General features: G+C 42.0%; 4 protein-coding genes across 5 annotated transcripts; 2 read left to right on the forward strand and 2 right to left on the reverse strand.

Annotated features, from left to right (window-relative positions):
- Positions 1-2976: 2976 nt before the first annotated feature.
- On the forward strand, positions 2977-61409 carry dok6 (docking protein 6). The gene is made up of 8 exons (XM_069667658.1): positions 2977-3146; positions 34476-34583; positions 40135-40249; positions 47919-48038; positions 50375-50564; positions 50947-51109; positions 52086-52176; positions 61206-61409. The coding sequence occupies exons 1-8, from the start codon at positions 3081-3083 to the stop codon at positions 61358-61360; spliced, it is 1008 nt and encodes a 335-aa protein (XP_069523759.1). The 5' UTR covers positions 2977-3080; the 3' UTR covers positions 61361-61409.
- Positions 61410-65577: 4168 nt separating this feature from the next.
- Positions 65578-70426, reverse strand: cd226 (CD226 molecule). 2 transcript variants are annotated; one of them, XM_069667389.1, is made up of 6 exons: positions 70272-70426; positions 69270-69593; positions 68716-69093; positions 68266-68368; positions 67008-67062; positions 65578-66790 (listed from the first exon to the last, which is right to left on the reverse strand). In XM_069667389.1, the coding sequence occupies exons 1-6, from the start codon at positions 70333-70335 to the stop codon at positions 66659-66661; spliced, it is 1056 nt and encodes a 351-aa protein (XP_069523490.1). In that variant the 5' UTR covers positions 70336-70426; the 3' UTR covers positions 65578-66658. The 2 variants fall into 2 exon arrangements, with proteins under 2 accessions (XP_069523490.1, XP_069523491.1); XM_069667390.1 differs by having other exon boundaries at positions 65578-65853; positions 70272-70423.
- Positions 70427-71716: 1290 nt separating this feature from the next.
- rttn (rotatin) lies at positions 71717-110916 on the reverse strand. The gene is made up of 49 exons (XM_069667206.1): positions 110851-110916; positions 110333-110520; positions 109571-109760; positions 109286-109384; positions 109111-109201; positions 108750-108864; positions 105936-106086; positions 104971-105136; positions 104174-104364; positions 103930-104045; positions 102899-103066; positions 102588-102800; positions 102335-102447; positions 102127-102253; positions 101711-101836; positions 100481-100597; positions 99797-99936; positions 99017-99188; positions 98836-98935; positions 97314-97399; positions 96589-96706; positions 94939-95035; positions 94774-94839; positions 94493-94684; positions 93100-93342; positions 91075-91231; positions 88763-88929; positions 87920-88139; positions 86960-87088; positions 86296-86406; positions 85693-85851; positions 85166-85243; positions 84616-84814; positions 84436-84533; positions 84238-84325; positions 83803-84004; positions 82145-82235; positions 81640-81790; positions 81295-81432; positions 79799-79995; positions 79525-79630; positions 77784-77881; positions 77496-77573; positions 76942-77068; positions 74805-74998; positions 74180-74453; positions 72157-72260; positions 71942-72011; positions 71717-71819 (listed from the first exon to the last, which is right to left on the reverse strand). The coding sequence occupies exons 1-49, from the start codon at positions 110879-110881 to the stop codon at positions 71737-71739; spliced, it is 6735 nt and encodes a 2244-aa protein (XP_069523307.1). The 5' UTR covers positions 110882-110916; the 3' UTR covers positions 71717-71736.
- A 6460-nt stretch (positions 110917-117376) lies between these two features.
- LOC138596141 (suppressor of cytokine signaling 6) lies at positions 117377-123871 on the forward strand. The gene is made up of 3 exons (XM_069667757.1): positions 117377-117700; positions 118161-118230; positions 119231-123871. Exon 3 carries the CDS (start codon positions 119357-119359, stop codon positions 120965-120967), a length of 1611 nt encoding a protein of 536 aa, XP_069523858.1. The 5' UTR covers positions 117377-117700; positions 118161-118230; positions 119231-119356; the 3' UTR covers positions 120968-123871.
- Positions 123872-144179: the final 20308 nt, after the last annotated feature.

Raw genomic sequence — 144179 nt, forward strand, 5'->3', positions numbered from 1 at the left:
TCCGACCTGGTTGTTGTCTTGTATCACAGAAGATTATTACTTCCCCAAAACTAGGACAGCTCTCGGTAATACCAGAGCACAATGTTGAGCTCAGTGAAAAGACATTGTTGCTGTCAGCATTGTTTTCTAGGAGAGAGGATGACGAGGCTGTGGGAATGGAGCGGCGCCATGTTGTACAAAGAGGATTATAAAGACAAAACAACTTTGACAAGTCTGAAATTTGAGGACACTTCCAGGGAGACATGAAGAATATCAAAGTCAAGCTGTTCGTTGGAAGGGTGGCAGCTTGATGTTTTGTGCACCCTCGTGGATGTGATGAACAGGACGGAAAATACAGACATTGAGTTTTACCTCTGGACTCAAAAGCTGACACTTGACAGAAAAGCACTTCTCAAAGTGGCAGCAATCTATTCCCGCTGAACAAAGCCCCCCCCTCCCGTGTCAGCAGAGGACATTTTATTTCAGTGCAATACAAGAAATAAATAAATTAGAATGAGCAATAGGATAATTGTGCAGAGCCAGAAAAGACTGGTGGAATATTTGTTTCCTCGTTTATAAAAGGAAATCTGTTTTGTGATTCAGCCACATTAATCTATGGCGCCTTCCTGTTTAATTGAAGACTGTAAAACAAAGAAATCTTTGATCTTCACTTAATCATATAGTTCTTTATGTAACTCTCTTATATAAGTGATTTCTCCTCTCTGGATTTTAATCAATGTAAGTAATGGCAGCCCCCTCATATCAATACACCTGAGCCATCTGTTACCTAATACCGAGGATTTCACTCTCTGCGAATTACACAACCCGAGCTACGCCTCTCACTACATCCCGATCAGGATTATAGCTTTGGCAGGGATCAAATTTTGTTTCTGTGCTTTTATTTTCAGAGCTTTTTGATTGCCAATCTGCAGCGCCGCCCCTACAATGTACAAGCTGCAGGCGGGGGTTGTATGCTCTGCTTTGTTGTATACAATTTATTTGATCCTTTAACAGCGAACCGGACTATCTGGTTTTATTATTCATCAAATCAAACGACATCAATTCAAGGCCGGATAATAATGACACAACACGGCGCTCACACGCTGGCGATTGTATTTTCTTATTAGTGGGCTGTGTGGTGAAAAATATGGAAATGATATTCATACTCAGACAGGTAATAACCAAAAGGCAAGGTACAAAGTGAGTTGCAAATTAGTCTGAACACTAAGCTCTGTTGTACATTTGCATATTTTCTTTGAACATATTGTTGGGGGAACAAGGGGAGGCCAGAATTTGAATGGCTGCTCTAGATTTCAAAAGTTACATCAAAATTCCTGAAACAAGTACTCTTATTTGAAGTGTTGTTGAGGGGATAACCTTGATCTCGACCTTGAGCTCTTGCATATGCATGATTTTAGTGATCAAAAAGAAGAATGACCACAAGTACCTAAATGATTTGTCACTGGTTAAATCTACCGATGCATCAGCTGAAAATATGAACATATGAAATTGTACAATTACATTGTCACTTTAACAGCATGTGAGCTGAGAAAACATTTGACCAAATCAATATTTTTTGTATTTAGATGTAATTTGGTGGTCAGATTAATGAGCTGTCTTGGGCAAGAGGCGGGGTACACTCTGTACTGATCGGCAGTCAATCACAGGGCTGACACATAGAGACAAGACAACCTGTCACACTCAGTTTCACACCTATGGTCAATTTTAGAGTCACCAATTAACCTAATTAAACTGTTATGACTGTGGGAGGAAGCTGGGCCCCTTATGTCCGAACCAGGAATCTTCCAGCTATGAGGCAACAACGCGAGCCACTGCACCACCGTGCAGCCCCCGAATATCCTTTAATGAAATAAGATGACTGTTGACGGAATAACTCAAAACTAAAAGAAAGGTCAGTAATGATTCTTTTATAATGTGTTTTTGATCAACTAAGGGTCCATATGCAAACAAAACTCTTCTTGAGCCAACAACAGAGCTTAAAAAATCTCTTACGTCATCACAATGTAAAGTATATGTGTTGAGTTGGAAACACTACTGTTCAAATCAATAGGCCCCTTGGCCTGGAAGTAAACCTGTAAGATAGAAATATTATATAATATTATAATATATACACTGGACTAAATGGGTCCAGTTTCTAGGTCTTAATGATAAGTCCATGGCTTTGATGTTGCCATTAGTTAATTTGGCATCAGTGTTGCCATTGCCTCGCATAGTTGTCGTCGAGACTAAACATCTGTAATGCCAAGCATATCGTGTGTACATGACTTCCCTTGTTATAACACCAAGCTATATGTAAGGCTATGAGTGACAATAACTGGTTAATGCGAAAACATGTCGCAGGTAAAGAGGAGTCAAAAGATAAAGCCATATAGCCAGCTAGCTCTATTAATGTTGCCAGAATTAGCTAACAATAGCCTATTTTAGCAACCAGGCACACCTGACCAAGTATAAGGCAAAAAATAAAAGAAATATGAGGTTAGCAAATAATGCAAGGACATGTGTTTGCTTATGAGCTTTTCATTACCAGGAGTAAAATGTTATTTCTTCGCTGAAAGGTTACATGGGCTGCTTTAAAGATAAACATGTTTTCAACACCTGTTAGTTCCTTCCAGAGATGTGAACATGATCTTATGACTGAGCTCATTGTTCATAAAAAAAATTAAAAATGGCGGAAAAAACTCTCCACGTGAGAGTATATTTTTGTTAATTGGTGATACTGAACTTAGCTACCCCCCTTAATTTCAAGATACCAGCCTCCCACCCTCCGCAGCAGTTACTCCCCCACCCCCCTCACTGTTTCGGGGATGGTGTGGTCCAGGAAGCGCGCCTCTCCTCTGCGCTCTCCTCTCGTGCTCAATGAATCAGCTGACGAATGGTATCTCCCTCCTCTCCCGGATGGATCGCGCCGCTGAAGCCGGGCAGCCTGAGCGCTGACACAGGAGCAGGTTGCCCACGGCTCGCTCTCCTGCTGCTGGATGTCACACCGACCGACAGACGAGTCAAATATTTCCCTACGAAAAAAGAAGAGGTTACTTTGATATTTTTCACCTCGAGCTGGGAGCTATTCGCCTCCCGTCAGCATGGCTTCCAACTTCAACGACATAGTCAAACAGGGATACGTGAGGATACGGAGTAAGAAACTGGGGGTGAGTAGTGTTGCACTTGCTGTCTGACGCTTAGGAGGAGGGAAAGGAGGAGGAGGAGGGGGAGGAAGAGGAGTTCCAGTTGTTTCGGGGGCGTCTGGATTAAGAAAGAGGCTTTAATTGCTCCATAGGCAGCCGTCCTGCTGTGAGCTCTTCAAGAGGAAAAACAGATTAGAGCAGCACGAACAGCGGCCAAGTTTCCCCTCAGTGCATTGTGCAAAAGATGTTGGCAAAGTGTGGGATGATTGACAGCTGGTGTCATGTTTTATGTAGTTGTAAATCACATTCCCCTCCTTTGTTGTCACTAACTAGGCTGCAACTTTATTTTCATTGAGAAAGTTGGGCTGTAAATCTAGTTTGTGTGACACACTTTTTTAAAACCAGAAGGGTCGTTACATAGGAGAAAAGGGGGAAACTAACAATACCTTGGACACTGTATATTATTACAGGTACTGAAATAAGTCTCTTTATTATAGTTCATGGTACAAATTGACACCACGTATTGTGGATTAAAGAATGGAAAACATAATAGGAATACTGGGAATGCCATTTATCTATATACAAGGGTCGCAACTAACAATTTTTATCATCAGTTAATCAGCAGGTTATTTTTCATGATTAATCGATAAATCTTTAGTCTATAAAATGTCCAAAAAATTGTGAAAAAAGCTTATCACAGTGCTTCTTTTGTACAAAACCCAAAGACTTATTTACTGTCAAGAATGTCAAATAAAAGCAGCAAATTTTAACTTTTTAGAAGCTGATCGAATGTTTGATATATTAGCTTGAAAATTGATTAATCGATCATAAAAATAGTTGCCGATTCATTTTCTTTAAATCTAGCAACCGAATAATTGATTAATCGAACTGCAATCGATTAATCATTGAGGCTGTCCTCTATACAAGTTGTCGTCTGCCTGTTATCAGTACTGTACTTTAACTTGTTTGACATCGCATTTCCATTGATATACAGTGACAAAAAAAATTATTAACCAATCATCAAAATAGTCTGCGATTAATTTTCTTTAAATCCAGCAATCGATTAACCGATTAATCGAACTGCAATCAATTAATCGTTGTGGCCCTTCTCTGTACAAGTAGTCCTCTGCCTGTTTTCAGTACTGTACTTTAACTCTCTTTCAGTCGTGATGGATTATTCCCAGCCCTGAAAAGTCTCATAGAAATCCAGCTGATTGGCTGTGATGGCAGCTCTTCAATGCCTTTGATAATGGATTTCCATTGAGATACAGTGACAAGAAAAATGGCTCGACTGCTTAAATAGAAACGCATGATATATATTCAATTATGAGCGCCTTATTGTCTGACTCATAAAGCCATCTGCTTTTGTTCATACTTCCAGCTCATTAGCGGGCACACTCCCTCTCCTTTGATGAAGTGTGATGATGGGGGCTAATGATGTCTGCCTCCTCACATCATCACCTGGCTTCATCAACACTCTTCTTCTGTTGTTTGCTGCTATTGTGGCCATCTTTGATTACACTTTGAGGGTAATTGTTGTTGAGTATAAGAGAAGCCTTCATGCCCCTTGTAGAGATGCACAACACCAGCCGGATATAAGAATACAAAAGTGCGAGACATTTGTTGTTGTAAAAATGCAAATTAGCTCGCTCACATGCAGTTGGCTCAGTTTATTTACTTCTTGCATTTGCAATTAGCTAGACGCATTCAGAAAAAGTGTGTGTGTGTGTGTGTGCAGTGAGGACGCACGCTGTGTTGGCCGTGCTGCAGGTATGGATGCCACGTCTCCGCCGGCTCCACATCTCATCCTGCTGCTTGTTTGAGGGAAACAGTTTGTGTCCTGATCGCCCACTCCTTCCTCCCTCAGCCCTCCGCTGCTCGCTGCTGTTTCATCATAGGAACGCCACGCTGGGATGGCCTCACAGGACCCCGCTGTGGGTAGATAGAAAGATACATCTGTCCACGCTAGGGTTAGTTAATACAGGGCTATTATCATTCTGAATCAGTGAGAGAATAACAACAGCTTAATGGAGCAGGAACAGGTTTAGTTATGCCTGAATCAACAGGCACTGATATAAAACATTCTGCTGTTTTTTATATGGGAAAAGAACAACTAATCAGAGCTAAATGGCCAAATTTAAGGGTTTTGTGTTGTGTTTTTTTAGAGAGATTAAAATCCAAACATGTGCCAGTTGTACACGTGTGAGCAGACTGGAGAGACACATCTGTGGAGGGGAATGATATTTAGAGTTGGCTAAAACCCAAAAAGTGTTATTTTGCAGCGTGATCTTAATTTTGATACAGTTGTCTATGACTCAACAGCTCAATCATATTTATGGCTGTGAAAAGAGACTTGAGGCATCATTATCCTGATATTATTGGACGCTTACAGACCTAGAGTAAGATTTAGTCCCAAGAACAGGGGGAAGCACTGGCCTGCAGAGATGTGGACTCGAGTCATGGTGACTTGGACTCACTGTTTTGATTACTTGCGACTTGACTTGACAAAAAATAAATGACTTGAGACTTGCAAGTTATTGACTTGAGGCATGATGACTCGGATGACTTGCACGTGTTCAAGTTTGAATGTTAGCTGTTCAATATAAAATGATAAAATTCAATGTTCTGGTATGTCTGCAGCGCAAACTGGGAATCATGATTGGACGACTCAAAAAGCTCCCCGATATGTGATTGTTATGATTGGATGACAAGCTGTCAGTCAAACTCCTCGCTATGGCAACACGCAACATCAAAGATGTTTTGTGTTTGTGTTTTCTGTTTTTTCCCCAAAGAGAAGCCTCATCAGTCGTACTCGTTGGTACTGAATACAGTCTCAGACCAGACCATCATCATGGCTGCATCTGTGCCAAGAGTCATCACTTTTGGATTCAAAAATTTCACATGTGAAGGAAAACAAAAAATGTGATGTTAGCTAACATTAGCCAGATACAATCTGTTCACTAACATTAGTCAGCGATAATTTGTCGGCAGAGCCAGTAACGTAGCATCATCGGATTGAATTTCATTTTCGATAGCATTGATAACAGGTTATATAAATAATAATATCATTATAAGACGGGCTACTAATACCTTGTCTTTTCTTTTTATAAAGACCGGATACTACAGGTAAGAGTGCTGGATCTTGGGTGGGGAAAAAGTGACTTGACTCGGGACTTGACTTGCCTTACCCTCCTGAGACCCTGCATCCTCATACAGGGACATTACATTTTGGCTTCACAGCACCACAATATTTGATTCTGTGAAACTTAGACCCATTGGTCTCATTCATGGACACTTTGTCCACCAACCTGTGGTCACAAAAGCAAATTACACTGATTGGTGTACATTCAAGATGGCCGAGATCCCGACCAAAATGTGTTACAGTCGGCCTCTACAGAAAACTCAACCAGGTCGAAAACCTCTTCAGATTTTATGATTGAAACTTGTTCATTTAATGCGTATTAACAGTTGTAGCTTGATATGGCAGACAAATTTGACTAATTTTATCAATAGCAACAAGCTACAACACCGTTACGACAAGGTACTCACATGAGGACAGTGGGACTTTTTCAATGTAACACAAAGACAATTCTAAGGTTTTCTACTTATTAGGTCCTATTAATCCCCAAAATGTAGGAGAAATTAAAAATGCATAAAAAACAAAAGCTCGGGTCTCAGGAGGCTATCTAAGGACTTGACTTGACTTGCCCAAGAAAAAAAGAGTCAAGACTTGCTTGAGACTCGAACAAAGAGGACTTGGTAACAACACTGCTGGCCTGTTTAAAATGTAGTCGAACGTGCAACGTGGTTTATACCTCCATCTGGACATTGATTCTGTCCCCTCAGGCTGGGTAATGTTTCAGTCATTTCCAGTCTCTCTAATATAATACTGGAATTTCATTATGTAGACCAAAACAATACACCTTACCCTGAGAAAGTTTTATTTCTACCACCTTCTGTTTTTCATCCAATTGAGGCACAAGCAAAGATTATTTTCTTGGGCTGCCCACTAAGAGTCGAAGATTCTAATTAACAGTCGAGAAGACTCCAAGTGAGTTGAAGATCTGCACTATTTGTAAAAGCTGTGTCATTGTACACAGAGCAATGCAGGCGCAACTGAATTACAGGCTGTCAATGCACTGATAAATATGCGTCTTACAGATAAAACTTGAGTGTCATGTAGGCAATTGCGGGGTTGGTGTGTCACAGAAGAAAAAGACAAAAATGCTTTGGATTAAACAGCAAAATATGACGCGACTCACTTCAGCCCTTTTATTTTCATCATTTATGAAGCAACTGATGGATTTTTTTAATTCAAAGATAATATGTTTTGTCTAAAAGTGTCAGAAAAGAGACAAAAATATGCTTCACAAGTTCCCAAAGCGCAGGGCGACACATTCAAATAATTGTGGGGCGCTGATTTCGCTCAGTTGGTCGAGCAGGCACAGAGGCAAAGTCCTTGACGCAACGGCCTTGGGTCCGACCCTGACCCGCTGCCCTTTGGTGCATGTCATCCCCACTCTCTCTTCCCCATATTTCCTGTCACTCTTCACTGTCTTATCAATAAAGTTCGAATGATCTTAAAAAAAAAAAGTTGCCCACATTAAAAAAGTCTGAAACAGGCAAACTTATCATCAACTCCTCAAGTGATGAGACATGATCACAAACAATTGATGCAAGTGCAACTGCAGCTAACAATGATCATAATTGCAGATAAATTTACCCATTATTTTCATGAATCATTCATGGTTTACTTTGTAAAATTTAAAAAGATGAGGAAAAGTTGGTGGAACCAGACAAAGGTCTGCTTTTTTCTGGGACAGAAACTTAAAGTTATAATCTGGAAGATTTTCATTTAAATTAATGTCTGTTAAGTCACTATCAATCGCTGACTGAGGTAACCCACTGATGATTGAGTCTATGGCCCACTGATGAAAGCCTTTTCATTTGCAGTATATGATATTATTATGGACTGGAAAAAATCACATGCGGCGCCCAGTTAGTGACACATTTTCCATCACCTAGCAGTGGTTGGTCTGCCAGAGAGGGTAGGCGGAGCTAAGCGGCAGCACTTCCGGTTTCTGTAAGCATTATGAGGAAACGGTAATCTAGTATGGCTGAACAAACAAAGAAAAGATCGATGACTACAGATACAACTTCAAAAATAAGTAAAAATCCAAAGAAAAAGAAACAAATTTGACGCTCAGATGAAGGTCTAAAAAGGAACAGTCTAAAAAGGAAAGCCACCGTCACCTAGGAAAATCAAGAATTACAACCGGGAGCCAACAGTGGACGTCCGATTACACTGGGAAGTGTACTCCCGTAATTACTGTTGATCGCCATTAGGGACGTAACTGAAATCTCCGAGATTGAATCTTTAATTACAGATAATTGCATTTTATTTTTTCGTTAACGGACTAATTGTTGCAGCTTTGGACGCTTAACGCTTTAACTTTTTTTGACAGTTTTTGAGAGTCAGTTCTCCAGATACATTTCCTGGGTACCAAAAAAGTACCAAGGTTTGGCAACTGGACGCCCCGTGCTCCGCTGGAGTTTTAGGCCCGAAAGGTCCAGGGCGTTTTCCTCCTCATACGATTTTTTGACTGTTTCTTTTTTTAGCGCTTTAAAGGTCTCTCAAATATCACATATCAAGACTTTGCATCACAGTTGACCTTCTAATGCTCCCGGCTCGCTCGCTATTGTAATGCTCAGCCTTTTAAAATGTATTATACATTATTTTTCATTAGAAAGCAGTACAGTCCAATGGTTCTCTTTATGCGATATGTAATACAGTGGAAGCAGCAACAGCTTCGCCTGAACTCATCAGCATCCGTCAGCATGATTGGCTCATTTCCAAACCTCGTCATGTGTGAAGGTTGAGGCCATGAGGTCACTTCTGGGTTCTGCCGAGTGATCAAAATCACCAAGCGAGGCACTTTCCCTTTTTTTCCCCTCTTTATCCCGGGACATTTGTTTTCTGTTTCCACTGACATGAATGGCAACGACTTCCAACATTAGCCGGCTTCTTTGTCTCTTTGTTGGCGGGAGAGACAACGGTGCAATGTTCTTGAATGCACAAGTAGCGTCTCACATTCCCCTCCTCTTCCTCACCTCTCCACCCATTCTCTCACCTCCATTCCCCCCGCTTCTCACCTGTACTCCCCACTCTTCACAGCGTCTATCTCTCATCTCCTCTCCCTCTATTTTATCTCTCTCCCTCCTTTCTTCCACCCTTTATCTGGCTTTATCTCCCTCACCTCCTGCCCCTTTCTCTCTCACCTTTCTCTCCTTCACCGGTTTGCAGACAGCTGAGAGACTGAGCACAAAAGCATCCTATTCATCACCCCACACTGCACCCTCCATAACCCCAACAGGCTATTCCCCCTGATACACTGCAAAAACACACACACACACACACACACATTCACACAAATTTGCTTGGTTCAACGTTGAAGGATTGGCACACACATGCGCCTGACAAACAAGTAAACAATCTGCTGCCAGAGAACAGTGTGTGGATTCTCAATTAATTTTAATCCCGTGGCTTTGTACCATACAGTATTTATTTTTTTTTACAACATGGAGACTAAATGCATACAAGAGCCAAAAATGAGTCCCTGCGCTCAGAAAAGCATCAAAATCTGGCACTATCTAAGAAACACAAGTAGTGATACTGCAATCACCCGTTCTTTCAAACCCTTTCAGAGAAAAATGGCCGATGAATAACGCGACCTTTGAGTAATTTCTGTGTCAGCCTCCTTCCTGTTACATGTTTCCAGGTTAAGGATCGCTGTGTAAAAGTAGAAAAGGTCAGCTGGTAAATATTTTCGCCTTCCTGTCCGTCCAGCTTTTCTTCAAGCTTTCACAAAAAATGCTCAATTTTAGTTTGCTGGAGGTGAGTGTGTCTGCCATTCAGCCGCTCCATTCACAAACATGTTTTGACACTTCAAAGGAGCTGTGGATCAGATGTCGGCTCAGAGGCGGAGATGTAATATTTTAAGAGAACTTTACACAGAGGCTTCACGCTAAGATAAAATGTCATTTTCCAACCACTGGAACAAATACTACCTGCAATTATTTTTACATTAACTTGTTTCACATTAGGGCTACACAATAAATTGCAATTTCATCATCATTGCAATATGAGCATGCAAAATACCCATATTGCAAAAGACTGCATGAATCGCTATGAATAAGATGAATCATTTCATGTCCAAGCGTCATAAATTAACTCAGAATGTTTGATTTCAAGATTTCACTTCTCAGATGCAGCCCTAAATACACGCTCCATGTGAACACACAGTTCAGCCAATCAGATAAAGCCCGTCAGGCACCTACAGACTAAGTGGTGTCAATTTGTTGGTGATTGCGAGATTAGCTAGCTAGCTAGCTAGCACCAACTAAGGAAGGTGAGAAGGGATAGGAAAATGTTGTTAATGAAGACCTTCAAATAACTTCTGCTATTTGGAATTATTTTGGATTTAGGTGAGACGATGTGTTACAAAGACAGTTACTGTGTAAAATAGGCCAAACGACAGAAAAACAGGAAATGCAACGTTTTAGCTAACATGCTCATTTCAGTACTTGTTTATTAATCACACCTCATATTAGAGTTGTTCTGATATCAATACCAGTAGGCTATTGGTGTCACTTGCTGATACAGTCTAAAATGCGGTTGCACTGATCAGATACCATGATGACTGAGCTCAAAAAAATTAACTGGTTTCAGGTAACAGTGTGGTCCTACAAGAGAGTGCAATGCCAGAGCTAGCAAAATGTCAGCAATCAGTGTTTTTTCCCCAAATATGTGTTTACCACACTAGTATCTGAGGGGTAGTTGATATTGTCATAGTTAAGTTAAGTCATAGTGTTGTTTGGTAGATACAGCAGATATCTGTCATTGAAAAATAAATACTCCAAAACCCCACTTTACTACTGCTAAGCATCAAACACCTAACAGGCACACTTAGCATTTAGCTTGCCAGCTTTAGCTTGCTTGCAAAGAGTTGGAAATTTCTCACAGGAGCTGGAGGAGGAAAAAAAAAGAAGTGTATATTGGACATATATCAGGTGCAAAAATAAGTACAAATGAATGCTAGTGTTGATATGGCTAGTTTGTCAGCTTACAGCTTACTTACTTACACACCTAGCAAAATGGCTCAACATTAGATTCTTTTGGAGGGAAATGTATTTGTACCTTAACATACTGCAGCACACATAGGTCAAATATTCACTCTCTTCTTAAACCTGTTTTGGTCTTCAGTAACATATCTGGCTGTTTCGCTGCTAACGGCTGCGCTACATTCACCAGTTAGCAGCCAACTCTGTCAGTCTGCTGTCTGACTTTTTAAAAAAACATTGACAGTGAGCTGGAATTTATGTTTGAGATTCTGAGGTGGTGCTGGGCATCTTAACATGGGAGGACTTTATTGTGCTGGACAGCACCATGGGTGTAACTTTTGCCTGATCTCCTTTAAATTCAAGCCCAAATTAGATGAAAACCAACAAACTAACTATAGAATATTAAAAGTATAAATATAATACATTTAGTCCAATTCACAACAGCAAGAATTAAATTTAAAGCGACAAAGTTTTGCTCTGTTGCAATCCAACAGAGCACTGTGGTCAAACCACAAATGTCAAAGCACAAAAACACATTAAAAATGCATTACATCTGGTCCGGACTGAGGAGGAGTGAAAACACAATCAGCCCAAAGTATGGGTGTAAACAAATAATCAGTAAACCAATAATCGTGTCTGCAGACGGAGAGTTTAAGTAAGACTATTCATCATTCCAACACAAGGATATCATTTGCAAAAAGATGGGCTACTCTTCTCTCATGTTTGCTGAAGTGATTTGAGGTTGTGAAATTACTTTTTTACCAGAGGACTATATCATAATCTCGGTTGTGTTTACAGTTTGTTTGGGGGCAAATAACCCTGTGTCATTTAAGGACTGTAGCTCAGTTCTTACTGGATTCTTTGGTATTTTAGGAGGTTCAGTGTGTTTCATAAGGTTAAATCCACAGCACTGAATACTATGTTACAGCGTCCCATTCCACAACACAGCAGACAATAAGGAAACTGATCATTTTGAACAACTGTTGAACGTCAAATTACATGATGTAATATTCCCACCAGCCATATTGACTCCTGGGTTAGGCACTAATAATGAGTGTTTTCTCATGAGATAAATATGCAATTAATTTATCTTCTCATCCGTGCCACTCCATTAGGAGTTTTTGACGATTATCTCAAAACATTTTGAATATTGAATAAATGTTTAAGCAAACATTCTCTGGTTCCAGCTTCTCAAATGTGAGGATTTCCTGATTTAAATCAGTTAAATATGCTTTTGTTTGACTTTGAGTCTTCGTCATAAGAAACTAGGAATTCAATTTTTGGCTTTTGGAAATTGTTTTAAACCTTTTGTGATTGTGTTTTGAGATTTTTCAAACCAAATCAATGGAGAAAATAATGAACAGAACATTCATGGTTAATGAAAATTCAAGTTATTATACTTATAAGTATGGGTGGAACAAAATAATAAAATAAATGATATGGCATTATATCATTGTTCTGACTTGCAATACAATTATCGATAGGCTGGTGCCAAATATAGATATCTTAATATACAAATATATGGCGCTCTAAAAAAATTTCCCTGCAAGTTTGGCTCACCGCGTCACTACTTTAGGGCTCCTTGGGGCAGTGCTTGTGACATGAATGGTGGTAAAATGAATGGAAATTAACTGGCCGAAGAAGAAGTTGACAGCAGGATAAAAGAAGAAGAAGAAGAAGGCAGCAGGATAATGTCGGACAGCGGTGAAAAAAGTTGCGCCAGCCCCTTTAAAAACCAAAGTCCTAATTTGTTTTTGGTTTAATTGTATTGTATCATTTTGTATTCTTCAGTTAATCAGATCGTAATGTATCTAATTGTCTTGCAATATATCAGTTATCGCAGAACTGCTGGGTTGTGATATTATCGTGTGCCACGTATCGCGTATCGTGAGTTACCCTGCGATTCGCACATCCAATTAAAAACATCATATCAGTTTTAGATTGTTGCTGTTTTCACCAAATATTTCACATACATTTAGTCGTAGCTTTAAGACTCACAATTTGAAGCAACTTTAGATATTTTGTCTAAAAAACTAACAGCAATCCACCTCTGAACAAAAGCCAACATTGTAATGTTTTCATTAAGAATGCCTTGACTTTAATTCAAATTATGCAGAAAACTCTCCATCTTTATAAAGAGATAATAAAACACTTTCACAGCGGAGTCTGATGCTACGCTTGCAGTTTACCACGGACGCCGATAAAGACATTAATTGCGCATATAAAGCCTTTTCTCGCCATTAAAATGAGGAAAATATCAAGAGTTATTACTCTTTAAGTACTTTTCTGGACCCAGTGCTGGTCTCGTCTCTGTCTACAGATAAAACATCTATTAACTGTTTTCCCCTCTTTAGTCTCACTCAGCTGTTTTTGACCCACAAGTGGGTATTTGTGCTCAGTGACCAGTGGCTTTTACAAGGGCGGCGTGTATTGTAATGGTGTGTGGGTATGTCTCACCCCCCCCCCCCCCCCCCCCCTTGTTTGTGCACCAAAGCAGAGGCAAAGAAGCGGAGAACAATGTGTCTATTGTCCAAGATGGCACAGCCGTTTAAGATAGGATCTCACCACTTCCATGCACTCACTATTAACAATGACAGGCCGTCCAGAATGCTGGATGTCAGGAGATTTTTTCACTGCAGGATCTGTGCTTGTCAGTGGAGCGAAAAGACACAGACAGCTCTGTTAGAATAGCAATTGAGACTTCCAGAAAACATGGATAAATATGAATTGAGTTCTGCCAAGAAATCAAATTAGGAAACCATACAATTCTTACATTTAGTGGCTGAAATAAGGCGTGTTTCATACTCTATCATCTTGATCGTCCAAACAAAAACTGTCACAAAACGAGGATTTTAATATGCCTAGTTTTGTGTATGATTTTAGTCGTGCCTCGTGGCTGCATGTAGCCTACTTTCAGCTCTCCTTGTGATAGATGTTCTCGGACTGAGTGCATTAATTCAGGGATATGCAGGGCTATACATTGTGCGGTCATTTCCTTTGGTTTTCATCAGCTTCCTCCATCAGACACGGACCTGAAGACAAATTACCAGCTCTTATTGGCCCTGATGAATTGCATCTGTAGCAGTATATGGGAACAACAACCCAACAGTCGTTCCTCATAGTGAAAAATGTGCTTCTATTATATAGTCGCTTTCATAAATAAATCTCTGCCCAGACCCCACTTGAACATTTCATTGATTCCTGTTGTTCCTAATTACCAAAAAAGCCTTCTATTGTGAACAGGGACAAATGTTGTTATTAGTTAGTAATGTCTAAAATCCAATTGATTAAGTAATGCACCATAATAAGACTAGTGGCTAATAATGCACTGCTGTATTAACACTCCCTTTCACTCAGATGTCAAAATACCAAACAGGACAGTTCCTTTTTTCTCCCTTTGTCTTGCTTCTGTCTGAAATCCGTCCACAAACACATGTTACGCCAAGCCGACACTGTCCATAACAGCTTTGTGTTTGCAGTGTTTTCAGATGAGCTGCTTTGTAAAGTGCAAAGTTCTCTAATCCCATTGGGGGGAGAAGTCACAGCTCAGTAGAAGAGGACTCTCTTCATGGCTGTTTAATCTTTCAAATCCCCACAGACCCTGCACCCTCACAACAGGCGAGACACATGATTTAACACCATAGATTTCAGCAAAAGTACAGAGAACATCAAGATTATCCAACCACGTTTTTTCTGTCTTTCAGTCAGTCTACTTTATATGTCAAGTGTGTGAAACTTAGAACATATTTAAAGCGATCAGCCTTAATATTATGATCACTGAAAGGTGAAGTGGATAACATTGATTATCTCATCATAATGGCCCCTGTCAATGGAAGGGATATGTTGGGCAGCAAGTGAACATTTTGTCCTCGAAGTTGATGTGTTGGAACAGGAAAAATGGGCAAGCGTAAGGAAACGAGCGACTTTGATAAGGGCTAAATTGTGATGGCTGGACGACTGGGACAGAGCATCTCCAAAATGGCAGCTCTTGTGGGGTGTTCCCAGTCTGAAGAGGTCCGGACCTACCAAAAGTGGTCCAAGGAAGGAAAACCAGTGAACCAACGACAGGGGGGCGGCGATGGCTGGCCTGTGTGGCCCAACAGAAGAGTGGTCCAACAGAAGAGCTACTTCTATTGGATGAAAAAATGAATGCTGGTTCTGATAGAAAGGTGTCAGAACACACAGTGCATCACAATTTGTTGCGTATGTGGCCGTGTAGCTGTAGACCGGTCAGGGTGCCCATGCTCCCCCCTGTCCACCGACGAAAGCGCCTACAATGGGCACGTGAGCATCAGAACTGGACTACGGAGCAATAGAAGAAGGCGGCCTGGTCTGATGAGTCATGTTTTCTTTTACATCATGTGGATTATAAAAAATTATTAAAATTAGCAATCCAGCTATTATACAAAGTAAAGCATTTAACAGCTAAAGAGCTGGATGCAGGAGTTAGTGGAGACCAAAAACGAGCTAAAAGGACTTACCTGTATTATATGTAGGACTGTAGTTTGGTGTTAACACACTTAAACTTATGTACCTTTTTACTTTTTTTTTTACAAAATACCTTTTTATGATGGTTTAATCACATTTCTTTGTGCGGGATTTAAAAGTTTAACTAAAATTCAACTTATAAACCTTGTGAAGTGCTATAATAAAAGTGCTTAAGCCGTTAAGTCATTGCTGGTTTATCAGTATGTAAAAGTAACACGTACACATGCCAACACTAGTTATTTTTAGGACTGTACACAGGGAAGCAAATGAAAAGTAAACTTGATCCTGTTATCATGCAGCAGCACGTCCAGGAAATCAACAGGTAGCATTCTGGGAAATATTTTCTGAAATTAATTGGTTTAGTGTTCAGCCTGGCCAACAATTTTTCCCCACTAAAATGTGGTTCTTTTCTTATTTGTGGACTTGAATTGTAAGTTTGAAATACAATTAATGACATCATGTTATGTTATGTTTCTTTACTTGAGCAGAAACAATGAACAAAGAACATTAACCTTATAGAAAACAAGGAAAGATGTATTGCACTGGGTTTTAGCAGATTGCTATTTTCTGCCCGCAGTCCCTGGGCAGGTAAATAAAATAATAAAATAGTAAGAAGATACAGACATTATAAGAAGACGAGACTTTTAAAAAGTACAAAATACATCCCCCACCCTCCAAACACACACAACATTACACACAAAACTAGACATTAAAAGAACACCCTAACCCATACCCACACAGTACTAGACATTAAAAGAGTACAGTCATTTAGCCATTTAGCCATTTAATAATTTCCAATTCCTTTGTTAATTTTGTGGCAACTTCTACGTTTCTTCTGCGTTTTTCCCTTGTGTGAATAGCATGGTATCTCCTGCATACATCATAATTTTAACATCATTACAAACCGATGGGAGATCATTTAGATGTATACTAAAGAACAGTGGTCCTAAAATTGAACCTTGTGGCACTCCCATTGTACAGGTTTTAGGGGTGATAAGTTGCTGTTTATTCGCACACACTTTTGTTGGCCATTAAGGTATGATTTAATCCAGTTTTGTGTAGTTATAGAGAGGTCGATACGTACAACTAAAGATTGATTTGGTGATCCCTTAGCAATCATAATTCCTAACCCACACTAGTACCTCAAAAAAACATCAACAGAGATAAGTATAATTTTAATTATGATAATAATCATAGTACAATTATATATTTTCAGTGATTTGGGCTTCAGTGCTTCTGGTCTTGTATATGTGTGATTGAGGTTGATAAATTCTCTACTTTTAGTAGTGATAAAGCTGCTGTAGCAATTAAAAGTCCACCTTTTCCTTTTACCATGACAGCCTTAAACTGATGGTCAGAAACACGACTGAAAATCGATGCTTATCTTCCTCTGTACCTGCAAAACGTGTAAATAGTCAACTGCATGCTAACACGTTAGGCGCTTTAATTTGAAGAGACGTAGTATGTTTTATTGTTATGTATACAGCTACTTGTGCTGCCTCAGACTCAAACAAGCAAAATATTCCAAAAAGCAAACAAAAAATGAGCCAGATTAATTTTTAAATGAGATTATTTTACCTTTGTGTGACCTCTTCTATCACGTCACTGGGAATGTATGAGGGAATTAAGAGCCCAAGGCTGTTTCTATTTAACTACTTCGAGAGATTTTCCCGCACCTGCCTCCCTGGCGATAAACTTGTGACAGACTGTCAGAATATTTATTCATGGCGTTTAAAATTAGATTTCAGTGATGTGACATTCATGAACAAATTGGATGTTCCATTCACTCGTAACACAAAGTTGATTGGAACAGGATGTTTTTCAGTCGTGTTCTACGAGAGAATTTTACTCTTTGTTTAAAGTTTTGGTCAGGAGTTTTTTAAAATAAAAGTAGTGAAATATAAAAGTTGAGGTCTATCTTCGGCTAAATGATCACCCACCCTTAAATTAACTCCCTAACTAACATTAGCTGTGTGATTTTGAAAGGTGAACGCATTTTGCTCTAATTCAAATCCATCTGATGCCTATATTTCACCTCCCACACAGGGCCCTGAGCTTTACACTCCTCTGTGGTACTGTACTGCTACTTTGTGCAGATCCACTGGAGACTCACCTATAAAACACCAGGCCTAGAGGAATCTATCATAGCTCCATTAACACCTCTGCTTCATCCTCCTCTCCTCGCCTTCCTCCCCTCATTAATCAACAAGACCGGCCCTCGGGGCTCTGCTCTGCAGCTAAGCTCACCCTTGGTTTGTGTGTCCCTGTGTGTGCGTGCGAACTGTACGTCCGGCATTGTGTTTTTGAGTATTTGTATGTGGGCGTTTTCCCAGTGTGTGTGTTTGTATTTATGTGAAAATGTCTGGTTTCAAGAGCGATAAAAGTCCCTTTAAAATTATGAGTCATGATGTCAAATCAGATCTTCTCAGACGAGCTGTCGTACCTGATAATCAGATCTGTAAGTAATGTATCAAAAGCTGACCAGATGAAGTTATTCTTAGCAAAAGAAAAGTCCCACCCTCCTTTTATATTAGAATCACGGTCTATAATGAGTTCTTCCCCTGCTGTTACCTTTCATCAGCCTGCTTGCCAAGCACATTCAGTACAGTGTGTCGCCAAAGATAGCCTCAGCTGTGTGTCTATGTGCGCTAAGGGGGCTTGTCTTTGTCTGTGTTCTTAATTTACTCAGTGCGTCGCGTAGGGTAAACATTATTACGGCCTTATGCTCAAAAATAATCAAATAATACACCTGATCTGCTTTAAATGCAAGCCTTGTTGAGTAATGTAAATTTGCCCGAGCTGTCAGCTAAACAAGGCTGTTCGATGTGGCACTAATTGTTCGCCTCTGTATTGTTAATGTGTTGTAAAAAACACCTTGACCTTGCTTTCTTGTGTAAGCAGGATATACACACAAAAAAGCAGCCAGTTCATGTCAGCGGTCTGCTCTGTTTGTTTCTGTTTGTTCAGAGATGCGTTCACTTCCCTCCCTCCTCTCTCTCAGGGGAGTTCTTTTAATAGTAAGGAGGTGACAGGTTACCTCTCACTGAGTACTGAGGTGACAGTTTGGTACCTGCCCGGCCCGACACGAAACACAACAGCTAAATCGCTCACGTAGCATGCAAAGCTGCCTACTTTCTAAATTCGCACTCCGTTTTAATGAGCCGGAACGACCTCAAGTGCATGCCGAGGCAATCTGATCCCTTTTCTATTAAACAGCTTTTAATATTTCCCTAAGAATAATCGCGCGGGGAATGAATTTTGGATAAGGTCTGCCAAGGGAAATGGAGCACACAATAGTAGCCTTGGCAGTGGCACTTTGAGCGAATCATTTAAAGGTCATAATGGGGGAAATAATGGCCCTTAAGAGTCGTAAAACAATTGAAAACATGCGGTTATTGGACAAAGTTTTGAGTGAAATATGAAACAGAGGAAAGAGGAGTTAATGTGGCAAACTTTTGACCTGCAATAAATCTGTGTAAATATGCCAGTGGATTAGGATTTTTCTTATTTAACAAAGGGAGTTTGTAGTTGAGAGCACACATTAGGGCCAACATTAAATAGTGTTTCCCCACCCCCTCCCTTTCGTTGCCCTCTTATGCTCCCACTTATTCGCTCACAGTGCCGAAAAATGTCCGTCAGGCGAAGTGATAATTGCATTCCTCAATGATTTCATGCTGAGACACACAGTGACACAGAATCACGGCCTACTTATTCCAAGCGAGTGTGTTCTTTGGGAGGAAATGAGACAAAAACAATATGACCAACTCCATCCAACCCTGTTCCTTTGACATAGCTGTGCGCTACATTTCCCACGTGTTTATCCTTCCCCCCCCCCGCGCGCTCCTCTTTGATCCGCGCACAAAATGTGGCTGAGTCGAGTTAGTTCCAGGGCGCACAAATCTCTGCCTTTTCTGGTTGTAAGGGAATAGTTGTTGCAGACACAGAGCCCGCTGCTTTCCCCCAGCTAACCGTATCAGAGAAGCAGGCCGAACATCAGTGAGCAAGTACCTCTTTTAGAATTAATCCGTGGGGTTGGGAGGAGGGGAGGGCGCGGGGGGGGGGGGGGGGGGTGTGTGACTGCAGCAATGCATGAGGATTACTGCTTTTAGGGCTTCTGATGAAATTCAAATAACAAACGCTCGCACAAAGTGTCCTGGAAAACACTCTTTGGTTTCATAATATCCTGCCAAACATGCGAGTATTTGGCGGAACGGCGCACAGTGGGCCTGCGCCTCATTGGATTTCACAGTCTTTATTGATATGATAATCAAGTGGTCAGCTAATGGTAATTAAGCTAGTCAATTGGTGGAGTTGCATCATGGGTGTGTGGGCCAGAGCGCCTTTCATCCTCCTTGCTTTATATTCTCTTCCCACAGAGGCAAGTCGCTTCTGAAGCGCTGGATCTGGTTTCCATGTAACGGCCCCCTCACCTGTTGGCCTAGATGCTAATTTAGCTGGAAGCCGCCAGCGCTAGCAGCAACACACTAAGAGAAGATCGCACTGCAGCTAGTCCTAAAAGGAGTTCTTCGTCGTTTCTGTGTTTAGTTCAGTTTAATTCGGCCCATCTAGAGCATACACAATGTGGACAATTCAGTCCAGTATTAACAAGAACTAACACATGCTCTGTATTGTTGCCTGGTGGTCTCAGTACGTTTGTCTGCAAGGGTATTCTGCCATAGTCAAATCCCTCTTTGTCTGCGTGTTATTGTCTGTGAACGCTTCAGCCTTGTACGTGGATTAAATGGAAATTGCTCTATATGTGTGTGTGTGTGTGTGTGTGTGTGTGTGTGTGTGTGGAGGATTGCTGACTAAAGCTGTAGCACATAAAGAGGTTTGGATGAGGGACGGTTTAAAGAGCAGGCAATTGTCATAATGATGACTTAAAGCAGAATAGCCGCACTGTAAAAATGTTTTACACATACATTCAAGTCTACTGCAGCATTGTAGCCAACAATGGCTGCCAAAGTCAGTGTCACCGGAATCAATAGTGTCTGAAATATACGACGAAATAACTTTGCATTATAAAAGTGTATTGTTGGATTATTGGATTATGAATGCAGTGTAATCCTTTGTCCCCGTCTCTCCTGTAAAACCACAGTGTTTTCTCTCAGTTTGACTCGGCCCGTGCCCCGTATACCCCAGGGTGGAAGCAGTACGTCTAGTAATACATCGCCCTGTTTACACCATAAAAAAAAATCCCCCTTACTCCTCTTCACTCCCTCACACCTGAGAGAGAAACTTCAATATTGACCTACATCTCCTTCAGAATAATTTAGCTGCTATTTTGGTACTATGCTTTAAAAAAAAAAACAAGCTGTGCTACAGTAGCTGTGATGGCTGGATCCAAACTAAGTGTGACATTTTAACGGATGTTTTTCTGCGTACGGCTGCGCTGCCCAGCAGGGATCAAACATCTCCCCTGTCTCCCCTGCAGTAATAAGAAACAGTAGTAATACTCTCCCTGCACTAAACAACTGTTATTTGCATAGGAATTGGAAGCGGGGGTGGCACAAAAAGACTCGACTTGTTTCAGTTTGGGGGTCACCAAAAAGTAGTCATTATCAGTCCCTTACAGGAAGTAATGATGTGGCAACAATTAACCTAAATTCAACCATTCACCCTGCATTCTGCGCGACCTTGAAATGTTGTCATCATCGCCAAGCTCACTTCCTTGTCATCAAAAAGATCCCCCGAGGTTGGCATTGTTGTGATAAACATTGAAAGGTATCTTTTAAGCCGGAGATATTCTTGCTTTTAACGGATGACGGCTGCCCCACACGCCCTGCGTCTGTAGGGGCAACGGGAACAGTAGAGGCAGCAAAGAGGCAAAGAGGTAGTGAAAGGGTCGACACAGCAGCAGGGACAACAATGGCAGAAAGGTCTGTAGACAAGCTGATGGAACAAGTCTGCAAGTATCCACATCTGTACGATGTGTCATTGCCGCTGCCTGTCAGAATAACTGGCGACGGATAAGTGCTGTTTTAGAGGTCGACTGCACGGAGGAAAATGTTGGAGAAACGGATAGGGGACGCTACCCATGGTGTGTTCCGTCATCAGTCGCCTGAACAGGCCAATCAGAATTAACATAACAGTAACCTCTCTTTGGTGTCGCCATGTCTGTTTACATTCCGCACATATGGTAGTTGCATCTGGCCTGAGCTCTCTGGTGTCCTCTCTAGGTATCGCCTAGTAACACATGTAGTGCATAGCCAAGTATGTGAACTTTTATTCATGACGCAGCTGGTTAAAAAGCAAGTATGTCTCCAGCCTTACTGTATCTATAATATCTCTGTGACGGCTGTGGCTCAGTGGTAGAGTCGGTCGTCTTTCAATCAGGAGGTCGGAGGTTCGATCCCCAGCTCCCCCAGGCTACATGTCGAAGTGTCCTTGGGCAAGACACTGAACCCCCAATTGCTATGAATGTGATAACTGGTTGACAGTCAGGCACTTTACGTAGTAGCCTCTGCCATCAGTGTATGAATGTGTGTGTGAATGGGTGAATGTGATATGTAGTGTAAAAGCTTTGGGTGGTAGCAAAGACTAGAAAAGCGCTATATAAGTCTTGAACGCTGCATGCTAGAGACTGTTCCAACAAGGGCTCTGGTGCTATCACTTCTCTTTCGGATGCTTTATAATCCAGCCTTGAACTATAATATTTTTTGCACAGTACATCCAAAATTATAAACCCAATACTCAGTGTCTTTTGGTAAATATTTATTTAACCCCATTCAAAACTGTGCTAAGCCACCCCATGCTGCCTGAGTTGGGTCTGGCGACCTATCAGAGGCTATGATCTCAAATAGTCACTGTAGCATGAGAAAGTAATCCCACGTCCCCATCGTTTTATACAAGCGGAGCAGACAAATTTACAAGCACAACACTGCAAATAACGGGTAGATTATTCTTTGCACATTTAGGAGCCTCAAAAAGTTCTTGGTGCTTCTCAGGAGAACCTCCCAGGTGCACTTCTTTATCTACAAATGACTCATATTCTGACTATACAGTCATATGCTTCAGCAGTTTCATTAAACAAAAACAGGCCTTAAAGTATCCCAACTTATCTGCTTTGAAATCATTTTGTTCGTAGAAATCCCCCCACAAAAAAGCCCACGGAATCCTGAAGGGACTGCATTATGATCTATCCTCAACGCTCTGACCACAAGCCCTATTTAAAAGCATAATTTATCACTAATTCTAATGGCGGCCTGCAGCCAGTTGCCTCGATGGCTCTGGCTTAGTCCGACACTCTACTTTTTCAACAGCTGCTCTCACCACCTCATAATTAGTTTCACTTCTCCAACCAGTCCCTTAAGCAAACGTTCTTTCTTTTGGCCCTCTCTTTTATTCTGCGTCCTTTCTGGCTTTCTCATGATGGCCTTGTTTCATCCCCGTCCCCTTACACGACCGTTTTTAATACCACCTGCCCTCGCAGTCTTTGTCACAGTGGGCATACGGACCCTTCGCTTCTGGGCGAGGAATCAGCTGGAACCTGTTGTCCTTCGTATTTCATGCCACATTGTGACCGGTGGATCCAGTTTTCAGCTATGAATGCTGCCACCCAGTTGCAGCCAAGACCCTTAACAAGTGGGAATAAGGGTTTCTAATGCTGTGATATTACATTTCGGGACCAGTTTGGCTCATGAATGTTTGATGAGAATGTCCAATCATGCATAGACACACGAAAGAGATGAGGAATGGGAGAGGAGAAATTTAGAAGAAGGCACGAGAGAGGGAGGAGGAGAGGCTCGGGGAGAAAGTGAGTAGTGGGAGTGTGTGTGCGTGTGTGTTCGGTAAGGAGTTGGGGGGCAGTGATTACTTGCTGCTGAGGTAGCACTGCATTACACATGAGGATTTGGAATGGCCCAGATAAAGTAATCTATGATTAACTGGGGCGCGGCTGGCTCGCCACCCTGCCAACAGCTGTAGTCAGGGGCGAATTATAAAATTATGGGATGTCCAAACATTTTAAAATGCGGCAGGAAATATATTTTGGTACAAGCAGGGGAGAAGGTTGAGTTATGTGTCGAGTCAAAGGTGACTGCCGGCGGCGAGGAGGAGAGTGACGGAGGAAGCAGTGGTGCAATTAGATAAAACTTTTGTTGTTGTCGCATTTGGTGGATAATTGGTAAAATGTTGGAGTCGTCCTTGGAGGATCGGTGGGGGGGCTGGGGTCGAGTGATCGCCGCAGTGATTGCTGTAACAACTGTCCAACCTGATAACAAATCAAATTAGAAAGATGGACACCGTGGCACAGACCCTGCCGCCGTCTGAAATTGATTGCAAGCACCGTGAGCTGATATTGCCGGGCCCGGTCTGTCATAGTCCATCAGGCGTCATTATCACCGGGGGAACACTAAACCGTATGCAGAGCTGAATGAGGAGGAAGACTATACAGAGCAGTGCGAGGAGTGTGACAGACATACAAACACAGATAGAACCGTGTTGTATTAGATGTAAGGTGTTTTACTGGTTTCTTTAAGATTACAAAGGTAGTGCTTTAGAGCTGCGATGATTAATCCATGGAAAGAAAATTAATTGTCAAGTATTTTTGTAATCGATGAATCGTTTTTCAAGCATTTTTAGGTTCCAGCTTCTTAAATGTTCTTGCTGCTTTTTGTCGTTTTGGAAATTAAACTCTTGGTTTGACAAAGAAGTAATTTCACTTCACTTAACTTCAGGCTCTGGGAAACTGTGATGAGCATTTTAACAACTTTCTGTCTGTAGAATTGCTCATTGTAATAACCATACACAGTAATATTCCAGTACAGTCACACTGGAATATTAGACGCAGTCTATTTTAGGGGGTATCCCAGAGGGGGATAGCTATATATAAAAAAAAATGTGTCTACAGGTTACTTTAACATTATTAAAAATTTTTTGGGGTGGCCGCCGGGGTGAGTGAGTGAGGGACGGTACTTTGAGAGCTGTAGAGAGAGAGTTGCGACATCACAATGGCGGATCATATTGGACCTCCACTGACGCGACACGGCTCTGGATACTTTGTTGGGGGAGTAGGCGGGGTTGCTGCTGCTTTCAAACACGTTGTCATCGGCCTAATAAGGACAGTCCTTGTAACACATTGCCCACAAAAGCGCACATTGACCTGATGCGGTTAGCCACATACTAGGTTCTGACCTAGTTTTGTTTCATTTGAAACACATTCAAATTGCACACAGATTATAGCCAACCATCTGTTTTCACCATGTCAAGTTTGCAATCCTGCTAGCTACCTGTGCGGTAGTTGAGTCACTTTGATTGTTGTGAGGATGGCGGTTGCACTGGCGATCATGACGGCGCATGTCCGTGATGAAGCTTTAGCTAGATTATCGCGCCATCGTCTGGGCACATTATAACACATCCATAACACATTAAAATACCTTTCTCTGCATTTTATACCGGTATATTGGTCGCACCGGTATATAGGACGCCGCCCACTTTTTAGATGAAGAAATATGTATTAAAAGTGCATCTTATGCGCCGAATATTACGATATACTGTACATAAAAAGTATAGTTATTTGGCATTAGTGGTGAGTAAAATGATGGTTGGTTGGATGAATGGGTCATGGCTCAAATTCTGCGCAAAAAAAGTGCTGATGGTATGAACCAAAAATTACAAGAAAGAAGAAACACCCTAGAATTTAACTGGCACAGGCTCATAGCAACTACTACCAACAACAACTCCCCAAGTCAATGTCAGTGAGTGTTCTTTTATACCCCACCAGGACCTGCCCTGACTGGATGAAACCAAATAGAAACCAAAGAGGGGAATCCCCTCTGAAACAAAAGTCAAGCACAAAAATATTAACATTGATTTTGATTAAACAATGAAGAATCTACTATCTGTCTAGGGCCTCCATTCTTTCTAACGTGGGCACAGGTGGGCTGACGAAGCCCTAAGGAAGCTAGGCAGGTGAAAAGGTACTGAGGAAACCTTGTCTTGTTTAGACAAAAAATTGAGTTGATAAATTGTAAAAAATACTTAATATTGAAAATAATCGCTGCACTGTGCTTGCATCTGAGGCAAATATCTCTGAAAACATTAATTAGATGTAACATATTCTCTTCTTCTGCTCTGAATCCTGTTGAAAGTAGCTTGCTCATCTACATGCTAAGTACCAGCTAAATCCGTCCTGTTATCATCATGTCTGAGTGTTGCAGGGCTACCTTGATTGAAGAGCTCTTATGTCTAGTATTGCCAGTAGAGCAGCTTTAATCATCTTTAAATCACAGTTTGTAGGACACATGAATCATCAAGGGTACAAACGCGTCCCACATTTGTCTCTTTTTTTATCAAATATCTGAGGAGTAATAAATGCATCCCCGCCTCTGAGGTATTACAATTGTGTTTCAATATTCACCAGCGCTCCGGAGAATTTAACAGGCGGCTATTTTTATTCTACCGTGTGATTAGTCATTTACCTGAAGCGAGCTGTCATTGGAAATCATTTTCGTGTCTTTGGACACTTTCTCAGTTCATCCAAATGACAAGTGATTTTGCCTGAGGGGGAAAAAGGGCCTGTATTTTATTGAGAGGCGAGACAGTTCTTAAATATGCCAGAAGTTTTAAAACGCTCCCTGAGGTGAATGGACTTTGGTTTGTTTGAGGCCACTTATAGAAAATGACTAAGGCTTCATTACTGAGGACTATGAGGTGTCTGATTTCCTTAACTCCCTGCCAGACTCTGAGTCACAGTTTTACCCACTATTTCGCCTGACAATAACACCTGTTAGGAGCCTGAGTTTAACTGTAAGGCTTTTATTGTTCTGTAAATGTCAGGATGCATAAAGCAAGCCTATTTTATACGTAGACAGATGTGTTCTCAGTTTCCTTTTGAGCCTTTTATAAGAGCCCATCAAACAGTCTGCTTCCATCTGTCTGTCTGGGATTGTACTTTGGCTCTAATCCTCCTTCCGGCCCACTCCAACAACAGTCTCAGTGTGGTTGTCGTAGTAGAGCTGGTGTTGATGAACTAGCCGTACCTTGCCAAGTGCCTCCTGAAGTGTTTTCTGTGCCACAGAAGCCGCTAAAAGTGAACGGATTGCCCTTCAAATGTTCTCTCCAGTGCAATGTTTTTGCCATCGCCTATTTTACCACAATTCCGGGCCGTGTTTGGTGATGTACTCGTTGGTTTCAAGAGTGTAGAATCAGACATAGATGCATATTTTTAGCCTTGCAAACTGAATACAAAACCCATCGCTCAAGGTCAGTCAAACTGAATGACGGCACTCATTAAAGCCAATGTTAGAACAATTGGAATTCAAATTTAGCCGGGCCACTCCACAGCCTTTTCAGTGTTGATTTCACTTGATGCTGGAAGTCGTTGTAATCAAAGATTTTGAGAACTTTGAAGCTTCTAATCAACACTTCCCATACAACTCCATTTATTCTTGCCTGTATCTGTGCAGTCCTCCAGTTTCCTACAACTGATGTCACCACCACTGTTCTTCATGGAAGAGAGCTTACATGGATTATGAGCTTAGCCTTGCTTTTATAGATACAGACTTTTGCATGAAAACGGAAGATTTCGGCCTTTGTTTTATTTGTCCTCAGAATATTTTGCTTTCCGAATCCTTTACTTTCCTTTTTTAAAAACTCCTTTATATTGTGGGCCTTTTTCAAAAGTGGTCTCCTTCTTGCCCCTAATAAAGCCTGGATTTTGCGTAACTGAATGTAGATACAGGATAAAATAGATGAACAAATAAAATGGTTAAGGTCTGGTTGCCTGGTTGCTCACTTTTGGACAGTCGTAAGACTAGACCTTCTGAAGGTGTGCTGAGGTATCTGGCACCAAGACGTTAGCAGAAGATCCTTTAGGTATTGTAAGTTGCGAGGTGGGGCCTCCATGGATCGGACTTGTTTGTCCGGTCACAGATGCTCAATTGGATTGAGATCCGGGGAATTTGGAGGCCATGTCAACACCTTGAACTCGCCTTGTTCCTCAAACCATTCCTGAACCATGTTTGCAGTTTGGCAGGGCGCATTATACTGCTGAAAGAGGCCACTACCATTTGGGAATACTGCTTCCATGAAGGGGTGTACTTGGTCTGCAACAACGTTCAGGTAGGTGGTACGTGTCGAAGTAACATCTACATGAATGGCAGGACCCAAGGTTTCCCAGCAGAACATTGTCTAAAACATCACACTGCCTCCGCCGGCTTGCCTTTTCCCATAGTGCATCCTGGTGCCATACCTTCCCCAGGTAAGCGACGCACACGCACCCGGCCATCCACATGATTCATCAGACCAGGCCACCTTCTTCCATTGTCCGTGGTCCAGTTCTGATGCTCACATGCCCATTGTAGGCGCTATCGGTGGTAGACAGGGGTCAGCATGGGCACACCGACCAGTCTGCAACTACGCAGCCCCATGTGCAACAAACTGTGATGCCCTGTTTGTTCTGACACCTTTCTATCAGACCCAGCATGAACTTTTTCAGCAATTTGAGCTACAGTAGCTCTTCTGTTGGATCAGACCACACACGACATGGGCTCTCCGTCATGCCGCTGCCAACGAATAATAAAAATGGTGATGCAGGGAAACAAGACGGCGGCTCACAGTGTGTCAGTGAAGGAACGTCCGTGGCTGCTCCAGCCTTTTGCCAAATAAAGTCTGCGATAGTTTAATTCCTTTGGAGATGGCTCTTCCCCCCCATTGGACGCACCATCTCCTGTTTTAAAACTATTTTTATCCATTTTTATACTACAGTGGATATTGTAAAACACAGAAACCTACACACACTGTAAATTGTGGAAAAAAACGTAGATCCTCTAATCATACCTGTTCCAAGTCCCAAGTTATACCCAAATCACAGTGGCAGCACAAAGATATTTTATAATTGTGGATATGCCTTGACTTTTTACTGCCAAGAAGGGTCACTGCTAAAGATTTAGACATATCTTGGTTGAATCAAATTCACATACACACAAAGATATTGGCCATTTTAAACCATAGAGAGAAGGCAAAGGATATTTATATGTTTTCTTCACATCATTTTGTTTTTTGGTCTGTTTACTTACTAATAAAGAGGACAGAGATTCACGTGTACACACATACACACAAACCGTGCAAAGTCATGGGCAACTCGTGTTGAAAAAATAATTTTCTTTAATAAATCATTCTAAGATTGTGTTAATGAAGTGTTAAATTTTAATGAACTAATCTCGTTTGGATTCGAGTGGCCCTGTGGGTTCATCCCACCTCCCAGAATTTAAATGAATACACAATAAAAGCCCTTCTTTGAATCTTGATGCAAGGCTTCTCATTTTTTGATCCGCACGACCTGCTGGTACTTTCCTGCACTGAAAGAACCATTTTAAGCAGTGGATCAAATGAATAATTTGGTTTTCAAGAGACTTACATATCGAGGCTATATTTGACCCGTCTTTGTGGAGAAGTGCTGAGATGGTGGTAGCTGAATGTGTGTGTGTTGAATGGGGGATGTATGTGTGCAAATGAGACAGCCCTCTCTGACTAACTTTTGAAGACATGCATTTTACTCATTAGTCAGACTTACCATTCAGGCAGATGGAAAAGAGTTAATTAAGTCCAATATGAAGTGGACCCCTGCTTAGAAGCTGCTTAATTCAGGTAGAAAAGACACATTGAATCAATGTTTAGGTTATTGTAATCTGAATTCAATGGATTTATTCAGAATCAGTCAGGTGTATTCTGAGACTTCTCTAAGCAGCCCAATTTCAGTTGAGTACAGTTCCTCTAACTCCACGCCTCAAGACTTAATTTTAACACTGTGTTATCTGCGTTTATAATCAAATTATTTTGGATTTTGAAGACTCTGCTCTAGTCTGTCTTCAATGAGTCTGTCTGGCAGAGAAGTTATTTTTTTCAATTGATATATTTTCCCGAAAACACCCAAAAATAACATTTGGGATGCCTCAGGGTACTATTTTTGGACCATTACTTTTCAATCTACAGACTGATCTGTTCGCGGAGACATCAGGAGACATGGCATCTCTGTCAATATGCTGATGATCCTCTGCTTTTAAGTGGCTGTTCCTCCAACTTATGCTTTCTTTGGATGTTTTCATAGAACTTTGACAGTCCAACCGGACTTACAGAATGTAACTTAACAGTTGTACAATACAAGATTGAGAGAGAGGAACAGGCCATGAAATGTAATTCTTTCACTTGAGATCAAGTTTCACTCGGAACAAAACCTTGAGACACGTTTTGATTTTCACCAAAAAACAGCCAGTGTTACATTTTCACCCCATGAGTGACACAAAGAGACAAATAATGCCCTTATGTTCTAGCAGACTTGACTATTGTAATGTTTGCCTGTAATTAAAAATAAAGTTATGCGAAGACAATTATAATTCTATTTTAGTCATCATGCTATATCATCATCTTTTATTGGAACCAACCATATCTTTTACCACTGTACCTGTTGTGTTTCCCTGCTGTCATTGCGGTCTTGTGGTTTTGTTGTTTTGTCCTTTTCCTACCCTGCCACCACCACTGTCAATGCCCAGTCTACAATTCCCCAAGGAGCACTCTGATTGGCCACTATTTACAGGGTCTATTACAGGGTTCTAAAAGTCAATGTTATTGATGATCTCTTTATTTATCTGCATTCTCGGTTGCTTCAATCGTGTCTTACCTGATTAAAATAATTGATTTGCTTGATTGTAAGGAATAGTTGTAAGGAATAGAGTAGACTTCTAAAAACAAGTTGTGGATGGACGTAAATCAAACATTCAAGGCTCAAAGGACCGAACATAAAAAAATGCAACCAATCACAAGACATTTTGGGTGATTTGTGGAGGCAAACAGAATTACAGAGGCTGTGGGAACAAGCTCGGCCTGCCAGCCAACCTCTGCACATTGCAACACTCAAAGCCAAAGGCAGCGATGCATTTTGGTCTCAGGCCTACCACTTTGCTGATGTCAGCGAGCCAAATTCATTTTTGTTTGTAGTTTGCTTCATTCATTGGATATTCAACACTGTGTAGAAAAAGCTTTGCTATGCTTACCTTACGTAATTGACCAGAAGTATACCACAGGGTGGGTGGAGGTGGAAGTGCTTTCACACAATATCAGAGGACATCTGAAAAACGAAAACATTGCTTTTGTTATTTCCTGGAACTGGTGACTTGGTTCGCAGTGCCAAAAAACAGTGTTTTCTACTCTGCTCTGGCATTAAATGAGTTGCACCAAACCGGCAGAGACTCTCATTCACGTCTGTGTAATTACAATCAGTGTAAGAGTGTCTCTGAATAAGACCCACCAGCAGCCAGAGAATAGGACCGCCTTGACAAAGCATTGACAACCGTGGAACAGGCAAAATTAAGCCCTCTCCATTCATACCCCCTAGTTCTTATTATGCACAAGCTATCTCATTGAGCTGGCTTTTGTGCTGGTATAATTACTTAATCTGAGCACTCCTAGGCTGAATTACTTTGTGTGCGGCAAGCAGGCAGCGCTGCTTTGACTCAAGCTCCCAAAGTGGAATTGAAGCTAGCTTTCATTTTGGCGTTTAATAGTTGCAAATGTGATAATGGCCATTGTCAAAAGGGATTCACATGGATGCTTGTGTTTCTGTCAAAGCTGCAGTTTTATTTTTGCACTATTATGGAAATAAATTAAAGTATGTTCAATTTTGAGTAAGATTTTATCGCCTGTGTGTTTCCTTGCTTCTTAAACACATTTTATGGACGGGGTAGAGAATGATCCACAGTGCATTAGAGAGTGTGTAGTGGTCTATTTTGTGTTGCTTGCTGTTTATAATGGGCTTGGGCAACACTTAACTAGAATGGAGGCCCATCAAGGCAGACCGATAAGGACCTAGGGATCCACTCTAGTCAATTACTGCAAAGTGCCAAGTTCAACTCAGTGGGCCTTTTATGAAGTAAACCAGATGAGTAAACAAATTAATCGTACATCCATGGTTCCCTAACACAACCATGCGGCCCAGGGCAATCATACATCAGACGGAGTGATAGCGGCTGTCTCCAGCAGGAAATAGAGGGGTCCCACTATTAAAGGCAGGAAGCCACATAGAAATCATAAGCTATTAGCCATCACACTTACTCCTCTCAACTGCACTGTTCTGCCTGTATTGGCTTTTTACACTTTGACACTGCCTTTGTGAGGAGGAAGGTCTGGAAATTCCGATTGTTGTGGAGGAATAACGTAGATCAGATGAATGATGATAACAGCTCTTTTTTTATTGATCCTCAGAGATGTTGCTGCTCAAATAAAGTCGTGTTGCTACAGTCTTTATAAGTAAAGAAAATTCTCCTTCTTCTTCAGCTAAATAAATAGTTGGATTGCGTATTGGGTTAGCTCAAAATGCTATTTTACATGTGAGGTTACAATGGCAACATTTATTTTCAAACACGCATGTGCAGGCATGTTTCTGCCTGCACTCAGTCTGTAAGAAGATCTAATGAATCCTGTATTCTTTAGTGGCTTTGTGTCGTATAAGTATGCCTTCGTGTCTTTGTATGTGTTCCTTAGTATACAGCCCTTTCATATGACCTTGAAATCGTCCGATATACAACACCGTGTATTTGTGTCATCTTTAGCTGCTGGATGGCCCAGGCTGTGGTCCAGTAATCAATACAATGTACAGTAATCTGCAGCACCACAAAGAGAGAGAGAGAGAGAGTTTGTGTGTGTGTGAGAGCGTGTGCTCGCATTGTGTGACTGTAAGGAGAAACTGGTGATGTTCTCTGCAGCCTTTCATAAATGGGAGAACATTACTGCAGGTTGAAACTAAGTTATAAAGTTGTTAAGCTTGTTCAGCAGAGCACAGTTTGCTCAAGTTATTTGCTGAATTTGAAATATTTTGAACACTTGCTCAGAGTTAAATTCTGAAACAATATTTGTAAACGCACTTTTTCCGAATTGCAGTTTAATGTCTGCAGCTGCATCCAGTATCTGTGTCTATCTCGTCAATTCACTGATAAACTGAGAGATAAATGAATGAATGAAGGTTCAGGACGTTGGTTAGGATTCTTCCAACCCTTTTACGGATTTATTTCAGAGCCAATAATACAACACATAATTAAGGGTACATCTTTTCATGTTTGGATGTATGCCATTGCCTTACCTTGTATGTTGGAAAGCCATTTGTCTTTCTGTAAGACATGGCGGCTTGAATATTCCCTAGAAACCCAGTCAACCATCACTCTCACATGGACCATTAAGATTTAACCACTAGTTTAGGCAGTGGGGTGCTATTATGTTTGAATTCAGCACTTTGCTGTACATTTGGTTATCAGTTATGTGTGACAGAATTTTTGTCATTTTGTCTGTGTTAATCCATGATTCACATCAACACAGTTGGATAGTCAGACCTGTCACGTCGCCGGATGATAGTTAAAGTTGAAGCTGGTTCAACGTTTGCCCCAAAAGGCTGAGACATCTCCCAAGTGACTCCCATGGTATCCTACTTGACGTGATTTAAAATATCCTCGACATGTCTTAGAAAACGCCTCCTTTAAAAACACTGAAAATGATATCGCCTCTGGGAACAACTTTTTGAAGCTTCCGGTGTAGCCAGCGGTTAGCGATAAAGGATTTCCAGCCAAGGCTTTCTTTTTCGTGCACTGGATTGTTTACAGTCCAACTTGCAAGTTTAGAAGCCAGAATGGAGTTAATGTATAAGGACTTGTTGTTTATAGAGATGATAAAAGCTCAGTCGTCCTCAGGAGACCACCGATGGTAGTTTGGATGGAATTATGGCAGATTGCGTTCTGCCCCTTTTGCTCTCCACACCAGGGGTGGAACAAAGTATCGATACAACAATACAAAATACAACAATATAATTATCGATGCTGGGGCCAAATATCCATATTTTAATTTACAAATATAAGGCGCTCTAAACAGATTTCCCTGCGATTTTGACTCACCGTGTCATTTCTTCATGGTTCCTCATGGTGGCGCTTATGACATGAATGAGGGTAACGTGAACGGAAATTAATTGGGCGATATTATATTGGGCCCCGTATCGTATCGTCAGTTACCCTGCAATTTTTACTCCTACTCCACACGACTGTTTTTTTCTGAATACAACCAAAGCCTGCTGATACTGGATTTGTCAATACTACTCGGACAATAAATGGACAACAAATGGAAACCAGAACACTTTGGATCATCCTTCATCTCATCAAAGTAATTTATAAAAGAGAAGAACAGTGTCTGAATGGCATCATTACAAACCCCATGAATACAATAGAAGGAAGAGCGACTGGAGTTGTTAAATGAAGCAAATAAAATTGAGTCATTGTGATACAGCACAATCAGCTGTCAAAGACAGACCAGTGTAATATTATAAGATTATAACATTGGAATGAGATAGGTGTTTGATTCACGAGGCATAATGGTTTAATTTCCTTTTCCCGGTATTCTGTTTGGTGCTGTCACTCTCATATTGACATTCCCTAGAACTAGAACTAACTTTGGTGTGTAATCAGGGTTACAGATTTTATGTATGGTATCGGCTTTCAAACGGTCAAACACATGAATGAATCATAAGACAAATCAATATTTGGTCAATGGAAAGTGTTAATAGCTTCCAGTCTTTGGTAAAGCAGGAGTTAATTCCTCTGTCCTGCTTATATGATGTCATTCTGACTCCTCTGTGGTTTCTAGGAATCAACCTCTCCAGACAGTCAGTTTGTGTTTTGCTGTAGTGTGTGTCTCCAGTTACCTTAATGTGTTTCTGTGGTCTGTGAGTTGTGTGTCCGTAACAAGGTTGCCATCCTTCTCTGTTGTCAGATTTTCCGGAGGTGTTGGCTGGTGTTCAAGAAGGCCTCCAGTAAAGGACCCCGACGGTTAGAGAAGTACCCAGACGAGAAGGCGGCGTACTTCAGGAGCTTCCACAAGGTAAACGAGCGCAACTGAAACACAATGCAAGCAACATTTGGATTTTCATTTAATTTGTCTTAATCTAAAATATATAGATAGATACATATAGTCTGGAGATAAATGCATCATCAGCCGTGTTTCACCAAGCAAAGGGTTTAAATGTACATTTTTGTTGCTAGCTGTGGGGCCTTAGGACACTGATGTCACTCTGTTCTTCAGTCGATCATAATAACGCAAGATGAAGTGACCAGATTGCCATGAAATTAACAATCAATACTCATAATCTCTGGAGTTTGATTGCTAATGATTTGGTAACACCCTGACCTTTTTGTCTAACACCACTGTCAGACAACCAGTCGAGTATGACAATACAAAAGTCTGATCATCCAACTTATATAACACCTACAACAAAAATATATATGCAGTACTTTTTGTATGAGATTAATTTACTCTAAGTGGGTGTTTCTTCTGACATTGTATATAAAAAGATAGATTTACCTTATGCAATAAACTTACCATTAAACTGTATTGCACACTTCTTCCATCCTTGTTTCCAGCTTCATATAAAAAGTTCTGTGCATTGGTCACAGATGATGGAGTTAAGGATCCATTAAGACACACTTTGCAACTTCATCCTCTCCTCCGGGGCCTTTCCCTCCCTTTTGAAAGTAATAATCCGGAGTGTTATATATCTCTCCCTGCCTCTTAAGCCATTTGAAATACTCCAATTATGGCTCATTATCATGGTGAGGGGAGATGATTTTAAAGGAGTAGCTGTGTGCGCTGTGTTTTACAGGAATGAGAGGAGATAACAGCAGATGATGGGGGACTTTGACACCAGGTTTCCTATGAGAGCTGATTTAGTAACCATGTAATTATGAATTAGGTTGGGGATTTCTCAGGCATATTTCCAGTTAGCTCAATTTCCCAGATTGCATGCAAGTACAAGCTAGGTAGATGTTTTAATCCACTTTGTAAGCTTCCCTTGCTGCTTCAGTACGAGCCATGTATTGTGAATGAAGCGCCTCTCTGCCTACTGCATCATGCTGTCACACGGGGCGTCCTGTGTGGCTGTAACCCCCCTCCCAGAGGCATCTCATACAACCGGCGCTGGAGTGAGCGATGAGTGCGCACATGCACCAGTGCACCTGGTAATGCATCGCCACAAAGATCAAGAAAGGTCCCGTCTGAGGGCTTCATTCAACGCTGCAGTGCTTTGGGAGGAAATAGGCTGCACTGGTGGCTGATTTACAGAATCAACACAAAGGGGATTGGCTTTCTTTCCTCCTTTTTTTCCGTCTCTCGCCATATCCCCATACTCCCTCCCGCTCTCTCTCTCTCTTTCCCTGTGCCTTTTTCTCAGTCTGAGAAGCACTGGTCCACGCAGTAAAACAATCCCTGAATAATTTTTAGCATTATTTTTAGCCCCGTGAAAAGTTGTTTTTCTGTGTGCTAGATTTCTCAACCTCTCCTGAGCTCCTGACAGAGGCAGATAAAGTGGAAAGACGGAGCGGTATTTAAATGTCAAAATATTACATGTGCATATGGAAGTGGAATAACAAGTGAAGCAGTGAGGTGTAATCAGTTGGCGTGTAACAACACATTGAAATGTATCAATAAATCAATTAAATTAATGTTAGAGATTTCTTGACAGATATATTGGCCAACGAAAAGTAAGATATGTTTCTTATGATTCTTCAAAATTCACAAAAAATTCCTCCGTTAAACTGATTGTATTAAATAGGCTAATAATATAATTTCATATTGATCGCAGGCAACTGCATAGAATCAGATCCAAATCATATCAGGATTTTTGATATAAGCCAGTTTAACTCTCCTAGTAAGTCCTATCACTTTTAGCCACACTAGCACCATTGGTCTGTTGGTACCACTTTGTTAAAGAGGAAAATATCTCAACAACCATTGGAGAGATTTCCACTATACATTTGTATAGACATTTATTGTTCCAACGTCTCCACAACTATTCAGACATTCATGTCACCTTCAACTGGCATCACTCTGAAGAGCACTTTCACCATGCACCATCAACAGGTCAAATTCTATTTGTAGAATTGTGTCCTAATTAGCAAATGTGCAAAATTGCGCTAATTAGCAAATATAACCTGCTAAACTAAGAGAGTGAACATGGTTGAGATTATACCTGCTAAACACCAAGTTATCATTAACACATTAACTATCTGACATTAAGTCAGAGTACAGCCTCACAAAGCAGTTCAATACTTGCTAACTGATGACATTTCCATGAGCCTCTGTTGTGTTTTCTGCTAGTTAGCAAATGGCAGCTAGCTAAACTAAGAGAGTAAACATGGTTATATCTGCGAAACATTGGCATGTTAGCATTGTCATTTTGAGCATTTTAGCAAGCCCTGCCACAGTACAGCCTCACAAAGTTGCTAAATACTTATGACATTTCTATGAGGCTCTGTTGTGTTTTAAATGTTAGCATGCTTAACTAATAGAGTGAACATGCTAAACATTATACAGTATCTACTAAATATCAGCATGTTAGTATTGTCATTTTGAGCATTTCAGCAAACTGACAGGCATATACCTCACACCTGCTAAATATTAGCATGTTAGCTCAATCATTTTAGCAAGCAAAAATTAATACTGTAAGCACTGCTGTGCCCAGGTAAAGCTTCACAGAGCCGTTAGCAAGGCAGTGAACTCTTAGTCTTTTTAATAAAGGATTTAACTCCCAACTTTGAACAAATGAAAAGAAAGAAGAAGAGAGGAAATGAGGAATAGGCCTCATCACAGATGATTCACTGTGCTCGGACTCCTGCGCCTTGGGCTGGGAATGCACCCAAACCCTTTCCCTCAGACACACAACTTCACACACGCAAGTACACACAAAGAGAGACTGAAACATAGACACTAAACACAGAGAGAGAAATAAGAGGCTGGTGGAATTCACAGCTCAGAAATTCCCACTGTTGATGCTATCTTTGTGTCAGTTATATGTATGAATAGCCCGCCTGAGGACAAATACATACTGTCTTCACGGGAGAAAAACATAACCTCATCTCATATGAAATATTTAGATCTTTTAGGGGGATAAAAAAACAACAAATGAAAAATATCTACTATCTTTCAATATCCATAACCTCCCCTCCCTTGTCTCTTTTTTATGTATTTCCTTGCTTTGTTGTCATACACTTTTTAAAATCTAAGCAGGGTCTGCGTATCAGACAATATAAGCGGAATTTATTACATTTGATGTTATCGAACAAAGAAATCTGTAGTCCGCATATGTTGTCTGTGTTATTAGGTCTGCTCTTTTAACCTCATACAGTCCAGCTTTACTATACGGGCAGTGAGCCCAGATAATTCATTCCCAACAGCCTGGCAAAGGGCCCACAGTTAGCACACAATGGACTACAATAATGTAATGGGCCTTATCTCCCAGGCAGAGTGAACACAGGGAAGAAGGTTGAACAAAATGGCCTGTAAATGCGGGTGATATTCAATTAAATGTAATCTTCCCTTTTTTTCATTCACGATCAATCTCCTGGTAAAGTGATTTAGAGGCTTTTGATCTCGCTCCTCCCTATTGACTGAAACAGCAGGTTCAAGGAGAGGCACTTGAGCAGTGGATGCACCGTGTGGAGGCTATAGAATGAGTTAAAAAAGAGCTTTTAGAATAAATAGCAATATATTACATACTACACAGGCTGCAAAGGAGCAGACATTGTGGATGAATTCTTCCTTTTTAAGAAGAGCTTTTTGTTATCAGCGGGAAAACTAGCAAGCTAATATTAGCATAAACCTTTCAGGACAGCTCTGCCAGAGTAAAGCCTTACAGAGCATTAAAATACTTGCTGCTGTTGACATTGCCATTAGCCTCTGTTGTGCTTTATGCTAATTTGTAATTGTTAGCATGCTAAACTAAGAGAAGGAACATGGTTAAACATTCTACCTGCTAAACATCAGTATGTTAGCTTTGTCCTTTTGAGCTTTTTAGCAAGCTAATGTTAGCATAAACCTAAGCAAAGCTCTGCCAGACTACAGCCTCACAAAGCCTCCAAATAATAGCTACGCAAATGACATTTCCATGAGCCTCTGTTGTGTTTTATGCTAGTTAAAAAATGTTAGCATGCTAAACTAAGAGAATGAACGTAGTTAAACATTCTACCTGCTAAATATCAGTATGTTAGCATTGTCCTTTTGAGCTTTTTAGCAAGCTAATGTTAGCATAAACCCAAACACAGCTCTGCCAGAGTACAGCCTCACAAAGCCTCCAAATAATAGCTACACTAATGACATTTCCATGAGCCTCTGTTGTGTTTTATGCTAGTTAAAAAATGTTAGCATGCTAAACTAAGAAACTGAACATGGTAAACATTGTAGGCTACCTGCTAAACATCAGTATGTTAGCATTGTCATTTTGAGCATTAAAGCAAACTGACATTAGCATAAACCTCTAAGCACAGCTCTGCCAGAGTGCTACAGCCACAAAGCCTCCAAATAAAAGCTACACTAATGACTTTTCCATGAGCTTGTTGTGTTTTAACTGTTAGCCTGCTAAACTAACATAGTAAACATTTCACCTGCTAAACATCATAATGTTAACTTAATAATTTGAGCAAGCAAAAGTGAATAATTGCTTCTAAGCACTGCTGTGCTCAGGTACAGCCTCACATAGGCGCTAGCATGGCAACAGACTCAGTCATCTTTAAGGTTTTAACTCACAACTTTGAATAAATGAAAAGAAAGAAGAAGAGAGGAGATGAGGAATAGGCCTCATCATAGATGATTCACTTTGGCCGGACTCCTGCGCTTTGGGCTGGGAATGCACCCAAACGCTAACAGACACAGTGTGTATAAAATGAATATATTACGTGCTTTTAATACATTACATATTACACAGGCTGCAAAGGAGCAGATGATTTCTTCCTTTTTAAAAAGAGCGTTTTCGTAATCAGCAGGGAAACTACTATTAATTATTTATCCCTTAAAGTCGAGCTGAAACGGCATTTCGAGAGTATCTAGCTTCCGTATCGTGACGTATTTCCGAGTGAAACAGGACGTGCAGTCGGGACATATCATTAGAGGGATTTGATTTGATCGTTGAGAAGTGGGCGTAGATAGACGTTCTCCACAGTGCAGTAGCTAGCTGACTGACTGAGCGTTCTTGGTGCTCTGCGGCTAAATGCTGCAGATTGATTGGTTGAAACTGCTTGGTGCTAACTAATGTAAGCACGCGTGAAATTTAGTTTTACCGGAAGAAAAAATGATCAGATTTTGATATAAGAATACGAAGAAATGGATTTTCTGTATTTTTTTTTGGAGTATATTGTCAAATAGATGCACAATATCACCGGGGATGTGATCTAAAATGATTAAAATGACATTTTTCATTTCACCTCGACTTTAAGATCAACCATATTTCTATTTAACTTTCCGTCCTTTATATGCTAAGCCTCGTCTTACTATTGCACTTTCAGCGAAGCAGTGCAAGATGGCACTTAAGCCTTGCTGCTGCTGCTCCTGCTGGCTGTGTTCATTCAAGCTAATGTGCTTCTGTCGCTCTCTCCTTCCTTCCTAGATCACTGAGCTCCATAACATCAAGAACATTACCCGGATGCCACGGGAGACAAAAAAGCACGCTGTGGCCATCATCTTCTGTGACGACACATCCAAGACATTTGCCTGTGAATCAGGTAAAAGCATTTTCCCCACTCAATTCAAAATTCTAATCCGTCTCTCTCAGCTGCGGCAGAACAGGGGAGAGAAAACATTATTTTTAATTTCGTACATGCAAATGAAAAGCGGAGGAGTGGTTTGAGGAAAGTTTGTCAAGAAGTGGAGGAAGAATCAGAAGTGAGAGGCAGAAAGAGAAAGGGAGAGGTGAAAAAGGCAGCAGAGAATTGGAGATGAGCCAAGTGATGCTCATTTGCCGCTATATTAAGAAGTGGGAGGATCTGTTCCGAAATATTGATTTTCATACTGCAGGTATGAAAAATGATATTGGCCATCGTTTGCAGTGTGTTTCAACCCAATTATGGACTGTAACAATAGAGATTGCGTCTAATACGTGGACAGGAAGCCTAAAGAGGCATAAGATCTGGATGTAGAGGAGGCAAGAGGCGAGATCATGCTTTTGCATCCTTAAACAGAAAAGGATGAAGATCTCTGTGTTGTGGATGTGTGCAGACATGTGATCAAATATCCGTTGATGGAGAGCAGCAGGAGACCTCAGGGGAAATATTATTGAACTTAGAGCAGTGAACTCTCTCTCGCCTTTACTCTGTTTCCCATGATCACTCACTCTTTCTTCCTCTCTCTCTCTCTCTTGGCTCATGTCCATCCCCAGAGCCTTCCCCCCTCACACCACCATATGGATGTCTCTATCACTGTGTGTCCACTGACCTCCCATAGTCCTTCACTTCCTGGAACCCCCTTTACATGAGTAGGGTCCAGCTGCAGCCTTGCAGACGGTACACACCACACCCCCTACAAACCATGACCCCTACAAACCACGCCCATTTGTTGGCGGGGAAGGAAGTAAAGCAGCTGCTGGCTACAAACCACGCCTCCTTTTTATAATGGGACAAATTAAATCTCTTAAAAAATTCAACATGTGCATTTACTCATTCACATTTATTATTTTCATGTCAGCTTAGTTCACAGTAGTTACCTAAACAGGCATCTCCATGCACTCTGTGAGTGTTTCTTTACCACTCAGGCCTAATGGCTCCAACTCCAGAACTTGTCTAGGACAGTGGTTCTCAAAGTGGACCCCACTTTGACCCCTGGGGGTCTGCGAACCATAGCCTGGGGGTCCTTGAAATAATGATAATACATTTGTAATAAATTATAAAATTGTGCTGTATCATTAAAAACTGCATGTCTACAGACGAAGACCGTTTAGTACCACAGCATTAATGCTGTCAAGTTGAATCCACAAGAATTTTGAATGAAATGATAGGTAAACATATCGTCAAATGCGACTGACAACTTAGCATGCTAAATATTTCTTTGCAAAAATAACTGATGCGATTAAATGTAACTATAAATCACAGAAAGTAAAATAAGAGGTTGTTTTTTGCAGATTGTTCAATTCCACCAAAGTGAATAAAAATAAGAGTGTCTTATCAGTGAAAATAAATAAAGTTACACTTTCAATGTGTTAAATTAGGAAGGCCTGAATACAAACTCTGATATCTCCTCTGTCCTGAGGAAGCAGCAGGACAGTTATAATATAAATGCTGTCTGCTCTTTGAAACCCACAGGGAGCCAAATTTAGTTCTTGATCATGTTTTGTTATGTTGTCTTGTCATGGGCTTGGTGATGATCAGTTTACAATAGGTTATATTTGTTGCCAGGACTGACAGTTGCACTGAACCACATTTGAAGTAAGTTTTTCATGTATTTATTGTATGTTTTTTTTGACAAAAAGAAATTGATTTATATCAGGCATGAAGTGTTTATAGCCCTTTCAGAAGACCACAAACTGAGCTTGACATTCAGCTGCCAGTTGAGAGAAAACTTTAGACTTTATCAATACATTTAAACAATTTATTTTAACATTAATGCAGATAACAAGACAATGCATAAAATAAAGAATAGACAAATACCCAAAAATGTTTCTGCATCCAACCAAATCAGGTGGTGCTTGAGCTTAATGTCTAATGGTCTGAAGATTTAAATCTTTCGCCCGAACAGTCGACAGAGCCAAAAGGTCACCCTGTTCTTTTCCTTGGTTTCCTCTCTGGCTGCTGCCTGCTGCTCCTGAAGACGCATCTCCAGCTGGGTCAGCACTGGCTCTGGCTCTGGCTCCTCTCTTCTGAGCGGGATGTTTACGGTGTATGGAGTCTCATCTCCAGGCTTGGTGTTGCCTGCAAACCTCACAGTAGGTCTGAGGTGGTTGATGACCTCTGTGGCGATGAGGTTGCAGGCCAACAAGGCGACTTGAGTATCCTTCATCAGGTCCTTTCTGGTCAGGCGGGTCTTCTGCAGAGCCTCGCGCAGCCGGGCTTTGATTGGCTGGCGCAGTTCCCGGCTCAGTTTGGCTTCTTGCTTCGGGTCCTCAAGGCGTTTAAGCTGTTGCAGGAAGACTCGGTTTTTCTGATACTTCGTAGCCTCCTTCTTCAGCAGCATGTGGATGTGCTCCACCATCTCATCATCAAGGTCCTGGCTCCTCTGGCTCTGAGGTGTGCAGAGGTTCTGAGCTTTAAAAAGCTTCACCAGCACTCGTCTGATGGTGGATTCCTGCACCAAAGCCTTGTCTGTTTGCACATTTTGCTCTTCAGTGCGACATTCATCAGCACTGAGCTGGTCAGGACAAAGGACAAAGGTCAGGAATTCAGTGCTGGAGACTTGATCTTGCTCTTCACTCTGACAGATAGGAGATTCCTGGAGCATTAGGTTGTTATCAGCTTCCGGTGTTACCTCCTTGTCAGAGTCAGTCACAAAGTCCTCTTTGTCCACCAAGATAACATCCTGGTCGGACAGAAGAGGCTTGCTGGGATGTTGCTGGCTCTCCAGGATGTCCTTGTCCGATGTCTTCGGGAAAGCCTTCTGGAAGACCTTAGTGCGTCTTGTCCAGGATCCATGCTGCTCAAGCAGCTCCTCCTTGATGTTCTCAGGAAGAAACTGTGAGAACAGCAGGCTTTCCTCGTTACTGTATATTTTGGGTGGAGTCCACACACCTTCGGCTTCATCCTTGTAGGTTTTAAGGATGGCCTCGATGATTTTTTCTGGGATGAAGCTCAGGAGTGCTGGGTCTCTGCTCACCAGCAGCTTCCTCAACTTGTATGATGTCCCAAACTTCTCCATGGCGCTGCACTGGATAAGCACAACAGCTTCCCAGGTATCGCAGGAAGGAGGAGGGAGGCCTTCATCCACAGAGACACCAGGGACTTTGCTCAGGGTCTCTAAAGTTGCCGCACTCATGTGTAGACAGAGTGTCAGCAGTTGTTGCTGGTCCAGGTGAGGTCCAGTGAAGCTCCTCAGCGGGTTCAGCCTCAGCAGAACCTGGACGAGCAGATCCTCAGCCAGCTCACTGCTGACAGTGACAGCAGCAGGGAGAGGAAGGCTTAAAAATGTATCTTCCACAGAGGAAGTGTGCACCTGCGATGTACAGGAATCCATTGTATCGACAGGCTTGTAAGAAGCAACAGTTAAAATACTAACGACAGAACTAAAGATGATCAAGACGTGGCTTGTAGGGAGAGGGTTTGTGTCAAATGTTTTAGCGCCTTCAGTCCTGAAGCTGAAGGTTCTGAATTCTGACTTGAAAGTCACATTCTAAGAATTGAAAGTTACATTCTAATTCTACATCACATTCTGTTCTATCCTGGTCAGGCCCTAGTAACCATAGTTTTTTTTAATTGTAAATAATATGAATGATAATAAGAGAATGGACACTAGGATACTAAGCACAAAATTTGAACTCAACTTTACTGATAAGCACCTTTACATCCCCAAAGTGCTTCAGACAGAAACCGACACAGAATAAAAACACAAATTGACAAAAATATACACAATTTTGACATCAGTAATTGATTTATGTTTTGAAGTAGCCTCGTACCTTCTGTTGTTTAATAAGCTCACCCTGCTCGTATCAAGGAAGTACTTAGATAAAAATACTGATTCTAAAGTTCAGGGAAAGGGATGCTTTGACATACAGTAATAAAATGAATATGTGTCGTAGCAATCGTCCAGTATTTTTTTCTGATCTGACATCTGACAATAATAGCCTTCTATTATTATTACTTTTTTTTGTTTATTATTATACATTTTATCATTATTAATCATCATACAGTGATGTGGAAATTGGAGACAAAAAAAAGGGCAATCTTAAAAAGAAAAATATTTAGAATAATTCATAAATTAGTCTTTAGATTAATCTACTAATCGAACTGATTAAAAAAAATTGCGTTAGGTGCAGCCCTATAATGGTATTAAGCAGATGCTTAATTGGTGTTACAATTATGAGGGGTCCTTGGAAGAAAAATAATTAGATTAAAACATATTTATATGTATATATGTATAAAATTTTACAAAAGAAACAAACTTTACCAACGTGATTCAAAAATACATTAGAATTATATATATATGTATATATATATATATATATATATATATATATATATATGTATATATACATATATACATATATATATATATATATATGTATATGTATATATACATATATGTATATATAAGTCCAGAAGGGAAATAAGGGTTAAATGTATTTTTTCATCTTTAGATGTAGTTATAAAAGAAAAATGTATTCCAGAGCTGAAGTTGCCTGTTACAGCTGAGAGCTAACTTGGCTAATCTGAAAGCTAACAGCCACTCCACTACAGTGCGATGTCAATGAGTGTTTCGATCTGAAAACTGCACGTCAGTTGGAAAGTAACACATTTACGGACAGACATCAAAGCAAGCCAAATATTATTGCAGTGTTAAATTAAAAAAAGGGGAATTAAAGTAAAAAGGCCTCATGATGAATGCGGATATTGTAATTTTAAAAATAATCTTTGATGCCTCCACTCAAGCAGCGCTCTGTTGTTTAGTGTGCTGTCAAAGAAACAAGGCACTGAGCAAAAGAAGGTAACAGATCTTACACGTTTTGACAGTTGTGTGCTTTGAGAGCACCCGTCAAATGTGCAACACAAAAAGATAAAGACAGACTCTGACCTGCAGATGGATATAGCCTGATATTCCTCAGCAGAATCAGGTCCAAAGAAACTCTGCAGACAACATTATTCATTAGATTAGTCTGTATAACTGCAGCCTGCTGCTGTAATCAGGAAAGACAAAGGATCCTGACTTTCTCCTGATTCAATTCTCACATCTTCTCTCCTCTAACCTCATCCTGTTGTTTTCTTGCATCCTCACACACTCCATCCTATCCCACCTCCACCTCCACACACGCAGCACCATATTTCTTCATGCGTGGCACATAGACGAGCGAGGCTGCCTCCGTGCTGATGAAGTGTTTGTTTAGCCGATTTTCCACTCACTGGCCTTAAAATTGTGGGAGTTTAGAGGCACTTAAAGTCCATAGTGACTCTGAATGAGCTGAATCTTGAGAGGTATGAGCAGGGAGCTGTAGTGCAGAGCTGCCTGTGAGTGTGTGCGCGTCTGTATTTCTGCTTTGTGTGAATGAAGCGCTTCAGGCGGCAGCAGACCTTTCCTTCACCCTGCAAACTTGTATATCTGTCCCATTGGACACCAGGGTTGATCAGACAAACAGGCTGTTAGATATTACCCGAGCTAGTTTGAAGTGAATGAAGGGAAATTACCTCAGCACATATTACATAAGCACGCACTGACTTTTGATTAATAGACGGCGAAACATTGTGCAGTTCCTGCTCTTCAACACGTCTGTCGGTGCACATTGCTGGCCTTGGTGAGCCTGGAGTTAAGGAGCTTCAGAAAGATAACCAACTCCGGCATTTGGCTCATTTCATGCTTCAGTAACTCTCCACCAAAAGCTCACAAAGACAATTGAAAATTTCCTGCGCTGTAAATACTATTTTTTCTGACTAAATTGGAAGGGAAACTTGTATTCACAAACAACAAAGTGCCACGCAGGCCCCCATATATGATTCATGAAATCATTTGACTCCATTTAGCCTCCAATGCAAGAATTCAGTCTTAAAATAAACACCCTCCCCCCTTTAAGCTTAGTCCCTAAAACTAGTCCTAGTACTGGTCTTACCATGAACCTTAAAAGGATTAGTCCTACATTGCTTTCTCGCTGAGAGTTTGACGAGAACATTTATACTGTTCTCATGGTATTAGCTGCTGCAGACAGCCGGTTAGCTTAGCTAACACCCCATAAAACCCCAGCATTTTGTGCTTTTTCCTTAAGTACTGATCAATCAAACAGAAAATAACATACATCACTGAGCTGGTTCTGGCCCTGGCTGTATTTAAGATTGATGACGCGTCTCCACCTCCTCTCATGGTACAAGAATGAAGCCAAAATACCCCCTGAAGTGGGTGCTACCATCCTGCCCATTTGGAGCCCGATCCCTCAAGTTGGCACATTCAACATCAGGACAGCTTCTTGTGTTGGTCTGAAGCAGATATTCACAGTTATGGAAAGTTCACTGACTACAGTGTTAGTGTTAGTTATGTTTACTCACGCCGTTCCTCCTCTAATCTGCTGATACGGAACATATTGGCTGCAGGAGCCTGATTTGTCAACAGAGCTGTCAGTCATGGCGTTAGACCCTGTTTATAGCTTCAAATAATTAATTAAAACTAAAAACTAAATTTCTCAGAAAAATTAACACTTGGACATAAATCAGCATTATAAGAACTAACAGAAACCATGTTTAAGAAAAATGTATTTGACGTGTATTTTGTCCAATCAGTTAAAATGGAGGAGGCGGGGTTTATGACCTATACTGCAGCCAGTCAGCAGGGAGCGATAGAGATTTTTTTTGGCTTCTTTTGGGGAGCTGTCATGTCGTCCATCTTTTTATACAGCCTATGGTTCTGGCAGCCAGGTTGTTTTTGTAACCTTGGGGAGAATGCAAGGCCAGCTGTATCCCCCGCTTGCTATTTTTGTGCTGAGCTAAGCTAAGCTAACCTTCTGCAAACAGCCTGTTAGCTAAGCTAACACTTCGCGTTTGGTGCTCTGTCTTAAGTATTGATGAAACAAACAAGAAATAAAATGTTAATGAGTGAGTTGGTGCTGGTAGCTAACCTTCTCCTGGCTGTAGCTTCATATTTTTCAGTCTTGTGTTAAGCTAATCTAAATGGCTGGTGGTGCTAGCTTCATATTAAATGTACTGATATGTAATTGGAATCAATTTTGTTCAGCAAAAAAGTGTGACTTTGCCATCGCAGTCTCCTGAAATATACTTTATTTCCTGAGTACATTTCCCTTCCAATTACCAAGCTGTAGCTAAAGCCTCCTTTTAATTTGGAAAATAGCTTATTGATTGTCTGACTAAATTACCACCAGTTTCAATTCTGACTGTTGCCATATTGTTCTAGCAGAGCTACTTTTATTGTACAGCCTTTGAACTGCGTACTGGCAAAGGAGGGGGGAGAAACCTTGCATTCATCTGTCGTTGGCTTTGGCTAAACCCACCTCCTCTTTTAATCTGCACCTAATCGATGAGATGGATTTTTCTCTCCCCTAGATACTGTTAGCTGCACTCATGTCCTGTATGTGACGCATTTTCGTCTGAAATTCATTGGGTGATTTATGTGCACGTGCATGTGTAAACACAGTACAGGCAGCACAGTTATGGTCGTATAATCTGAACAGTATGTTTTATTAAAGCTGCAGTGTTATGGAGGAGGTGTGTGTGTGTGTTTGATGCTGGACATGCATTAACACTGTGCTGTTCTGTGCAGAGCTGGATGCGGAGGAATGGTGTAAGCTGCTATGCGTGGAGTGCCTCGGCAGCCGTCTCAACGACATCAGCCTGGGAGAACCAGACCTGTTAGCAGCGGGGGTGCAGCGGGAGCAGAACGGTGAGTGCCCAATTAGTCCCTGCTAACACAGACAGCCATTCAGGGTCAATCTCTCTCACTCCGGCCACCAAGCATTTACCAGTTGCAGTCCGAGCCCGTATGTGTTAATGCAACCGAGCCCTCAGAGGTTTAAGGGAGCAGAACAGGCCTGTCCAATTAGGCCTAGTTAATTAGGGCCAGTTTTTGTCAATACCTGATCCGAAAGTCCCCTGTTACCGTCTTTAGTAACATTAGCACATGTTGGTTCAACTTCTGAAGTCCGCTTTGGTGTGTGTGTGTGTGTTGACGGAAACCCGTGTGTGTGTGAGTTAGAGCACAGGTCACAGGCTGTGGTCAGGGCTCTGTTCCAGGCCTAATGAGAAGTGCTGTGCATCACTGGCTTCCCTCATAATGAAGCTTGTCACAGAGATGGATGAGATTATGGCTCCTAAAGCCATGTGAAATAAATGTGCTTCCCCACGTATTCCACTCACAGGAAATAGAAACGGGAAGGAGTGGGGACAACAGGGCGCTGCTATCACAGTGGAGCTCATTCTCTGTGTAATTTGTAAACTCACGGAGGAAATTGAAAAGGCAACAGGCAAAGAAGAGCAGTTTAAAGTTGTAAAAGGGCAGTTAATTGAAAAGAATCTGGCGTCATTTCAGCCCATTTCATTTCACTGCAGCTGTAAACTGAAATTGTATTCGCTGACATAACTCCAGCCCATTTATTTTAGATTTCCATACACAAGTTTTCAACGGCGCTGCGGTGAACAAACCGACTGCAGCTACACAATTCCTCGTCCTCCTCTTGCGGCAGAAGTCCTGCTGTTTGTTGCTCACACGAAAACTTGCATCAGAGTGTTAGTGAGACAAACAGAGCCAGCTCCTCTGCTGCCTGTGAGAGTGAATGAAACAAGAAGCTCGGGGCCTTCAACGGTGTTTCAATTAGTCGCCCTCCCCAAACAGCAGGGGCAGATAATTAGATCAGAGTTCATTTTCACTGTCCCTAAAAATACGCCTCACTATGACATTGCCATTTCCTATCCACTGCCGACACATGGCTTATTTTGAATCATTAAGCATAATTAGTGAGAACTAATTTAGATTATGGAGACCTCTGTCCCTCTTCCTTTCCCTGCCTGCCTCAGAGAATTAGTTTAATGTGAACAGGCAGATTTCGCTCCTTGATGTCCAGCTCTCTGGGTGGCTAGTTAGACCATCTTTACGGTTGTTTTACTCTTCTTTGCCACATTTATAATTTACTGTTAATATATATTATGTTAGACGAATGATTATTGCTTAAATAATCCATAGGCTCCTTGTAGCCCCTCTTTTTCATTTAAACAAAGCTGCCTATCCAGAGTGATACAGTTTAGCCTAACGTTTATGCTTTTTGCTAGCAGTAAAGATTTTCAAATTTGTACTGATACAGATATTTGTAAGCTGAAGAAACAACAACTTAAAATGCAGTCACAAAAAAGAAGAGGTTCGCATTTAAAAAACATACTTTGCTCTCTTGCTGGGAGAAAAGATTGTTACTACTTCTCAATCTACAGCCAGGAGAGTATTAGCTTATAACCTGCCTTCTAAGCACTTAGCATTGTACTTGTTAATTTGTCAGCTTTAGAGGTAATAATAAGCAGATTTAGTAACCTTCAAATGGAGCCATGCTAGCTATTTCTCCCTGTCCAGTCCATGTGCTTGGCTTAGCTAACGCGCCGCCCGGCTGTAGCTTGCTCAACATATTTAGCCCACAGATATTCTCTTTTAACTCCTGGCAAGAAAGTAATTAAGTGTTTAACTAAGTGTATTTACAACTATTCATAGTGTGTCCAGTGAATTACCTAGATTATCAAGGACAATAGCCATGTCCCAATCCAGGGGCTGCAGCCTTCTAAGGAGGTGGTCTACGGAGGATGCGTCATTCATAGCCTGCGTACACTGAAATTACACTGTCTGGTCTACGGAGGATTTCCTGTTTGCATCACCAGCTGTTCCCGCCCTTACCCTTGCATCACCAAACACCGCTCCTGTTGCCTAGCAACAAGTAGCTAGCATGCTAACTAGCTAGCATAACTAACATCGTGTAACTTAACCTATTACTTTTGTTCAGCCCCATTGGACTGAGATAGAGACAGACATTTTGAAACGTAGGCAAAACTACAACAGTCCACAAGGCTTATTTCGATATGTAAGTAAATTGTAATATGTTAGTCCACTATTTAAATGAACTCATCCTTCAACACTGTATGTATTTAGTCTTTTGTCTGTTTAAAAATGTCCCATCTTTGAGTTCTACATGTTTGTATCTTTGTAATCCTTCTATGAAAATGTATTTTGGTGAATCTTTCCAGAACGTTTCAACGTGTACCTGATGCCCACGCCAAACCTGGACATCTACGGGGAGTGCACCATGCAGATCACACATGAAAACATCTACCTGTGGGACATCCACAACGCTCGCCTCAAACTCGTCATGTGGCCTCTCAGCTCCCTGCGCAGATACGGACGAGACTCCACTTGGTTTACTTTTGAATCTGGAAGGTGTGTGTGCATACAGATACATGCTTCTTGTCTTGTGTGTCTGTTTGACTGAAGTAAGGCGGCGGGATGAAAAGGAAACTTTTGGAAGTGTTGTAAAAACTTCAACAAAGCGACTCCAAAAACATCCCAGGATGTCAACGTTTGCCGCAGATCCCTTCAGGCATTGATGTGACAGGTTCCTCTGTGAATGCGTGTCTTTGTTTGTGTACTGTATCTACTCGCGCATGTGTGAGCGTGTTTGACTTCAGTGGGCTATTATATCAGTGCGCCTCTCTGTAAGTGCACATTCAACCATGCACATTTGTAAATCAGCAATCCAAGAGCGAGCACGATCAAAGCGTGTGCACTTCTCTCTGTCTCTGTGTGTGTGTTCCTGGCGCAGGATGTGTGACACAGGAGAGGGTTTGTTCACGTTCCAGACGCGGGAGGGGGAGATGATCTACCAGCGGGTCCACTCGGCCACGCTGGCCATCGCCCAGCAGCACGAGAGGATGATGGAGGAGATGGAGAAGAGCTCCCAGGTAGAATTTTTCACATTTTTGGTTGTTTTTCTGCTACAATAAAGCCCATACTTTTATACTGGTATTGTGAACATTACAAACAGCTACTGTGTCCCTATTTATCCTGTTGCAAGAATCATGTCTATTGATTTTGTATGACTGCATTTGTACACACAGGCAAATAATCTTTCTCCCTATTGTTTCAATGATTTCTTTGCTGTGTGTTTGATTTACGTTGATCAAAACAGCACGTCACAGAGGCCGTCCAGAATTATTTTTAGAAACAGATGAACACAGCAGCAATAAATCATGTTTTTCACACACGACATCATACATTCATCTCTAGGTATCGCCTTGTGCTGTCTTGGACCAGGAGCCCCAGCCGACTCCCCACGGTCTTGGCCTCCGCTCCCTCCTTCCATCACAACACCCGTCTATCCCTTCCTTCCTTCCTTCCTTCCTTCCCGCCCCCCCCCCCCCCCTCCCCCCCCTCCCTGCTATCATCTGTATTCTTTATTTATGTAGGCCTGCCTAGTGTTTGATGAGCCTTGACCATATGGCCATGCACTTGGACCCCACTATTTGGGAACATTTCTAAATGCAGCATTTAGCCTCAGCTCTATAAATCACACGGACAGCTACACCAAACTGACCACTTGCAGTTGCTGAAAGAGGGGGAATTAGCATTAAACATGCTAATCTGCCTCATGCTACTAAGTAAAAACACTGGTTCTCTTATATTGGAAGTCATAGTCTGCCTTTCACACAGCCCATAACAATCTAAAACACATCACCCAGCAGCACAACATCATAATCCCAAATGCATCCTCATCTCCTCCACCGAACACCCATTCAGAGAGGAAACACGCCATTCATCCTGCAATATACCCTACTATGCACGCTCTTTGTTTACTGTCAGACATAGAGCAATTTCCCCCCGTTGTGAGTGACTGACTGAGAGTGACAGGAAGTGAGAGACACTGTAAGTTTTCTCTGCTTGTTTCAGATCCACTCCAGAGAGACGCTAACCAAGTCAATCTCCCTGCCACGCAGCGCCTACTGGCAGCACATCACGCGTCAGAACAGCGTGGGAGATCTCTACAGTTACCAAGGTACGGGCATCAAGTTACTAATTATGTCACGCAAAGCATGGCTGTATCTTTACCTGATTCCGTCAGTGGGAACGTGAGGAGTGAAGGAAAGACAGAGAGAAAGAGTAAGGCAGGGTGAAGAGATTGAGGCAATATTGTCCACACTGACGCACAACATGAGGAAGAGAGATGCAATATTATTTTCAAACCAATAAATACTCAATGACTCTCATTAAAATTACTTATTTTCCAGACACAAAACTATCCCAATATTCCAACAAACACATTTTCCATCATCATCAATTAAAAATCACAGACTAATAGTTGGCCTTCTTCTGAGTTTGGCCTGCGTGCTGCACACAAGACAGGTGCCTCTGAAAATTAAATCATGCAGACGACACTGTCAGCATTCAGGTTGTTTGCTAACAAGGAGTCACAAGAGATACGGAAGAAAATGTCTTTGCTTAGGCTGCTATGATGGTGACCTTTGCCCTTTGACATCTAAATCACACCGTCTATAGTGATTTTTTTCACACAATGTACATTTTCTTTTTTAATTGTTCATCTTGGATTTGTCCTTATTTATTCCCAACTACTACCGACAAACCTTCAAATCCTTTTGTCATTTGACCCCCAATATGCAACACGAACATCTGTACAGTATACTTACGCCATGGGCTGCAATACAAGAGGAAGCAAAACCTTAAAGCAGCTATTCTCCCCTGGAAAAGCCACTGTCAGTCAATGCTGGTGTTCTCTGTAATCAATGGAAGCAAGAATATTTGAAATTGGCGCCATAGCTGTGGAGAAAGTTGTACAAACAGCTTGTGGTTTCGCCCGTACTACATTCCTACAACACCCAGCGTGCATTGCGCCCCTCACTCTGAAAGGAACGGCCCAGCGAGAGACGCTGGAGTGAAATACTACCACTTTGATCGCTGCAGGCAATGGCTCAGAGCGGGACAGAATACGAAATACGATATACCGGTGGATTGTCTTAAACAGTGGTTCCCAACCTTTTTTCCTTGGAGCTCTGCTTGTATCTAAGAAAGGCTGAGCCCCTGTACACACATACACCAAAACAATAAAGTCATTCATTCCAAATCTTTATTGGCAAAAATTAACACCAATTAGCCTGTAGTTCTTTGTTGTTTTAGTTTATCAAAGTTATCAGTAGTTATTATTATAAAAAACACTTTCAGATACATTTCAATAGGTGGATGTAGGCATTTCGGCATGCAGGTATGAATGTATGTCAAAACATGCAAATCTAGTCTTCACAATCACAGTGCAGACAAAGCCTCGTGCACCCCCAGCGATCTTTGGTGCCGCCTTGAAGAGGGGCCCAAACCCCAAGTTGGGAACCACTGGTCTAAAAAAGCATGATAGGACTGAGGTTGAAAATCGGCGAACTGGCCCTGAAAGAAAAAACACGACATTTGGACTTTGTCTGATCTGCTTCCTTTCATTACTGATTTGTATTTATTTAGCTAATATTCACTTGTGGTGCTCTCCCATTTTTCATTTTGACCTGAACTGATTCTTTCATTTCGATCAGTTAATATTGTTGTACCGCATGTGTTTGTGATTTGTCTGCTCTTTTGTTTGGTTGTCGCTTCCTGTGGTTTCAGTACAAAGATGTTTCATATTGTGAGTTTGATGCTTGAAGAAGGTCCATAACAGAAACTGAACTAAGAGTCTGGTAAAATGTACCGTTACAATACAGGATGGTCTTAAACAACGAATAAAGGAGCACGACAACTGGTAACATGAACGGATCAGTTTTGAACCTCACATTTGCCTAAATATTGACTATGATTCATGTAAGGGATGATGTACAGTGAGCAGGCTGTTACCGCAGTATGGAACCCTGACAGGGTGAGCAGGTTTCATCTTCTTTGGGCGGATTGATATGATTACAGTTAGTCATCCGGATTGTGTGGTTAGAGCTGAATCCCTAGCAACGGTCTGTTCTTCATAGCAACGGTCTGTTACCGAGAAATAACTGACCTCGGAATGTCGTAGTTAACCAGACTCAAGTATTTAACACAGCCGTGTGATAAACATGAATAACAGATCAGTTCAGATTTTACGTTTCTTTATGAACTGAATTTTTAACATTTTCTTCTATGAACTATCAGAGCGATTCACTTAGTGGACACACAGAAAGGGTGTGTTTGTGTATGTGTTCGTGTCTGTATGTAGACCAGAGGCAGAAAGGTGATTAGTGAGCTGATGAGATTATTCTCTGTCTATGTTATTAGTTGATTAGTAGACATATCTGAGGATTATGGGCCTTTTGGCTCTCACTGATAGAGCCGAAGAGAACGCCAGGCGAGAAGATGAAAGTCGCTCTGACGTCATCGCTTTCTTTTGAAAGGCTGCGGCGGGTGTTTGTGTTTTTTTTTCATTATCATTTAATTGTAGCCTGATAAGCTTAAAAGCAGAATATAAGTCCTCTCCTCCAAACACCAACATGTTTTTAACTCATAAACACACCTCAGGGTCATTATTTATGGGCTCAGTCTCTGTAAACTCTCCTTCTTTTAAACTCTTCCTCTCCAAACTCTGCTGAGCAGAGGAGCTCCTCTCTCATCCATCACCCTGGCATCTCCACCGCTCCTCCCACACTTTCTCCGTGTGTCCGTCCGATTCAGAACAACCCTCCACCTCCTCCTGCTCACGCACATTATCTCCCCCTCCTCTCCCATGAATAAATTGAATGCATCAGTGTGTTTGAGGACGCAGCAGAAAAAGGTCTCGTCAGACAACGGGGACGACAAGGTGATTCCGGGGAGTGACAGGAGTTAAGCTCTCGTTTTGACACGGGATCTTTGGACTGTGGGAGACGTGTCAGGAGAGGCTCACAAACACACACACACACACACACACACACACACATCAGGTGCTGGTGCTGCTTTTAACGTAGCTGACAGACGTTATTAGATGAGGAGGGACATATACAGTAATTGCATTGATTCCTCGTTTGCAGGTCTCCACCTCCCTGCAGCTCTTTGACATCCTCTGTCCTCTTTGTTACACTCAGAGAGCTCTTAGTGTAGGCAGATCTTCGCTCATACATATAAGATTCAGACGTTTTCTTCAGGTTAACGTGTGTGTACAGCGCTAACAGGAAGTAGCCAAAGCAGCGTGACTTTCATAAAGCAACATTTCCAAAATGTAAATAAACAGGATACAAACTAAGAACACTGAGGTATAGACAATATCAGAATACATCAGCTAACATCTGACACCATGTAGCCTCTGGAACTGAGGGCCAACTATATGGGTCTTCCAGTGTAGCCAGCGGTTAGTGATGAAGGACTTCCGGCCAAGTCTTCCTTTTCCGTGTGCTGCATTCTTTAAAGTGCTACTAGCAACTTGAACGTCTAAGAACAGATTGTTAGCTGCACTTGCATGCAGGTGACTGCCAATGGGAGCCAGAATGGTACCCTTTTGCTCTCCACACATGCAACCAAAGCCTGCTCATGCGTGATTGGTCAATACTACTCTGACTACAAACAGAAACCAGAACACTACATATACCAAACTCCAGTCCCATGCCCACAGATTCTGCATTTTCATGCTACAAATAGATATTAAGGTACAGATGGTTTCAAGTCTAGAACTTTCTATGTTCTCGCCGTGCAGGAGATAGCTGGCCAGTGTTGCACTGATGATGTTTTTACCTCATGATGCGAAACATGTTCTCATATAAACAAAAACCTACAAACTAAAGCTGGGACCGCCTCGAAAATGCGTGCAAAACGGCAAGAGATCTTTTTAGATTTTTGCACAAGAGCATCTCCTGCAACAAGCAAAACCTCAAGTTAACAAAGAACATGCATGCAACATGGCCCAATTAACCAAGATCACATAAGAGGGAGTGGTGATATGCTGAATATCAGCACAGCTGTGATTCTGTCCTTGGCACTCGGCTGCAGACTGAGCGCTGAAGATAATTACAGCAGTTATGATATTCAGTACGACATCACAACCTCGAGTGTGATATTGCTTTTATACAAGTTATACAAGCGGCAAATGTTAAAAAGTAACAATCAACAACAGATTATTAGTTTCTGCTCCACCAACTCAACCATAGGCTGTATAAAAAGATGGACGACATGACACCTCCCTAAAAGTGAAGCCAAAACATTTCGGGCGCCCCTTGCTGACTGGCTGCAGTATAGGTCATAAAGCCCGCTGCCTCCATGTTAACAGGTGGGACATGAGTCAAACTATAAAATCAAAATACACGCCCGATAAATTTTTCTCAAACATGGTTTCTGTCATTATAGTTAGTTATTATCATGCTGATTTACGCCCAAGTGTTTTCTGACAAGTTTATTTTTAATTAGTTATTTGATGCTGTCAAAATGATGATTGACAGCTCTGTTGACAAATTTGGCTCCTGCAGCCAATCAGTTCCTGGTGAGCTGAGCGGAGGACGATCCGCGAGTGGAAACGTAACTAAAACAATCACTACAGTCATTAATGTTTCCATACCTGTGAACGTTAACCTCAGACCAACACAGGGAAGCTATTCTGCCATTAAACACGCCGGCGTGCGGGATCCTTGCTGTTTTTTTGGTAAGTTAAGTGTGTGTTTGGGTTAGCGGAAGTGGCTACCGCGGCTTCACTCGCTGATCTCTACTGCGCAGTCTCTGGCTCCGTATGACGTCACCATCGCAAGATGGCAACGCCTATCGCAGGGGCTACTTTGGCATCAATTACGTACAATGAAAGCAGATGGAGACGCGTTGTCCATCTATATATACAGTCATTGAACTCAACTAGTTCCACAACTTAACTGAAACTGGACTTTTGTTGCCAAGCAACCAAGACATTCTCCTGCACTCTCGCTACTTTGTGTTTGTGCCTTTAAGGCAAGTTCAGAGCAATGATTCGCAACGAGACTGGATGCAACTGCAAAAAGAATCCCCTGACATCTGATGGTAAACGTTCTAAAACTGGACCGTTCACATCAACGCAACGCAACGCAACGCAACGCAACGCAATGCAGCTGACAGTCTCCAATTAACTAGCTGGATTTCTATTATTGTTATAAAAAGAAATGGATGACAGTGACATGCTCGCAATGATAGCTGTAACATTGATTAATAAACGTTGAAGACAGAGAGTTTGGAAAGAGAGGATCTGGAGCCGTCTTTGGCTAGTGCAGCGCCAGAGACAGGGTGCCTATGCTAACTTATGCTGTTTCCTGATTGGCTGAAGTGAAATGGCTACATGGTTTAGTTCTAAAACTGCATTTGGAGATTTGACAGGTCAAATAATTTGCAACTCCATGGAACGCTCTGCAACTAACCAGTTCACACCGCTGCAATTTTCTCTGCAAAATTCTGAAACTCGTTGCGTTTGGAATCATTGATCTGAACTGGGCTTAAAAGTTACCAGAGAGCGGCTACTTTGAATGCTGAACATTTATCTGTCAATTTATCAAGCAACCAGTGAAATAAGTGCTGTGTGATTCAGAGGTACCAGCTTAATCAATGAGAACATACACGGTCTGCTGTAATGTCAATCAACAGTATTCAGAACACCTGGCTGAGGCGGAGTGATACGCAGAGTGAGAAGTCCCTGTGATGTTGTTCTCTATATCAGCCCTCCTGGAATGCCTCTTGTCAAATCAGATGAAGTTATAACTGTATATGAGGCAGTTAAACTTGTAGAAATCAACTGAATGAATCGACTGCAGCAGTATAAACTTTATCACAGTGAAATGTAGCAGTCTAGAGGACATCCAACAACTTTCAGCACCAATCAATCCAAAGTAAATACTTAAAACAGATATTTTTATGAAATAAAACAGATAATGATATTTAAGACATATTACAAGTCTTTAGGTACTTTTACATATGAAGTATAAAGTGGTTATGGCTGCAGGTTTAGTATTTTAAAGAGCCAAATGTGGTTCAAGCAAATCAACTTGAATGGGCTCCTCACCTGCAGTAGTCGATGTTGGCTTCAACAGGAAATCACTAACAGATACATCAGTTTATTTTTCTGTCATAATGATTATATTAGCTGAAATGGATTTGGGAGCAAATGGAGGTAAGAAACCAGGAATTTGGACGGTGACGGCTGGCTGCTTCAGCTGCTTGGCTGCGTCCCTGCGTGCATGATGAATATCCAATCAGCACAGTCAATTTGCTGAGTCATGCTCGGGTTGCTTTCAAATACCCCGCGGGTCCGGGGGAATAATTAAGGAACACAGTTTCCTGTCCCGTCGAGGTTTATTCACCTTTTTGTTTATTTCTTTGCCCGTGTTGACATGGGGAGCTGGCAGAGAGGTACTTCTTTATTTAAATTGATTTCACATCTGCTTTTTATTTTGCTGGAAATGCATCAAAAAAACATCCCCGGAAGCCTCGTTTGCTGTAATTGAAAGTAATAATGTGTTTTGTCTTGAAGACATGGAGGGATGTGGAGGTGGTGTAGGGACGGAATCACACTCTATATAGCTCTATGAAACACGAAGTGAACATAGATGTTTTAATTTCCAGAAACTAAACTACAACACAATGTTTCTTCTTCTGCTGTTTTCCTCCTCTCCTCTCCTAATGTTATTCATGCTTCTGCATTTCACTGAAACTGCTGTGTTCTCCGAGTTTGCTGATGCATACAAATAAGTGCACTTTAAAGTTCTGGAGTTGAAAAAGCGAAAGGCGCCATGCCTGTCGGAAATGGTTCAATTACCGCCTCTAATAGTGAAATGGAAAAGGAGCAAGTATGCGCGTATTTTTTTTTACTCTGGGCCCATTTTTCTGTAATTTTTTTGCCATTTCGCACACAAACACACACTCGCTCCCCTTTTCTCCACATTTCATTGTGCTCCACAGTTTAGTGCCGAAGCATTAGCAATTCTAATAGAACGGAGAGCTGTTCTTGGTTTGATCGGCTGGGAGTGATACGAGGGGATTTTACTGAGAGGGAGCAAGCATCAGAGGCACAGGGACAAGATGATAACACTCTCTTATCTGCAACAGGCGACAGGAGATGTAGTCGATTTGGATGCAAAAAAAAACGCTATGAAAAATTCATTTCAGGTAAAAGTGACTTTAACTGTTTTGGCGTCTCTCTGGTGGATTATTTGGAAGTCTCCAGCATCTGAATCCCAAAGATCTTCTATTCAGTGAGTCGTCACTCCTGTGGCGCCTCACGTCAGCAGATTGCATAACCCAGCCTCCCCTTCTCCGGTTACAGCTGTTACTACAACGCCAGCTGGGTTATGGCACCGCGCAGAGGGAAAGGTGCAGACAGGTGTGTGTTTGCGTCTACACGCATGCATGAAAAGGTGCTTGTGTTTCCAGGAGCGCCATTGTATCTATCAGAGAGTGTGTGTGAGTGCCCTCCCTGCCCGTCCTGTCTGCTCCGGCCCAGCAGCTGCCACCCCGGGCCAGATAGGATGACATGACCTTCCCTGGTAATGAAAAGGCACTGACAAATCACTGTCTGAGAGGAGGAAGAGGAAGAGGAGGAGGGATGCTGACACCCTCTTTTCTTCGTGTTTTTGGTTCTATTTTTTCGTTTACATTTGCGTCTCCTTTTAAAAAAGCAGTGCAGACATCTCCGTCATAAACGGCGCTGGTTATGACGGAGGCGATGTCTGCACTGGGCTTCCTGCCCCTTTTTTTCCAGCGTAAATTGGCCTTGGTCGAGGGGAGGGATTGTCTTGGCAAAGATGTGAGAAGGATATGCCTGGTTGCGCATCACTCGTTTCAGCAATCTATTAAGTATAGCGGAGACGGGAGAGAAAGTGTCCCCCTTTTTTAACCTGCAGTACATAGTCTAAGCTGCTTTTAAAACCTTAAGCTGGAGCCTTATCGTGGTTTTCCCTCGTTCAGGTAGTGGTGGAAAGGAAAGACGAGCAGACAGAGGTGTGTGTAGGGGGGGTATGACTCACCTGTAAAGCTGCCTCTGTTTTGGTCTCATCCTCACACCCACACCAGCCCCTCTTGTGTCTTCCTCCCTTAACTCGCACAGGAAATACTTTTTTTCCTTCTTTCTTTACTTCTGCATCACTTCCCTGCAACACACATTTTTCTGGTTTTAACAAGACTTCTCTCTCCCCTCCGTGACTCCCTCTGTCGACGCGTTCACGCAGCCACTTGACATTGATTGCCAGGCTGACTGGGTCATGTTTTATATTCTGCGTCGTGGCGAGGTTGGCGGTGCACGGTCTCACGGTCTGAGCACGACTCCCTTTGGTGGCAGCGTGACCGGCGAACACACAAGGAAAAAAGAGTGTGTGTGTTCGCATTGAATTATTATTTATCAGCAGCACTTGAAGGAGAGAAAATTATCTATTTGTCTGTGTGTCTATTAACCTCCGAAGTACATAGATTTAAATATATTGACATGCACTTGTATTATGAGGTAGCGTATGCTTAAGTTGGACTTGATTACAGCATTAGATTTTACACCTTCTGAAATATTAATCAGTGGCCACTTCCTGCTTGTACGGTGCATGATCAGCAGCCTGCCAGCCACTTTATCCTCAACCTACCTTGCTGAGCACATCTCCAAACAGCATCCTAATATATTATTAATGGTCGCACAGTTGCACAGAACAGCCCTCCGCCCACAAGTATCCATTACCCCACTCTCGGTGCAGTTAACTAATACGAACTGCAGAACAAATTGGAGCAATTAATTTAAATTAAGGTGGAGAGGGAGCGAGCGAGGAACGGGAGGAGTAAGCAGACAAAAAAAAAAAGAGAAGTGAAGTTTTGTATTTGAGGTTAAAGGTTAATTTTCCATCATCTAACTTCAGGTTGAGCAACACCTACATCAAACGGTTAAAAAGGATTATTTTTCCTTAATTATGCCAAGATTATTTTTGCTATCTTATAAATATATCAGCATGGACAGTAACCAAGCAACAGTTGTATCATGAATATGTTGTCGAGGAAAACAAGACCTTTTGTTTTCATGTCAGATCAGTCAAATAAAACAGATTTAAATTAATTCTGCTGGAAACAAAAAAAGCTCCACTTACTCTTTCTCCACCTTTTTTTTCCCCCCAACAGGAAGCGGCCTGTCGTTGACTTTCATCCCTCGAGCGCAGACGTTCCCCAGCTTTCTGTCTGATGAGCCAGAACAGGAACAGAGCCAGCACCAGGAAGAGGCGCCGTCGCCCTCTAGTGGCTGTGAATCCAGTTGCAGCCTGAGACCCCTTCAATGACAGAGAATGTCTCCCTCAAAACTGGACACTTTACCCAAAACTGTAGAAAGGATGTAGAAATATGTATAGTGACATGTGTAATATATCATTTGGATCACTGGTGTCAACTGTAGAGCGCGTGGTCATGAAAAGGATTGTGAAAAGTCCTTGTTTTGTTTGTTGTGTGAGCAGCAGTAGCTTCAAAGATTGCGCCAAAAATCCTGTAAGTGTAGTTTTGAAGTGTTTTTTTGTTCTCATTATGCTCCTAAAGCCAGCAGAACTCCCTTTTTTAAATCACTGCACTACACCTAACAAAAAGTTTGAGGTAATAACACACCAAGTTTCACTGTAAAACAATTTCAAAAAAGGCTTTTGTTCTGAAATTGCTGAAATAAGATCAGACTCATTCCAACAATGTGCTGCCTCAGCAACCATTTGAAGAGAAACTCCACCGTTTTTTGACACGTAATCCTCCCATACTTACTGTGCTCGCCCCCTCTCCGAAATGTGAAATTGATCAATGCCTTACACACAAAAAATGCTCAACGTTGATGGCAGTGATGAATCAGCTAAAGCCCTTAATCGGTTAGAACCAGCAAAGGGAAAAAGTCATTCAGAATTGCACTTCGAGGATGTAAGAGTGGACTGATGAGTCAGAAATGATCGAATGCAACCCTCTCACAGCCGCTACTTTAAACTGCCAGACCGACATTACACTAGCAGAGCAATTTGGGTTTAATAGCGTCCTAGCTCTTCTACAACCCCATACACAGTATTTATAACTGGTTTGTTAGCTAAAAGAGAGAAGCAAAGTTTTTGGTGAGCTGATGGGGCGAGTTGAGCAAGGCAGGAGTAAATAATGATATCATAAGACAGACAAGGGTTGTGGCAATAAAAAGGATATAATTGTTGTTTTTGCCCTGCTGGAGAGGCGTATTAAAATTTAGAAAAAAACATATTAGCATCAATAAATTGCTAAGAAACTCGTTGCTCAGTGAAACACACAAAAACAGGCAAAAGTCTAGGAAATAAGCTTATTTTCCCAAGAGTTCTAGGAGAAGTTTAATACCACTGTCATGTCTGAGCAATACACATGAAGCTAGCCTAAAGCCAGCAGCCAGTTAGCTTAGCTTTCGACCTTACCTGGAAATAGCTAGCTAGCTATGTAAAACCGCAACTTGTTGCTTTTATGCTTAAACATTTGTACCGAATACACAAATGAGATATGTAGAGTACAACTGTGAACTTCATAGGCACTGGTAGGTGGACCTTGTTATCATAGCAACATCAGCTGTTATTCTTTCTGCTACATTAATTAAGCTAACCTAGCACTAGCTTCATTCTAAGCGTACAAACATGAGAGTAGAGTCAATCTTCTCATACAAATATTGTCAAGAAAACAATCCAATCTTCTGTGACTTATGAAGCTAGCAAGCAGCCCATTAGCACCTGGAAACAGCTAGCCTGCTACATCTGAAGCTAACAAAAACCTTTTTTACGATTCAGTTTTTGTATGTGAAGACACAAATTATATATGTAGTGTAAAACTGTGAGCTTTAGAGGCACTGGTAGGTGGACTTTGTTACCAGAGCTACGTTAGCGCTTTCTCAGTCTTTCTGCTACTTTAATTAAGCTAACCTAGCACTAGCTTTATACTAAGCATAAAGATATGAGAGTTGTATCAATCTTCTCATACAAATATTGTCAGGGACACAAAATTAGATAACTATTCCTTTAAAAATAAATTAAATGGCCCATCATTAGCATACACAATGTGGATTAAAAAAGAAAACCACTTAATTTCCTACAGAGTAGCTGGACAACCACTTATTTTTTTAAAGTTACATACCGTATAACATTTTTTGAGGTAAGAAGCCAGGCTACAGCAAGCAGCCTGTTAGCTAAGCTTTCCATATACCTGGAAACAGCTAGCCTGCTACATCTGAAGCTAACAAAATCCATCCATCTGCACCTCTAAAACAACTTATTACACTTCCACTTTTGTACTGAATACACAGATGAAATATGTAGTGTTAATCTGTGAACTTTAGAGTTGCTGGTTAGTGGACTTTGTAATCATAGCTGGCCATAGCTAGCTTGCAGTTTTTGTGCTAAGTTAATTAAGCTAACCAGTTGTTGGCACTAGCTTCATATTTAGCATACAGTCATAAGAGTGGAGTCAATCTTCTCATCCAAATATTGTCAAGAACACAAAAAAAGTAGATATAACCATTACTTTAAAAATAAATAAAATGGTTGAGCATTAGGATAAACATGATTAAAAAAACACACCCAGTAGCAAAACAGCTACATATTTTTAAGTTACAGGTAGCGTAAACCATTTGTTTTCCATACATTAGCAATGTGAACCAGAACAAAATAATATAGTCACAGTCACTAAAATTGGCTAAATCAGCAGAAACCTATGAAATATTTCAATGAATCCTTTCTGTAGCATGCGAGTGAAATTTGAGTACATGACCGCTGTGACGATAATGCTCTCTGCATTGTCCTCCTCAAGTAAGAAGTGCCTTCCAACACAGACCGCAGAGTGTGAGACCTGCCCAAAGCATCGCCGTCTTTGGACAGAATTTAACTCTGAACCTTCAATACATTTTGAAGTCTGAATATTCTCTTAAACACTGAAGACCCAGCTGTGAAATGAGTAATCACACCGGAAACACTTCTAACCATGACCTACCCAGAGCTCTTTTATAGAGGTGAGAAAAACACTTGCTGCCTGTTGGTGGCTGTCAACTGACACATATTCTGGTATTTAGGTATTTGTGGGAAAAGTGGTTCTTTTTATTTGAAAGAAAGACAGACGGCAACGACTCTGAAATCAAAAAGGATTCAAATGACAATCAGTTTGAGGCAGCAAATCAGTCCTTTAATGTGTTGTTATCACGTATTTTAATGTTTTTTTGTTGTTAATATTTAGAAATGATTCCTGTAGAACTGGAGATACAAGTACAAGCACTTAATTTGTGTTGGAAGTTGGGTTTTGCTGTCAGTCACTTTATTTTGTAAATTGTATTTAACGAGCTCAACTTGTGTATTAATTTGAGCCTCAAACAAAGTACCCATCTACAATATGTCTGCATCACAGAGCCGTCAGTAACAGTACATAGAAAGGATGTCGTTGACATATCTGGCCACATTTCTGCCTGTAGTTGTCTTGAGTATTAGCTCAAGTGTGATAAATAAATGTGTGTTAAATAGTTCCACTACATCTGGACCATTAGAGCCAGTAAAACTGAGAAGTCTGAAGAAAGTTCTAGATAAATGTGTTTATCATTTGATATTTTTGTTGCTTATTGTAGCCATTCACTTGTTCGTAGGTATGACATGTTATCTGTTGCTACATGATTGTAATTGTGTCCACCATGTTTGTGTTCTGTTCTGTCAGGTTATATGTTATTAGCACTTTGAATACATCGAGTGTAGGACTACAGTTTTCACTAAATGTACATATGTAATGTTTTTGATGATAAAAGGGTAATAAACTGAATGTTCTATCATGTGTTAGCTCTTTTTTTAAGCTAGCAGGAACTTTTGGAGGCAAGGTAAGAAAATTTCACTACATGGAATTGTAAGATGTTTGTTTTAACTTGTAGCAGGTAACGGCAGAAGATTGATTCCCCTTATATGGTGCAGAAACCAGGCTAGCATCTTGTTAGTTTAGCATTAGCACAAAATCTTGTTTTGGGTGGGAAACATCTAACCTGGCTCTTTCCAAAGTTAAAAAAAAGTCTGCCAACTAGCACCTCTAAAGTTATGTGTAATGTTCCAAACACTTTAAACAAAAAAAAAAGAGAATATGACAATTGGTGGGGTTATGGAGGATTGTGTACTGGGCAATTTCTTAGAACGGCACAGTCACTTCCTGTAGCCTCTGCTGTTAGCTGGCAACCTCACAGGGACAAAAACTGTTGAGAAATAGCTTTTATACAGACTAAACAAGCAACATGTAGCTTTGTGTTTTTTAGTGGTGCGGTCACATAGAAACAGAGCTAAGCTAGCTAGCTTCCAGTCATGCTAAGGTAGGGTTACTGACTGCTAGCAGTAGCTTCATAATAATCATACAGCCACATGAATGGCATCATTCTTTTTGTCACACAATAAGAAAATTAATTCAACAAAATATAACCTTTGAAATTCAAGCACAAACTCGAACAGTAAGACATTCATGATTTTTCTTTCTCTTTTGTTTCCTCCTATCACACACACCACAAACATGAGAGGAAATGGTTTATTTGTACCACATGGAGTCATTTACAGTCACACACATCAGTTTCAGTATTGCTGGTCACCCACACAGTATCACAGGTTTCACAGTCACAAACACAACAAAACAAAACACTTGCAGCTTGTTCTGTTTTTCTAGGAACAGCAAGATGAGGTGATGCCAGAAAAAAACTTCCAAAATAAATTGTCCCTTTTTGTGTTCCACATTTCTAACTTGTCCACATTTGCCTGCATATCGATTACTGCCTCTGCCACTGCCTCCATTTCTACGGACATAAATGAATCAGATTACACATAAACAACACACAGCTCAGAGGGACTATCATAAACCTAAAATAACGATTTACAAGAGCTAATATAGGCAGGCTTTGAAATAATTAAGAAGTAATAAATACAACATGTAAAAAAATGTATGAATGACAGTAAAAAAAGAACCAAAGGATTCATCAATAAACAGTAGTTTGTAAGAGTAGAGTATAAGGAGTCATTTTAACTAAAGCAGAGGATTAGTTAATTAGAGTAGCTTTCACAATAAGAGCGTGCTGTAACTAGAATGCAGCCATCCTAGACAGAGAGCCCTTTGGGGATAGCAACAGTCTCCAGTGATGGTACAGTACTGAGTGACTGCTTTTCTTTTCAGTTAGATGATTAGACACCATTGTCAAGCTTTGAATGGAAACCAGGAGGGATGAAAGTTAAAGGAGAGCAATTACACGGGCTTTTGTCAATCGTTTTACTCAGGCATCGGGGGAAGTGAAAAGACAGATTATCCAGGCCTTTGTGTGCATGACGGTAACTGTCAAGTATTGTTTTGCCCAAAACAAATATTTCCTCAACAGTAATTATGAAGTACATACTACATTTAATTAGTGGGACTCAAACAAACCTGTCAGCGAACCAGGCAACATTTTGCTTGCTCGTTTTAAACCACAGTATGATGATTAATCAGTGTCAGTGTGGTCCCTGTATCCTATTACAACTCAAATAAATAATTATGATCACTTTTCCTCTATGCTTTTGTTGCTAATATATACTTAAATCTGCACAGATAAGTACGTCATATTTATGTACTCATTTATGGCGCTGACTTTTGGTTTTGTGTGATCGTACAGCCTGCAGGTTGGCGTAGACCGGGTCATTTCGTTTCTGCCTGGACTTCTTTGCATTCCTGGGACACACATGGACGTTCTCGTAGAAGTTAGGCTGTGAATATGTGGTAGATTGTATTAGTATATGGGTTGTTATACAAGGAGTAAAGATGCATTAGTTACAGAATAAAACAAGATTAGATGTTTCTGATGGGTTAATAAAGTGGAACAGTTTTATAATTTAGTGCATGTCTGAAGAGGAGGTAAGGAAGAGCCTTAAAGGTGTCGAGCGCAAAGACAAGAGTGGATATGATAATTAAGGTGAGGCTCACCTGACTCTGAGATGGGTGCAGTTTGACTCTGTACTCCTCCCTCTTGTTCCTCTTCCTGTGGTCATTATTGGACAAAATGAAGTAAACACTTGTGGTGCAACAAATAAAAAGCATCAGCGGGTTATTTAAGATGCAACTTTACAATTTTCTGATGATTTCTGATGTGTATATTTCTTATGAATAGAGGTAATGAAAGAGAAGAATCACATTTGCAGCCATGCTAGCAGCAGAGCAAAGAACGGATCACCAAGAAAACTTTTGCCATTTTGAAAGGATTTTTTTTAGGAGGATAAGTCCTAATGACTTTGATGCTCCCCTGACTTTTACATCCATTGTAGTGTTTTCAAACCTGCCGCTCAACATCTCCCCAAGGGATTGCAAGATAGAGAAGTAAATGATTAGCAGGGCAGGAAAGATAGAATAACGAAATGCTCTTTTGTTGAGGCGGTCCAAACCATTAGATATATGAAAACCACGGATGACAGGAACACAGGTCTCAAGTAGAGATTGTTTTGATCACAATCCAAACAGTTTTGGAGCCACTGTCCACTGACAGCTGGGGTCAGCCCGACACGTAACTGACTCAGTAACTGAGTGACTGACGGTACTTTCACAGCCATAGAGAGAGTTAGTTGTGACATCGCAATGGCGGATCATGGATTATATTGGACCTCCACTGATGCAACTCTCTGTATATATGGTTCTGGATACTTTGTTCAGGGAGTAAGCGGGGCTTCTCGTCCGCTGTCCTCATCTACGTCCGCAGTGCGCACCTGCTTTCAAACATGTCATCGGCCTCATGAGGACAGTCCAGACGAAAGCGGACATTGACCTGATGCGGTCAGCCACATACTAGGTTCTGACCTCGTCTTGTTATTCATTGAATCTAAATTGAATTTTGTCAAATACATTGATTTATGAATACTTTTAATAGCAAATGACATCATGAGCCAATCCTCAGCCACAGTAAAAGGTAAAAATAAATACAGTAAATATAAACTGCAAAAGATCAGCATGCTAGCATTTTCAATATGAGCATGTAAGCGTGCTAATGTTAGCATTTAGCTTTACACAGAGCTGTAAGACCGGCTGTAGTTTTTTGCTATTAATGTTCGAACCCAATTAAATCTTTTTAGACCATGTTACTCAGCCCTTTGTTTCCAACGACCCATGCATTGTGTGTCAAAGAATAGACCAACCCATAACTATTAGAGTTTTGTTTCCTAAATGTAGATTGAATCACTCTCTGGGATCTTACCTGTGCCTCAATGCAAGTGTAAGGATGACGCAGAAAAGAACAAGCACAGCAGCTCCAGCTCCGATGTAAATATACATCATGTACAGTGACAGGCTGAATCCACCTGGTTACAAAATAAGAAGAAAATAATGAAAACAGGACCAAAACAGCCTGAAAGCAAACAAGAGAACGCTGTGATTTTACTCCTTCATTGCTCATGACTCTCAGATACAACATCACATCAAAGTGTTAAATTATTGTGCAGACACAAGTCTCTAGTGGGTGAGCCTGACACAGGATGTTGTGGTCTCAACTGAGTCTGCTGGATTGTGTACGATTAACACCACAATTGTTATTATACTCATGTTTCATCTGTATTTGCATCCATTAATCATTTTACGTATAACAAACTTCAAAATAATCCACTCATATGACCTCATATTTGTGTATGTTTGAAGCTAATGTTTATACCTGGAGGGGGCACAGTAAGCAGCACAGTTGTGGTCTGCACTCCTGCATCTGTGCTGAAAGTACAGCGGTAGAAACCACCATCTTCTGGCACAACACCCGTCAGGTGCAGGCTGACATCCAGGCTGTCGGCACAGCTCACCCTGCCCCTGTCGCTGTAGTCTTCGCCCACAAGGCCTCCTTCCACCTTCTTACACACTCCGATTATGCTCCAGGGCTGGCCGCGCGGCATCTTCTCCAAAATGACCTGGTAAACGGTGCCATTGTGCTCGTGGTTACAGCTGATGGTCAGGTTGTCGCTCGGCTCTGCTACCAACTCTGTGTCCGTCTCGATCGCCTCTGGGGTTGGCTCTGGGCTATCGTCTTCCTCTGGGGGTGTATCTGAAAAACACAATAAAGTGGAGGACAAACAAAACAAAACAAAAAGTTTGTAAAGGAACGGAAAGACGGAAATCAAACCGCATGGCGGTAAGGAAAGCATTTCATTTCAAGCATTGATTACTTTTTCAGTCATTCAGTGCATGAGCAGTGATTTGAGATTGGTCATACTTTCCTACCTAAATCTTCCACCTGAATGTCCCTGGTCCACGGGCCTTGAGGGAAGGTCTGAACAGAACAGTGGTAAAGCCCGATGTCCTGGTGAGTGACGTTCCTCATGGAAATACTTCCATCCATTTGCGTTGTCCTCAGGAACTCTATCCTCTCGCGGTAATGGTGAGAAAAGGCCACGCCATACTCTGGGTGGAAAACGGCTATCGGCTCCTTGTCTGGTATTTTGGTCCAGGACACCATGCTGAGGTTGCCGTTCCAGGGGCACAAACAGTCGAACACCATCCCTTCCTCCAGACGGACTGTGACGGCATCTTTCTGCTGGACAGCAACTGGATAGAGAGCAGATTTCTGTTTATTATACGTGCCAGAACTTCATGACTTGTATAAAAAGGTGCAGCAGATTAAAAACATAAACACAAGAAAAACTGTTGTTTGAAGGATTATTACCGCTGTTAACTTTTTAATGTTTCATATACAACAGTTATGAGACATAAACTTTTAAGAGATTGTTTACACCTTAGTGAGACATGTTTCTCCCTCCTAAATCTCCTCTAGTGAGAGATTAACACAGCCATTCAGAGCTTTGAGGCCATCCCTCGGGTAATGCTAATTAGGCTAATTTGAGCCAGTACGCACAAACACGACTGACAATAGTTGGTGATCAAGCGTCCAAGTTTTCGAAGCCTTTTATCCAAGCTGAATGACAACTGATTTCAAGTCCAGTGATGCCCCTGGGAGAGCTCTGGCAGGTTTAGAATAATAATGTCTTGCAAAAAACTTAGAATAACAAGCTTTCCAACAATCTTTCAGACCAATTAAACTCAGAAGATATTGTGGAATAATGAATTAAAGATTTGAATCTGACAAAAGTAAATCAAAACTATTTACTTGGATTCAGTTTTTAGTTTCCTGAAAGACAAGCCACTCTACATAATAGTGCTTTAATGTGACACATTTCCTATACTGAGATAGCTTGTTAATCTAAGAAATAAATAGAAACCTCTTACCTTTAAGAAAAGGAAGAAAGATGAGTACCACGAAGTACCAGTGGTCCTTTTGTACAGCTTCCATCTTGCCCCACCGAGGGAGAATGAAAGCTGCATTGATGAGACGAGTAAAGAGGCACCCGAGCTGCACTTCCTGCTAGCTCTCTGGCTACAGAGAAACACTTGAGCAACTGGGGGGCACACTTCACGGAAGCCCACTGTTAGCTCATCCCACACAGAGGGGCACTTTATCAGTTGGGCTGGGAATGGGAGGCGAGCTTTTGGCATGATTCTGCAGAGTTGGATCCATACTGAGTCATTTTTGGGCTTTTCAAAATTTGAAATCATGATTTAAGGATGCAAATCTTTGAAATGAAAGCTCATCTTGAAAGCGAAACTAAGCAAAACTGAAATGGTGAACATTAAAGATATACCTGCTAAGCATCAACATGCTTGCATTTTCATCGTGCATGTTAGCATGCACATGTTAGCAATTAACCTCGAAGAACAGCTAGCTTTAAAGTATAAAACAGTTCAAAATGGGTGTTTAATTGTTACAACCAGGAAAACTAGTCATACCGTCTAGCCTCATCTTTACTATGTGTTCAGTTCTACTTAGCTAATGTTAGCAAGCTAACTAGCAAAACTGAAATGGTGAACATTAAAGATATACCTGCTAAACATCAACATGCTTGCATTTTCATCGTGCATGTTAGCATGCACATGTTAGCAATTAACCTCGAAGAACAGCTAGCTTTAAAGTATAAAACAGTTCAAAATGGGTGTTTAATTGTTACAACCAGGAAAACTAGTCATACCGTCTAGCCTCATCTTTACTATGTGTTCAGTTCTACTTAGCTAATGTTAGCAAGCTAACTAGCAAAACTGAAATGGTGAACATTAAAGATATCAAACCCATTGTGCATGTTAGCATGCACATGTTAGCAATTAACCTCGAAGAACAGCTAGCTTTAATGTATAAAACAATTCAAAAATGGTTTGTTACAACCAGAAAAACTAGTCATACCCTTTAGCCTCATCTTTACCAGGTGTTCAACGCTACTTAGCTAATGTTAGCAAGCTAACTAGCTTAACTGAAATGGTGTACATCACACCTGCTAAACATCAACTTGCTAGCTATGTCATTGTGCATGTTAGCATGCTGATGTTAGCAATTACCCCAAAGAGCAGCTAGCATAGCTGTAGATGCTGAGACAAAAGGTTCTCAGTGTGGGTTATAACCAACTAACCCAACATGGCATTGAGTGAAATTGTAGCTGAACACTACCATTACCACAAGGTATCTGTTTCAAGCCACATCTGGAGCACCTGACATTACGTTCTGATTACAGCTGGTTCAGTTTGTTTAAGGGAAATCCGAACACACAATAACATAGTTCAAATCAGCCACTTAGAACTTTATTTGTAAAATTTATTATATTTAATACATTTAAAACATGATACAAAACAAAGAATAAATACACAATCACTTATTTAGCAGCTGGGAAAGGTTTTCAAGGCACTTCAACAGGTAGGTATTTGTTGGCTCCTGCTTGTTCTCTTCATCTGCTGTTAAAGAACAAAAAGGAGAAAAACAAAATTGTACACAAAGGGACTCACAGATTCAAATATTCAGATTCAGCACCAGGACAGGTGCGGATACGACTTCATCAAAGTGAATAAATTCATACCCTTTTTAGAGACGCTATGCGCCTCCTCAATTCTCAATCGAACAGAGGGACACTTCAAAGTAGTCTTGGCCTTTGAGGGGAAATTAGAAAGACAGATTAGGAAGATGAGCCCGGAAGCAGGAGAGGTTTTCTTTCAGGTCATAATCAGGAGATAAAAAAGGTTGGTTATCTGTTTCTGGATGTGTTTGTGTGTGTGTGTGTGTGTGTATGTGTACCCTCTGATTGTTGTGAACTAAAGCCCAAAGGGAAGAAGCTCCCATACAGCGGGTTTCCATGTCTCTGCTGTCCAGACAGCCAAGAAACACCTTCATGGCTTTGTCTGGAAGAAAGATAAGCAGATAATCAGAGGCGAAGATGTTCATTAAAATGCTGCAAAAAACAAGAGTAATGTATTTTTTTAATTGATTATAAGAACTATAACCTGATGGATACAACATATGAAAAAAACTGAACTTTACACAGACAAAACAAACCAACTTTCACTCACACTCATCATCTGGGTCATTTCCTATAACATCACAGCAACCTTAGTTTTTTATTTACTATATCATACGAAAGTTTTCAGATGTGGTCATGTCTCTCTTATTGGTATACACACTGTTTGCACGACATACACAGGAAATGTAATCTTTCCACAGGAAGCAACAATAATGTGACATGACACCCACCTGGACCCACACCTCCCACCTGCAGCTTGCACTGCGCGAGGGGCCACAATCTGCCACTTCCTCTCCTTTCTTGATCGACGCGTCTGTGATTCTTCAACCTTCATACACCTGCTGCGTTCTTACCCTTGAACTAAATGTAACTTGTTCGAAAACCGAGAGATACAGAGATAATTTGCATCCCATTGGACTCGTTTGTTCAACCATCTGATGAATTTCTGTCCAATTATCCCTCCCTGTTTTGTTTTGTTCTGTAGCTTTTATTCTGAAAGATGCTCAGCTGTCTTTACAAGCCACTTTACAAGCTACTTTCCTTTTTTATGTAACTCTGCTGTTTAAATTTAAAGCGCTCCAGACAGTGTACAATCTGCTTGTCTGAGATTTGCTACGGGAAAAGAAATTCTATAAATCAAAGGATTTATAGGAGCCATTTGAAGGAATACACATCCAAACAGCCAAAATTAGGTAAAATGCTTTGATTGAAGTGTTAGCTGTAGGTCTAGCACTATTTGCAATCCTTTTTGTTGAAGGAATAGTTCAACCACTCTCATTAAAGGAGCAGTTTCGCCCCTGGAAAAAGCCAGTGTCAGTCAGAGATGGTGTTCTCTGTAATCGATAGAAGCAATAATATTTGTTGGACAAACTGCTCGTGGTTTCGCCCATACTACATTCCTACAACACCCAGCGTGCATTGCGCCCCTCCCTCTGAAAGGATCGGCACAGCGAGAGAGGCTGGAGTGAAATACAACCATTTTTCGCTGCAGGCAACGGCTCAGAGCGGTACAGAGTCGAAATACGACGAGAATATACCAGTGGATCGTCTAAAAAATATTCAGGTCTGCAGTCTACATTTCAAACCTGACGACTCGGAATGAGACATGACATCGGAGGCGGGCGTACTAGATTGAGGAAGTGTAGTTTAGCAAGCTCCCTGGCTTCCGCCAAATTACTTTTTACGTAGTCTTGCGAAGGTTTTCCAGGGCCCATTGGAGAAGCGGATAGCGTCCTCTAAAGGCACAGAGTGAAATTGCATTTTTTTCCTACCATAATGGCATTAGCTCCCCATGACAGCATGACAGGACTGAGGTTGAAAATCGGCGAACTGGCCCTTTAAGAGTGGAACTGGAGCCATTAGGGGGTTAGGTTGCTTCCTGGCTAGCTTGGCTCTCTTGCTGCTTCCAGGCTTTATGCTAAGCTAAATTAAACATTTCCTGGCTTCAGCTCCACATTACTTACTCACTGCAAGAAAGCAAGCATGTTTCGAATAAATGTCGAACTATTTGTTCAATATCAACAATATCCTGCTTTGTTTTTATTCAATCAGAATGGCCAATTCCACCAATTTCCCCTGACTTTCAACAGAAATACAGCCACACAAGTCCCTTACTTTTTGTACAGACCCAAAATGAGTGTGGTAAAAATGATACTGTGCAGAAACTTCCTGGTTTAAACTGTGGACACAGGAAATGCTGACATATCGAAAAGAACAATTCTGTTTCTCATTTTCTGCTGTATTAAGACTTTCCCATCACTATTTGAGATGATGACTTTAACTCTTTCCTCCTCTGCTTACCGCTGGCAAGGACGTGTGGCTTGTTGGCAGCGCAGAAGCAGAGGTTGTGAAGGGTGAGCAGAGCATGATGCCGGTGCGGCGCCAGGTCTGCCAGCAGATCCAGCGCTCCGGTCACCCTAAGGATACTCTGCTGGCCGTCCTCCGCGAAGGAGAGATTGACCAGCAGCTTCAGCCACAGGCCCAGTAGGCTCCAGCCCCCACAGCTTACAGATGTTCCCTTCACACTCCCCGCCTTGGGCATTGGCACTGACAGGAAGGCTTGGAGGAAGTTATTCTGAGAATGACAGACACGGAAGCAGACAGGACAGGAGTTAAGGAGACGCGTGAGCAGATCGTTAAGAGCTGCTCCCAAGTTTGGAAAATATGTCCCCCAGCCAGCACAGTGTAAGTGTGAGGGCGAGAGTTTGGACAGCTTAAGTGCAAGAGAAGCTTATGTCATTTATAGCCAGTGCCATGTATCTTTTTTTAATGCTGTCACACTGCATATTTCACTTGAGTTGACTTTATTTCACTTTTTCACAGCCAGTTAAAATGAACTCAAGAAAACTGTTGAATCTGAAGTTAATTCTAAAACAGATCATAATTTTCATCTCTGTCTTCTTCACAGTGTTTACCAGGCTTGTACCTTTTGCAGGAGGCCTCTGCAGTCTCGGGACATTGCGAGGTTAGCCAGCAGAGAGAAGGCTAGCTTCTGGACTTGGCTATTATCTGGGGCGACCCCCGAGGCCAGCTTCATGACAGAGTGCATCAGAGAGTTACTCAGGCTGCCTTTAGATCCTGGAGCAACACCAGGACCACTGCCACAAAGAGAACTGCAAGCTGAAAGGAAGAAAGAAAAAACAACCATTAATACTTTTTATTCCTAGAAATTGAACATAAAGGTTCAGCGACAGACCGCAGCTTTGCATGCAGTTAGCAGAGTAACGCTCAGCAAAGTGCTCTCTTCATCTTGCGTCTTTCTGTTTATCTTAAAGCTAACTAGCGATGCGGTCAGCAGCACAGGTAGCCACAAAAACAAAGCCTGACCCGTCTGGCTGCACGGCTGTCTGCCCACAACACCCAAATATCTCTGCACGGCTGCATGCACGGCTTGTTTTGCTGAACAAGCCGTCTAGCCAAATGACAAATATGATGAAGAAGACGAGACATCGTGAACAAAGACAGAAAAAAACCCCTGCACATTAAAGACGCAGCTGCTTAAGTGAGGGCTCACATGTTTTCAGAAAGCTTTAGCAGAAAGTTGTTTCATCTTCTAACTGTCTGTTAATCATCATCACCGTGAAAGCTCCGACTGATGATGAAAACCTCTCGACTCTGGGAGGGAGGGAGGGAAATTATTAAGCCCGAGGCGACAGCTGCAATTTATTCGACTACAACACCATTCAGAAATGTAAATACAAATTGATAACATACAAATACGAGCTGTAAATAAAAATATCTCTCTTTGGGCAGCACGTTCCCATCAGGGTAACTGACATGGCTAATTGCTGCATTTGTAGATTACATACAAATTAAAAGACAAGTTTAAGGAGAGCTGGTCTGACGCTGACTGATGTTGCTTATTGGAGAACATGACAGCTTATTGGTTATGCTAATCCTGGAGTGGTAACATACAGCAACAGGCGTATGCTGATGTTAGCCTGGGGTTATCTCGATACCTGTCAGGCTGGTCTGTCACAGAATTGACAAGGGAGCTCTGCTTTATAATGGATCCTCTCTTCCCACTGCTGCTACAAATACACTTAATTCATTTTGCAGCCATATTTGAGTGATCATTTCACAGAAGTGTAAGACAAAATTACGATTTTCTGTCTGTTTGAGCAAGTTGCCTGGCTGCTACAGAAATATCTGTGAATATGTGAGGCGCAGACTAAAACAACAATCCAACTTGCAGTGCAAACAAAGCCTCGGATGAAGGAGGTAGACTGGAGATGAAACGTTCAGTAGAAATGTAGCAGTCTCGGGAGATGCAATGGTAGCCTGAGGGTGGATGGTGTAATACTAAGCCTGGCTGCATGCAGCCTGAACACAACCTGCTGTTCAGTTAACCTTTAGGGAAATACTGTGCCTGACTTCACTGATTTCCGGTACCTCACAGCTTGAGCATACGAGGGGTCTAAAGCGAGTGAGTTTAGATCAGAGCGTACGCACCCACTGAGGAGCCGGTGCCAATCAAACAGAGACACACAGAGAGACACAGACACGTTGCACATGAAACTTCCTTTCCCTCACTGATGAAACTGATTTCCATTGCACAACTACGCCAGTCGCACACTCAGACACATCAAAGGCACCATGAGCCGTTTATCAAAGTCAAATTTCCCCACTGTTTCCTCCCCATGAATCTTGCCTTTCCCCTTCTCAACAAGCTTTTTTCTGCAAGTCTTTTGCTGTTCTAAATTCAACATACACAGCTCCGACATTAGCATGATGGAATACCAATAGCTCAGGCTACACAGAGACGCTCTGTGCTCCCCCACATCGTCTCCAACCGGCCTGAAACCCCGGTGTCGAACATACAGTGAGACAGCCATGCAGCCTGACCCCTGGATCACGACACTGTGCCCATTGTGACTGGCAGGCAAGCAGGCGCTGGTCGTACAGTGAGACACAATGTTGTTCGGAGGTCATTGGAGAGGACAATGGCGCCCTCAGTGTGAAGTGTGTGTGACTCAGTCAGAGGCGATGGGCAGGCACGGGCCAGGCACAGTGCCTGCACAAACACATAAGACACACAGACTGACACGCACACACAAACAGACCTGTGGCGCAGTTGGCCGTGTAGACGCACAGAAGCTCCAGCGCCGCCTCCATGGTGGGGTCGTCCAACAGGAGCCAAGGCCAAAGAGCATAGAGTGCCAGTGTTAGGCGAGCATCTGTGGCCACCGTCTACACACAAATAGATGAACACACACATGCTTAAAGTAGCACAGTAATAAAATAGATTAAAGAAACCCTGATTCATACAAAAGCACAAACACAGATGGCAGTAATCAACTCAAATTGCTTCAGCATTTCAGGAGGAACACACAGGGAGGAGAATAATGGCAGGGTAAACACACAGCACTTGAGCCTCCCTAGCCATTTAGTCCAAGGTAACCACCAGTGACTAAAAGGCCACTTAGAAAATGAAAAGCAGCTAATATGCTCCATAAGTAACGCCATTACGGGGTTTAAGAAGCTAAACTTGCTGACATGTTAGCAGGACTGTGCACATTTAGTTGAATCTCATTTACAGGCGCAGCATTGGTACTCTGAGGTTCCATTAAAAAACAATTAGCAGTGGGGAATTAAAAGGCAAGACACAGAGGCTCACTTTGCATTCATCGTTGCGGTAAAGAGCGCTCCGGAGGATCTCCACAGTCAGCTTGATTTCCTTTAAATAGCCTTCCTCCTGTTAAAGGCAAAACAAAGAGAAATATGTTCAAATGTTCTCCATAACAGCAAGGAGACTAACTGCACAGAGCTAAAACAGATATTCATAATATTTATCCAAAAAAGTCCTTCATAATAAATTCAGTTTGTTATTCTATCCAAGGGGAAAAAAACATAAGCAGCACCAAACTGCTGAGGCTGGAAATTTCCAGACAGTCTCACAGCTCACCTTTTTGCGGTGAGAAGCTCTGCCGGGTCGGACCGACTCCAGGTTGAGCTGGGAGTGAGTTTGTTTCATCTGCTCCACACAACTGTCAATAAGACCGGCTGGAAATAAAATACACATAGACAGAGTTTATTATCTCTGTTTACAGATTCTACATAGAATTGTAGTAGTTTTCAGTACGGGAAGTGTTCTGGTTTCCGTTTGTACTACGCTTGTAGTCCGAGTAGTATTAATGAATCACATATCAACAGGCTGCGGCGTATGCAGAAAAAAACAATCCGTGAGGAGAGCAAAAGCAGGCGGAACGTAATCCTATCATCGGCTCTCTGACAACGCTTAGCTTCTTATTAATCTTTATAAACAGACATCTGCATGCTAACAGCAACAATCTGCTCTCAATCTAAAATTCAACTTGAGATAAATTCCCTTGACGCTATGTCACGAAATCCGTTCAGCATTTAGATTTCCCGACTTCCTCGAACGCACCAGAAATTACTGATCCGACAGCCGTTCAACAAACATTTTAAAAGTTGTTTTCTTCTCCTCTTGAGGACAGACCTGACAAAGCTTCATATTTTCCTTTAATAAATCTGCATCATGATGTTGTAATTTTGAAGTCTCTGTATGACCCACAAAAACAAACCAGACCATCAACAACAAAATTGATTATTTCTATAGTTATTTTTAATGCCTGAAACAGCCGGCGGGGGGTAGGTGTCAGACGAAGTGATTAACTGCACGCTGCCTTTGTTTATATTTTACAGGGCAGAAATTTAAAGTGAGTGATACATATGATTGTTAAAGACAGCAGGATGAGATTTTTGGTTAAAAACCTGCATGAACAGGACAAAATCAGCAAAGAGATAAGAGCTACGGCTTCGTCCACAGGGGGCGCCAGAATCAACACAAACTGAAAGTTCCTCACAGCAGCTTGAAAGTAAATCACAAGAAAAACGGTTTCTTTTTCAGGATTCAAACCACTGAAATAAGCCAGAGTAAAGCCTCTGTGCAACTTACAGTGAAACTGAGACTCGCCACTAACGATGAACTGGTGCTCGGGGGGATTTAATGGAACCAAGAAATTACGCCTTTTATTTTCTAACTTATCTGGAGGGGCGTACTTCGCTTCACTTGTGATCTGAACACGCGGTCGCTTCTCAAGTTGCTTACTGGATTGTAAACAAAGCAGCGCACGGAAAAAGGATGGAAGTCCTTATCGCTTAAGGCTTACTAAACCGGAATGCCCGCAAAATTCACCATAACTCCAAAAAGCCATATCGTTGTCAGACGATAGCTGATAGTATCCGAGTTATCGAAGGAAATTCTCTGATCTTGTTTTTACTGCTGGTGAAAATGTATTACTTGTATTACAAAATGTAAGGAAACATGGAAATTTATGACAGAATATTGTCTAAATGAGGGTTATTGTGTCGTAATGCACTATATTGTGTCTATCTTACAAACAAAAGAAAAAATAGAGTCATAATAAGATGTTGAGCATAACTAGCACAAAAAAGCTCTTACTGATGTTGTCATAAATTAAGCATGAGCTTCTGGAAATAGATATTTTAAAATAAAGACACTGCTTTTGAACCTTTTCCAGCAAAGCACGAAATATTATGTAACGTGAAGAAACCATTACATGATCTGTCTTATGGGAAACTGCCAGACAGGCCAGTGACCCACTTTTAATGTTCAAAGAGTGTGTAACAGGTGACAGCTTGTCTGAGGTTTGGGGCTTTACCTTTGGCGGCATGCTTTTGAGCGGTGGGACTGCAGGCGAGGAGTGTCATAAGAGTTCTGGCTGTCAGCTTCTTTAAAGGGTCCTGAAGGGTCCTCTTCTCAAAACTCTGGCATCACCAGTCAAGGAGGAACACAGTGTTCAATCAGTGCACATAATCTCAAAAGTTTTGGATTGCCTTGAGCACATACATTATTGTTTATGAAAAGCAATCAAGTTTAGGCAGATCAAACTCCCTAGACAGACTACTACGTGCCCCCTTCCCACCTCCACGTACCTGCAGTAACAGTTCACACAGCTGGCTGGCTGAGGCACCATTCACAACGTCAGACAAAGCTGGAGCAGGTTTAGAGTTTGTGACATCTACGGCCTGACTCTTTGTCTCCTCTGTGAAGACTGTGCAGAGAAACTGCAGAGCCACCGTGTGAAGATGAGGGTCTGCCAGCTTCTCATTCACACACACCGACAACGTTCCTGCAGACACAGAAAAGAGTGAGTTAGAAGGAGTAGACTTTTGTTTTTAATGAATGACACAGTAATACAAAGTGAATCAAAGCGTGACAAAAAGGCAAATTCTTTGTTTAAATCCCTCGACAGCTTGATATTTGTTCATGCGCTGGCAGGCAACACACTCATCATTTGAATGTGTGTGCAGACACCCAGATATCATCAACATGAACACACAGACTTAAATACACACACACAAGGCCTCTGCATTCATCTTTCAACGGACTCATCAGATTCCCCTGCTGCGCCATTAATCACAGAGGAAGATGAGTGGGAGGAGCAGAGGTAGTTTAAGGACAGGATGCAATCATCCTATCCTCGCATCTGTTCAAGGAAGTTAATACACGCAGTAATGATGGAATGATGTGTGTTAATATGAGACAATTCCTTTTTTGGAACAGAATTAAACCTACAATGCTAATCCTGATTATTTAGTGAGTTAGTGCAATCGGAATAATTACCCATATCATGATTGTCAGCCTTTATGATTAGCACGTTTTCATCATGTATCAAGATCTTAAACCTCAGAGGGAAGATTAAATTAAATGAACACCTTAAAGGTATAATAAGTAGCATTTTGTCAAGGACACATTCAAACTGGGCCCCTCCTCCTGGGCTCTTCGCACTCTCACTCTCTCATGCGAGAACATGGCCACCCCGCGGTGCTATCACCTCCCGCATCGGGGTTACCTTTGCGTTAGCATGCTAACCGCCGGTTACCGTTGCGCTAGCATGCTAACCCGCCGGTTACCTTTGCGCTAGCATGCTAACCGCCGGTTAGCTTGTGCTACCCGGTTTGAGGCACTTACCTGTCCAACAGAAAGAACACCAGCTCTGCCTCACTCTTTCGCCATTGTCACTGGTCTGAATGGGGCCCAGTTGCTAATTTGAACAACTCCCACACTCACCCATACGCTGATTGGCTCAGGGAACCACAACAGCGCCCCTCCTGAAAACGTCCCGTGCAAAGCAAAACAACTGAATAGATGCAGAGGGAAGGGTCTCACAACGGTCTGCACACACACTCACCAACGCAAACACAGATGCCAATAAGTGATGGTTTGTATTATATTTGTAAAAGTCTATATTTTATTTTTCAGGGAAAATCCTACTTATTATACCTTTAATGTTTCCAAATCTATTGTTATGAATCGTGAGAAATGATCCATTATGTATGCTTCTAAACCTCATTTTGCAGCCGACTTCAGATAATTAATTTAGCCACTTTTACTCACACACACAAACAGTGCCGAGTATTCTGTGTACCTGCAAATGTCCGCCAGCGTCTCCCCAGCGCACCAGAGACAGATGGGTACGACGCTGAGCTGTCCCTCCTCACCAGAGTAGCCAGGAGCATAAACACGTCTGCCCAGCACACACACACCGAATCCCGGGTACCTGCGTCTGAAGAGGGAGAGAGTGAGTCACAAATTTTATGACACGAGACATCCAAAGAGCCACACTGCAGAGCGTACTGCAGGGAGGGTTGGGTAAATGTCAGAGCAGGACTTTTGTATCCGGCGCATCATTAAAGGTTTATATGCGATGGTATAAATTGAATGTATTTGCTTAAATTGATGCTTCCACTTGGATTAAACATAAGCTTCAGACCTAATCCTTTGGTATCCAGCATGAGCACTGCCACCAGAGCAGTCAACATCTGTTTCAGGAAGTCCATCTGGCCAATCATCTCCTTGCACACCATGACACATGCCTGCAACAGTTTGGCGAAGCCGGACAGGAACTGAAGTAACGTGACCATCTAAAAACATGCAGAAAAAAAGAAAAGATTAAGCACACGTGCGGGCGAACACGTTGCACAGACTTATGAGGCAGCAGAGGTTAAAGAAAGGCTGAAAATGGATGTATAGAGGGACTAAGTTATTCTGTTTTTAAAAGCTAATATTCCAAGCTGCAAAACAATGCTTTGAGTTTAAGCTTGTTGAATATTCCACCCACACTCAAATCTGGAGGTGCCCTCAGACAACCTCGCGCTGCACTGAAGCTGCCACTGCACTGTACAAACCCACGTTTTTTTTGTGGTAAGTCGTACTCGCACACACACACAAAAAAAGTTGAAAAACTCTTCAGAAGTGTCTATCAGTGTGTTCCTCACCTGGCTCTTGATGTCTTCTCTCTCTCCTGGTAGGACGGTGGGTGTTTTCAGCTCGTTCAGGCATTTCTCGATGGGCCCGATATCCACCAAACTGAGGAAGAAAGGAAAGATGATGGAAAATGAGTGTTTGTAAGAAGTGTCTAGAGGGGGATTAAGGCGAGAATTAGCATTAATTCTCTACGGAAACATAAATACACATATTTATTCATATCTTAAATCAAGATAAAAAATGACAAAAATATGTTACAAGGGCCTAAAGTGTTTATTTTATGACTTTTATTTACACAGTGAAACTTTTATTAAGAGACGATAATCATTTATCTAAACTTTAATATCTTAAACCCAAAAAACTTTTTATAGGATTTTATACTGTTTAAAATGCATGAATACAACAAACCCAACGTCCCATTAGGGCTGTGACGGTAACCGCATGACGCCAACAACAGGGTGGACCAGCTCCAGTCATCACCTCCATCTCCCTCATTAAAAATTCCTAAGTCTGCATAGTCCCCGCCCACTTTGTGCTACATTTCTTCTTTCGTAAAATTACGGCTGAAAACAAAACTTAAATCATTTAGTGGCAACTTGTTGAAACGTAGCTGACTTGAAATGTAGTAATTAGTCATGCAACGCTAACGTTAGTAGTCAGTAGTGGCTTTGTAAAAATGACGATGACGGTTACAGCTGGCTCGTGCATCGCAGAAGTGGTTGCCATAGGTTGGACATAATGATATGCAGAGCGTCACCCCGTCCATTAACGGGATTGGCTCCTGAGGTTTGTGGTTCAGCCTGTCCTTGTTACACTGCAGTTTAAAAGCAGACAGGCCCAGCCATGGTGATGACTGCTTTTGTTGTCCCTGATGTCTTGTAGCACATGAAAAACACCACATGGAGATGTTTACAAGGTGAAACACTGGATTTTCACTGGAGGGGATCTTTAAATACAGACCCAGTGATGTTGCCAGGTACGCGTCTCGCTCCTCTCTTTTAAAAATCACAGTAATCAGCAAAAGAAACCTCAACTAGCCCGTCAACACAGATTTAATTTTAACAAATACAAACTTAGTAGTGATGATAAACACGCGTTTCCACCGCTCATGCTGTGTTCACTCATGTCGATTATGTTTTACCGTCTGGGGGACGCACTATAGTGGAAAAAACAAAACATACTCCGGCAGCGCCCTGAGGCGGCGGTTAACCGCCAAACTACAAGGGGGTGTTACGGTGCGGACACACTGCACGCAACCAATTTTCTGCCTTCACTGGTGTCCGCCCAGCCTCGCTGGTCACTTATTGGCGTGAATTGAGGAGTTTTTTCAATCAAACCAACACCTCACAAGGTTTATTTATTCAATAGTATACCACCGTTTTCTTAAAATGAATGATTATGACATAAGGGAGAAAAGCTGTTCGAAAGTGGTGCTGCTTGCCTGGTGTGCGTCGCTCGGTATCCCAGCATGCTTTGAGTAGCGAATCGGGCTTGCAATACCAGGGGCAAATTTTCGCGAGTTGATGAGTTCAGCGTTCAGCATGTCCACACCATCAGTGTTTCACCGTGGTCACAAAATTCAGTACCGTCACAGCCCAACCTCCCATTCTGCGTTTTATTCATGATTAACACATCAGACGGTTGCTTGTGTCTGCATGTGGTCTCTTACCTGGCCAGTGCATGAAGGAGCTGGTGGTGTCGCACAGCAGTGAGGGTGAAATCTGGCAGGATGGCCAGCAGGTTAGCCAGCAGGCCACAGTGGGCCGTCATGAGTTCAGGAGTAACCATGACGACGGGTTCCACGGCGGAGGGCTCGCCCTGTCGGGAGTCTTGGGAGGTGACCGAGTCGCTGGTGTCTGTGTCACTCTGGCCTGTGAGACACATCAATAGACAGCTAATAGAGACGCCTCTTCAATGGAGCGCTGTGTGAATCACTTCTCTCTGTGACCACATAATGAAAACATCAAACAGCACTGCTTCTGAAGGAAAGTAAAGAAGGTTTATAAAGTATGAAGAACTAAACCATGCTGTGTTAGTATTACTGTAAATACATGTGTGCACACTTATACAGACAGACACACACTGTGTAGTCTCTCTGTTGTACCTTGAGCAGTCAGTCGGCTTGCAGGAGTATCTTCTGTGATGTTCAACGGGGAGGGACTCTTAGGGGTGTGTGGACCTGACCCTCTTATCTGTAACCAACAACATGAAACTATGAGGATCTACTTTACATAGTGCAGCTGTTTATTTCCAACATTTTAGTGACTTTGTGCATGCAGGAAGGTATTAAAGTAATGCAGACCACAGTGCTCGAAGTGGAGAGGGAGCTGGAAGGTCTGCTGGAGTTGACAGTAGGTGCCGGTGGCTCGCATCTCCAGACCCAGAGAGAATTCTCAGAATCTACATAAACATATTAATAAGCAAACTAAGTAAAAAGTGCTGAAGTACCACATGATCGAATCTACACAAAAGTAAAACCCACCCAGTGAGTTGCTCCGCTGAGGTAAAGATCCATTGGTGCGGACAGCACGAGGCTGCAGGTGGAAGGTGTACCTGCCTCGGTAACAACTGGAGGCAGAGGCAGCCACGTGTTGGAAGTACTGACAGTGGTAGAGCAGAGCCTGGAGAGCTGGAAGACCCACCATAGACACGCCGGACACCTCGTCGTGGACACAAGGGTGCTGGAAGATGACAGAGTTAGAGCAGGAAGGATGCAACGAGTATGTTGAATTGTTAAGCACAATATTTAAACTCCTCCTTCTCTGAAACAAGTAATGACAAATTATGAGGCTGTTTTGACAGAGATTTAAACTTTATTATAAGTCCTGGATGCCTGCGCCCTAGTAGAACTTCAATACGAGCAACTCCCCTTGTCTGAACCCTGCAGGACTCACGTTAAGAGTGGTTTTCCAGGAACAGAGAGGGGATAGAAACAAAAAGAAACTGAAGGAGAGAGGGAGAGAGGGAGAGAGAGAAAAAAAAACAGTTCACGGTCTATAAAAGCTTTTTAACTGGCTGGCAGAGCTGCTGACCTGCCAGTGGGAGTCCTTGGCCTCCTCAGCGTTGGCAGGCATGGGCATCACCAGCAGATTCTGCAGGATAAATGCAGCCTGGACACACACACACACACACACACACACACACACACACACACACACACACACACACACACACACACACACACACACACACACACACACACACACACACACACACACACACACACACACACACACACACACACACACAAAAGAGAGTTGTGCACACACTGGGTCAAGATAGACTGCATCAGCAACAGTGCCATCTGCCTGTATTTGGCTGGTAGTACAGAGAAGTCCAGCCACATTCACTGACCATAACAGGCTTTGTTAATGCAAGGTTTGATAGGGACAATACAGCAACAGTAAATGGTAAGTTTTAGGAGGGTTTATTTTGTCAAGCATCTCTGTAAATATCAAAACACTGCTCTATTTTCCCCCACAGAAGTTATCTATGTATAGAAATAAGATAAAAATGTTTCTGGGTTGTGCAGACCGAAGAAAAAGTTGTTACATCTTACCTCTCTGCGGACCATGCTGCTCTCCTGCTGATCCAGGAGGATGTTGAGCAACGTGCCCCACAGACCTCCACTGATGTTCTGACAACTGGCGCACAGAGCCTGGCACCCGCTGGGCACCGAGGACAGAGCTGCACCCAGACCCAAACTGGCACACCTCACCTGACGTGACAGGGGAGACGAAAACATGGATCGTATATGCACCTACATCCACTGAGTTAACTTATTGAATCTCCAAAAACGGGGATGCCTTTTTACTGACATTAAATGTAAACTTGGCTGTTCGTAAGACTAGAATTATAATGGCTGAGTCTTCCTTGTCAAGGGAGCCGCTTAGACTGACTTGTGTAGGAACTTATTTTGGGAGACAGACAGAGAATTTGGTGCGACTAGCTGTCATGTGCTTCTTTCTCTCTGCCACTTCTCGCACAACTCTTATGGGTTTCAATTTGTCCCACAAGTGAAGCATCTTCAAACTCTTAACTTATGACAGAAAGAGTTTATAAAGTAGAGCTGGAGAAAGTATTGTACTTTAGTGTCATCATATGTCGAAGTGTGAGGTGTGAAGTATGATTTAAGTCATGAATAGCTAGAGAGCGTCCTCACCTCTTGATCTCGGTCGACCCATAGCGGGATGAGCCAGGCCAAACCAAGCTGAGAGGTGCTGGCCTCCTCGACAGCTGCCTCATTCCCCAAAGACCACTGGGATATGAAGTCCTGATGAAGACAGAATAGAAAGAAAAACATGGTCTTGATAACATTCCAAAATATTTAGCAGGATTTCCATTACCCAGGTCTACTGTTGAGTCAATTGACCCGGGTCTGAATGCCGATTGTGACCTTTCCCACTAACCAAAAAAGCCGGGTGTTAGCGGGTTTGTTGACAGTGGGAAAGGCGCTTAAGGCTGAGGCCAGACACCCTGCGGAGGAAACTCATTTTGGCCGCTCGTATCTGCGATCTCATTCTTCCAGTCACTACCCAAAGCTCATAACCATAGGTGAGGGTTGGAGGGTAGTCCGACTGTGGTAGATTGAGAGCTTCGCCTTCCAGGTCAGCTCCTTCTTCACCACGACGGTCTGGTACAATGACCCGTCTGTCAGTCTCATGATCCATTCTACCCTCACTTGTGAACCCCGAGATACTTGAAAGCCTTCGCTTGGGGCAGAGTATTTTAATACATGTGCAGGATAAAGTCTGGCTGTAAAGGATGCTGACTTTCAGTCCTTATCACTGATTTCTAGTAGATAAAAAGACATTGTTGACACTTACCCTGTCTTTGTTCTCTGCCATCATCTCATGAGACAGGTGAAGCAAGCAGACGACAGCGTTCTTAGTCACACCTTTCCCCATGAAAGACAGAGAGTTTCCTCCCCACTCAACATAAAACGAGGAGATCACCTGTGAAAAAGGACACACAGTAAAACTGTTATCACATGAACACCTAAGACTGAACAAACAGCACTTAGTCTCTGAGTTGCTGATTGCTGTATGCTTGTCATGTAACACGCTGCATCCAAAGTAAAGCTAAATACAGCTGAGACTAATTATTTTGCCATCAGGATGTGGGACTGCGCTGAAGAACAGATGAAGAGAGAGGAGCCCAAGGCCTGCTGAGCTTTAGGGCCCTACAGTGCCGGGAGAGTCGGGTGAGAGGTGGGTCAGAGGGTGGAGAGGACGGAGGCTCGAGTGTTAGGGATCTGATTGTTAGACTGAAGTAGCCACCAGAGAGTTTGACGGAGAAGTAAATTAACCTTCAATCTTCAACTAGTATTAATGCACGTCCTTAAACGCGGCCTGTTAAAGCTGATGAACAAGGATAGGTATTGTGTAAACAGAATGGGCTATTCCACAGGGGTCTTCATTCCCAATCAAAAATAAAAGTTTGGACACCTCCGTGCTGAGGACTGCTGTGCAAGCTGGTCCACACTATTGTTTTTACGGACTGTTGAACAGCTGAACAGATGGAAAAGGCAAGGTTGATTAATCTCATCAGCATCTTCTCAGTGTGGCATATCTAATCAATGAGATTTTTACCTTTTGCAATTCATGTCCCGTAACCATATTCTGCTTAATTTTAATTAATTCCTCAGAAAGTACTGCGCTTTGCCTTTTCTTCATTTCTGTTGGCAGCCTCGGCTCTGATGAGAGGGGAAGGAGGCGTGCATGTGCCCGTGCAACACATGAGCATATGCACACACGCTTAGCAGTCACAGAACGTTGCTCACACACCTCAAGTAGCCCGCTGAGATACTTGGAGCAGAGGGACACGGGCTCCAGGTTAGGGCAGTGGGAGCTCCAGCCAGGCTGGGCAGTCAGGCTGACCATGCCCTGCAGTGTCCTCTCCAGGCTGGGAAGGCCATAGAAGCGCGGGGCGTCGGACACCCGCAGGCTCTGAAGCAAACGGACTGCCAGCTGGCTCTTGAAGGGGCCTGCTAGTGCCAGACAGAGCCTGGACGGAAAGGAGCGGGCAGAGTGAGAAAGAGTGAGGAATACGCAAACAGGACAGGCAGGAGGGAAGTTAACAGGAAAACAGACAATAATGTTTACGTCAACTCTATGTAAGTCTTTTTGACATTTATCTTCATATGTAAATGACTAAGCTAGCAGGATTTCCATCACTAATGAACTGAAAAAACCCTTACATCCCTTACAGAGGAGGAACGCTTCAGCACCTTTTTTCCTTCTGATGATGTTCATCATTTTTCTAACCCCACAGGAAGCCTGAATAGCAGTACACAAGAGTTTATTCAGCTTCCCTGTGCACTAACAGAGCAAAAATAGAAGTTATTTCAAACATTTTTAATTAAAAATTAATTTGAAAAAGTAGGAATTCTGTGGCATGCTGTCAACAGGCGAAATTATGCCTCTGAATGTTGCCCTGAACTGTACCTGCAGAACTAAGAGCTTCACTGTACATTTGTGAGCAGAAAAAGGTCATTCCAACCGATTCTAGCCTTATAAAGCAAGAAATAAAAAATCTTCCAACATTATAAATAACTTTAAATCACACAGTTTTATGTTTCACACCTAATATTCAAACCAAGATGATAAAGCACTGTGCATTTTGCCAACCTGTCAGTGGTGTTGGTAAGTCGGAGGAGGAGGATGTTAAAGAAGCTTGTAAGCTCTCTCTGCAGTCTCTGGCTGACGTGGTTCTTCAGTTCCTCCAGCTCTCCTGAGCTCTGAGTTGAAGTCTGGGTCTCCACGCCAAGCAGCAAATTGAGAAGGGACGCAGCCTCCTGGATGATTAATGTATGAATGGAACAATGAAACAATTGGATTCTTTGGATAGATCATATATGTAATTATTTTGTATTTCCCTAATTTATTACTTGAAGGGCCAGTTAGCCGATTTTCATCCTCAGTCCGATCATGCTATTATGGGGAGCTAATGCCGTTATGGTAGAACAAAAATGCAATTTGGCTCAGTGCCTTTGGAGGACGTTATCCGCTTCTCCAATGGGCCCTGGAAAACCTCCGCCAGACTACGTAAAACGCGTCATCTGGCGGAGGCCAGGGAGCTGGCTGAACTACACTTCTTCAATCTAGGACGCCCGCCTCCGATGTCATGACTTGTTCAAAATCATCAGGTTTGAAATGTAGACTGCAGACCCGAAGACGATCCACCGGTATATTCTTGTCGTATTTCAGATTCTGTACCACTGAGCCATTGCCTGCAGCAAAAACGGTAGTATTTCACTCCAGCGTCTCTTGCTGGGCTGTTCTTTTCAGAGGAGGCGCAATGCATGCTGGGTGTTGTAGGAATGTAGAATGGGCGAAACCACAAGCTGTTTGTACAACTTTCTCCATCCATCCAGACAGTGGCATTTATCAGGCCAAACTGCTCATTTTAAGCTCCTGTGAGGAGCTATGAGTTTGTGTCGATTTTAGCGCCCCGTGGAAAAAGAAGTACCACTTATCTCTTTTCTGATTTTGTCCTGTACACATGTAAGTCGTTTGCTGAGAATCTTTGCCATGAAAAATGTAAACAAAGGCTGAGTATCTACAAAGAAATAATCAATCTTGTCACTGTTGGTCTTGTTTGCTTTTGTAGGTCATATAGATGCATCTGTATTAATTTCAGTCTGTTTCATAACCACCAAAAAACTCCTCACAGGAGCTTTAATAATGCTCTTAGCTTGTCTCCTTTAACTTCACTGACCTTTTTTTACATGGTTGTTTTCGATACGTATGAATATCTACACCATTTCTTTTATTTTTTGCCTTCTTGTACTTACAAATGTTATACAAAAAGAGGATTTAGTTCACGCTGGGCATTTTGGCAGTTGCCATCTTGGTTTTTAGGAGCCAGACGTGACCATATTTGGATGAGAACGTGGAACCTGGGGGGAGGGAAGCTTAGCAAATGCTAATTATCAGCTAACGCTAACAAGCTACCGATGTAAGCCTCAGTAATTTAAATGGCGAACAGGCTTTAAACAAAATAAACAGGTGACATGATAAAAAGTAAATATAAAGAACTCTGTTGAATGCATGCACATCTTAAAGTGCATCCCCTTTTTCAGTAGGATCATTAACATAAGTTGATTTTGAAGTATTAAAGTATTAGTAAAAAAACACACTGACCCATGCACGGGAGATTTTGAGGTGGCTGACAGCCATGTTTAAACAAGCAACACTCTCATAACACCCTCCATATTTCCCTGCAAAACCCAGAACTAGGAGTGCCAAGCATGCACAATTTCGTCTTGAGCAGTGCACACGAAGTAGATAGTTAATGGGAGTGTAGAGAACGACAGATGTTCCTGAAACAGCTCAGTAATTACAGAAAAGTCGGAGCGGAGCAGAGCTGTTCACCCCTACCAGGCATTCAATCTGAGTCTGCTTTGGCTGCCAGGGGAGGGCTTATTGTTTACACACACATTAATGAGAAAGCCAAGGTGAGACTGATTAAATCCTAAAAGTAGCTCTCGCTGCTAAAACAGTGCAGTTATTCTTCTCCTCGGGCGAACATATGACTCCAACTTTGTGTTAAGAGCTCAGGAAATAATCTCTGCCGCAGGTCTGAGGTGCTCCGCTGTGATACTATTTTCCTGCCCTTATGAGACAGTAATATGTTTGGCTTGTCTGACGGCATGTGACTTATTCAAACTTTGATTACAGGTATATAACCCTCTGTGTCGGAGAGGGGAGAGCCTAACCAGATTACTAGCTAACAGAGATGCAAACACACATCTGCATACAGACACAAAAGGGAAGCTACAGTACATGAGTACACATTAAAAAAAGACTGCTAGCATGCTGAGATATGACCTGACTATAGGCTCTATAGATCCAACACTCATGCATCTATACAACAACAACATCTTTTGTAGTGAGGTTTTACTTGCCTTGCTTGTCCAGAAAGTGTGAATAATTTGTACCTGGTTGAGAAGCAGCTCCAGTATCCAGCGCAGGTCCTCGTCCTCGGGGTCAGATGTAGACTCAGTGTTCACCTGTTTGAAGTAGGCATTCAAAAATGCAACAATGCCCACCAGCAACCTCTCATCCTCCACACAGGCCGGACGCACCTGGAGAAACCTGCAGGGAGAGAAGAGGCAGAGACTGTGACAGCAAGAGGAAGAGGGCCTGGTTAAAATGCAGTATCCATTGTTCTTTATTCTTTAAAGTCTACTGATTAAGTTTAATTCTATCCCAAAAACTTTTTCTACCTTGTTTAATTCTTTCCCAAGTAAAATTTCAGCCTTAAAAAGAGAGGAATCAAAAACTTGTTTCATGTCCTTAGGGAAGCTTTTATATTTGTATCAGGCACTTTAAAAGGGAAAAAAGTAAAAAAGAAAGAAAACCTGGCAGCTTCAATGAGAAAAAAGGTTTTCAAAGTAATAAATTCATGTAAAGTTTTTAAAATAAGACAGAAATGTGAAGGCTACATTTGGCATACTGTCATTTGTCATTAAATACTTCTTTGATTGGCTAAATCCACAAACCTTAAACAGGGGGTATGATGCTGTTTCACATTTTAAGACATGTTACAATGTTGGATGTCCAGACTAAACGTGGGTGAAGTTTCAAATCTGTAGGTAAAAGTATGATCACTAGGCTTCTCAGCTCAGTCTGCAGGCTGCTGTGAACACCAGGTTTCGCTCAGTTTTTTTCTACACGCTGCACTTTGTGACATCAAAAAGTGCAGAGAGCTGGCCAATCAGAAGAAAGTGGGTTTGTAGGGGCGGGTTTTCTTAAAGGGACAGAGCTGACAGAGGCTGTATGAGGGCCTGCAAAGAGCAACAGTGTGATAAAAATGACGAGTTCTTTTAACTGTAAATGATGCTAAGCTATCCACAGGAATCACTGAGTGAAATATGAAGCTTGAAATTTGCATAACACCCCTCCTTGAACGAGACTAAACATTTACATCCATGCTAGCTGCTTTGTGCGGCTGTACTGCAGGCTTAATGCTAACATTAGCGGGGTCTAAATTCAGGGGCTGCATCCTTTGAAGGAGGCAGGCTGCAAAGTATGAGTCATTGTCGTCTACGGCTGTTGTATTTTGAAGGCTCCTTGTTGTTGCCATTGTATTGTTCACATAATTAATGTAAAAATTATTTAGTTTGGTATTTAAGTTTGGTGTTATGTTACACATACATTGCCTTTCAGTATTTCGTTTCGTATAAGTAGTCATGCTTTTATTTTGAAGTTACTTTTAAGTGTCATTGGGCTGCGTGATCAGGATTCATCACCTGCAAGCAACAGCAAGCACACACTTCTCGGCTCCGCAAAGGTTTATGCAGGGCACGTCGTCAAAATATTCCCTTTGATAGCATGCAGCAGCCAACGAGGTAATTGTTTTGTTTGTTTCTATTTTACTTTGATAACGTTATTCACATGCTGTGCATGTTTTTTTATGTTTATCTAATGTCGTATTTATATTGTCTTGTTGACTGTGTAGTTTTCACGGTGGATTTGGAGGACAAGCCCTGATTTAGCCTGTAGCAAGAAAACCACTGCTTGGAGGGAATTATACTCCTTTTCCCGGGCCCTGAAGGATCCATCAGGTGCATCCTTCACTGCCCAACATATCCCGAGAGTGATGGCGGACTCTTAAAGGGCTGAGGAATACACTTTTAAACATAAAAGTTTTTGATATCAACTCAATCTAATAGCTAGCGATACAGCTAGTTAGCCTGCGAGCTACCTGTTGCTAGACAACAGGAGCAGCATTTAGTGACGCAAGGATAAGGGCGGGAACAGCTGGTGATGCAAACTGAAATCCTCTGCAGACCAGACCGTCTCATTTCAGTTTGGCCGTAGCGGTCTACACAGGCTACGAATGACTCATCCTACGGTGCCTGCATCCTTCGAAGTGAGACACAACAACACACTAACTGTCTTGCTTATAAGCATGTGAAGCCTATGCACAGAATGGTGTATTGACTTTGTATGCAGTGTACCTGGTCACTGCTGCCTGCCAGCTGAGGGACTTAAGAGTGTCCCTGCAGCTGTGGGTGGGGACGTGAGGGAGGGCCAGTCTATCAATCAGCAAATAGAGGCTGAGCCTGGAGAGGGCAGAGGTCACCGTGCTGTGTCCCGCTGCCATGACGATGGCCTGGATGCAGTCCTGCAACGCAGCGGGAAGGTGCATCGCCTGCAGCGACAGAACCTGTGCTTCCGAGAGCTTCAAGTCAGGATGAAATCTGCAGGGAACAACATGTAAATGGTTAAATATAAATATATTCAAATCCAGATTAGATGCCTATTGATGTGATGCATAAGTAGCATCCTCATAAGAATACTAATGCCGGCATTAATAAACATATTTGATCAGCAATCTGGAGGGATGAGACGTTTATGAGTCATTCAAAGAGAAACGTTTTCTTAGAATTGCTTGCAACTGAATCAGGCATCAAACCAGCCACAATCAAAAAGCAATGCAAAACCAAACTGTCAAACATCTAGAGAAAAAAACATAGACAATAAATTGATTATAAGGTTTAAACAAGTCTTTCTTGCTCCATTACAGCACTGTTTGAGATTTACTTTCAGCTGGATTGATCCGTCTATGCTGTGTTTTAAACATCTTTGCTGTAATCAAGCTGGTTTAAACTGTTCGAGAGACATTCTCATCTGTTTGAATTAGGTCACATTAGAAGTAAATGAAGACAGATGAAACACAAGATGCTTAGCCTCTGAAACTAATTCTTTACTGTGATTCTTCACCAGAGAGTACATTGAAAAGGAGTGATGTGTTGCAGGATTTTTCTTTTTAAATATCCTGCTATGGAATTATCATTCTGGTCAGTTTCTCCGACAGCCTCCTCAAACTAATTATCCTAAATGAATGCAAATATTCTGATGAAAACATGAAGATTTAACAGATAATTGAATATACTTTACGTGACCCAACAACTATAAATGTGAAGGACAACTTGTGCTCTTTTTTTATGGAACACTTTTTTTTTTACCCAAAAAAATCCAAGGGGAGAATTCACGAAGAATATATTGGGGCCGCTGATAGCTCCATAAATCGCGCATCATTTGCCCCCGCTATCTGCTCCGTCTCAAGGTCTGATTCACAAAGCAAATTGCTCTGATGATATTCAAGCGCAAACCCCATAAAGTCCATAAAGTTTTACAGATCCATGCAGTTTGCTCTTGTTTTGTGTCTGATAGTGGGAGAAGCTGTCTGCACTTCCACTCCACTTTAACCCTCTGCGTGTGCTTGGAGAATGAGTCTTTTTGTGTCGTTTGCACAGGTTTAGTCGCCGGAAAAGCCACGCAATCCTTTAGTGAATTCCCCCTATGCTAAGACCCCACTGCATTCGAAACAGCCATTAAGGTCCTCACTCATCAACATTGGCAGAGTCGCCCCGCAGCTCTTCAAGAAGGTTGTCTATTCCAGAATGCCACGCTGTGTTCCAGGCCACCTGTAGGGCTTGGCGGGCGGGTGCCAGGGTCAGCAGGTCAGAGGAAGGCGGCAGGACACAGCAGTACGGGCTGACAGCGTGATGAGTCGCTGCTTGGAACGGGATGTTGTACCTAGGAGGGAGAAGATTTAGGTGATTAGCAAACTGTTGAAGGGACCTTTAAAAGCAAACATGACCCAAATAAGAGAGTTCACAGCTCACCTGCGTATTAGTGGCAGCGGTAGGGAGAACGGTGCGAGGGTCACGTCTGTGTTCGATTTGTCCGACCTGATACGACAGAGAAAAAAGATATCATAGCAAAATATTCAATGGATGCACATTTTATTTTAGAAGCTTGGAAATCTCAGAGAGGAAAAATAAACTCACCATATTTCAATGCTTGCAATCTCATCAAACAGCAGCAGACTCATTAAGACGGCAATATCACTCCCATTGCCTTTGTTCTCCTTCAATATCAGGGAAGCTATAATGAAGACACAACATGCACAATTTACATAATAACCACAACCTAAACTTTCTCACTCAGTCTAATGGAAACATTAAAGGACTTTTAAACTCCATTAAAGAAACAAACACTTCAATACTCATTTCAAAACTCTAACTGGGAACACACAATGACAGTGCCAATCCATAAGAGGCTTTGCTTTCTTTAAGACATTATGATAACTCTTTAAACTAAGTTGTACAAACATAACATCAAAGTATATAAAACGTCTCTATAACACTAAAAAAAAAGTCTTAATCTGAGCAAAAACGATCTCGAAATATACAGATAGTCACATTTAAATTGGGAGTAACTGACAATTTAGCTACAAATATCTGAGCTTCTGTATACACCGATCAGCCATAACATTATGACCACCTGCCTAATATTGTCTAGGTCCCCCTTCTGTCGCGAAAACTGACTTGTCGAGGCATGGACTCCACTAGACCTGGTATCTGGCAGCAAGATGTTAACAGCAGATCCTTTAAGTCCTGTAAGTTGCGAGGTGGGGCCTCCATGGATCGGACTTGTTTGACCAGCACATCCCAGCACATTATCGTGCTGAAAGAGGCCACTGCCGTTAGGGAATATTGTTTCCATGAAGGAGTGAACTTGGTCTGCAACAATGTTCAGGTAGGTGGTACGTGTCAAAGTAACATCCACATGAATGGCAGGACCCAAGGTTTCCCACCAGAATATTGCACAAAGCATCACACTGCCTCTGCCAGCTCGCCTTCTTCCCATCGTGCATCCTGGTGCCATGTCTTCCCCAGGTTAGAGACGGACACGCACTAGGCCATCCATACGATGTCAAAGAAAACGTGATTCATCAGACCAGGCCTCCTTCTTCCATTGCTCTGTGCTCCAGTTCTGATGATCACGTGTCCATTGTAGGCGCTTTCGGTGACCTCCATGGATTGGACTTGTTTGTCTTCTTCAGGAATTTAAGCGACTGTAGCTCCTCTGTTGATTGGACCACACAGTCCAGCCTTCACCCATCTAGCGCATCAATGACCCGGTCACAGGTTCACTGGTTTTCCTTCCTTGGACCACTTTTGGTCAGTCCTGACCACTGCAGACCGTGAACGCCTCACAAGAGCTGCAGTTTTGGAGATGCGCTGACCCAGTCGTCTCGCCATCACAATTTGGCCCTTGTTAAAGTCCCTCACATCCTTACACTTGCCCTTTTTTCCTGCTTCCAACACGTCAACTTCGAGGACAAAATGTTCACTTGCTGCCTTACATATCCCACGCACTGACAGGTGGCATTGTAACAAGATAATCACTTCACTTGTGGTCATAATGTTATGGCTGATCGCTGTAAATAAACTACAGCGTTCCAGATAAAGCTGCTGGTGTTGAGCTCCATATCAACAAGTTGCATCACACTGATATACCACTTATAACAGTGTGACATAAAAGCTCTGCTTCAATGGACGACTTGTCATCTCTTCATTTTTTAAGAATGTGCCCCCGAGCTACACCACACAATGCGTATAGCTGTTACTTAATGAGTTGTCTTGTGAACGTACCCCTGAGCACTGTGAGGAGCAGGAGGTTGCGCTGTGCCAGGCTGTGCCTCAGAGCTGGATCTGCATACACCAGCTTCCTCAGGATGCAAACACAAGGCTCCAGCAGGCAGTCTGAGCTCTGGGGACAACAGCAACATACGCACTCAGTGTTTAATTGCAGGGAAAACACAAACACACACACATATTCTCTTTCTGTCTCCTCCTGCTTAGTGTTTCGCACGTACAAATGCACAGGGCCTCTTTACTGTCTCTTCACATGAGCTAAACTGGAATTCTGTGATTGCACAGGTTGCAGGTGACGAAGGTTTGGGACGAATATGACCTGCAGGCTTCCCTCATTTACACACTTGTTAGCTGAGAAAAATTCTCTGTGGCCCTGCCGCTCCACCTCCATGTAGTCAGAAATGCTGGACGATTACCCCTGTTAGCAGCATCTGATTCGAGGCCTGGGAATGATCAGCAGACTGCAGTAACTAGAGGGTAAACATCACTGCTGACCAGGGCCTGTCTGACACTATTAATACAGGCCATTTCATCCTTCTATCATGCACGCCTCAGTGGGTTTCCTCCACATCCGCTGGCAACACATGTACTTAGAAGAGCAGGAAACGTACAAAACTGGGAGCACGTCACTGCATATATGAGACACAGGGTTTGTTGTATTTGGCTTCAACAGCGTCTCATTCAGCACACATATATTCATCACTTTTCAGGTTTGTGTTTACCGTGTTGCCGTTTACACTCTCCATAATGAAAGAAATGACTTTGTCGGTTATTCCCAGATTCTTCAGCGCTGGATGCATTGTTGTGTCTGCAGGGGAAGAGAACAATTCAATATACTGACAACAAACATTTGCATAATCAACAACTATTTGCGCTTCGTGGTTTTCTTAAACATATGGTGGTGGGAAGCGACGGAACAAACTCTGCTGCAGTGGTTGCAAATTCTTCTCACAAAGAAGAGTTCACAAGAATGTGTCTACAAGACTTCTGTTTAGTTTCAAACCTCGTTTTCTGTGATTATTAATTTGGATATACACTTCTTTATGAAATATCAGGCTTAAAGGGGGGTATTATGCCAATTTCAAGCTTCATATTTCACTCTGTTATACCTGCTGAGTAGCTCAGCATAATAAACAGTTAAAAAAACATTTTTCTCACACTGGTGCTCTGTGCAGGCTCTCATACAGCCTCTGCCTGAAACGACTCAGTCAGCTCTGTCCCTTTAAGAAACCCCGCCCCTACAAGCCCACTTTCTTCTGATTAGCTCTCCGAAGCCTGCTGAGGCTGTGACATCACAAAGTGCAGCGTGTAGAAAGTACTTTCTGAAACCTGGCGTTCACAGCAGACTGAGCTGAGAAGCCTCGGGATTACTCCAACTTCATCCACGTTTAGTTTGGACATTATAAAAATATATATATATACTGTAATATCCGGACTATAACACGCAGTCTTTTATTGGGGGTATCCCAGAGGGAAAAAGGTTTTGTATAGCCATTTATTAATATTTATTTTCAATTTCAATTTATTTTCATTCAAATCACATAAATTCTGTCCATCTGTTTTCGCCATGTCGAGTTCTCAATCCTGCTAGCTACCGTTGTTGTAGCTAGCAGTAGCTGGCAGCCTACGGTAACGTTGATTGTTGTGACAGTGGTGGCTGCAATGGCGATCAGGACGGTGCATGTCCGTGACAAAGCGTAAGCACGTTACTTCTCCTCACTTAAAACAGCACTGCAGCCTATTGTAAATCTGAGACGTTGTAGCAGCTTGGACCCGGAAACAGTTTAATGCGGAGCTGTGACGTCACCATTCAACAACCGACAACTTTAGCTAGTTTATAGTGTCATCGTCTATGTTAAATACCTCTCCCTGCTTTTTATACTGGCATATTGGTCACACCAGTATATAGGACGCAGCCCACTTCTTAGATGAAAGAAATGTATTAGAAGTGGGTCTTATACACCAAATTTTAAATGTGAAACAGCATAATACCCCCTCTTTAACATATTTCTCAAAGCAACTATTAAAGGGATTTTAACCCTTACAAGAGTTCAAAGTATAGCCAGTCTGTGTGTTTCCCATTTCATATACTTCTAAAGGAGCACTCCAATCATAAAGAGGTAGATTTAACATGTGGTTATAAGGCATTACCCCGTCAGAGCTTAGATAAGCATGGATGACTTTAAAATAAAAATAAATGAGACATGCTGTACGTTACGTCATCCATTTTTAAAGACATCTCACCTTGGAGCACGACAGCGAGCTGCTCTGCTGCCGATCTTTTCAGGGAGATGTCAACAGTGCCTGAGGTCATGATACAAAACAGCTTCTCCACTGACTCCACCTGATCGGCATCAAACACATTCAATATAAGCAGAAATCTTTCTAAGCGTGTTGCTTTTTCTGCGTATGTGTATTTAAATACCTTAAGGACAGACTTGTTGCTGGTGTCCAGCGTGATGTCTAAAGAGTTCCTGAGGCAGAAGAGATTTGGAAGAGAGGAGATCACTTGTTGATCCAAGTCTGGTCTGGCTGTGTTGGCATCATCAGCGCTGGTGAGGTGGGGCAGGATCTGTTGCGCTGCTGCTCTTCTCACGCTGTTAATAATGAGCAGAATTTATGCAAAACTTAGATATTAATATTTAATTCACAGGTTCAAAGATGAATAGAAACTACATAAAAAAGCTGATGAAGCAAGCCTTCTGTCTGCATTAGAGCACTAATAGAGAGTGAATCATGTTATATTACTTTTTGTGTTTTTAGACAAATGGTGATTGGTTGTCGAAAATTGTCTGGCAGGGCAGACAAATCTATTATCTGCTGCCAGAATTTGCCAGGGCTTGTCTCCTGGCCAGTGTCTGGTGTTAATTTCCATCTCTATCAATATTCATAGACTGGGACTGGAGAGCTGTTTTACACAGGCCTCACTGAGGATTTAGACGACTTGATGAGCACATCATCTGACAGCAACAGACAGTAGTAATATGTCCATCACATCGTTTTATTAAAATGCAGAATATTTACTCTCTCAGGAGTTATTCTGGTTCAGAAAAAATCCCAACATCAAGCAAAGACACATAAAAAGACGTGTACACAAACGCATGCATCTCTGATATGGGCAGACACGTGGGCCGGCACATAACACCCAAACGCTCACGAACAAAGACAAACGCTGACAAAAGGAAGACCCAGAGCCCGGACTTACGTGGGTTGTTTGGTGAAAAGGAGTCGCAGCGCTGCTTTTAACTTGGCCGTGCTTTGAAGCACATTGTCTCTCACCACGTCCGATATGTCACTTATCAGCAGGACACAGTTTCCCAGTGACTCCTCAGTGCTGGCGTAACCCTGCACACACACACAGAGAGAAACACACACAATCCTCAGACTGCCTTGGCAGACAATGGAGCGAACAATGGGGAATTCCATCTAAGCAGCACAACAGTAAATAAAATATGCATCGCTTTGATTACGGGTGGTTTCATTTCATCTCTTGTTGACATGGCGGGCCCATCTCTGAATGGCCTCCTTGAATTAAATCACACTTGACAGCCTAGTCAAAACCTCATGTATATTCATGAAGAATTTCCAGGCTTTCTGTTGCCTGAAACTGAACAATTAATAAAAGCTTGCACCCAAAAAAGGAAACAATATAACACAGAAAATATGTAAATGAGAGAGTAACTGAATTTGTCTCACTGGCAGCTCAATACGCAGTCTTTGTGGTCCAAGAGTGCTAAAATTGCACTTTTGATCATACTTGTTTTGATTGTGGAGAACAAACACCGCTTCCCCCGACTCCATAAATATAATGTAATAAGTTCCAAACATGATGCAGTTTTATGAGCTCGGCAGTGCAAATACAAAACAGCCTCTGCAGAGAGTGCCGCACCTGTAATATGGGCATGACCGGGTAAAGTGCCTCGTTGAATCTGTCCCAGGTTGATGCTGTCATCATCAATCGTCCCTTGAGCAGGAATAGAAGAATATCCTTGGCAGCAGCATTCACCTATAGATCACAGGTAAAGTGCTGAACTCACAAAAGGTAGTGCTGATAAAACATTTATAAGCAGGTGCGGTAGGTGACAGGCTTTTAAATGTCTATATTACATGACACCAGTGTCCCCTCACAGTTAAGCAGGACTACAGTTAATGTTTAATAGCTGATGAATGTGAATGAAAAAATCCCCCAAAGGCTCCAACAACACAAACAGGAGAAGTTAAGTTCAGTGACTGTGTGTCTGCGTTGACGTCTAGCAGCCAGCCAGCAGTATACACCTGTAACTCAGGTGACCCAGCCCCCATGATTTGAGGCTTAATATAATTAAAACGAGTGTGTTATCTTGAACAATAAAATTAGCTATTTATAACAAAACTGTTTTTTGTACCACGCTGTAAACATGTTTATTTCTGCTGTAAAAACGGGCATTTTCCCATCTGCTGTAATGTTATTTCTTGCTAGCCAGCCTCATGTGGCCACTCGAGGAAATGCACTTTTTTGCACTTCCGCGTTGGCTTCATTTTTCAACACCAGAGGTTGCCGCTTGGTTAGACCTTAGCCACGACTGGCTGACAGTATTTGGAGTGACCGCATAGCCCCTCCCCCATGTGTGCGATCCCACGTGGGGGAGCGGCCACACTGCACTGTCGCTCCAAAGTTGTAGAAAACATGGCTGCTCTACGATCGGTTATTCGGCCTTACATGTACGAGCCAGGAGGTATCTGAATGGTAAGTTGAAGTCTTGACAACAACTTGACAACAAGCTAGTGCAAGAAAGCAGCCTGAGGTGACGGATGGTGAATGACGATTGGTCGATTTCAGCGAAAGCAAGGTTCAGCTGTTCTGCTCATTTCATCTTTTTAAAAATGTTACCCTGGGAAAACATGGAATTTTTCATGTTTTCACTGTGAACAATAAACACACAAACATTTGAATCCCATGCAAAATATGAGACTATCCATTTAAAAGATATGGCCCCTTTAAGAAACACACACAATCAATATACTTTTATCTGTGTCGATACATTTATTCCTGTTGACCCTGACCTAAACTAACACATAAAATCATCCCTCACATTACCTCAAATATGAATACAGGAAGAGCACATTTACATTTGCCTACCTTCTCTGCAGAATCCTGGAGTCCAAAAGCGCTGATTTCATAGAGCACCCTGTGGTGAAGAAGGAAGTTGACTCCACCGCAGGCTCCTGCTTCCTGTCGTGACACATTCTGGATGCCAAGGCAGTCCTAGGGGTGTATATAATCACACCAAAGCACATCATAAATTATCGCTGTCCTCCCACTTGCGCTCACATACAGGAGAGCGCTTTAAATGTAGCCATGTGCTCTAGATGGTGGTAAGTAAAAATGAAAAGGAAGTCTGGTTTCAAATGTCAAGTGGGGTTTTAAATAGCACGCTATCACAGATCTGCCATCTATCCATCTTCCCACTACTGTTTTATATATATGTGCCCCGCCAAACAGACCCCTGTCACCATGAACCTGCACAATGTCATTTAAACACTGCTCGCTCTGACCTTGACCAGGTTTAAACAACATGTGTATGTTTCCATCTTGGCGGGCTGTAAGGGATGGGACAGCAGCTTGAGGAGGAGTTTCTGGCTCTCTGTTTGGAGGAGGGGGCTGGGCTGATTGAACTTCCAACTGGTGATGGACAGGAACAGGAATTAAACACAAAGGCAGAGAACAAGTGAGTGATTTCACACGGTTAGGTGATTATCGTACAGGTAAGAGCAGATGTGAACGCATTCCTTGATGATGGGTAGGTGCTGGTGAAACGGGAGGCCGCTTATGGCTTGATCAGCCAGCTCCAGTAACTCCAACCAGTTCTTCTCTCCCTTGATGAAGAAATAAATCCAAGAATTAACACAGAAAGTTTGAAATCTAGGTGGTATATCCTTTAAAAATGACTGCCCTCTCTATCTGTGGACTGCAGTGCTAATATGCTTCCTGTAAGTCTGTCACATTGAGCTCATACCTCAGCTTGTGCTTCCTTGAGGAAGTTGCATGTGGATTCCATCCAGAAGGCAGCGCGGGCCGCCCTCCTGTAGAGATCGTGGCTGTCGGAATTCACCTGCTCCAAGTAGGCCACTGCTGTCTCTTGCATGCTGGGTAATAAGCTTCCCAATGACGTATCCAAGGATAGGTGGAAAATAGCTGTTGCTGTGTTTTCTGGGAGGTTGTCACTCGCCTGAGTGAGGTTAAAACACTTTGTATTATATTTGGAGTTAAATTGAAAGAATCAGAAAGAACTAGGGAGAAAGTGTTGTTATTAAGCCACACACACACCTTCTCAGGAGGCAGTATAGTCTGTAGGAGTTTAACGGTGAATATAGCAGCGCCTGTGTAAGCCATCCTGTGATGAACCTGACAGCTGTGGGGAATGTCTGCTGAACAGCTCTGATGGTAGCTCAGGATTTCCCCCAGCAGCTCCATGCAGGCTCGCAGCTTCTCCTTCTAAAAAACACACACACAAAAAATGTAGACAAAAAGGCACACATGATGCCACACGAACGCAACAGCAGCGCACGCACACGTACCCGCATCACGTGCATGTTCGCAGACACACACCGACGCACAGCCACTGGGCGGGAGCCAAGAGAAAAATTGTTCGTTCCAGGGGTTAGGAATTGAATGTAATCAGATTTCAGGGTTATTTTGGGACGAGATACAGATCCACCCTATCTCTGTATGAATAAATTGGAACAATCTATTCTCAGCCACTTTGTTCTTGGAGAAGAAATTGAACAATAGGAGAGGAAGACCAGCAGGGGGCAGTAGATGCCCTGTGTATTGCTGCAGTTCAGCCCATTCCCATAGGAAAAACCTAGAGGTCTGGCACACGAAAGCTGCTCTCCACATAAAGATGACAAAACAGTTCTCAGGCTGCGAGGCTCTGGGCATGTATTAAACAGCAGAGGGCCAGAGGGGCCTGAGCTTGACAAGTGTATAAGTCCCACAGTATGAGAACATACCAGTCAGCTGGAAAACAAATGATTCTGTGGTAAAAAGCAGCCTCAGTTTATCGAAATCCTTTGTATATACTTTCTACACATAATAAAGGAAGACATATACTAACCCCACAATTCTGTGCTGGGAGTACAAACAAGAGGTGCGCGTGTATGTGTAAGCAGCATGAAGCCTTTGTAACCTTATATAATTCATTCAGATCAATCACATGCTCCTCGACAGTCGAGCGCCGTATGCCTGTGTGTCTGCCGCAAATTGTCAGGTGGCCAACCCAGTTCCCCCCTTTTTCTCAGTGAAGTGTATCCATTCATCTACATAAGAGGGCTGTCATGAGTTGTGTTTTGACTTGCCAGCTCCATCCCCACCAGGCTGCGCTCGTCCCAGACCAGCTCACAAACGCTGTCCCCGAGCAGGAGGACGGCGTCGCACAGCAGCTCCAGAACACGATGGAACATGTGCGAAGAGTCTGAGAGAGGAAGAGAGGAGGAGAGGGAGCAAGATCTAATGCTGATAGAATACAGTTAATGTTGTCTGATTTCTACTGAAGCAAAATTACAGAAGAAAAACTAATTTAATAACTACAATGTCTCCTACCTGTCTTCAGCAGTGGTATGGCGTTTTCCATAGTTGCAACAGTGAACTGAGCCAAAGTGAGCTGCTGTAACTGCAGCTCCAGGACATCTTCTACACCCAGATCAGGAAGCGCCATATGGGCCACATCTGCAGGCGACTGGGGGGTCTGCCCGGGGGCCTGGACTGCTGCTCCACCTCTGTGCGAGCTGCCACTGAATGAATCACAGACAAAGGGAGGAAGACAACTGTAAATTCCTGATCTGCACTTGGACCACTCAAAAATACAAGGAGTGACGTACGAGCTGCTTAGGGATGGATCACAAAAAACTGTATATCCCTTCACGGGAATCAGAACAGATTTTTGAGCGCAGTCGAGCAGCCGCTAGAGGGCTCATGGTGTTATTTATATTTTAAAAGAAGAAGAAATCCTCCAGTGTTTCTCATGCCGTTTTATCTTCATGTGCGGGTTGCTGGTGTCACTACCAATTTTGTTTTTATCAAAGCCCTAAAACATCCTACTGTGCACAAATTTCTAGACTCTCTAGTAAAGTGTGAGGTCTGGTGAACCAAATTGAGAACAATACAGATCAGAGCAAAGAGCGAGATATCGGCTTACATAATAACATTTATGCCTCAGATGTATGACTGAGAGAATCTTTGCTCTCACTGCCAACATGATTGACAGAGACGTGCAAAAGCAACAATACCGAAGAGAGCAAGAGCTGATTTGATGCAGTTTCCTCTTCTAAAATCTCCTTTAGCTGCCGTTTCAAATGCCCAGCAACACATTTATGTTGAGTCCATCTTAATTCACACACCTGTTTGAAGCTGCATCTCCGTCTTGGCCATCTCCCCTGGCTCTCTGGCCTGTGCGTCCCACCACCGAGGGCCGAGGAGAGCACTCCGCCCCCGGAGAGGAGGCCTGAGAGCGCTGGTTGCGCACATCGTGGGAATGGGAAAATGAGGAGTTCTGGGACACTGGATCTGGCACAACCAGAGCAATAGCACTGTTGTTATTTTATTATACAGCTTATTAATTTAACTAAATTGATGTAAATATAAAACTGGTTGGATTTAAGATAAAGAGCAAATGAAATGTCTCAAATCTAAAAATAGAAAAAAATGTGGTATGCTTTGGGAGTCGCTCGTGAGGAATGATTCAAAATTGGGCGCCTAATTGCAACCAGATAATAAACAAATTGTAAAATGTACTTAATAATTAAAGGGCCAGTTCGCTGATTTTCAACCTCAGGCCTATCACGCTATCCGCTTCTCTAATGAGCCCTGGAAAACCTCCGCCAGACTACATAAAACGCATCATCTGGTGTAGGCCAGGGAGCTCCCTAAACTACACTTCCTCAATGTAGGACGCCCGCCTCCGATGTCATGTCTTGTTCAAATTTCAATTCTCGTCATATTTCAGATTCTGTACCGCTCTGAGCCATTGCCTGCAGCGATCAATGTCCTTGACTGGAAAACGGTAGTATTTCAATCAAGAGTCTCTCGCTGGGTCGTTCCTTTCAGATGGAGGGGTGCAATGCATGCTGGGTGTTGCTGGGTGAAACCACGAGCTGTTTGTACAACTTTCTCCACAGCTATGGCGCCAGTTTCAAATATCATTGCTTCCATTGGTTACAGAAAACACCAGCGAATTGCTCTTTTAAGGAACATACTTAAACCAACAGACTAATAGTAATAACAACCATTTACCAGCTGATATTAGCATTCAAAAGGCACCTGTGACAGGATGTTAACATCAGGCTAAAACATAAAGACGTGCTACCTTGCTTTGTAGAGTAGAAGCTTGGATCTTGATGAAAGCGTAGCCTCCTCCTGAGCCCCACACAAAGCTGTCTCAGGCAGGAAAGAGCCTGTAAGTGAAGGTAGCTCGCCTCACCTTTACCTGAGCCCAGCCGCAACAGGGACAGAAGGTTCTGTAAACAGAAGGGGGATATCAGAGCAGCGTTGTTACGGTGACGCCCGGTTATGGAAAGGTTTTCTAAACACATAATTAACAGCTAGTGATATCCAATTAGGATTTTATTGTAATTGGGTGAATATATTGGTTTATGGCTCTGTTTACAAGCAGACAAAACAGAATAAATGAACAAAGGCTGTGTTAAAAACAGGACCTAAGCCCAGACAGTGACAGAAAAGCCGTAATAAGTTTGCTAAATAAAAAGGGCAAGTGGAATTGAATTATTGAAGCAGCAATTTGTACCAAGTTCAGATTCCCTGCCCTCCGCAGCTAATGATGTCATGTCTCCAAATCCAAGTCATTTAATTTAGCTTAATAGCTCTACTAACTCAACTGAGGGCCAAGTAGAGCCACGAGAAGAAAACTACTTTGCCATAATGATTTCTCTTTGATGATGAGACCGCTGCGTGACAGTTTGCTAATACTGCCTTGAGAGCGATGTAATATAATGCAGCACTTTATTAACAAATAGTAATGTTCACAGGGGCTCATCGGGGCAGACTCATGGCTCCTCCAACACTTTGTCTGTGCCAAAGAAATGATGAGCTTAAAAAACAGATGCACTTTGTTGCTGACATGTGTCAAAAAAGCAGGGCACACAAGAGAGTGGATCTCTTGAATGTAAAAAAGATGGGGTTCATTGCAGACTCTGTGCATCAGCAGCCCCCCTATGAATTCAGTTACAGTACACACTAATGTGACTTAAAGGGGGGTATTATGCCAATTTCAAGCTTTATATTTCACTCTGTGATACCTGTGGAGTAGCTTAGTGTAATTTACAGTTAAAAAAACTCAAACTTTTTCTCGCACTGGTGCTCTGTGCAGGCCCTCATACAGCCTCTGCCTGAAACGACTCAGACAACTCTGTCCCTTTAAGAAACACCGCCCCTACAAGCCCACTTTCTTCTGATTGGCCAGCTCTCCGAAGCCTGCTGAGGCTGCACCATATGCTGTTTTCGAAATCGGATACTACATGCTACATACTTTGTTCTGTTCGGCAGTAGTATGTAGTACGGAGCTTCAAAGTGATTTTGCAGTATGCAACTCCAAGTGCCAGTTTTTGGTTTTGGAAAGCGGAAGTAAACAATAGCCCACAAAAAGCTGCTTCTTTAGCTATCGCGCCCCCTTCTGCTGGAATGCTGCTGTCCGCCTTTTCAACTGCCATTGTGGGATACAGTAGGCGAGGTAGACTGGTCAGATGCATACTGGAGATTTTCTCAGAATCATCACGACATCCGGGTATTTTTGGCATACTGCACATTTTGCTTTTGTTTGCATGCTGCATACTACATAGTTCATTTTGGCCAAATCAGTACATACTGCTAGCATAGTATGGCATTTCGACACAGCAATTGACTGCATAAAAAGTCTATACCGCCCCCTGCAGACTGGCTGCAGTAAAGGTCATAAAGCCCGCCTCCTTCATGTTAACATGGGACACAAGTCAAACTATAAAATCAATATACTAAAATCAAAAAATAATTTTTCTCAAACATGGTTTCTGTTATTATTGTGAGTTCTTATCATGCTGATTTATGTGAAAGTGTTTTCTGGCAGGTTTAGTTTTAATTAGTTATTTGATGCTGTAAAAAAGATGATTGACAGCTCTGTTGTCAAATACGGCGCCTGCGGCCGATCTGTTCCAGATTAGCAGAGTAGAGGACAAACGGTGAGAGGAAATGTAACTAAAACAATCACGATAGTCACATCGTCTGCTTCAGACCAGCACAAGAAGCTGTTAAATGCGCAGGCATGCAGGATACTTGCTGTTTTTTCGGTAAGTTAAGTGTGTGTTTGGTTAGTGGCAGTGGCTACTGCAGCTCTATCCGCCGATCTCTACTGCGCAGCTCTGGCTCATAATGACGTCACCAAAACAAGATGGCAGCGCCTATCACAGGGGCTATTTTGGCTTGAATTTTGTCCATTGAGAACAGATGGAGACGTGTCGTCCTTCTATGTATACCGTCATTGGGCTGCACTTTGTGACATCACAAAGCGCAGCGTGTAGCAAAAGCTGTGTGAAGCCTGCTGTTCACAGCAGCCTGCAGAATGAGCTGAGAAGCCCGGGGATTACTCCAACATACTTTTACCTACAGATTTGAAACTTCAACCGTGTTTAGTCTGGACGTCCAACATTATATATATATGTCTTAAAACGTGAAACATCATAATAAGCATACTGACCTTCTCATTAAAACATAGTGATGTAGAGATTCCTCCACAGCCTGCTAGATCAGGACAAGGAGAGCTCAAAACAGCTGCAGACAACTCAGACATGTTTTACAGCATCTCTTATATTCAGAGAGGCTTTAACAGGAAGAGAACAAAATATTCCACCGAGGACTTTCAAACCCTGAACGAGGTACATCACGACCTAACTATATCCTCACAGCAATCTAGTGCCTGCTCAAGCAAAGTAAGCCTCCAGAGGCCTGAACAACCTCATACCAGATCAGGGACACAGAATTATAAATTGGTGTTTCATTCAAGGCCACGATATGACAGGTTATTATTTTGAAAGTAGCTTGAATGACCATTCCAAGCACTCCATTATGGGATGGTCACACTCGCAGTTAGTCCAGAAGCAGGGGAAAGTATAGTAACAACGTTATGTAATACCTTTACAATGCTGGGCCTTTGAAGGAAGATCTCAGCCGGAAAGTCCTGCATGATGACGTCACACAGAAGCTCACATGTGGTGCGCACCAAGTTGGGGTTGCTGCTCCTTAGAGAGCTGTTTCAAAAGAATTAAAGCAGATAAATATGATACCCTGTTATTCAAAATGACTGCACATTGCTGCGAAGTTGATTAAAGGCAATCAGTTCGTGAAAAGAACAAAATTAAATCAAATCAAATTCAGCAAAAGGTAGCAGTGAATATTTCATTAGCTTCGTTGTCTGCTCAACTCAATCTCTGACCAATTGTTTCCTGAACTGAATCATATTTCTGTTCATTATTTATAAAATAGCTGTCTCTTACCTCTCATTGGATGAAAGTATGTGTCTGTCTGTGTTCGTCAAAGTCAGCCATGGAAACACAGAAAACTTCAGACATCTCACAGTCTCGTGCACTGTCAACACAAGGGGATAAAACGTGTAAAACGACTAATTTATGGCGAAAATAATATCATTAGGTATTTTTAAAATAATGGTACCTGCTATCTTTCGAGGTGGTATCTCTCTATGGTTTAGCATTTTCTTGTGGAAATAGCCGGTTTCAGGAAAATGCTCTTCAGGTGGAACAACTGCAGGTGCTATAGAGGAGACACGATTTGTTATAATATCTCTTTTCACATGCTGCCAAAATTTCATCAAACTGTTATTAGATCTGTAAAAGTAAATTGAGGACACCCTCTCTCTTCTCATTAGATTATGAACATTCTGCAGTTTCCAGAAGACAGACTCAAAACAAACAATTATTTGGCTTTAACTCGCAACACCTGTTGGAGTTGCAGTACGCTGTCCATGCGAGTAGACCGTCGTATGACTAGGGAGTAGCTCAGGTAGCTGGAACAGCTGGTCCAGGGTTCCATCGATGACAGCTCGCAGTCTGGGTTCCACATTAGGAGACAGTTGGGTGAGGAAGTCTACCGCCCCGACGTCTCTTAGCATCTGGGCTGCAGAAGGATGCTTGGAATACAAAATGATCAAATAAATAGTCTTGAACAGAAAATAGGTGTAATGTTTTGGTATGAACTGTAAAAACACAAAGCTTCAAAATTTCAGAAGGAACACTTCACTTCATTTGCTAAATTACAACATGTGTATATGAAGTTAAGTTTTATTGTTTAATTATTAATTTATCTTACATTCATTTAACTGTTCAAATCTTTTTATCTCTTTCCACTGATGTCATCTTTTTATTACCCTTTATGGTCTTTTATTGCTTGTATTTCTGTATTTATCTCTTTATCTGTATTGCTTTAACTGCCTTTGATTCTCTTTTATCACTTTTATGCCTTTAATTTGCATTTATTCTTGTTGACCTTTCATGGCTGCATTGAGTTCTTGACTTTTGTTTAATTTTCTAGTCCACTCTCTGTTTGGCCTCACTGTTTTACTCTGTTTCATAACGAGCGAAAAAACTCCTCACAGGAGCTTTAAGGCAAATATTGATCCTACTTAATAACTGGTGAAAGTCTGGTTAGTCTTGTTAAATGAGAACAAAATTACATTGTATGTTTATTATATATCTATCTCACCTTTGATAACTTTGAGAGCAACTCAAGCACCTCCTCCTGCATGGGCACCTCGGGGAAATTAAACCACTCAAGAAGATACACAAACAGCATCTTCTCTTGGACAATGTCAGAGACGGAAATCAGGGAATGGTCCAGCTTACACATGATGCTCTTCAATGCTCGGACTCTTATCTCCACCAGAGAATGACCTGAGGTTGGCAGAAATAACGTGTGTTAGGTTGAGAGTAGACAATGTAGCAGAGATGGCGAGCTTATGTTTTTAGCTTCTACACAGCTAGCTAAAGGTGAAAGTGCAGGAAACTTTTACTAACTTAACTAACGTTAGCGTAAACATTAAAAACAGCTCTGCATCATGAGGTTAGAGTGCCGTTATACCTACACAAAAACCTAGAGAGGGTTTCTTTTGTTAGCTAACGTTAGCATTCAAACGGCTACTGTTCGGCAAGTGACAGGTTTTGTTCACATTAGTTAATGTCAGGCTTTTAAGCTACAGTTTGTTAGCTTGTAAGTTAGCCTACCCATTTTCTTTATAAGGGGAGTTAACTCCATGTTCGATAACTGCGTCTCCCTGAGGCCAGCCAACAAGCTTCATACACGGCAGAGGCTTGTCACTCCAGTGAGTGCTTGTCTGCCAGTGTCATGTCAACAACGTCTGCCCGGGTCTGTTTTCAACAAACGCGCCAGCGTCACTCCACTTCCTGTTGAGGAGCAGGGTGCGTTCAAGTGTTACAAACTGTGTAGGACAAACTGAAAGAAGACCCAGCTCTTTCATGCACTTAGCCTAATGATATTCATGCTATTGGTGATGATGACCTTGTTGATGTTGTTGATGATGATAAAAAAAGACGAAAAAACGCCCTGGTCATTGCCTGTCGCAAAATGAAATTGTAACATTGTTGTAGTTCAGAGTTTATTTTGTACTTCCACAAAACATTTGCAGGTAATTATAATTATTTCAGCACCTAAAGGAAAATTATACTTCTGTAAGTTAATCATACTTACAAATAGAGCCGCATTTTTAGGGAGATCTGCTGATCAGCACTTTAAAAACAAACATGCGGCAATAAAGGTCCAAAGAGACCACAAATTATCTGAGGCCAAATTGCAGCTGCATATAATTTTTACATAAACTGCATTTACAAAGCTGACTAATAGTTACAAAATAAGCCAGAATGGATATGGAGGTTTTAATAAACTGACAAATACAGTTAGTGGTGCATCGACCTACCGTGTAATCATACGAGATGTAAAACTTAATATGTGTTACTTTGTATTTGTTTGTTATTTTGTCTACCAAAGTGCAAGGCCCTTTTTTTCCCCCCAGGATCATCACTTGTTCAAGGCACATTTCAAGATCATTGAAGGCCTTTCCAGTGCTTTAATATTGAATTAAGTTTTTGACAGCAGTCACATTATCCTGTCATCAAATTAATCCTCTCAAACGTTGACGTTCTCAAAAATTCAAAGATGGTGTGTGTTGCCTCTTAACACAAGTGCAGGCATAAATTCTTTTCATTTTCTGTGCGTGAGTTAATCCAATTGCACGCGATCTCACACTTGGGATGTGATGTGGATATGATCAGCCGACAGGGTGATAATTAACAAACTTAGCAAATGATAATGTGATATGATAATAATATAATCACACAGCTTTTGAGAATTCCGGAGGGATTTACGCCTATAATTAATTTGGCGGCGTACTGTATTTTCTACTGTCACCTAGATTCTTGAAAGAGTTTGAGGGGGTAGAAGTAAAATGATAATTTGTGCCTTCATAATCCTTTACTTTTTTTTCTTAAGCACAAGATATTTAACCAATATTACACTCCAGTTTTTCCCTCAAGTGATTTCAAATTCAGATTTTTCTTTAAACAAATATCACACACTTTGCTTTTCCCAGAGCTTCATAAATATATTTCTGCACCATAACATTAATTTGAAAAGTATTTTACACCGACACGCCTTCAGTTCTTCAGACATATTTGTTGTGTTTGGCAACCTTTTGCATTTTGAGCCGCATTTAAAACTAAAGTTTTGGGGCTGGAACCGAGCTTGTCTGCACAACATGAGTGATATTGATAGAACTGCCAAAGGGCCCATTGACCTGAGGAGGTTAAAAAATGTATTGCAGTTCCCCCCCAGCCTCCAATACAGTGTAAAGGATGTGAGTTTTTATGACTGTTTTTGACATTCTACAGACGTACAGCGAGAACACAGACTGAGAGTTCTCACATCCAAACGGCTGAGGAGGTCTTCTTTACCTGGCGGAAAAAATACATCGCCCTAGGTCAGACCAGGGGTTCGCAGGAACTGTTGAGTCTGCACCAAACAGAACAGCACATCATCCCTGTTTGACAGCTACTGTGCCTGGGATCGTTTGTTAGCACAGGTTGCAAAAGGGAAGCAAAACTCCACTGTAAATACATGGAACCTGCATTCATGACCATCAGAAAGAAGATATGTTTTCCCTTCAATTATCCCTTCATTCATAGTCCATATAAACATCTTCTGTGCTCTATGAGTACGTCTTTTGTCCGTCAGGTATATTTAGTGCTCTTTCTTCCTTTAATTGCATTTCTTTTCAAATGCCTTCCAATGATTTTTAACATTGTAAATCATATGCAAAATCTGTCATTTATTTTACATCAGGGTGAATTACTCAAGCACCAGAAATCACCTCAGGCTGTTAATGAATGTGAGTCTGATCTCTGAGTGGAAAGATGCCAAATTAAGTACTTAAAAGCCAGATTTACTCTCAAAAGCATTGCAGCCTCAGAATATTATATGTCACTTTTTCAAAAAAGAAAGACCTTCTGCAGCTTTTTTTGCATTTTGCTCACATTACCTTGAAAATATTTGAAAATATAGCGATCAATATTCAAAAACTTAAAAAGGGAGGTGCTGGTTTAGCTCAGTGGTCAAAGCACACGCCCCATGTATAGAGGTACAGTCCTCGACGCAGTGACCCTCTGCCCTCTGTCTGCATGTCATCCCCACTCTCTCTGCCCTCATTTCCGTCTTGATCCGCTGTCCTATCAAATAAAGGCTAAAAAGATGATCTTAAAAAAAAGATAGTAAGGAATAGTATAAAGAGTTTGATCATAATCCGAAGGATCAGCTTTATGGGCCAAGTATTTGTACACGAACAAGGAATTTGAAAATTCCCCGTAATGTTAAACAAAGTTCAAATGGAAATAGAGATAGAAATGAACATTTATAAAAGGGATCATTTCGAAGATTTTCATTTAAATAAATGTCTGTTAGTCACTATCCATCACCGAATGAGGTAACATGGTGATTGAGCCTATGGCCCACTGATGAAAGCCTTTTCATTTACAGTATTACAAATAGTAGTGGCGCCCAGTTAAGCCGCTTGCCCACTGGTCAAAAAACCCACTAACACCAGCTGTCACCTGGCTCTTTTGCTTAATGGGAAAGGCTATAATTGGCATTCAGACCCGGGTCAAATGACTCTGCAGTAGACCCAGGTAATTATCGCCTCGGCTCCGATCGGCATTGATGAGAACACAAAACCAGTGTCGACACGCTAATCTCCGCCCCCTTTCTGGCGTGATGCTTTGCTCCGTCAGTAACTTCTGTGACTCCTTGTCATTTCAGCTACAAATTCCGCCCGTCTCCGTCCGAGCAGTGCTCGAACATCGTTCCAAATTTGTCAGCGCCAAGTTTGATAAACAGACTGAATGAGTAATAGATACAATAAAGACCTAACCACAAAAACATCTTCACTGATTACTAACCCTGTCTCTGGCACGTTGGTGACGCATCAGAAAAGAGACCGACAGGAGTATACTTCACTGGCAATGGAAACAGAGACAATCGGCATCTATAAATGGGTCTTCCGGAGTCTGAAAAACCATATGGCATCTACTATGGCTGAACAAACAAAGAAAAGATCGATGACTACAGATACCACTTCGACGCTCAGATGAAGGCAAACAGTCTAAAAAGGAAAGTGAGGAAAATCAAGTGTTACAACCGGAGCCGACTGTGGACATCACACTTGCAACACTGTCTGGATGAACCTAACGAGCATGTCTTTGGACTGCGGGAGGGAGCCAGAGTGCAAACTACACACAGGAAGGCCCACTACGTCCGAACTGGGAGTCAAACTAGGAACCCTCTAGCTGTGAGGGGACAGCGCTAGCCACTGTACCACTGTGCAGCCCCAAATCAAAACATATATAAGTCAACTATTATATACAGACAAGAAGGTGAAACAATGTCCTAATAATTGCGTGTGGTGGGAAAATCAAGCCCTCACACTATTAAAGTATTTTTATCATCTGACAAGGAAATACATTTGGGTTGAGTACAAACTAAAAGACTCTCCTGTGCCCATCCGAAAGCAGTCAAACTACCCTTCAGAATAAAATAATTATACTTAACTCTCCCCCTTTTCTGACCTCCTTCTAATAATTTTCATAATGTCCCCTTTAAGGAAATTCATTGACTTGAACTTAAAGTAAACATAACCATGTGCAGTGAGTATGTTTCCGAGTGGCTGCTGGGAGATTCATAGCTGCCCTCATGCATGTAACAAGGTCAAATCGACTCCTTAATCATATCATTATTGTAAGCGTCCAAAACTCAGCACCCCATATGGCAGCACATACATGGAGTTACCTCATGAATGAATAATATGAAATCAGGGGTGGTGCTATAGCAGAGGTACAGAAGCAAGCACAGACAATTAATTCATTGTTTTAAGCAGGCAGCCAGTTGGACCGAGCTCAGCTCTCTATAGCTGAGTCATTACAATATATGTGGGCAGCTGGTAACAGTAATTAAGAATTATCTTTGATGATGTCTTATGCAAGAGAGGCAGGGGGAAGTGAAATGATAGAGTGACTCAGCAAACACACAAAAAAAAAATCCTTACCATAAACACTCATGCTAAAGTGTGGGTACCGAGGGGCATCCCTGCAATCCCCCATCAGCAAAAGAGCAGAGCCAAAAGGACCGAGCCAAACTGAAGCGGGCGCAGACATATTGTGCAAATAATTTATGGCTGATGCAGCGTTCATTTGAAATTAAGATGAAACGCGGAGAGCTTCCCCACATGTAGAGGTACCTCATTAAACAGTTTGGCCCACTCCATGTGAACAGTGTCGCATCCTAGGTTGAGATTTATGTTTATCGTCGTGCTGAAACGTACATTCAACATCTCGTAATATTCATCTAGGCAGAGAGATCTTTTAGTGTCTTCAAAATCACACAGATACCCCATTCATATCAAACTATAGAGTCTAATTTCACTTATGTAAAGTCTAAACAGCCTCCTATTAGTAACTATGTGATCTGTTTATCCTGTCATAACACAACAAACTACTTTACGACCGCAGCTGAAATCTTGTTTTTGCTGTCTGGCAACAAATATCAGCTCGACTAAAGTTTGTTTGTCAGGTCTAATTTAGCTTGAAGAAACATGGCATCCTCGCTTCCCAGTGTCCTTGGTGCTATATCTAAGAGCTGCCCCCCCCTCTCTCCTCCTCTCCCTCCTCCCTCTCCTGTGCCAACACATCAAGCTAAGGCAGCCTGATCAACCCTAATAGGGCCGGGTAATTAGAGTCTTTGCATAGAGCCTGTCTGCACGCAGCTGCCCTAAGCAGGTTGGCGAAGGACTGCCATACACTTGACAGTGTGGAAAAAACAATGTAATGTTCGTTATATGGACCAAATTAGCCTGGCAGGGGTAAACACAATCTACTTTAAAACAATACTGACACTAATTAGCCAACCAATGTATCATTTCGGAGCTGGAGTTTTAGTTGTTGTATCAAAATGCATGAAAATACTTGGAGAGCTAACTTGATGTTTCTGGAATACAAATACGAGAGTTTGCTGCTTAAAGACGAAGCTCAGTTAAAGGGAGGGGGGTGTAGAGGTTGATATTTCTACAGCTTTCTGATGTCTGTAGTGATAAATCTAATTACCGCACTTGGGGAAAGTTAGATTCTGGATTCAAACTATATGGCATAAAGTAAAGCAGACGAAAACAAACAGAATATTTGAAATCTATGAACTCAGTGCCACATTTTCATACAAAAACATTCAAAACACGACACTTTGGATGAAAGAATCGACTCCATATTTGTGATTTGGGACTATTTAGAAGGGAAATTTCTCCTTATTAACAATACCAATGTCATACTAAACTGCCAATGCACGGTTTCCTTATTAAATGTCGAAATAAATAAGATCATGCGTTTTAAATCCACTGTGGGAAGATCAACGTAACAAAAACTGTCCTCTCTATTTTGCACAAATGCAAAATTATTTAGGACCTCATAAAATCATTTTATATGTCTCAAGGAGCTGGTATGTGAACTCAGTCATTTTCCTGTTGCTGTTTTTTTGTCAAGTTCTGCAATTTCTCTTGATCAATCGTTTTTTAAACTCATCTTTTTTTCTACAGTACTCCATAATAACTTACATTTTTCTTTTTTAACACCTATGTGTATTGAACTTATGGTCCATTGTCTAAGACCATATGACTTTATGTCTTAATTTATGTGTTTTATTACTTTAGTTTCGAAAACATGTTTATTTAGCAGAAGTTCACAGAATTCATGGTTGGTGTTTAGAAACACCTTTCCCCATGCATGAGAGCCACCCAACCGCTCAGCTCACCACATCCTTTTTCTTTGGCAACTGAGAAACCATATAAAAGAAGTTACGGTAAGATGCTTTTCTCAAAGGCATTCTCAGTGGTGGATTATTTATGGTAAATATTGTGCTTTTGATGATCTGATTACAAACCCCCCTTTTTAAACTTATTCAGTATAAAAGATATTTCCACAAATATCCAAATAATAATACTTTTTTTTTTTTAGAGATTTCTTCCCTAACTGATTTAGTAAGAAACACATGCACATGTTTCCTTAGTGTCTGTGCTGCTCTGCCTCTTGGATGTGTAAACTTGCTGTAGCCCCTCTCTGTGTGTCTGATTCGCTGCCTCTGATTCTGCTCCCACAATTCAACAGGCAACAAAGGAAGAAAGGAAGAGGCCGAGAGCTACAAAGTGTTAGCCAACCTGAGGCAGAAAGATGTCACCTTATTGTGTCATTCTAGTCTGCAATATCAAACCGCACGTTTAGGGAAGTGACAAATCCGTACTGAGAAACGGTTTTTTACTTTTATTCGGGCACAGAAGCTGACGACAGGGAAGGTAACAGCAATGTTTGTGACAGAAAACGTTAACAGAGCTAGCTGATTGGGAGCTAACATTAGCTCAGCTAACATTAGCCAACAGTCGTTGAGGAGCGCACCTTTCATGAACGTTTTGTACAAGACAAATGCCAAGACCTCTGGGTTATTTCGCCTTATAAGACAAACAGAAGCGACCGGGTAAGAGACAGTATAATGTGCATGTTTTTTAAGATGTTAATACAATAAATATTTACTTTGAAAGTAGGTATGCTTACAAACTAACCGGTTGTTAGCTGTTTGATGCTAGCATACAAGCGAGCCAATATCTGTTTAAATGCCAGCTGACGTGACATTAAATAGCCATATATTGTGTTTTAAGGTCCTTTAATTTATAGTATACCATTAAAACTGTATTTTGAGGATACGGTTTTATAATACTACCCTTATAGTCACAAACGTAACAAGCGTTGCTCAGCTAAAGGCATGCTGTTGTGTCCGCAGGCCTCGCCAGGTCAGGACAAACCATGCTAACGTTGGCATTATTGATACACACTGTTTGTTATAGTAGATAAAGTGGGTACATGTTACGTGTTATTCCCATTGAAAACCATGTGAAACTCTTTAAATGAGCTTATTTATTTATTTATTTTTTACATAGCATCAAATGAAAGGTGGTGGAAGTGGATCTTGACCCATCCAACTGAGTCACCATTTTCCTGCACATAATGGTGAGTAATCAGATTGCAGCTGTCTTGATTAACAAGCAGCTTTATTTAGGCGCTTTAAGTGGTACATGTCTCTGGATACTGCGTAAGACTTAGTTTGCCAGAACTGCCATTGCTATTTTTGACAAATGAAAAGGCAATGGTTGTTATTAATCACATAAAAAATTATGACATGACTGTGCAGTGACTAAATATGTACAGTGACACATTTTCTATTGTTTGCCACTAAAGCCAAGTACAATGTATTTAAATTAGATAGTGTCATGTACAAGTGCTGGTTTTAATTTAAAAGGCTGTCTGAAGGTTTTCACATCTTTATTAGGGGAGCAGCGTAGGAACTGTAGCCCCTTTTTTACATGGGCAACACTAAATAAATAATGCAGTAGGGCAGTGATCCTAAGCACACATCCAAGGACCTCTTGCCCTGTTAGATGGGGGACTGTAAAGATGGGTGATTACTTGTACACAGCTTACAAAGTATGGATGTAAAAACTCTTTAAATTTAACGTAAAAGTCAGCACCTCAATCTAATTTTTATTGTATTTTAAATTTGTTGTGAGTTTAGATCTGAGATGATTTGTCGGTCAACAGAGTAATCATCTTTTAAAATAAACAATTCTTCTTCTTTGTTGGTTTCTTAATAGTTTTTAAGTGTTGAAAAAAAGACATTTGAATTACATTAGGTATATGGAAAAGTGTAATTTTCGTTTGTTATTTAATAATTGTTGCGTGCAGAACTTGCAGAGTCAATACAATTATATTGTTTTTATATACAATTATATACAATTAAAAATACAAAATATTCACTGTAAATACCATGGGACTGGGCTAATTTGCTGTAATGTGCTGTGCTGCTCTGTGTAATTTTGCATTATGTTGTTTATGGGCAAAAATCAATACTATGTCCATTAATATCTAAATTCTATCAGCACGTTTGCTGCCCTTTGGAATCTTTTTCAGGACTAAACTGATTATCTCTCAACGTGTGTTTTTCTTTCTGCAGGGTGTGATGGCTCCACTGTATGCATGACTTGTTTGGTGTGGCCTGATGGGAGGACACTGTGGATAGTACTTTCATCGGGATACCTGGAGAGCCATCCCATGCCCCCACTTTGGAGGGCCTGTCAGAATGAAGAAGATCAGCCTTAAGACCATCCGCAAGTCCCTCAGCATAAAGGGCAAAGAGGAGGGTGACTTTGTCATGCTCCAGCAGCCCTCGGTGACGACAGAATTTTCCAAGGAAGAGTCACTTTTTGGGGGCTGCTACACCAAAGAGCTTTCTGGCTGTGACCTTGGTGGCGAAGAGGACAAAGGGGGCCAGAATAAGGGGCGCTCAAAGAGTGAGAGCCTGATGGGATCACTAAAGAGGAGGCTGTCAGCCAAACAGAAGGCGAAAGTGAAAGGCAGTCCCTCTGCCATAGGCTCGGTAGATGATGATGACACCTTCTCGTCCTCTTCCGTGCCTATCAGTTTTAACGAGGTGAAAGCTCAGAGACCCCTTAGATCTTCATCCCTACGTAGTCACCATTATAGCCCCTCGCCATGGCCTCTGCGCTCAGTCAACTCTGATGAGGCGTGCATCAAGATGGAGGTAAAAGTAAAAGCCATGGTTCACTCTCCGAGCCCAAGTCCCAATTTAAATGGTGTCCGGAAAGAATTTCATGATTTCCAGATGGAAGGGCTCTTTCAGGACCAAGCAGAATCCTTAAAGAATCTCCAGCAGCCACAAAACGGTGAGCTGCATCTAAATATAGATGAAAATGACGTGCCTGACGTGCTGGGGTTGACTCCCCAGGACTACATCCAGTACACAATGCCTTTAGATGAGGGAATGTATCCAGAAGGGTCCCACTCCTGCTGCCTGGACAGCTCCTCTCCTATGGAGGTGGTGACTGAAGCAGACAGTGCTTCCCTCCACACAGACCAGGGACAGGAGGAGCATGAACTGGTCAGTGGGATGCCTCCGGATCTCTTCATGGAAACCTCAGTTAGTAGTCTTCTCATCGGTTCTGCTGGTGTGATGCTCCAAAGCTCCAGAGTAGAGGTCCCGCCTCCGCTCTCTCCTCTCCTGCCGCCCATAACAAGTAACGGACATATTCCCAGGACTTTTTCAGGGTTCAGCTCTTCAGACAGCCAGGTAGCCGAGAGGGTAAGACACCATCTCAACTTTGACCCGAATTCAGCGCCCGGGGTCAGCCGAGTGTACGACTCAGTCCAGAGCAGCGGGCCCATGGTCGTCACCAGTCTGACGGAGGAGCTGAAGAAGCTGGCGAGGCAGGGCTGGTACTGGGGCCCCATCACACGCTGGGAGGCCGAGGAGAAGCTGGTCAACTTGGCCGACGGCTCATTCCTAGTAAGAGACAGCTCGGACGACAGGTACCTGCTCAGCCTGAGTTTCAGGTCGCAGAACAAAACCCTGCACACCCGCATCGAACACTCCAACGGACGCTTCAGCTTCTACGAACAGCCTGACGTGGAGGGACACACGTCCATCGTTGATCTAATCGAACACTCTATCAAAGACTCTGAGAACGGAGCTTTTTGCTACTCCAGGTCTCGCTTACCAGGGTCTGCAACCTACCCTGTCAGACTAACCAACCCAGTGTCTCGGTTTATGCAAGTGCGCTCCCTGCAGTACCTTTGTCGCTTTGTCATCAGACAATACACAAGAATAGACCTGATCCAGAAACTGCCCTTACCTAACAAGATGAAAGATTATCTGCAGGAGAAGCACTACTGAGGACACAGAGAGGAGACAGTGGTAGCAATTTGCACTTTTGTGTTCAGTTAAGAGATTTAAACAAGGTTTACAGACAACCACAGTTTTGAGATGATTTCTTCGGGTGGCTCTTGATTTGTGTCTCGGTGACTCGATCACTGTTCAGTCCTCCATTCCACTGTTATGGGGTTCTTTTTCACTGGTTTCAGGAGGCTCCACTTCCAGAGACTTAGTCCAGCACATAATCTACTGCAAAAACAAAGCAGAAGTATACAGCCAAGTTATCATAGTTGCATACATTAAGTGCAGACATGCATTGGGATGTATGGTGAGGTGAAACATCCAGCCCTTCAAGTAGAGCCAATTCATAAATCTGCAGGGCCTGAAAGAAAAAAACAAAAATTGTAATTTGAATTAGAAAATTAATTGAATTTTTATCCACCATATTGTACATTTCAAACATGATTTAAAGGATGGAAAAGTATTGATACAATGAAGTTTTTATATCAGACTTAAAGCTTTCTGCAGACTGACCAATTTTGATCATCTTTTGGATTTGATTTTTTTTTAGCATGATTTGACTACAAATGAGAATGTGTTCTCTGTTTATACTATGCAACTAGTCATATTGCTAAGGCTAGGATTGATCATTAGGGGCAACCTATGATTTTCAATTTAACCAGACTTTTGCGAATGGACAGTGGATGCAGTTTCCTCCTTACGTATTTTCTGTGCCTGCCTTGGCATGGTACAGCTCACATACACTTGTGCTTCAGTATGCTTAGAGTCGTGCAGGCTTTGTATAAGTTTGTTACTTTAACTTTTACTGCTGTACAAACACAAATATCCCTTTTAGAGTCCCCAGGGTTTACCAGGTCCACCTCATTTTGTTGCAAAAGATGTTCAAAATGTGTCAGTCTGTGTGAAGGTTTGAACAGTTTGGTCTGAGGTAGAATAGCCTTAAATTGTATGGCTGCATGTAGCCATTGTATAATGTGCAAGCCTAAAGGTACTTACAATGCTGGATTTTAATGTGCTGTTTGTACAAACAGCATCAAGTTGATGTATAAACCTTTTAGAAGTATATTTACAATAAACGTGAAATCTTTCTGCATTAGGAATGTTACAAAAACTGCACCGCAGCTCAGGCCTAACAACTTTGTCACTATCTGTAATGCTTGTATCTGCATGTAGTCAAGGCTTTAAGACTGTCAATGAATGGCACTGTAGAGTTACTCTAAATGAGAGAAGATGTCACTGTAAAAAGGTTGAACGATTTTGGCTGTTGTTTAAGCGCAACTCTGATTAAAAGGCTGTTTAATGCACAATTGCATTTACCTTAGGTGGTTTATAAGAAAAGAGAATTACCCTTAATTAACCCTCTAGTGAAAAACAGACCTCAAGTCAATTGACTCGTATATGTATGTTAGAATGGCTTTCTTAGTCTCTTAATGCCAGCAATGAGCTGGACCCAGATCAAAGGAATCCCAGATAAGGTTTCAGCTTCAGTAAAAGGACTTTGGGAAAGGCAGGGTTAAGTCCTCTGCGCCATCTTGGAGTGATGCCAGGGTTTCAGCATATGACAAAAGTTCCATCACAGCTGCTGCATGGCTGCATCGTTACTGTCATATGGGTTTGAAGGACATTTACAGAAACAAAAAAAGCATACAGTCTTTACCATTGCTTGTTCACGTTGTCCCCGCGGAGCTGCACCACCCCTCAGATTGTCTCTACATGGCTGTTCGTGCCAGAGTAAAGGGAAGAGCACACAGTTTGCTACGCAAGTGCTTTATATGGATACTTTGACAGGGAATTGTGTTTTCACATTATGAATGAGCATATTTTTGACATCAGTGTCCTTAAAAGTATTTGGAAAATGGTCTCTCGGACAACTTTGGTAGGTTGTTAGCGCATAGTTCTAGTTTTAGTTAGCGGGAAATGTCAGCGTCTGAGGGAGTTACCATGAATCTAGCACAGCAAAAATTAGATAGGAACTTTGAACGGTGTTGCATGTTTAAAGACTTAGCATTTAAAGCTTTGAGTTGTATAGGAATGAAGGATCTAGGTTTGTGTCTTTGGCTTAGTAGAGGGATGTTTTTTTTCTGTCACAAAACATTGGCTGGACATTCTGTGTACAAGAAAACGTATTTTTCTTTTGAGAATCCTTTATGTGAGTTTGTTTTTGTGACATTTGCCATCTGGGGAATGTGGCTGTACAAAAGGAATGTACGCTTGTTTGAGGTTTCCATTTTATCTGCCTGCAGAACAGTTTCAGAAAGCATGAGAATCATAAAAACTACATCGACACATTTTTTTGCACTTGAATATTCTCCATTTGACATGCTCGGATCCTCTCCTGCCTAGAGTTGTCCTTCAGATGGCCCTTTTGAAAAAGAGAACCATAGTCACACATTTGTCTTCATGTGTTCATATAACCGTTTCAATTAAATGGTTTTGTTCGTGTCATATCTGTGGGATTTAAAGGGTAAGGCACCAGCATCATATCAAAGCCTCTGCTAATGCTCACAGGCTGTCGAGGAATGGGATCATGGCAAGAATGTGGATGTAAATTTACTTTTGGGTGTGTATGTGTTTCAGTTGAAATGTGAAAGTAAAATGTTAGTCTCTTTTAATACAATTGTATTTCCATTTTAATTTGCAAATGTCATCCAGTTTTGACAAGCAGGAACCAGTTTCACATGGTGTTGCTGCTGTGATTTTTCTAAATACTTATTTAGTTTATTACTGCCTTCAATGTTTGATTCCAGAGGTTGATGCTTGTTCGGACTGCTGAAGCGTTTTAAATAATAACAGCTGTTTAGCACTTAACAAGCTCCAACGTTTTCTTTTGTGCATCTCGGTGAGTGAAGGTGATTGTTTACAACATTATGTTTGAAAATGCCCCTCCCCCCCCTTTTTTTTGTTCACCCTCTCTCACATGAACATCTTGGTACAATTTGAAATCTCCCTTTTATTTCATTTTAATGTGTTATACACATTTGTGCTGCTTATGGATATGATTGCCTTTCTTGTATTTAACAATGGGGAAATAGAATGTCACCAATGTAGATGTATGTACACATAATGACTTTGGTTATCATCTTGGGAGAGCAGAGCAGATTTGCAATTTGTTAACAACCGTAGTCAGTTAAAAGAGCATTAGTAGCGATTAGTAAACCCTCTGTAGAATTACCGGTTCACTCCAGTTTACATTGGTTGTCAAGTTTCCAAAGTAGATTGTCTTTTTGTATTTTTCTTTTGGAAAAAAAATCAACAGTGATTTTATTGCACACTTTGGATACAGTTCAAGAGTTTTTTGTATCTGCCAATTATAAATTATAAATAAAAAACTATATTCTAAAAAAAATTCTCGTATATTCTTCTCATACTGAAATCAGCATCACTGCCATCACGAGCGAGATTAAGCACCTTGCAAACAGAGTCTGAGTCATACCATCGCTCGGAGCCAGCGATGCACTCGACAAAAGCCTGATCATGCTTGAAGTTGTGTTAATAGATAAAATCACGGAGGTCTCGAGGAGTTTCTTTCCACAGTGGAGTACAAATTGGCAGCTAATCCCAGAGCTCTGGTTGCCTAATTTACAAAGACAATCGAGGCAATCTTTAAATACAACTGAGTGAAGCGGAGACTCTGGGGAAAGATTAGCAGTCTTGCTACCATCCTCGCTTTAACTTCACTTGAAGTCGACTCTGGAGAAACACTGGGTTCTCGCTCTCGTGGAGGGGGGAGGAGAAGAGGGGGGTGTTGGGTAATGGTGTCAGGTTTTGGACTTGGATCTGCTGAAACACGGTCTGCATGATGATGAGGAGGTAGGCTTTGTTAACTGCTGTGTCTGACAGGCCTCTCCAGGCATCTGAGGTGAAGATACACAAATGTTTACTCCCTCTGCCCGGGCTCGGGATGATTTATTCATGGCACACACACTGGTGGTCACATGTCATACGGAGTTGCCTCCATCATAAAGGGACTCATCTCTTTCCTTCAACTGTAACTTTTTCTGTAATTTGCAGCTTTTCAAACTGTTTATATTCCGAATTTAGCGAGGAGGGTTTCTCTTTGCTTGGAGAGTTCAACTTGTCATGATGTGACACGGCATCTCAGCGGGTTTGGGTTTGTCTGCAAATAGTGTGATATTTAACCTGCTCACTTTGTCACCTCATACTCAGGATGCTTCCTACTTACCCAGAGTGCCTCTTGTGTCTTTGAAGGGAAGCTGTCAGTCTACAAAATGTCAAATCAGTTGCTGCTTTAGCAAACATTAAAATGATTGGAGTAAAAAAAGAAATGAATTTCATCATGTTTTACCTCGTCAGTTTCAGCCTTATTAACGATTAATGAGCATGAAATGTGATATGCACAGTTTGGCCTGCTATTCTCTAATCTGGGCCTTTGGCAAGATTTTGGACAAGGGCCCAGTTGCCAACTGCCCTGTACATACATTTAAAAGTTACATGAGAAGATTGATACCATGCTAATGCCTTAGCATCAAACATTAAGCTAACGCCAGCAGCCACTCAGATTAGTTTAGCACAAAGACTAGAAAAGGGCAATCCTAGGTCTGTCCAAAGGGAAGAAAACCCACCAGCTTTTCAAAAATTCAGTAATATGTGAAGTTGTACTAGTTGTGGTTATACAGGGCTACAGCTTCAGAAAGTTACTGCGCCTGGCTAAAAAAAAGTCTGCCACATTTTTCCTCTTATTCTTATTTTTTGTATAAAGTAAACTAATGAAATATATTGTGTAAATTTGCTAACTTTAGAGGTGCCATTGTGCAAAATTTTGTGAAGTTTCCCCCATTTTCCCCACCTTGTGCTTAGCTCTCTTGTAGTTCTGTGTTGATCTCGACCAACTCCTGTGGGAAATGTTGTCTCTTTAGCTTATAAATATTTCACTGCGTAAACTAGCTTGATGCTAAAATTTAGCTGTGTCTCAATTCGGGCGCTGCATCCTTCAGAGGACGTGGTCTACGGAGGATGAGTCATTCGTAGCCTGTGTAGGCCGCTAAGGCTGAACTGAAATTAGACTGTCTGTACTACGGAGGATTTCCTGTTTGCGTCACCAGCTGTTCCCGTCCTTACCCTTGCATCACCAAACACGGTTTCTGTCGCCTAGCAATAGGTGCTAGCGGGCTAACTAGCTGTCATAACTAATGCACGCAACGTAACATATTATTTTAGATAGATAATTTGTTTAAGGCCCCTTTCATTATTTAACATTATCATTTCGATTGAGTTAAAAACCAAAAACATTTACATTTAGAAGTGTATTCCTCGGCCGTTTAAGAGTCCGCCATCTTGTTTAAATTGGCGCGCAATAAATCTGGGGATACGTTGGGCTGCTAAGGATGCACCCGATGGATCCTTCGTGGCCCGGAAAAAGGAGGCCGCATTTGTCGGCTGCATCTGAAGGAGCCTTCAAATGGGACAGCCTTTGACGCGCCGCTGTGACACAATCAACCTTGAAATACGTCCTTTGAAGGATGCAGCCCCTGGATTGGGCTGTGTCTCTTTAGCTTAATAGAAATGTTTCAGTGTGTTCACTAGCTAGAAGCTAACTTCGTCTGTTGGCCATTTGGTGCTAAGCAGGTAGTGAATCGTTGGTTTTAACACCCTGCTACAAAAAACAACTGCCTGTAGCGCCCTTAAATTAGGGGCACACTGCTAACCAATGTGTTTTACAGGAATTTGAGACATTTTTTAAAAGTATGTTAATATAGCTGGAGACATCTGACATGCTTGTTGACAAGTGTAAGTCCTCAAATCCAATTTTAGAGCGATAGCAGATCCTGATCTTTCTTTTTAGAAGTTTGGTAGTGGGACTGTCTTGTATTTAAATTTGGATCATGTATTTTGCCTGTAAATCTTAAGTCAAAAGCATGAATAATCAAATACAGTGTTTGCATTTCTTTCCATGCATAATGTCCTCACAAAAGTGCTCATTTGTGAGCAAATTTCTTCTCAGTGTGGCTCTTGGTTTGAAACTGTTTACTCTGGAGAATCCATCCATCACATGTCTGCTGTCTCAGATTGATGATCCATTCCTGCCATCTGGCGCGCTGCGTGGTGCACCCATTTTTCACCTACAAACAGGGATGATGTTGACAGCTTGAATTAGCCAGCAAACATATATATCGCTTTAAATTGTCATGCCAGGAAAACATCGGTGGGTCTAGCTGGTAATGACAAAGCCGAGGTTACCTGCTGGCAACAGATGTCTTTCAGCCCAGAGTGAAAGGTGCAGCTCTATTAATGCTTGTGATCTCGTGCCAGCAGTGCCACACACCACTGAGACCCTCTCCTTCTCCATCTATCATGCATTAGACGCCTCTGAACCCCAATTAGCCCAGTTAGGGAAGGGACTGCCTTCATCATTACCAGGTCCCTGCTGAAACAACAGCTCATTGTGGCATTCATTGTGATAATCCTTCACAGTTTCACATGTTTCCGAGGAGTGTATATTTGTCGAAGTTCAGTTTGGTAGCTACCACTTTGTGTGTCGCACTCAATCGGGCTGTGTGCCTTCAGATCAAAACGCCTTTCATCACGAGCCTATTCCAAAAGAAATATCTCCCTGCCACACCAAGCAAAGATAGAATTTAGCAAACAAAGTGGATCAAACTGTGAACACAGAGATGCCGGGCTTAGTTACTCTTTCAGGGAGAGAGGAAGTACTTCACGATTCTTAAGGAGGGAGCGTGCTTAATGACCAGAAATGGCTGATCCAGATGGCCTCAGCTCCAGGGTGTCAGCAAAGAAAAAGCTGGCTAGTTTGATATGAGATTGATAAACTGTCATGAAAATGATTCCTTTTGTGAGGGTCACTCATGCCTCACATTTGGCATGATGTCCTATCATTTTCTTTCAACTTTATTGCTGTTATTTGTGATGTTATTTGACGGCAGGAGGAGAGCTGAATTAGCTAGCTGAGCCGTCTATAAACTCATACAAAGACGTCCTTATAATTGCAACCGGCATAGGCACACAGGCTTTGAATAATAATATGCAGGAATTACCTGTTTATGTGCATGTGTGCATGTGCAGACTGAAGGCCAAGGGGAGTCATAAGACGGTCATAATTATGTCATTAAAAAGAGTGACATCTGGAACTTGGGGGCCATCGAGTAACAAAGAGTAACCACCTCCTTCTCTCCTCTGCCCCCTGTGACAGAGACAATCCACTCACATCCCCCAACAATCTGCCCATCCCTCACGAGGGAGCGAGGTGCGAGCGGCTGTGCCGTGGTGGTGGTGGTGCGAAGAGTGGGGGGTGGGGTGGGATGAACAGGTGGCAGCCATCAGGAAATGGATGGGGAATGTTTTGAATGGGAAACTTGCCTCCATTCCTCACGGAGTACCTGGGAGTCTGCCCTTCACCGGTGGTCCAAGAGGCACAGCGAGGACGGGGGAGAGATGAAATGAGAACAGGTGGTGGTTTGTCGTTTTACGAGGAATGGAGTTCCCCTGTAGATCTGCCAAAGCGCAGCCAATGGAGCAGCATGGACCACGCCTTCACAGCAAGGAAGCCCACCGGAGGGCATGCACCTCTCAAAGGGTGACACATTGGACGGAAACACAAAGGTTTAAACGTAAAGCTCACGATTTACAATCCTGCAAATGGAAATTCCCATTCATTTTAGCCAACAACATATCAACAACCTTTACCAGGAAGAATTCTCGAGCAGAACCAAACTCATTGGTGGACGGCCGTCTGCCACAACCGGATGTGCCAAGATAGAGAGGACAAAGTGAACAATGTTTAATAATGACATACCTGCCTTCAATCTGTTTTTGGTCAGGGGCCAAACTGCTTTCATTTTGTACTCTGATTGAAACCCAGTCACACTCCCCACTCTTTGAACTGCCACCGTCCCACATGTGCTCCCTCAACTGAGATGTTGCAATGTAATTAACAGCTCCCCTCTCCTCCTCCTCTGAGCGCGCATTACTCAGCAGGGCCCCGCCCTCCTCTGCAGCCGTATCCTGCTAATATTCCCCCCCTTATCCTTTCTCCTGGTGCTCTAATGTTTTGGTGACAGAAGCTCAGAGCTGCTGGTACAACACACCTGTCTGCCGCACAGCGAGCATGGTGACACGCTTTGTGATTTTCAAATTCAGCCTCAGCCCAAATTAGCTGCGAAAAAAAAGGTGCCCTTACTGTCTTTGCATATGCTGCAATCCGCTCTTGATATAATAACATAGCCAGACAATTAAGCCAGAGCTGTAATTTCTCTTCCCAGATAGGATATTTTCTCAATTTAAATTGGTATCCATCATTTATACTCTACGTGACAGATAGGCTCATGGATTTCGCCTCTTTAGTCACAGCTTCAGGACGCCTGCGTTCAGCCTAATCACTGAGATTTATACTAATTGTGCTGCTTTACATCACTGGCTGATATTCATCAAAGTACAAATAAATTCTTAAGAGCTTAGCAACTTCTAGGGAGGAATTAAGATAACATGCCTTTAACATATTCTCAGTTGTTTCTTACTCATGGATTCATTATTTATGTATAGATTTTCTTACCTTAATGGTTTGATGCCCCCGTCTTGGGTCTCATTTACACTTATTAAAGGTGTAACTATTTGACAACCTTGATTATTTCTAGTATTTACACCAACAGAGGAGTACATTTAAAGGAACACCTCCGGATATAGTGAAAGATCCAGCCGGGTGAGAAACCGATTTGCTGCCGCAGCCTTGGCTCCACCTTAGTAGAGTTTTTTTTTTAGGCCAAAACATCTGTGATTCTATCGGAGATGATTTGCAGTTTCCCACAGGACACAAGAGCACCGGCACTGCTTTTATAAACTGTAAGATGACAGGAGAAACCTGCATAATGTATATCTACAAGGGAGTGCCTCGGCTCTCTTTGGTTGCTTCAGCTGTTTATTAAAAATCATATTTTTAGTCTCTGTGGTTTTGAACCATTCAAGCGGGGCCGCTCTAGGGATGGCACTGTCCATCTTTTAGTCAACTAGAGGCACTACCACTCGGGTCTAAACTGAAACATCTCATGAACTAGTGGATGAATTGCCATGATATGTTGTACAGTATTTTGGTACAGATATTCATGGTCTTCAGAGGATAAATCAAGCCGACTTTGGTACACCCAACATTTTTTTTTGCTCCTTGTATTTAAAGTCCTGAGAGGATGAATTATAGGTTATGTAATTCAGCAAAACTAAATCTACTGGGTGGATTGGTAAAGAAATGTACTAAGTTGTCCCCAGAGGATGAACCCTAATTACTTAAGGCATCTCTTTACAAGGGCTCCACAGTGGTACAGTGGTTAGCGCTGTTGCCTCACAGCTAGAAGGTTCCTGGTTGGAATCCCAGCTCAGACTAAGTGGGCCTTTCTGTGTGGAGTTTGCATGTTCTCCCCGTTCATGCGTGGGTTCCCTCCGGTTACTCCGTCCATGGTACCCTACCTCTTGCCAAATGACAGCAGGGATTGGTTCCAGGCTAGAACCATGAATGGATGGATGGATAGTTCCACCATGATGTTGGCATTTTTATTCTTATTCAAATGGCTGTATTTTGGCGCACTTTGGTCCAGTCAATCATGGCCCCCAGAGGATGAAAGGTGTTACTGTAGGTGTTGGCTGTAGACTCTATGTGTCAGCGCTGTGATTGATCAGTCCAGGGTGTACCCCGCCTCTCGCCCAATGACAGCTGGGATTGGTTCCCCCCGCGACCCTGAACAGGATTAGCAGTATAGATAATGGATGGATGGATGTCTTTACTTTCCTTTAGCTCCACCATGATGTTGCCATTTTTGTTCTCATTCAAATACCTTGGCTGACTATCGTATGTATTTAGGTGCACCTTGTTACATGGTCCCCAGAGGATGAAAGGTGTTCACAGAAAAAGCCACTATATATCGAAAAAGGTGAGAGGGAAAATTATTTTTGTGATTTAGTTGCACCAGCCCTTTAAAATACAGTGTTTATCCTCTGTGTACACCGTTTTCTCCCCTCTGATGGAGAAGATCAGAGGAGCAGCCTCTATCTCTAACATTGATGTAAATCTGAACCAGCACACGCGGGTAGCCGGCTTGAAAGTGAGGCCTGGAGGGAAGTCTTTTAAAATCAGATCCAAACTGAAGGAATTGCGAGCAATATTGGTCAGTGCCTTCCACTTGTAGATAGATCTTCAGCAGCTGATTCCTTGTTATGTTGGGTTATTGATCAGAACTGTGATGCCAGATTCTACCATGTGGCAAAGTTGACCAAATATCAGGGGTTTGATGCACTTTCATGTACACTATCAGAGTTATTACATGGATTCTTAGCATGACTCTGGTGGGTTATCTTGATCTCCTCACTCGTATATCAGTTACATCAGCTAATCTTTCTGACGTTGTCTCCATGCAGCCATTTATTGAGTCCGTCCGTCTGTCAGCCCGTCCCTGCAGCCATGTGGACTCTGCTTGAAATCCTTCAATCCCATTAGGCTCTGTAAGTATCCCTTTGCCCAATGTCTGACAAGTCAAACAAAGAATTCTTGTCCTGAATCTGTCCTCTTCTCTTCTTTCCAAAAATACAAATAGCCACATAAACGAAAGGCTAGTCCCTTAAATACACCTCTGCCGTTTTAAAGGTGCCAAATGTAACATAATAAATGAAAGTCATTCATAATTCAGGATTAGGGTGGTTAATGGTTGGCTCCCTGTCCTGTAATACAAAGCTTCTACAGTAGTTTCCAGTTTGTAAATAATGTAATGCAGTCTTAATGAGTCAAAGTGGCCATGGGCCATGCAATAGTAATGAAGGGTGGGAGCGCGTACGAGCCGAACTGAGATCCTTCTGTTTGAGGAGGACGGTCAAATATCCACAGCTGTCATTAGACACATCTACGGGGATGAAAGAACGTGTTCCTTTTTATTTATTCATCTCACAGTCTGTCAAGCGCTCGGAAGACGTGGCGGCTTGTTTAACGTTGGTGTGCAAATGAGGAGAAAATGCTGATGGCCCGCTCGCAGAAATTCTTAATTGATCAAAAAAGGAGTGGGTTTTTTTATTTCCTGCGCTCATGACTCAGCACAAACCTACGTCGAAATGTACTGAATTAAAACACACACAGAGACAGATTCCAAATAGATTTTTTTGCGACGCTTAATATTGTTCTCTTCAGAAGCCCCTCATCTTTCTCAGCTCAGGTCTCAAAGGTCAAAGCAGCCACTCGAATCAAAATCAAAACCACTAAACGCTGCGCTGATTGAGCGTGATGAGAAGAAATGAGTGTTCCTGAAAAGAGTGTCTTAAGAGCCTTAAGAGACATGAAGTGGTCTTTGTGGTGTGTGTGTGATGTAATTTCTCAGTAGAAAAAGGCAAAAACAAAACAAGCAACGAGGAAAAAAGACACAAATGAAAGCACATTTGGCTTCTTAAGCGTCTTAACTACATGAAAGACATCAAAACACAGTTTTTGACTAAGTAGCTTTGGCTCATGCATGTCTGCTCCTCCTACTGAAGTGTGCCATTCAATTTTAAGTAATAAAATCCTTCCAAATCCCCTCGAGAAAAACAGCAGCTTAAGTAAGGTTAATGTTCACTGTGTCTGCTTCCTCCTCTCTGTGCAGGATTATATGGAGGATGTGAATCACTTGTACGGAACAAGCTGCGAGACACGAGGAGAGGACGTGACCTGTACGTATGTAAGGTCAAAATTAGCAATTTTTTACTGTCTTTTTATTCTGAAAGGTGGAATTTTGCTGGTGCTTTATTGGCCAGTTGTTAAGGGGATGAATCAGTATTAAACACTTTGCAAATGTGACATTTCCTGTAAACAATTTTGTTGGTAAAATTGCATCCGTCTTCGATTGTAATTCATTATGCATAATATGGTACAATCAGGGTTTTTGCATTATCCCACATGACCCATAGATGTCCTTGTTCAGCAAGTCATCCTGCTCTGATGCTGTTCTAAAAATAATTCGCCTCTATTGAGGAGAATAAAATCATATATCAATTTTCCTTCCTAAGAGGCTATACAAATAAATCACAAAAATTCTCTAAAAAAGTCTATATTTTCTTTAGGTTATATTTAATTTGAAATGACAGCATCCCCCCTGTGTCCCGCGTGTGTCTAGCAGCAACATCAGCAGCAGAGGGACGCGCGTTTGGAAGCTGCAGCAGTGCAGACTCACTTCTGAGGTTGCTGTGGTTAAGCATCTGAGGCACAAGACGATCCAAGAACACAACACTCTGATTCACACATCATAAGAACAAAATAAGTCCAACCCTCGCCTGTGTTTTTAAATGAATTGACTCAGACTGTCTGCAGCAGATTTGACTCGCAGGTATGATTATCTCTCATGATTATTCATTATTTTCACCGCAGCTTGGCAGAGGGCTTTTAGGCCCTTTTATAAAAGAACTTTCTGTGCGGTTTCAAACTTTGTCTAAGTGTTATTGCGAGTAAATTCTGTGTCACGGAATCTTAAATGTCTCGCAAAATGCTTAAGCCTCTGACAGCTTTCTGAATAGCTGAAAGCCATCATGAAAATGACTAAAAAAACAGAAACAAAGAGTTTTAAAATCCCATTTAAGAGCCGATCACAACCTGCAGGTGTTTCTGTTCATTCCGGAAGTCAAGAAACCATTTTTAACCTTCATATAAACACTTTTTTATATATATAAAGCTTCTGTCAGGGCTAAAGTGTCTATAAACCCACATTTAGGGGGAGTAAATATGCAGTACGTAAAGCTTTTGGATCTTTGAATCACAAAGGTAAAAACGACTGTCAGCTCCGGTGCTGCAGCGCCGAGATCTTAACGAGTGAGGAGACAAGAGGAATGTGGAGCAGACGTGGGTGGTATTTAAAACTACATATAAATAAATAAAAGGTGTAAATAAATAAATAAATCCTACCTACATCAGTGAGCTGATAGCTATCTCTTGCAAGATCTATCCAAATGGAGCCAACGGAGGACAGGCTGCTTAATTTTCCTGCTTTAGCCTTGAATCTTCCAGCAGTGATAGATTGTTATTCCACACATGTTAAGGTGTTTTTAACCTGCTAGAATTATCCCCGCATTGAGTGTGGGTGCACCTGTGACTCATATCGGAGCATGTTTATGTACAGTGTTCCTTAATCCTGCAGAAAGGAGTGGTATCACCTTCATAGGCACTTAAGCTTCCTTTCCTTCATCACTTTAGAGAATGAATACTATGAATGTAAGCCGTACAAAAAGCACTTTTCAGCTTATTATTCAAATTGAGCTTTCAAAAAATATAAAAGGACCCCAAGAGTATGGATTTGCAAAGCCTTTTTTGCCTGCCACTCCTACAAGGGAAGGAAAGAGCCTTTTCTTTGTTCACTTTGCAGCAGTTACAGAGACTTTTCTTCCACACAAGTGGCGAACATAACCTGATATTCACCTGTACTCTTCAACTGCATGCAGAGTCCTGAAAGGCAGTAGTTACAGGAGCTGCTGAGAGAAATAACATCCCGCTCATGACGGGGAGAGGAGAGAAGGTTTCAGCCATAAGCATCGTTAATACTTCTGAAAAGAAAATCCACATGCTCCAAAGAAGCTACTTTGCAGCTGAAAGTGACTGCACTAGTAAAGTCCAAGTTCTGATAATAAAGTGAATACTGTTGGACTGGTATAATGAAAATGACTAAAAATGCTAAAATGACTAAAGATTAAAGTTAAAGTTCATCCTTTCATCCCCTATTTCCTTCTCTTATCTCCGTCTTCTCTGAGAACACATGACAGACGAGGAGGAGCATCCATCTGCAGTCTTGTCCGGCCCTGACTTCACAGATTTCCTTTCATCCACCGTCACCCTCCACCCCTCCCTCCTCCACTTGGCTTTAACATCCATGATTCTCAGTTGCTTTGTGCACAGGCTCAGGATATTCCGATGTATTAATTGCAAGTAAATGCCTTTTAAAGCTTCTATAATCAATATACACAAACATTATGACCACTGACAGGTGAAGTGAGTAACATTGATTATCTCGTGAACATTTTGTCCAAGAGCTTTATAGGATTTGAGTGACTTTGACAAGGGCCAAATTGTGATGGCTAGAGGACTGGGTCTCTAACACTGCAGCTCTTGTGGGGTGTTCCCGTTCTGCAGTGGTCCAAGGAAGGAGAACCGGTGAACTGGCGACAGGGTCATGACACTAGGTGAGTGAAGGCTGGCCCATGTGGTCTGATCCCAGAGAGATACAGCAGCTCAAATTGGTGAAAAAGTTAATGCTGGTTCTGATAGAAAGAACACACCGGGCAGTAGTCAGGGTGCCCATGCTGACCCCTGTCTACTGCCGAAAGTGCCTACAATGGGCACGTGATCATCAGAACTGGACCACGGAGCGATGGAAGAAGGTGGTCTGATGAATCACATATTCTTTTACATCATGTTGATGGCTGCGTGCCTGTTCGTTGCTTACCTGGGAAAGGCATGACACCAAGATGCACTATAGGAAGAAGGCGAGCCGGCGGAGGCGGTATGATGCTTTGGGCGATGTTCTTCTGGGAAACCTTGGGTCCTGCCATTTATGTGATTGCTACTTCCACATGTATCACCTAGCTAAACATTGTTGCAGACCAAGTACACCCCTTAATGGAAACGGTATACCCTAATAGTAGTGGCCCCCTACAGTACGATAATGTGCCCTGCCACACTGCAAAAATGGTTTAGGAATGGTTTGAGGAACTCGACAACGAGTTCAAGGTGTTGACTCGGCCTCCGAATGCCCCAAATCTTAATCCAATCGAGCATCTGTGGGATGTGCTGGACAAACAAGTCTGATCCATGGAGGCCCCACCTCGCAACTTACAGGACTTAAAGGATCTGCTGCTAACGTCTTGCTGCCAGATACCACTGCACGCCTTTAGACGTTTAGTGGAGTCCATGCCTCGACGGGTCAGGGCTGTTTTGTTTTACTGTCCTCATAAGCGTCATTTAAGGCAGCTGTTTTAAGTCAAATATCTCTAACAAACCGCACTGTACTCTACACGCTGCACCAAGACAAAGCCAGCAACTAGATGGTGAGCAAAGTCAGACATTAAGCAGCAAAAGAGCCAGATGTTTCCCTCAGGAGGTGGTGGAGACCAAAAACAGAGCTAAAAGGAGTAGTAAATACTGGACCGTAAATTGCTACGGTGACCAGAGAACGACTACAAATACATGTTAATGTTGCTCCATATACAGCTAGGTTAGACGTCTATTTTAAAATCACTTCTTGAAATGCTCTGACAAATTAAGAAATACATTCAGCATCTGTGATTTTGCAGGGTGTAATAGGTCCGCCCAATTACATGATTGGATGGCTTACCTACATACCGACCTGTTTGCACTCTGACTGTGCACTCATGTGCATGAGTGGAGTCTTTCCTAAGCTACTGCTAACAAGCGAGTCATTGGCAGAGAAAGGTAGTTTCATTTTGTTAGTGGCAATGGAGAGGCAGTGCACATTCATATTTACAGCTTGTTCCTGCCGTCCCCATGTGGCCAGTCAGTAATTGCAGGTTTAATCACAATTATGTTACAACAATACTTTTTTTTGTATTGTCAAAACCTAACCTGCAACTGGATAGAATTCCTATAGTTCCTATAAGAAATTATTTAATCTATATTTGTTCACCATAATATTACACTACCCAGAGCTTTTACTTTCGTACTTTCATACTTGTTTAAGTTTTTCCCTGTACTTTTTTGTCTCTTTGTGGCAATCCGAGATGTGGAACTTTGCCTGCGAGCTTCAGAGGAAGAGCAGGCATGTAAAATATTGATCACACCACCGTCGTTCATTCCTGACTGGTCAAACTGACAGTGCTACAAACATCCTTGGTCTCTTCTATATCTCCCGAAGGGAACTTCTCTTTTTTGGATGCCCACTTCCTCACAACAGGCCAGAATGCGGGGTCATCGCAAGCATCACAGCAGTGGTCATGGAGCTGGCAGACATTCAAAGCCTTGCTCAGGGACACTTCAGCAGCACGTGGAATACAAGCATGAACCTTGGCTGTCCTGCCTGCGGACATTTCCCTTTTTGTTGTCAAATATGAGTCTGTCACAGAAAGCCAATGACTGGTCAGGATATCTCAGGAGGACCAAGTACGTGCCACCTCTTGCCTCACTGCTGTGTGACTTAGGCTAAAGGAGCTAAAAAGTCAAAAAATGCTGCTATAGTATATTCTGAAAGCTTAAAAACCTTTATTCCATCACACACATTGTGAATGACACTGTAACAAATGCAAACTGAGTTACAGATGTAACAGTTACTGAGACAGATTATTGTTGTTTAGTTTGTGAAGAGTTGAGGTCCAACTGTAGCTACCATGCTAGCTAGCTTGCGCATGTTGATTAAACCGCTTACATCGTTTGTTAGTCAGAACAAACCATATTACTATCTGTAAGAAACAGTTATTGCGACTATTTTCGAGATAAAGACCTGACGGCATGCATCCCGCGTGGCTAATGCTGCTAGCAATTCAGACAATGCAGCTATTGCACTGGACTATTCGGAACTGCTGAAGCCATGAACATTTGAAGGAGTTTTATGAACAAATAATAAAAAATCTCACATTTATATGCAAATCGTGCCCACCAGGTCTCAATAAACATGTCCCAACGTCACATCAGCAACAAATTTAAAACGACACATCAAGTTGAAGCATCTGGCTAGTCCTGGGAAATATCTGGGAAATTAGTTAATGATGACTACAAAAAATCATACTACTCCTGAAAAAGAGGAGCTCGGTGCAGCTAAAAGAAAAGAATAAATTAACTTTATAAAATTGTGAACTATAAACATGAACTAGTTCATTTTAATCTGTGTGAACCTAACTTTGAGATAGCTCTTTTAAAATGTGAACTTGCACAACACAGGGTGTAGCTACTAGTTGGTGCTGGCACTGCTATGCTTCTAATTGTGTTTTTTGTCTGTTTAGAGTATGAATTGTCTCATGGAGACATACGATAATGACAGTGATTACATCCAGAGCTCCGACCATGGCTCAGAGACTGGCTATCACAACTACGTTTAGTAGTGACAACATTTCTATGGACCAGCATTTTGGTTCACCCAGGATTTCTGTTTGGACCAGTTTGGGGACACAGTCTTACAATAACGAAGACCTTTCATAGACGACTCAGTTTTACTTTAGGGCAATCCTTGTGCCAGTGGAAGTTTCTGGACAGCAGTGATATGCACAGAGCCGTGCTTTTATTAGTTCAGGTGTGGTGATAGAACTCCAGTGAGGGGAGACTAGAAGAGGGAAATAATAAACTGCAACCAACTGATGCTGTGCTCCTTGGGGACTGGAAATATAACCTAAATTTAGGCCATGCTGTTGTTACATGTAAGCTTATTGAACCATGAGTACTCTAATTTATATTTGGCTATAGAGGGCATATTCAGGACAGAGCTCTTCCAAACAAGTACTCCTAAAAGATATGTTTTGACATAGACATTTACTTCCTGTTTACCTTTAAGTCAGTTGAAATATACACTATAATCCTTCTATATATTTATTGTCCATTCAAGTCAGTATTTTTTAAGCCTAATATTTTATCTGACATATCTGTTGTTTCCAAAAAGCATTGACGTACAATACAGTAGAAGCAGCTAAAAGCACCTCAAACAAAAGCAAACCACTTTCTACCTCCCTCTTCCTTCCTGTTAGTCATCTTTGTCACTAACAAACCTGCTAATCCTTTGACCTGTGCAGAGCTACGTCAGTCGCTGTGCCGCAGGAATCCAAGGTATTCTCCACGGTACCAGCTGGTGCACCACTTGTGCCTGTTTGATCCTTTGGCAGACTCCCCGTCCTGTTTAAAGTGTATTTTTAGGATATTAGGAAAATGTAGAAGCGATGTTGCCCACAGTAATGTTGGGTAGATGTGTCATCTTGCTTCTGCTAGTTGTCATGTCACTTCTCATTAGTTTCTCGCAGAATGTTTACAGAGTCAAACACATGTTTTTGGGGTCAAGGAAGGGACGCGCCTGGTCAAGCTGTGCTGTTTATTTGTGTGTGGCATAATCCTGGTTTCACCTTAGTGGGTGGCAGATATTAAGAAGTTACATGCTGTGGTAGTTTGTCCCCTAAATATGGAAGATCTTTCCCTCACCAGACTGCATATTGGGTTCTATAAACGCTAGCTCCAGATGAGGGAAATTATTTCACCATGCCAGCAGTTTGACTGCATGGATTTTTAGTTCTGTTTTTTGGGTGGTTGGTCATCCCATCACTTTAGTCCAGAAGAAAATATCTTAGCAATTATCCAGATGGATTGCCATGAAATTTCATGGCATGATGGTTCCCAGACGATCAGTGCTCCACTGTACTGCATCCTAGACATTTGTGGTGGAGTGAAATGTCTCATTTTGGGAGTTTTAAATTTTGTACTGATAATCTCGGTTCCTTATTTTGTAACAGCCTTGTTTCCATGACTGCTTCAGCTGTACTTTATGTTTAGTGCTTATTATCTGCTTATTAGGTATCTGGCACCAAGATATTAGCAGCAGATCCTTTAAGTCCTGCAAGTTGCGAGGTGGGGCCTCCATGTATAGGACTTGTTTATCCAGCACATCCACATGAATGGCAGGACCCAAGGTTTCCCAGCAGAACATTGCCCAAAGCATCCAGTCCTGACCCAGTCGTCTAGCCATCACAATTTGGCCGTTGTCAAAGTCGCTCACATCCCAACGCTTGCCCACTTTTCCTGCTTCCAACACATAATGTTCAAGGACAAAATGGTACTGGTATGTAAAACATATCGCACCCACTGACAGGTGCCATTGAAACAACGTAATGTTATTCACTCGACCTGTCAGTTGTTATAATGTTATGGCTGATCGGTGTATGTTAGCATGCTTAGAAGCTAAACTAAGATGCTGTATATGGTCACGATGTGTACCTGTTTAACATCTGCATGTAAACATTTTCGTTCATGCATGTTAGCATGCTTTTGTTAACATCTAGCTTATATAACCGTTGTGCTAGCTAGCTGACATTGTTGGAATAACTTGCAAATGCAAATTACTCTAGAACATCTCTTCATTTCTTTTTTCTAAGGGGCCATTATCAAGAGGCGCACACAAAAGACCTGCAACCAATGGATGCTAAGCTAGGTAGCCAGTTTATACAACATCCAGTTCATTTAGCTTCCATTCCAACGTAATACACAGAGTGCACGAAAATATTTATCAGCCCAGAATTACCATGAGAACATAAACTGAACTTCTGGCTAGTTGGATGCTCATATAATACCAGATTTAAAAAGTTTGATGCTAGCAGCAGCCATCTTGGTTGTTTGTAAAATTGCCTAAAGGCCGCTCCTTTGTATTGTACACTCATCATCTTAAACCCAACCCATATTAGATCAAAGGCTGTGATTGGCCTGACCAAGGCCAGGTCAGGTCAGCTGGAAGTCTTATCAGGAGGAAAACCAGACGCATCTGCCAGAAAAAATTAAACATGAGCTTGTGGACTCATCTGCATCCAAGGCTTCGCTGTGACTTCAATCTTATTAGACTACAGCCTCACTGAACTGCAGACATGGCTGCTGTTCATGTCGGTAAGATATGACTGATAATGACTACAAATCTCATACTATTTAGATTATTAAACGACTTTAAAAAAAGATCATGAGGGAATTGTGAGGCGTTGCAAGCCTGCCTTGGCGGAACTATCATCTATGAGGTGAGTTAGTCAAGACAAAATGCAACTGTAACGCATCAGATGGATATAAAATGAGTTCAATAGAGTTAAGGCGATGAAAAAGAAGAACAACTGGGTTTCAAAAGCTTTAAATGTTTATTTATTTGAAGGAGCTTCCTTGAAATCTGACCAAAAAAGTCAGGTATTTGCACTTTTTTTTTTCCATGTTCATTTTACAGCAAGAGCAACTGTTATTAAACATAAAATTCTGATCCTCGTCTGCCGAACGCCTGAAAAACTAGTCCTTATCAATCTGTTAATTGTGTACAGTATTGAAGAATACTTGACATCCCTAGCACTCTTTTTGTTCTCTCCTGGATTTGGCAGGATTGAGAGCGAGGCGTGTCAGCTCTCTCTTTCTCTGCCTCCTTCTCAATGTTTTCTCTCTCTTTGTGTTCCTCTCCTCCTCTGTGCCCTGCTCTTCCTCTCTCACACTCGCTGCTTTGGAATTCTTCCTGTGCTCCCGCTGTGGTATTGTGCCACCTCGTTCACGTTACCTGGTGTCACAGTCTTGACTTCCCTTCGCTTTGTTAATCGGCAGTAAACAACATGGCTGTCTGGGGACTCGGCATGGCGCAGGGACATATTTTTACCCCAGTAAATAATATATAAAAAAAAAAAAGACAAAAAAAACAACAACACATGATTAAAGATGATGCCTCTCACACTCCGAACTGTGCAAGATGATAAAAGGTGCTCAGATATCCGAGTGACAGGTCAAAGCAATGCACACAGCTAATTGATGCTGCCTCAGAATCTCGCCGCGGTATCAGAAACATTTGGCAGTTTCACATCGCTAGCGTGCACGCTTATTCTCCTGGGTGTTAGACTGAATTTGTTTTAAACTGGCACTTTTAATCAAGCAACCGCTTCCATTTAGCTCCTGCCATAAAACAAGGACACAGCTCTGGTATGTGTTAATTACCAGTTCACATTATCATGTCTGATGACCTTTAAGTCCAGTAAATATTTTTGTTTCGCTTCAGGCAAGATGTGCTCTCGACGTCAGGCCCCATTCTTCAGTTCTTTTAACCTCATTTGAAAATGATGTGTCCTGAGATTTGGATATTTGTTCTCTTGATTTTTAGTCAATTTAAGCACTCAAATTATGAAAAGCCACAGAAGAATATTGCAGGGACAGATCAACAATGTTAGGGAAAATGGTATTTGTAGGAAACGGTCTGGCCTCTCTACTAGTTAATGAAAATGAAGTGCAAATGGAGAAGAAATCTGCAAACGGCTTGTAAAAATGAGCCTGTAACAGAATAAAATAGAAATATGATCCTCTCAGTATGCTGCATACAAATATGTTTACATGAAGGAATAAAAAGCGGCTCCGACAAAGTCAACAAAATTCTAATAGTTAACTAAATCTCATAAATCGCAGACAATCACAACCCATAATCACAAAATAAATACTTTTCTTGCAGGCAAACCCTGCAGCATCCTCCACACGCGGCTGACTTACCAGCGTGTGTGTGCGTCTGTGCAAGAGTGTGTGCATGTGTGTTCAGAGAGCCCTTTCAGCTGATTAAATATGTGAATATTTAAAAATGACAATTCTCAGCACAGCTGCAGATAGTCGGCAGGTCTGTTCCTCAGGGAACCCGCCAAGCTGTTCCTCCTGCATTCAGCTCCACGCGCCGTGCTGCACGAGGAGGCTCCAGCGCCATTGGAGGAGACTCCATGTCATTTGTAGGATCTGATATTCCCCCCTTAAATACAGAGCACTCGGCACGTTCGGCGTACAGAAAAAGACCCTGGATCCCGCAGGGCTGCTGGAGTGTTTGGCTTTCAATTAGCTTCTTGCTCTCTCTTCTCACTCGACCATTTGCCACTGTTTGATTGTGGCGATCGCAGCGAGACGGCCTTGGCTAGCGCCTCTGTGATCATCTGTGGCGACACAGTTTGTCTACAAACCTAGTTGTTATTAGATGTCTTTGAGTGTGCTGCAAGGGTTAATAGAAAAGCAAAGGAGCTCTTTTTGCCATTTTCTTACTGAGACGTTGCAGATATGAGGCATCGTGCCAGGGCTACCTTTGCTGTCTCTTATTATTACGAGTAGAGAAGATTTGGACCTCGCCCCGAGCTCTTCATTTGTATCTCCAAAGACAGGAAGCAGACAGATGTCATTTACTTTACAGCAAATACGGCCTGGATGTTTTCCTGGTGGAGGATGGCATGGAGGAAGCTAAACATGTCAGAGCTTTAATTTTCCACTTCTTCAGAATACTCATGTACAAACAAACATGGATGTGCACCATGAGAGCGACAGATTAGTTATTTGAAATTAAAAGAGGAGAAATCTTTCCAAGTTTGTTAAAATATAAATGACAACCGTCAAGTACCGTTTTTGGTTTGCTCAATAAAACCATTACATTAACATGTAACATGTATTCAGACACTGTATTGTGCTAACTGACAATGCAACTTAAAGAAATAGCTCTACATTTTGGGGGGCGGCTCAGTGAGAGAGTTGGTCATCTTTCAACCGAAAGGTTGGCGGTTCGATCTCCGGCTGCTGCAGTCTACGTGTTGAAATGTCCATGGGAAAACCCCAAATGGCTCCATGAAAGTGTGAATGTGACATGAAGTGTAAAAGCACTTTGAGTGATCTGACGACAAGAAAAGTGCTGTCCATTTACCATATACATTTAAGAAAATACCATTGAAGTACAATTCCAGTCTAATAAGTTTCAGTTGAGAATGAGGCAACAAGCTCAGTTTATCACAAAGACATAAAGAAACAAGGGGACAGTTGGCCTGATTCTGTCCGAAGGTAACAAAATGTGCTTATCAGGACTGAAAGCTAATTTAAACACAATATATCTTCTTTGTTTAATCCATACAAAAACATCATATTGTGGTTTCACAGGGGGTTGCATTTTAACACATTTCTACATGGATTAAACAAATGAGATAACACGTTAAAGCCAAAACTCCAGTGTATTTCAGTATTTATGTCATCCCGTGACAAGTTGATAACCAAGCCTGTTGACCAAGACCTTCATTTTGAACTTAGAGTAAATTTATTTGCTGCAAAAACTGAATTATCATGTATGACTATAGACTAGGAAAAGCTACAGGTCATGTCATCATCCTAGCTCACTTTGGTTCCAGGTCAAAATTCCTGAACACGCTTTAAACCTCCATTCACTAGTTGTGGTTTTCCCTCTGATGTCCTCTGGCTGCTTTCCTGATGGGAAAATTGCTTACTTGTTGCCGTTAGCTAGTTAGCCTACTAAGCGCCAGGACTGTAAGCTTAGAGCATTGAGGAACTTCTTACATCTAGACCAGCCAGAGGAGGTGGTTTTCCTAGCCCAGGGCGGGGAGGAGACCAAGCATGAAATGCTAGCTGGCAGCAGCCGCAAAATGAATATGGATGCCGGGGCGAGCAAGCGATGAAATCTCACAAAGCAGCATCCCATTAAACATGGCTAGACTAGGACCGATAAAGGGCCAGTTTAACTACATGGAAGACAGCACCCTTTTTATTCACAGCAGGACTCTGTGTCCAGGGATGAAG

The sequence above is a fragment of the Semicossyphus pulcher genome, unplaced genomic scaffold (assembly GCF_022749685.1).
Source record: "Semicossyphus pulcher isolate SPU_LCO1_2020_fin unplaced genomic scaffold, fSemPul1.0.p SCAF_18, whole genome shotgun sequence".
Lineage (NCBI taxonomy): Eukaryota > Metazoa > Chordata > Actinopteri > Labriformes > Labridae > Semicossyphus > Semicossyphus pulcher.

Excerpts from the sequence above, each read along its gene's own strand:
- dok6 (XM_069667658.1), top strand. The coding sequence starts at position 3,081 with ATGGCTTCCAACTTCAACGACATAGTCAAACAGGGATACGTGAGGATA. Across the intron at positions 3,147-34,475 it reads TACGGAGTAAGAAACTGGGG|ATTTTCCGGAGGTGTTGGCT; the intron begins GTGAGTAGTGTT and ends CTCTGTTGTCAG. Across the intron at positions 34,584-40,134 it reads ACTTCAGGAGCTTCCACAAG|ATCACTGAGCTCCATAACAT; the intron begins GTAAACGAGCGC and ends CTTCCTTCCTAG.
- cd226 (XM_069667389.1), bottom strand. The coding sequence starts at position 70,335 with ATGGAAGCTGTACAAAAGGACCACTGGTACTTCGTGGTACTCATCTTT. Across the intron at positions 69,594-70,271 it reads CTTTCTTCCTTTTCTTAAAG|TTGCTGTCCAGCAGAAAGAT; the intron begins GTAAGAGGTTTC and ends CTCTCTATCCAG. Across the intron at positions 67,063-68,265 it reads ACACTTGCATTGAGGCACAG|GAAGAGGAACAAGAGGGAGG; the intron begins GTAAGATCCCAG and ends TAATGACCACAG.
- rttn (XM_069667206.1), bottom strand. The coding sequence starts at position 110,881 with ATGGAGTTAACTCCCCTTATAAAGAAAATGG. Across the intron at positions 109,761-110,332 it reads TGCTCTCAAAGTTATCAAAG|CATCCTTCTGCAGCCCAGAT; the intron begins GTGAGATAGATA and ends TTGTATTCCAAG. Across the intron at positions 109,385-109,570 it reads GCGTACTGCAACTCCAACAG|CACCTGCAGTTGTTCCACCT; the intron begins GTGTTGCGAGTT and ends TCTCCTCTATAG.
- LOC138596141 (XM_069667757.1), top strand. The coding sequence starts at position 119,357 with ATGAAGAAGATCAGCCTTAAGACCATCCGCAAGTCCCTCAGCATAAAG.